Source organism: Empidonax traillii, unplaced genomic scaffold, assembly GCF_003031625.1.
Source record: "Empidonax traillii isolate 1590-97213 ecotype Southwest subspecies unplaced genomic scaffold, ASM303162v1 scaffold17:size2698205, whole genome shotgun sequence".
Classification (NCBI taxonomy): domain Eukaryota; kingdom Metazoa; phylum Chordata; class Aves; order Passeriformes; family Tyrannidae; genus Empidonax; species Empidonax traillii.
This window is the reverse complement of record NW_020955210.1, coordinates 2299984-2444162: the sequence shown is the minus strand read 5'-3', so window position 1 is coordinate 2444162 and position 144179 is coordinate 2299984. Positions and strand designations below refer to the sequence as shown.

The 144179-nt window shown below is 38.3% G+C and overlaps 2 protein-coding genes across 8 annotated transcripts in view; one reads left to right on the top strand and one right to left on the bottom strand.

The window, feature by feature from the left end:
• TAX1BP1 (Tax1 binding protein 1) overlaps positions 1-8824 on the bottom strand; it is a 54775-nt gene extending 45951 nt beyond the window's left edge. For 4 of the 6 annotated variants that reach the window (XM_027896541.1, XM_027896569.1, XM_027896559.1 and 1 more), the window contains exons 1-2: positions 8376-8505; positions 5420-5603 (exon numbers count right to left, since the gene is read on the bottom strand). In XM_027896541.1, the coding sequence (XP_027752342.1) occupies positions 5420-5596 (177 nt within the window). In that variant the 5' untranslated portion in view covers positions 5597-5603; positions 8376-8505. Of the gene's footprint in view, positions 1-5419; positions 5604-8375; positions 8506-8708 lie in introns of those variants that run through there. The other 2 variants (XM_027896551.1, XM_027896577.1) reach the window with 2 other exon arrangements.
• Positions 8825-23938: 15114 nt separating this feature from the next.
• HIBADH (3-hydroxyisobutyrate dehydrogenase) lies at positions 23939-106603 on the top strand. Of its 2 annotated transcripts, none has more exons than XM_027896516.1 (8): positions 23939-24035; positions 31990-32150; positions 37014-37123; positions 39616-39737; positions 91926-92059; positions 92493-92569; positions 99634-99790; positions 105609-106603. In XM_027896516.1, the coding sequence occupies exons 1-8, from the start codon at positions 23972-23974 to the stop codon at positions 105765-105767; spliced, it is 984 nt and encodes a 327-aa protein (XP_027752317.1). In that variant the 5' UTR covers positions 23939-23971; the 3' UTR covers positions 105768-106603. The 2 variants fall into 2 exon arrangements, with proteins under 2 accessions (XP_027752317.1, XP_027752328.1); XM_027896527.1 differs by lacking the exon at positions 23939-24035 and adding an exon at positions 30039-30406.
• The last annotated feature ends 37576 nt before the right edge of the window (positions 106604-144179 follow it).

Below are 144179 nucleotides of genomic sequence, written 5' to 3'. Positions count from 1 at the left end.
GTGCAGCGATGATTCTGTGCCAGAAAAATAGTATTTCTATATGCATATGGTCAATAACACATCCAGATGTTGTATTAGACTTCATAATGTGATCTGAATATATGGAAGTAATTGTTGTGGTTTTTTAGTTATCAATCTACAACAGGATCAGGATACGGAAATGACTCACACAAGCTGTACCATTATTTGCAGTCCAAAAGAGACTAAAGAACCCAGAGTACTATACAAAGACGTATCTATTAATTATTAATGGCCAGTCTCTTCGCGAACGAAGAACCGGGGAAGGTCTTTCCACCTTCCAGCCTGCGCATTGGATTTTTTAGGTGAGACACAGTGTGCGCGGAACTGAGCCCACCCTTTAATCCTGAGGTTCATCTGCCGGGGCCAAGCACGCTTGGACGGTGGCAGCGAGGTCCTCAGGACGCAGATGGATTGCCTTACAGGGCTAACGAGCTCCATCTGCCCAGGGAGTGTCCTAACCGGGAATCGAACCCAGATCTCAGCGTTGACAACGCTGTGGTTTAGCCACTGCACCACCAGGGACACTCATATTGCCTTTATGAAACACAAACACCAAGCTATTCCTTAAGTGTACATCAAATATAAAGTCAAACACTGTTACAAATGCTTTTGAACACAGATAATTTAATTCTGAGGTCTGCTATAGATCAGGACATTGAAAAGAGAGAAATCAAGTTGCAGGAACTGCACAGGAACTGCATTGATGCTTAGGTATGACGTCCTAAATACTGAGTGCTCTTTCAGAGCAAGCTGGCACTTGTGTTCAGATAAATTACTAAGATCTTCCCAATTCCCATTATTCAGTTTTTCCATATGTTAAGTTACCAGAACGTCAGATCAAATTTTTAAGGTGTGGATATTAAAAACATGGACAGTAAGAAATAAAATATTTCCCTTTCTTCTCTAGGGATACACTGAGACAGTCAACACCAAAGCATGTCAACTTGTCAACACCCTAGAGGAATGGTAATGCAGATTACTTAAAAAAATATATCAGCTAGAACTAAGGAATAGAAAAGTTTTGATGGAATAGTCTATTAATGACACAGCAAGGCCAAAGACCATTAGCTTAACATATGTAATGATTACCTGCTGATATCACAGGTCGTTTCAGCACACTGGCCTCAGCAAAATTACATCTTGAGAGACGCACAAAGTATTATGATATAACCCCACAAACACCTACACCTTTGACGCAATATCTTTATAGTGCCCATAGAATTCTTTCCTTGTGCCTTTGAGATGTACAGAAAACCTGTCTCTCTTGTATACTGAACATCAGACAGCCCTATTTGCAGACACATGCTCTAGACAGAGAGGTAAGCACTGCTTCCTAACAACCAAGCAGGTTTTCCAAACACTTCTGCAAATCTGGACATTATGCATTAATAATGCAAAAAATATCACTCAGCCATATGATTATTCACTTTATTGTGAAATATATCACAATATGTAGACTTCCCTAACCAGAAATTAGGACTACCTACAGACAGACCACTTTTGCAGCCAGATGTAGTGTACACATTAGTTATTTTTCCTCTTTTGAAAGGTTTAGATTTAGATTACTCCCAAGACCTCTCCAGATTTTAATTAATCAGATATGAGCAGAGACAAAGAGGGGACACTGGCCTTTTATCACTCTGGGATTACAAATCTCCTATGGAATCAATTGAGAATGGTAAGTCGTCTCAGCTTTGACTCCACACTAGGAACCATCAGATTCTTCTGCACAGAAGCCCTCAGTGGAAGGAACGCTGATCTCAAATTCTAGTTCTCCCTGCATGAACAGGGACTCAGGCTCAGGATGTGCATGCCAGGTATTAAATCTCTGAATCAGATCTCTGAAAAAAACGCCTGTTTTTTTCCCCTTGGTAACAAGCAAGGACATGACTGATCAAGAAGATCTTCTCTTAGGTGATTACAGATGACTCTCCAGAACATCATAAAAGCAAAAAAAACCACAGGTGCAATGAAAGACAACAGGTGCAATGAAAGACAACAGATTTGAAGACTGAGTCAAAACCTGGTTTTGACCCCCTCCTGTAGGGGACAAGTAAGAAAAAGAAGGATGAATATATACAAAAATAGTAAAAGCTGAATATTCAAAACTTCCCACATCTCCAAGTTTTTGCCAGATGTCCAATCCCAAAATTAGTGTATTCATTTAGATACATCTAGTTTGTAAGGAAATGGGTATATCTGAAATAATTCTCCTATATGCAACATTAGTCTTCCAGTTTATGAACACTTCCTTGGGAAAAGTTTTAAACCCATGACCACTACCACAAAATGCCTTATGCTCAGTATTACTGAAATTCAACATTTAGCAACTTAAGCCGGGAACAACAACAACAACAAAAAAATCACATTTTATCTACAGCATATACAGGAAAGTTGGTAGAATCTGATAAGTTTTGCAACTTAAAAGTAAGCTGCTCTTCAGAAGAGAATTCTAAAAAAGTTTGGAAAAGCAGCTTAAATTGTGATTCTACATAATGCAGCCATGCCAATAAAGTAGCTGTAGCCCATCTACCAATCACCTCCCCAGTCCCCTTGCTTCCATCAGAGTGATGCCAGCACAGTTGCCCATTGCGTCACACAGCAATCAAACTAAAGAACCAAACCAGTTTTGAAATAAGATGGTAAAAGCTGACGGAGGAGGGGCTGTATTTTCCTGGCAGATCACTCTGCTGATCCATTTCACTGTGCAGCTGCACTAACAGCTGGACTAGCAAAACAGGGACAATAATATAATGATATAAATAACCAATCAAGCTATCACTGCTAAAGCAATGTATTTGCACTTGCAAATGAAAAACATTCACTAAAAAAGTACCTATAGATTTTTTTCAGTTGAATAAAAAAAAATCTTATCTATCTAACAGGACAAAATACAGTTGAAGCTGTCCCCTTCAACAAAAATCAACATCAGAACCAAAAACAACATAAGGTTCACAAGGGGCAGGGAGAACCTCATTCCTTACTTGTTTTCTACACCAATCTGAAATCACCACTGTTTGTGGGGGGATTTTATAGTTTATTTTAAACTAGGTGCCTTTTCCCTCTATCCAGTATTCACTATTACAACACTAGTTATTTTCAGTGCAATTTCAGGCAAAGGTTAGATGACAACAGTTTAAACAGGTTTCTTTTCTAAGTAATTTATGCACTTCAAAAACACAAGGTGAACTTTATTCCCTCTACCTGAACAGCCTGTGAATCTACCTTTGAGCTCTCTCACAGAAGCCCCTCTTTCCTTGTATACTAGGTCAATACTGAAGGTCATTAATTTTTCTTCTCATAATTAGTCAAGATTTGCTTTTGCCTTCTTTTTTCAATCACAGAATCACTTTACTAAACATGATTCTCATCCTTCATGTGTTTTGGAGAGGTAAATTATAAAACCCCTGCCTGCTTTCATCAACTTTCAAGCCACCACCAAGTGGTTTGTTATCTGTCCACGAACAATCAGTTCTCTAGAAGTCACTCATTTTTACACTCAGATCACAGTCTAGTACAACTTCTGACTATTATCTGTACCAAGACAACTACACTTTCACAGTTTATTTTACTGTAAACATTACACATACATATTTGTAGAAACAGATAGTCAGACAGCTGGCTCCATTTAACTCCCTGTATTGTAACTATACTAAGTCAGTATATCCATAACACATTGTATAAGCTGACAGTCACAAAAAGAAAGCCATTTTTATTCTTCTCCCATGTCATCATGCTTCCTTCCCTTCTGCTGATGAGAATTAGGTGAACTGGAAATTCAGTTGGGGAATTCCTCTTAAAAAATCCAGTCACAAAACGTTGGTCTTTACCTCAATCAATTCCCTGATTTGATTCATTACAAAAGATCTTGTTTCACGTAAAGAAGAGGAAGCACAGGAAATAAGACACCCTGCCTAAAAGATGTTTCTGTCAGCAGTAGTAATACCTTATGCCAGTTCAAAATGTTCCTCAAATGACTGCCAAAGCTGTATTACCTGCCACTGTTAAAGCAGAAAAAAACCTCATACCTCAACAGTTTATGAAAGCTATCATCACAGTCAAGATGAAATCAGATAGCTGTACATTGTAAACAGCATTTAATGTAGTCACCAAAAAACTGTTTCATGCTTCTTTTTAATTTTTCCTACTTCATAATTTTAAGGTCCTGTCTGATTGCCTCCCTCACTTAGACCAAAAGACAAAAGTCACTATATTCACTTCTAAAGTTACATTTAAATAATTTCAAGATGCTTAAGTGTAATATGAACAGCACTCTCTAAAGTTTTGATACAGATAGTTTCTGAAGTTTCATTAGTGCCATTTACTAAATACTCAAGTGTGCTCAGTTACACTAACTGCAAAAATTTGCAAGTAATCAAGATATATATACACACATATTTTTAAGGTCTTCCCACTAGAGAAATGTGCCTGCTTGGAAGTTGATGCCTCCCTCGCACAACCTCGTGACTGTAGTCACTGCACAAAGCATTAAAAATGCTTCTGCTTTGTTATAGGGTGCAGCACTTTTATGTTGCAGAGGAGTAATTTATCTTGAATAAAGACTAACAATGCACTGATAATCTGTAGATTACAACAAAGTCAAGCATTTACATTCTTAAATAGCGGACACAGTGCTACAGGAAAGGTTCTCCAGTACCAAACTAGTCTGTCACCTTCACGCTCTCCCCACTGCCAAAGCATCACTTCTTTAAAGCATGAATCAAAACTTCTATTAACCATACAAATAAAGAATTTAAACATTATCTATTAGGAGCTATACTGACAAATAAACACAGATCAAGGTCTTAGACAGAAGTAGATACAAGAATTAATGAATTTTTAATCCCATTCTTCTAATGAAGCTTTACTAACCTTTAAAACTATCTCCAAATACCTTTGGAGGGGTGGCCTCAAAGCTCCTCCTTTTTTAAGAGTCTGTTTTGAACATTTCTAGTGATCTATAATGTTCAGCCTGTTCTAGCAACAACAATTAGTCAGGGATGTGTATCAGAACATCTCCAGCTTAGTTTTCTTTCTTTCCACAAACATGTCACACTAACTGTCTCATATTCTTCACCTAGTCCTGTTCACAGTGTCACTCAGCAAGCACACACTTCTTCTCAAATCATCTCCATTTAATTCTGCACACCACCACCACATCACACTTTCCCTTTACTCCAGTTGACCTTAAGCATACTCATTGTGAGTTCCAGCTTTGAGCTCCAGTTTGTTCTTTGTTACAAAACTTACATTCAAACAGCAGGAATCAACACACCACTTAAGCGATGTTCAACTTAGGAGTTTGTGAGAGAGCTTTTATGTTGTGAGGACTTTTTTTTTAACCAGTAAGAGAGTGAGCAAACATTTGAAAAATAGCAATAGAATAAGCTTCACTTACCTTGAAAATGCCAACCCAGTCTTTTTGATGAGGATGTATAAACTGGGTTAGAGTGTAGTGACATTCAAGATGTGTGTTTGGAAGGTAACTTTTCGCCACATTTTGAAAAATCACATGTGCAAAATTGGAAGTCTGCAAAGTGCTAGTTGAAGATGGAACTTCTTGAAAGGATGACATGATTGATCTGTAACAAAATTGTAGAAGTTGCTACGTCAACATAGTAGAAAAATAGTTAAGTTCCAAAACTTAATCTAGTTGAAATACACAAGACAGAAAAACCTAACAACTGGTTCCCCTGTTCCAAAAACAGATAGCTACAGACTAAATTCACCAAAGTGCACTGACTCAGCATCACTCCAAAACAACCACCTCTCAGAATAAAAGAGCAGTCATTTCAGCAATGACATCAAGATGGAGAGAAACCAGTGCTTAGCTGAATGCCCCCAGTATTCTATCTCAGATACAGTGGCAGAAAGTGGAAAATAAAAGCAGCGGTGGGAAAACAAAGCAGGGTTCTAACTCAATAAAAAATTCTTAATGGTTCTAGACATGGTAGAGAAGGAGAAACAAAACTTCTGTAGTTTTCTTGCTTTAAATTTTTCTCAGAATCTGTAGTGCTCAGTGCTTTTCACAATATTTTTATATACAAAGTTTTTTTCCCCCTCTCAGTAGAAGCATCAAGGTTCCATTTTAAGACCTTTTTTAAAGACAAGAAAGTTTATCTAAACAGGTCAGGTTTGTTTGGGTTGGCTTTTTTCCCTACTTCTTCCGAAGACTTCTCCTGCCACTATTCAGCAGCCTGTGAGCATCTTTTACTATTCTCACTGTAATACATACGCTCTCAGCTCCACAGGTTCGGATTCATTTCCATAAACAATGGACTGCATTGACAGCAGGAACATTGAGGTATGCGTGCAGTTTGACGGATTAACACTAATCAGTTGGGACTGCAAAAGCTTTTAATCATGCTTTCCATTCACCACCTCATTCACGATATATAGCGCTAGAAATTACAGCAACACAAGATGCTTCACAAGCAGAACAAGAACATCCTTTCCTCAGATATGGCAATATCTACCAAAAATAGAATACGGGCAACTGAGAAGCTTCAAGTATCTGATTTCCACGTACAATCACAATTCTGTCAAAACATTTCATATTAGGAGGATTTGGGCCTTATGTATCTAACATTTCTAGAAAGATCAGCCATCCTACTCTTGCAATTGCTGTTAAAAGTAATTTAATACTGACCAAGCAAATTCACATTTTGAAAGAAGTAACTGCCAAGTGTGTGCCATATTACTTTCACTGAAAATACATGTGGAAAACAAACCCAAAAATGGATAGGACACTGCAAGTCTCAAGTAGCTAAAAGATTAAAAGCTGTTTGTGTATTTCCTATAGCCTTTTAAAATTTCACTGGTTAAACAGAGGGGTTTTTCAGTTCTAAGCTCTCAATATTTAAGCTTATTACTGCCCAATTTAGTGTAACACATTAAGTACATATAGGTAGCCATGACATTATTTCAATGTATCAGATGTTAAATAAAAAGCAATTTTGTACACTGAACAAAGGTTATAAAATAAAACACCAAGTTTGTGAAGATTAACAGATACAAAGGAAAAACAAGAACTCACACAAGCAAGAAACTGAGTAGAGATCAAAAGAGAGTTTGCTAGAGAAAATAGGGTACACATAAATACACAAATCCTATCAGTTGGTAGCTTCAGAGTGTAGAAAAGAGTAGCAAATTTTACAGCATACAAAAACCCTGAAAACTCCCACACATCTCAAAACAGAGTATTATATTTAAGACAGCTCTCAAATCCACTCAACTATAAAGACTATGCAGCAGCAGTTTCTACAATTCTAAAAGAAGCAGAACAACCTTACTTATTTTCAAGTCTAACAAATTAATTCATTTTTAGTAATTCAGTAAATAAGCCAAATAACACTGACATGAAATAGTGCTTCAGTTTTCACTAGCCAGAATAAGTACAAAAACGGTTAGCAAAGCATTAATAACAACAACTATTTGGTTTTTTTAATAAGTCTATTTTTAAGACTGTATAGTTTAGCCCAAGCACACAATAACAAAAACAAAACAAAACAAATCAACTAATTTTGGAACACCAGTTGCCGCCTGCCACAGCTGAGCAGTACTGAAACCTGTGGAAGTTCCTTAGTGGAACCAGTAAAGGGAGGCTAGTTTCCAAGCCCAAAGCAGAACTGTTCACAAATCTGAACTTGTGCAGACCAGCACAGTCATCTGGGATTACTGTTGCCTAGCAGGAAAATCCCCGGAGCTTAGGTGATGCTGAGATCTACTTACAGTTCAAGGATAGTTTAGGGCGATGCTGCGTGCTTGCCTGCCTGCTTAACTCACTCCTACCGGTTAGGGAACAGGAGAGGAAGAGGAGGAGAAGGAGGGAGAGCTACGCACTGGCTTCATTACCCACATGACAAGCGCTTCCCACGGAGAGCCTGAGCGACGCGTTTGGTTTTACGTAGCGAAAAGGACGGCGAAAAAGAGGAAAAGCTCGTCGGGCAAGAAGAGCAAAAGCAGGACGAGCCGCACCGCCCCAGTCAGCCTCCCTGGGAGCCCTCCGGCCGCAGTCCCGGGCACATGACAGCCCCGGCCCCGACCTGCCCGGCCACCTCCCGCCCCTTCCCCGCCGCTGCTCCGTCAGCGGCCGAGGCGGCCTCACCTGCCCGCCTCGGTCACCTTTGTTTCGTGTCTTCGCCTTTCCCCCGGGAAGGAGAGCCCCGCCGCCTCCCGTAGCCCGGCCCTGCCGCTCCCCTCCCGACCGCGGCCAGCCCGCACAGCTGGCGGGGGCCGGTGGCGCAGAACTGCGGCCTCACGGCCCCGTCCGCTCCAGGGGCTGCTGAAGGCCGGGAAGAAAGAGCATGTCAGCCCTGCCCGTCCCCCCCAGCCCGGCCCCGGAGCACCCCTACCTAGACAGACGCGGAGGGCGCCGGGGACATCAACATGGGGCCTCCGCCATCAGTGCCGCGCAGCCCCGCCCGCCCGCGTCACTTCCAGCCCGGCCCTGCCCGCTCGGGGCGGGACTCGGCGGGGATCCGGCTGGAGGCGGGACTGTCCTCCTTCTGTCTACCCCTCTGGCGGTCCCCCCGTCTCTAAGGCCCACGCCCTCAGGGGGCGAGATGGCCTGAGCAAGGCGGCGTTCTCAGGGTGTGCGATGTCGTGCTGCTGTTCCCTCCGTACAGCGCTCCCACGGTCCCCTCCCGGTATGTCCACGATTACAACATCACCTCTGTCGCACTCACATGCCCCGATTAAGTCATCTCCTCCTCCGTCACACTTCCAAAACACGGGCGTGCTCAAACCTCGTGAGTGGCCGCCGTTAATCTCCCAGCCTTTGCGGGTCTTCCCAGGGCAACGGAGGGGTGAGATAAGAGCGACCGCAAATGCTTACGTGGGTTTCTACTTAGGTACGTTGGCAGACCTCCATGAAAGTGCATTACATCACACAGAACACCGACTCAGAGAACACACAACCACAGAACCGTTTAAGGTGGACAAGACCTCTTGAGAGCATTGAACCCAACCTTTGACCTTGCCAATTAGACCTTGGCACTAAGTGCCACGTTGAGTTTTTTCTTAAACGCCTCCAGGGGCAGTGACTCCACCACCTTAATCACTTCAGTTGCCACAAGTTTATACAGGATTAATTTTACCTTTTATTACATCTGATAGTTTTAAAACAGTCTAGATTTAAAAGGTTTAGGCAGTAAGGCTCCTCCAACTACAGTCACAACTATTACCCTGAGTCCACTTGGTTTTCATTCAAAAGCAGCTCATAGACCACTTACAAGAGTCAGGGTTCTGAATAAAAAACAGTGATGAGTACCCATCACTGGTATGTGGGTCTTGTCCCAGTGCACCTAGTGTTGGTTGCCATCACAAACTGTCTTCAAGATCATCTTTACATTTTTGTTGCTACCTTTTCTTACCTGTTTTCATGTGTATTTTCAACAAATGAGTTCTGTGGAGAGACACAGTGTTGTTATTATTAGAATTAATAGTCTATTATAGGATTAATTCTTAGAATTACTGAGTTAGGTTTTTGACAGGTTCACCAGCTTTTTCAGGGCCAATCCTAACAGAAATGAAAGCCAAAGCATAGAAACTGTTCTTTTAAGTAATTGAGGTTATTCATTGTACTTGTACAACAAACTTGTTCAAACTCATAACACCTGCATAGTATGAACTGACCACTTTAGAGGACACAAGAAGTGTATGTGTAGCAATCTCTCCTGTAAAACCAGAGGAATTTTTGTAGTGGAAAATGAAACCAGTATGTTGTTCAGAAAAGGAATAAATATTTCTAAGGAGGTAGGAAGAGCTATTTCTTCTTATCTCAGACCCCCATTTTTTCTCTTCACTGCTCTTTGCTCTGTATGACATATGATAAAGGGCTGTCTAAGAGTCACAAGACACTGTTCTCGTGTGGGCTGGGACTTTGGAAGAACTCAGGGTTTACAGTCATTAGCTGGAGAATATCAATGTTGGTAGCAGTTTTGCTTTCATTTAAAGCCATTATAATGCAGGTTTATGGGAATGTGATGGAAAATTTGAAATAAAGATTTTCTTTGGCAGCTAACAAAGTTTTTACAGTGAGCGCCTGGTAAAAAAAACCAAACTAACTAACTCTCTTTCCTGATTTTTAAAAAAAGACTTCTCCCCCATACTGAAGCTTGAGGTATTTCCATGTTCACTTTAAAAATGTTCATTCAGTCAAAAAAGGTAGTTATGAGTTACTCATAATTCAGTATTGAGTCATTATTTCTGTTGCTTATGGAAAAAACAAACTACATATGCTGGTTGTCACATTCAGTGTAAATATTAGAACAAATACATCAAGAATAATCTTACCTTTTCTAGTACTTATATCCACAGTTTTCAGGAAAATGTATTTTTAAACTCTGTATCTCAACCACATATATATATTAGTTATAATATATACATAATAGGAAAATATTTCTTCATTTACTCAATATTTTTTTACTAAAATAAATGGTTTAATAAGTGTTCTTATGTATGTATGTGTATGCTGTATCTAGATGCCAATCTTATCCCTCTACAGTTTATAGATATTTTACAGAAAGACAGTGCAGAGCCTTTTCTCATTTTGTTATCGCCTCTTCGAGAAGTGAAGGACTTGACCCAAATGGACAAGTCGTGCACTGTGATCCCAGGATCAACAATCAATACGCTTGTGCTTGTGCAAACAAAGATTTGAATGGGGAAAAATGTGACTGGAACTGGTGAAACTTGCACTTGCTCTGAGAATTAATGGCTGAGTGCCTTAATAAGTCTGTATTTTCTAGGCAGCTACTATCTCCTGAAATTCATCCATATGATATAGATCTTTTAGAAAACTTGTTCTTGAGCAGGAAAAAAACCCAAAACACTATTTTTCTATCTTTCCCTACATTCTTCTCAAAATATTTAAAACAAACAAAAAAAAGTTTGATATCAGCATTTCTAACAAATCTTTACTCTTGTGAGATTCTCTAATGCTAACACAAACTCAATTAGGAGAGCTTATTATGGATATGATGGCAATAATCCCGTCTCCTTCTGGCTTGATTTTCAGCTTTCCAACCCCACTGATTTCAGTAACAGAAAAATGGTTTTGTTCAAGCTGGTATTTTACCACAAACGGTAAATTGTACTCTAAGCATGTAGTATCAAAGTTTAGCAAATATTTGGGCATTTTTAAAAGAAGAAAAATGGTGAATGTCAAGTATCTTTTTAATGATACTTTATTTTTTCATGCAATCAAAACCATGTCAGTTGGAAGGGATGTCCAGAGCAGCTCAAAGGAGCACATTGCTCAGGGCCTTGCCCAGCCATATCCCATCTCGAAGGATGGAGACATTCCACTGTCACCTAAAGGACCTCTTTCAGTGGTTGAAAACTCTAATTGTAAAAAGTTTCTTTATATCAAATCAGAATTTCCCATGTTCCCGTTTTCTCTTGCCTCTTGTTCTTTTACTGTGCACCTCTGAAGAGAGTTTGCTTCTATCTTTTTTAGACCCTCTTAGCTGGTTGTAGATAGCAGTTGGGTCTTCCTGAGGCCTTCTTTTCTTTAGGATGAAAAATAAAATGCTTTTCTCTCTCTTTTTGTGTCTATATGTGCAATTCCCAAAGAATATGTGTCAAATACATTTCACCAGGGTATTTATTTTGAAATAAAAAGCTGGCAGAACCCTCTTCATAGGGTGTTAATTTCTGAAGTGCGTAAATATGAGGACCAAAATACAATGGCAAGTTATGATTGTGGTTTTGATAGAAATATTAAATAAAGTAAAATGCTGAGGATGCCGTAACTGCATTTGAACATTACTAGATTCCAAAGAAATTTCACATTTAGTCTGGAATATAAAAACTCCCCTGCTTTGTAATCATACTGAGACTTTATCAGGATGAGACTAGTCCCTCTTCAGGCGTGAGATGAATGAGGAACAAAAACTCGGGAATAAAAACTCTAAGCAGTTAGCTAGAATTGCCTAAGGAAGTGCCGGGCAGCTACAGACTCCCAGGGAACAGAGTCGTGGGTGTTTGGAAAACAGTAACTGTTTTCATAACTACACTATCTTTCTAAACCTGTGAGCTTCTTTAGCAATTTAGAGCCTTGAAATTATAAATTGGGTTCCTACCCTGTCTGTTTAACCTTGGGTGTATGCAAACTTTTACTCAGATCCAGAGCCTAACAATTTTTCTGTTTGTGTTCTGTGTTAGAGCCTGAACGAAACCCATGATGAGTTTTGGAACCAGCGCTGAATTCCCCTCCTGTGCTTTGTATGACTGACAGAAAAATTATATATTTCTAGAGTTTATTACCAGATAAAGGTACTTTATGTTGTGAATATTCAATCCATTGGCATGACATGATGATATTGATGAAGTGTAGTAAGGAAACACTTCAGTTCTAATGATTTGATTTCATTTTGGTTTGACTCCTATTTCAGCACTTCCAACTTTTAAAAGTATGGGCCACGTGAGATGTAAAATATACATATTGATGTCACTAATCGGAAGCTCTTTCTGGTCATGTTGTAAAGCACACTTAATCAACTTCTTTAAGATCAGGTTACAGAACGCTATTAACTATACTCTTAAAAGAGTTAAATAGTTATAAATAATGTTTTATGTTATGGCTGACAACACTGAATTGCCCAGCGTTTAAGGAAATCTAATCAGAGGGCATGCAGACTTGGCCTTCCAGTAAGGTGGCGTGGCAAAACTTTGGAACATATTAGAAATCCCATACTATTGCTAACATTTCCTATTAAGGAGAAAGTTTCTCTCTGTGTATTTTGGATTTCTTTTCCAACAGTTAATTGCAGCTGATGAAGAAAAGGTATTCAAAAGCTGCCAGGATTTTTAAATCTGTAGAGTGAGATTGATGAAATTTGTGGGTTTTCCCAAAAGAGTATAGGTGAGAGCAGACATGTAAATTTTGTATGTGTGTGCGTGCACGTGTGTGACAGAGGAGAGAGCAGCAGCTTACTCCTAAGGTGTGAGACTTGGCAGCACTGCGCTGCACAATGGGCACAAGAAACCGCATGTCTGTAAATGACCACATTTGAATTGCTGTTATTTCACTGTTGGGTTACTATATTGTTAAAGTGAAAAGGAATGTTTTTAATAAATGCAAATAATGAATTAAATGCTTGCACATACTGAGGCTTTACCCTCTGGTGTGTAATTAATATATGCGCGCTGGAGACCCAGGTCTGGGGGAGTGTTTCATTTCTTATTTATAGTGTTTGCAAGGAGGGTTTTTCCCCTCTAGCGTACCTCTTACTGGTATACACAGAACTGCATGTAAATGACCACTGAGTAGGTGTCACTTAAATCTTAGCAGATATAGAACAGGTAAATATCTTTGTTTGGTATGCTTCAGGAGATTTACTGTTTTTCCCAGCCTTTTATCTTTGCTATCTGAAAGCAATAGGAAGCTCCCAAATGACCAACATGTTGTTTTCAGAGCCAGGAAAGCTGCACGTGGCAGGAAACAAACAAGCAATGAGATTTAAAAATTCTTGTACCTCAGGGCACAGCGCTTAACCTTGAGGGACTGAAAGTAGAAAGGCACTTTCCACAGCAGCCTACAGCATGCTTCTTGTATCCCTTTCTGGGTCCCCCTCTAGCACTGGCTGCCACCGCTGACAGAGTACAGAAGTGTCTGTATACTGTATCTATAAGAAGCTTGGCAGCTTTCCTATTTTCTTATAATGGTATATATTTTTCTGAAAGAATCTAAAGACGTCTGAGTCCTCATACTAATGCTAAAGTTCTTGTGTTGTTTGTACAGGAAACTTCTTGGTCAACAGATCTTAAGTCTAGATTCTCACCTTCTCCTATTGCTTGAGTTCTGAAACTCCTACATCATGAGTTCTTAAATTCTGTGAAAAAAAATAATGACCATATTGTTTCATACATTACATACAAATCAATTACTAGGAAGCAGAGTGCAAAAATGAAAATTCATCTTTCATTCATCCCCCTGATGATTTGTTATTCTTTTGTGTTGAATATTTTTTGAATATATTTGAACAATATGTTGGATTTGTTATGCAAATTTACATACAGAAAATAATGTAGTCTTTCTGATTTTATTTGATCAGCACTATTTAGAAATGCAAATATATTTTTTATCACACAGCTTTCAAACCTTTTCTTATTTCCCAAATTAATTTCCTAGTATAGGTAGGGTTTTTTTAAGGCAGAATACTGCAGTGCTTACATTTCTACAACTTTCTACAAAAAGAAACATATTCAATAAGTGGCTCTCCCTTTTGCTAATAAATATTTTATATTATAATGTATCCAAGTTAGCAGTGTTGTCCAAAGTGTGGTTGCATGTTGTTGTGTTTTGGAACTGGAATCTTTCAATCAAAAGAAAATTTACATTATTAATATGGGTAACAACTCTAATTCTTTTGAAAACACAGTAATCTTACATCCACGACATATGGCTTTAGTTCACTACATGGCAAAGGATCTGTTAGGCCTGTAATAAGTGTTTGGTACACAAACACCATGGTTAAAATCTGTTTTTACAGTGTTTATTTCTGTTATCTTTGCTGGGATATGTCAGTAGGCAGCATTTGGTCTGCATATCTGCATATTTTGAATACGCTGTGTCTGTGCTGAAGACGACTTTTTAAGCTTATGAAATTATCTGCTTAGATGCTACCACTGAGGCCTGACTGAGCTTGTCAACAGTATCTGTTACTTACACAGCCTTTAAGTAGTGCAGCTTTTCCATAAAAGTGGTTGATAGATGTATGTCTGAAAAACACTAAGTTATCTTAATAGTTTTTGAGAACTTCACCCATCATAAACCACACATTGATATCTTTATTTTAGCATTCCCAGAATCCAGGCATTTTTCTGCCTGATAGGAGAAATGCCAAAAGCAAATTCAATCTGTAGTTCTCTCTCTCCTTCCCAGACCTTTGTTGACTTATGGTCCCCGTTCTGCTGCAATTACTCAACTGGCAAGGCAGAGTTCATTGACTGAATATTCTTCATAGTCATTTTCCAAATTCAAATACAGTTAGTCTTAATTTTTGTCACATTAATCACAAGGTTGTTGAGGCCAAATCAGCTCATTTGTCAATGGGAACAAGCTTTCAAGAGGGATGAGTTTTCTCCCACAAAAGAAAAAAAAATCTTATGAATTGCACTCATTGAATGTCTAACATCATCCTGATTTTCCATTTACATATTGGTTTTCCTGTTGGTTTTTGATCATTTTACACTCCATATTTCACTTAGAAATCATTTATATCACAACTGTACTCAGCCTTTGGTATTATTAGGTAGCATGGAACATATTCAGTGATGGTATGAAAGTTATTTCCAATAGGGCTTATGAAGAACAGCTGAGCAAGTATGACCTCCTGACCTCAAAGTGTTTGTTTACTGGGAACTATATTCCAGTTCTCTACATTTAATCTGTCTTGGACCAGGCTGACATTCCCCTACTAGATTTATTGTATCTCTAGAGGCTATTACAAACAAAACATTGTCACTGTTTATCTAATAAAATGATAATAGGATTATATTAGTCTAGTGATAATGATACATTTATGTTAATTTTTAATAGTAACAAACCAAAGTTTGATTTAATGTTTAGTGAAGATAATGTATTACTGGGGAAAAATCCCAAAACATTCAAAAAGTACTTTTCTTTCAAACAAATCAGTCATGGAAATTTTTTTTTATTCCATCTTATTTGTAAATAAAAGCATCAGTTGTGTAAATGAGCAGGCATGCTATGTCAGTTTTACAGAAATAATAACAATGAGGAAATCTGACTAAGAAAAATGAGTTTCCTAAATCAACTCTGGATTTTGAAAGCTTGTCGTGATGTTTTTTCTTGCGCATCTTTTCCTAGAATTTATCAGATATCAAAAGGCAGGCACAACAGACCAGATTTGCATTTCAGTTGTATTTTGTTATATTCAAGATATCCAGAGTAAAATAATTTCCTATTAGTGTTGGTATTGTTATTTTTATTATTACCAGTGGTACCAATGATTAATACTGGTAGCTCTTAATTTATCTCCCAGCTCAGACAACAAAAATCACATTACTTTTTAAATTCTGTAGGGAAATTCATTAACATACAACAGAGATTTAAAACAAAATTAATAATAAACAAGCTATTCCATAGGCATGCATTCTCTATGGTCAAATTATAGTGCTGGACTTAAATGTACAATTTGTATGGAGAACTTTTAAATGTTATATGAAGTGTATTTATTTGAAATTTTCAGTAGGACAGCAGTGTAGAAAATAAAAGCTGGTTCTTTTCTGTTGATTTATATTACTCTAATAACAGTGTCACTTTGTCAAAAGTAATTAATTGCCCTCTTGATCTGCAGTAGGTTCCTGGTACTAATTTTTCCAGCAAACCAGTGATGAGGAATGCACCTTGCTCCTCTGGGGACCTTATGTCGTTTCCTCTAAAATCAGGAACAAACTCTTAAGAATGCCAGTAGGAGTAGGATCACCTTCCATTTGGCAAAGTCAAGACTTTGCTCAGGAGCATGCCACACAAAGAAAATGTTTCTGAAACAATGTGGTTTATACTTTGGTGCAGGGAAAACTAAGGACTGAGTTAGTTCCAGGTTTCCTCTTTCTATATCATAAGGAGGTTAGTTTGGGATTTTATCAGAGTAATGTGAGGTTGCTGATTTTAGACTGATATACATATGTTGGTTGAAAAAAACCCAATTTTTTCTGCTTTAGATGCATGCATTTTTTTTCCTGGGAAACAATTACCTAATCTTTATTTGGACTTCTTAGTTTTGAGATCAACCTATCATGTAGCTTTTCTACATTGCTTTTCCCTGTTGCCCTACCATATTCACTTTGTTTTGCTATGTCAGTACCCCATAACTGGCAGAAGGGGCCTGAGTGACTGTTTTGTGCAATTACCACATAAACCAGTATGTTCTATATGTAGTTCATTGCAGGTAGAAGTAAAGATAAAATGACCATAACTAATACCAAATATGTATCATATGTAGCAATACTTCTTTTGGAATTTGTTTCCTTCTTTTGCTGCTTTTAAAGAAGCTGTTCATCTAAATTTGAACCAAAGTCATCCTCCTGATCACATTTCTATGTCATGTGAAACGAGCTTATAAAAATAAGCTATTTAATAAACATTGCCAAATTCTAAATCCATTAAAAGAATCTTAAACATATTTTTCCGCTAAAACACAAAAAGGAAACCAAGCCCAAATTGCTATGGGATGCTCTACAGGTAACTTACACATTTAATTTTTTTTGTCAGTTCTCCAAATGAAACAACTCTATATTGTTCATGGTACAACCTACATGCAGTCACCCACATAAAATATCCTACTAATTTGAAGTTGCTCATAAACAGAACTGCAACACATTCCATTTAGCAAAATGCTTGAAATTACAAGTTCTTTGGATTAAATCTCTTCAGGGGCTTTGGAAAAGCCATAGTATTTTCCAGAAGTTCAGCTAGATAACATATCTCAATTTCATTCTAATTGCATGGGATTTTTATGGGGACCGTTGAATTCTTTGAGGAGACAGGTACTTGAATCTTTTCAGCTCTTCTGAGAAACTCAGGCAGCACAGTCTAGCCTAAACGTCCTAATGGGATTTATCAGAGCTAAAAAGAGGGCAAAAACTCTAGTACTTAACTGAACTTGGTATCAATTAGTATGAATAAGTATGCAGTGATACCCTGCAGTAACCTGCCCATTCTAACATTCATCTGATTTCCCAGTGAGATGCAACTGCTTTGCAAACTATGGTATACAAATGATTCTGACAAAACAAACAGTAAGTCTTCATACCAAAACAAAGCTTCTATTTTCCCCCAGGGCACTGCATTCCCACAGAAGCCTGGAATTTGCTTCCCCTTAGTATATGCAATATTCCAAATATAGCACATATTTAGCTCAAGGTTGATTACCAAATTACATACTGCTGCAGAATATATAATATGATACAGCAAGAATAAAGCAGGTCCAGTTACACAAGGATTTTTTTTGTGTAGGCAAAAATAACCACTTGCATTGCTGCTTATGTGTTCCAGTTACTGCCCTGAGAATCCCGACTCCAATATTTACAAGCATGAAGAATGTACATTATGTTGGACTCAAAGTCCCTCTAGCCCAGCAGTCTGTCTCCAGACAATGACCAGTCAAAGAGGAAATATGTAGGGATATTTCTCTGGAATGCTTTCCCAGCTCCAACTATTTGCAGCTCAGGGATTCCTGAGGAGCTCCACTGTGCTTTTATTGCATTTTACAAACATTACGACAGCTCTCCAATGCAGAGAAGTAAACACAATGAATGCAAGATGAAAGGTTAGAAGGAGGAAAGGAACATGGTAGGTTTGGCTGTCAATGCATTTTGATTCAGGTCTCAAATGTGCTGTTGCATCCACTGTAGTTTCTTTTGGCTACATTAAGTAGTGTTAATGCTGAATTTAAATATCACTCTTCAATGAGGGTCCCATTTTACAGGCGTACTATGCCTGTAACACTTGCTAAATTCAGTGGAGATTGTGTTTAGTTATTAACCCAGACTAAAAAACTCCATGTCATGAAAAGGAAATCTCTTAAAAGTTAACAGAATTTTTTTTAAAAAGACAAAACCTCTTATCAAATATAATTATCTTATGTCAATGGAGTTAAAGTCAGAGGCAGGCCCTGAGGTGAATCTAGATACCTTTAGCATAATTTGCCCCAGTGCATATGTTTGCCTTACTTTCAGAGGTTCCTTATTAAGGGGGAAAATACCCTAAATGTCAGGAAATGCAAATTGGAAAAAAATACTATAAATGTTCTGTGTTTGTAGGGTTGTGAGGGTTTCTTTTAAATTACTTGTTTTGGATTTTTAGGTGAGACCTTTAAATAAAAATAAAATGGCCATATTTTCAACACTAAGAATGAAAAGTGTAGCCATTTTTACATTATTTTCTGTTTATTTACATGTTTGTTTATGTTTCTTTACATGTCCTGGAACTCAGAGGGCACAATGTACCAACAATTAGAAAACTACCTACCTATTGATGTGGTACATTAATAAGAACTTTTTTATGTATTACAAATGCTCTGACAAGCTCTTGCATTTTAGTATCCATGTTACATCACAAATGTGATGGAGTACACCTAAGGTTTACACATACTTCTCACAGGGTAAGAAAAGAAATCTCAGTCACTTAAACACAAAGGATTAGATTTATGACATCACTATGCATTAATTTGGCACAATAAAAGTAAATATGTACAAGTTTTTGAAGATCTGACAAGCTGGGATACACAGACACAGGACCATGCAGTGTAGAAGTACTGCCTTTTTCCCCACATTACTCAGAAACCGCAAAAATATGCCAGCAGCAGTCTACAAAGCAAGATGACATGGTAACAGTATGTTAATAATAATGGGGCAATGGCTTAATAAACATGGTAATAAAAGTAATCAGTATGACATAGTAATATGATAATGAGAGTCAAGAAAGTTGCATTTTCCTTTTCTGTCACTGGCAAGTTGTGTGACACTGGGAACCTCGTTAGTATTCCCAAGACCAAGCATGTGGTTTTAGATTACTAATACCCAGTGTTTTAGGAGCTGATTTAAGAACTTTCTGTCCCACTCATTCATTCCAGCTTGGCCCAGTCAGTCCCTCCTGCATGAAGATCAGTGTGCCAGTGCAAGCATTTGTTGGAGCACTAAAACAGATGAGCTAAAGCATGTGGGTTAACAACAGTCCTATCAGCATACCTGAGAGGGATGTAAATTGTAATGCAAGGATGGGGATGAACAGCTGGGACAAACGCAATGGGGTTTTTTTTAAATCCTGCTCATTTCACAGGTCCAGTATAGGAAGCTGTCAAAAGGCAACTGAGTGGACTAAGTGGGGGAATCTCCAGGTATAACTAGGTTTGGGTAGCAACAATGACTTAAGTGGGTTTGGCAGCTAAAATACTGGTTCTTACAATGATATCTATACTGGGGGTTTTTTCAAAGTACTATAAGATCCACCAATGAAAACAGACACGTACCAGTTATATGTTTACTACTTGTCATTATCATATACAATTTTTATACTTTTCTTTTTGGTGTATTGTACAAACCAAATTTTACCTACACTAAAACAACAAGTAGGCTAGCAAGTTTTTCTTCGGAAAATAGTTCCTTACTGCCATAATCAGTCCAATATTTTGAGATCTCATTTTATGCCTTAATCATAAGGTTGGCATTACTGGGTTTAAGATACAATACGCCATTGATAGAACAAAACTTTAAAGCCAATTAAATGTTGGCAATCTTCCTACCACTGGCAAAGGCATACTTGTTAACAGTTCTCCTTATAGCATGTTTGCAGTGTAATCACTAGTTTCTGGAAAGCTTTTTTGGCACATCAAGATAAAAATATCTAACAAATTTATGTTTATAGACAATTTTAGACTTTATTCACATTACCTGAAAGCATTTTAGTTTAAAAAGGACAGGTTGTATTCACTTAAATGAGGTATGTATCATTCTTAACACAAGGAAAAAAACAATGATTTGCAGAACTAAACTATACAAATAATAGTTTATTTGCATTTTAACTAGTTAACAATTTCAGAAGTCATCAAATACAAATCTTCATGAAACACACTACTAGGTGTGAGTTAGGAGATCATACTACTTTGTTGAAAAAATAACCAACATTTTCCCTGCGTTTTAATGTAAGTAAAAGCTTTTATGGCTATTTACTGAAAACAAATGTATTTTGAAGTGAACAAAGCCTTTTTTTCCTTCATTTTGTGTGGGAAGAATGTGATTAGGTTGGCAAAGAAATAAACATACAAGCCAAAATTGACTAGGAAGGCTTAATTTATAGTGAGATAAATTTCTATAAATGCAAAGTTATTTTCAACAAAAGGCGCTAAGTTTACGATAAGCCTACTAAGGCTTAGAAGGCATTTTGGAGAAATAAAAAACACAGAAACACTATTGATATAATTTTCTCCCTTCTGCAAATGCTCTGCAGCATGGTAGTCCTTCACCATCTAGTCCCACAAAAGCTTCCTTCTCATCCTCACTACCTTAGAGATACTAAACTACTAATGTCAGTTCTATCAATGTTAATGATGTGAGCAGAGATTCCTTATTATCCTCAGGAATTTTATTTGTCTGCAAAAGCATGTTCTGTACAAAAGCAATGTAAAAACTATGTCTGTAACAATAGAGTTTATTGAGAAGTGTGTTGACAAAGTAATATAAGGGTAAGTCTACTATTTTCTTATCAATAGGACTCTTCCCAGTTTCTCATAGTTTGTTTGGAAGTGATTATAGTATATTTTTATTATGCTGGTACAAAATGAAATTCTCCTCACATACCTTTTAAACAAAGAATGCTTTATTTATACTTACACAGATAAAACCCTTAGACATGAGAAAGGTCTAGATGCAGCTATAAGGTAATTCTGCATCTTATGAGAGTTAAAAATCTGAATCCAAGAACCACACTGAGTATAACATTAGACTCTTCACTTGATCCACTTAGCTACTCTTAGTGCCCGCCCCACCAAAAAATAAAATTAACCACTTTTCTAACTCAGTTCAGACTTGATAGGAATCTAGAACAAACTGCTAAAGGTTCAATGACTCTGAAAATGTAAGGCAGTGAAGAGTCAGGCTGGAAGAAAAAACGCCACGTGTTTTCAAAGTTCTGTGTGATTACATGTAAAATTCGGGTTTTAATGACTTCCAAAAACCTTATTTGGACTATACCTCAGTACAAATTTTTGCCAGCATAGCTGTCTCAATGAGGAGTCACACCTCTTTCCATCACAACAAATATTTGGGGTCAGGATGGTTGTCAATCTCATCACCACTGAGGAGAAAGGTAAACATAGCTCAGTAGCTTCATTCACTTGGCACTCTTCAATGGCACAGAGGAAGAGACGAGTGAGCTTACAAAAATATTGGTATATATGAGTCTTTGAGGCTTCAGATGTTTTGCAGAGCACTAGCACATAAAAGGGTTTCTGGGTTTGCGTGTCTCTTTCCATTTCTTTAACTGCAGGGACCTTGTTTTTTCTTCTCAAGTCATATTCTGTCTCAGTGATCATCTGAGAGGCGATGAGAGAAAGAAGCAACTGGGTGAAGGTATGAGCAGTAGCACACATATGACACAGTAAAGCTACTGTATCATCACAGCCATCTTCACTGCCCACAAAATCCCTTTATGTTGTGCTGAGTTAATTTAACTGTATAACCTATTACTTTATATGGGTAAATCTAAAAATATATATTGTGGTATTGATATGAAAGCCAAGAGATGAACATCGCTACTGCAGGACTGGAGGTGAAGCCTTGCTTTGAGAAGGCAGCATTCACCTGCCTCCAGCCTGGCCTCCCTCAGACCCAATCTGCTCCCTCACACCTCTGCAGCACCTGAAGCTCTCCCAGAACTGCCAGCAGGGTCTCCAAGCCCTGTCAGACACTAGGCTGTGGGTAAGCAGCACAACTCTAGCTACCTTGTTCAAATACAAATTGTATTGATGTTGATAACCCTGTGTTAGGCCTTTGGCAATTGCCCTCTGGGCATGATTGCATTGGGTTTGCATGGCAAAGTTTTCATAGTGGGAGTCTACAGGGGTGGCTTCTTTGAGTAGATTCCCATTGCAGCCCATGGGGAAGGCCCTGGTGAGACAGGCTGTCCCCCTGCAGCCCATGGAGGGCCACAGTGGAGCACAGATCCACCTGCAGGCCTGTGGAGGACCTCATGCTAGTTCAGGTGGATGTGCCCAAAGGAGTCTGATGCCGTGGGAAGCCTGTGCTGGAGCAGGTTTGCTGGCAGGACTTGTGATCCTGCGAGGGACCTGCACTGGAACAGTCTGTTCCTGAAGGATGGCATCCTGTGGATGGGACCCACATTGAAGCAGTTTGTGAAGATAATGCAACCCGTGGGAAGGACTCATACTGGAGAAGTTTATAGAGGATTGCCTCCAGTGGCAGGGACCCCACAGTGAAGCAGGGGAAGAGTGTGAGGAGTCCTCCACTGGGGGAGGAAGAAGCAACAGAGACAGTGCGTGATGAACTCACCACAGCCCCCATTTCCCAGACCCTTGTGCTGTTGCGGGAGGAGGAGGCAGAGAAATCGGGAGTGAAATTGAGCCCAGGAAGAAGGGAGCGGTGGGGAGGTTTTTAAAACTTTGTTTTTATTTCTCATTACCCTACTTTAACATGGTTGGTAATAAATAAAATTAATTTTCCTAAGTTGAGCCTCTTTTGCCCAAACCTGTGATTGCTGAGGGATCTCTCCCTGTCCTTATCTCGACCTTTCTTATTTTCTCCCCCTGTCCAGCTGAGGGGGGCAGTGACAGAGCATCTCTGGTGGTCGCCCAGCGCCCAGCCAGGTTAAACCCACCACAGCGACGAAGCCAGTCATAGACTCATAGAATGGTATGGAGTGGAAGAGGACCTTGAAGATCATCTAGTTCCAACCCCCAATAAGCGCCAACTCTTACATGCAACCTAACTCGGCAATACAGCGAAAGGCGGCTCTTTCCCTCGCCCCGAGGGCGCCGTTCTCGCACCAGGAGCCGCGTCCGCCAAAAACCCGGCACTCCGTTCCTCTCCCCGTTCAGCCAAACGTGCCTCCCGTGAAGCAGGACAAGGAAGGCGTAGCGGGCAGGCGCGGACAAGCACCAGAGCTGTAAGAGAACACCTTCCCGGAGGGAGCCGCCCGCAGCGGGATCCGCTGTCCCACCGCCCCAATGAGCTGGCCCCGCGCCGGCCCGGCCCCCGCCCCGCCCCGCGCTCCGGGCCCGGCAGTCACGGGCCGCTGGGCGGGGCCGGCCTCCCGCGGGGAGGACGCCTCGCGCTCCCATTGGCTGGGTCTCGGCGAGGGGCGGCTGTGATTGGCTGCGGTGGCTGCCGCTCGCGGCGCGCGGGCGGTGGCGGCGGCGGGGCAGGCGGCGGCGGCCGGAGGTCACTCGTGCGGGGGCGCAGCATGGCCGCGGCGGTGGTGCGCGGGCGACCTGCGGGCTGGTGGCGCTGGCACCGCCGGGTGATGGGTAAGGACCTGCCCCAACCCTCGGCTCCAGCGGCCCCGCTCTGCCGGCTTGGCGGGAAAAGGCCGGGCCTCTCCCGGTGCTCGGCCGGGGAGCGCAGCTGCTGCGCTGCCCTTGGCGGCCGCGGGCCCTCCGAGCGCGGCGGGCCCGGTGCAACTCCCCAGCAGCCTCGCCGTGCGGGGTCCCCGGTGAGGGACCCCCCGGGGGTCACGGCTGGCACGGCGCGCTCCCGCTGCCGCGTTACTTGGGCCCGCCCCGGAGCTACGGAGTGACTTGACTTAATAAATGTTTTCAGTCATTTGCTTAAAATAGCGTGCCTGGAAATCATCAGAGCCCACAAATGCTTCCTGTGGCACCAGTGACATGTTTGTTGTTACCTAGGTTTGGGCTGTTCAGCCCTCTCGGTCACTGCATCCGAGGCGTATTTTCCTTAAACTGAAGATAAATCCAGCGGCACTCCCTCCCGTGTCAGCTCCGCAGGCATTGATCCTCACCTGTGGTTGGTTCATGTGCAGTGGAAGGAGCAAACACTGTAGATGTCCTCTTGCTGCAAGTGAAGAAAGACTGTATTTGCAGAACTGAACATAGACCTTTTCCCGAGTTCTGAAAATCATACAGTTGTTTCCAAGCAATTTAATTGCTAAAGTAAATGATTAAAAATAAACCTTCAACAGTCTTTTCAGTGTCATTTTGATAGCTGTCTGTTGCTCGTGTATGTCAGTTTATAGTTAGGCTTACATAGATGAAGGTGTTTCAAGTAGCAAAGTGGAAGAAACAGATTCTTTTAAATCGTATGTGGTTGTGAAATCTTGACACTTAACAAAGTGTTTCAGGTATTACTCAATTCCTTTTAACTTTAAAAAATTTAAAGTGATGAATGGAAAGCATTTGATGCTTAATTTTGCCACTAGCTTTCAGTGCTGTTTTTGCTTCACTGTCTCTTTTACAGTAATGTGGTTTTTTTTTTATAGTTGCAGCTGTGGTGTAACAGCTCAGGTGCAGCAGGCATATTGGTCAAGGACAAGTAAATACAGGACACCTGTCAATGTATTTAGTACCTTTTGTGATACCACAATTGAAAGCAGTAGCTTTCAATGTATTTTGAACTTTCTGTGCATGGTAGCTGTAAGATATTTCTATAAGAGCTTTGAAATAGCCAAAAAAAGTCTTGAAAAAGTCTTGTCAATATTTCGATGGTTGCGTTTAATGTAGAGCAGATGGTGGGGATCTTGTTTCTTGAGGGTGAGCATAGGTGTGAAAAGCAACCCAAGACTGGCCCTTAAAGCTGAAAAATAGTTTGTCTTTGCTGTAAGGCCTGAGCAAGAAATTGTGATGAAGTCTAAGGAGAAATTGTGACTCTCCCAAGAAACTTCCATAGAATTTTACCCACAGAGTTTAAGGTATGACTTACTTAGTAGTGACCATGCTGAAAGTACTTTTGACTCTGAGAAGTGTTTATGGGATGAAGGTCTAAGCATTAAACCTTCTTTACTGCTAAGCTCTACTGCTTAGTTATGTGTCAAGGTTTTCCCATCTCTAATGCGTTTATTAGGTTTGCCATCCTTTTCTTTAGTTTTAATCTGAATGTTTTCTTTTGAGTAGTGATTTCATCAACTGTCCTTTGAGTGAAAATCCCATCCTAGTGAAGGAAGTCTGCCAGCTCAGAAAGCTGTCACACTACAGCTTGGTTATTGAGTGGGCTGTCTTCATTATCCTGTTGAGTGCTCTTTGGTTACCTTGTCAGTCGCTCTTTGCAGCTGGTGCAGACCATGACGGATTGCTTCCTTTGTATGTTTGTACCAGAGACTGCTAAATTATCTGGGAAGAAAATAGAAAGCTGAGGGAAGATTTTAGAGGGGCGTCTTGGTTTTGTATGCGTATTAGCAAGTTGGATAGAGACTATGTAGTCTTGTGAACTGCCCCTGGCAGTCACTGACAAAGGTGCTTCATGGAGGGGATTTCTGTGATCTTACTTAAAAATATGTTTTTGATGGATGTGGAATCCCCTTCCTGAGGACTGCTAGGGGGGATGAAGAGGGTGTTAATGAATTATGGAGGCTGAGAAAGGAAGATTTTTTGGTGAATGAAGATTCATCAGCTGAGGGAGCTGCTCGTCAAAGACAGTATCCTGCTAGAGAATAAAAACGTCCTTACAAGTAGTTTTGGATGAGTGGTAGAGACCCATTCAGTTAGTAGTTAAATAGTAGTTTTGCTGATGCAAGAGCTGTGTTTGAACTGTTGAATGACTCCATGCTCCGGTGCAAAGGAACGTTAATTACTAAGCAAGGATGATGACAGAAAGACCTGCTGCTCTCAAGTCCAGCACATTACTTAATTAAGGGAGCAAGTGTACACTTGATACTCTTTTTAGATGAAAAGTACTTACTATAATGTTTTCTGTTTAATGTATTAGCAAACATTTAGTGAAGTATAGCTACAGATAAGAAAAATGAAGTAAGAAGACTGACTGTTACAAGATATCATGTCTGGTTTTGATCAGTAGACCTTTCCAGAGAAAAGAAAAAGCAAGTGGGATGTTTCAATGTAAAGCTGTCCAAATTTAGAGTATTGTAATCTTCTTAAATTATTATTTTGGCAGAGTGCAGTTCTCAAAATCATTGCATAACCTTTAAAAGCCAGTGACCCTGAAGCAATTTAAATTCCATTGGCAAAGCTTCTAGGAGCAGAAAGATTCTACCTATGTGCAGCTGGCCTCTCTAACTTCTATATTTCTTTATCTAGTTTCCTGCAGGATTTGGTTCAGTAGAGGCTTTATAAGTTTCCATAGAGAAGTCTGCACAAGACACAGAAGCTTTCTCTGATCCTTTATTTCAAAGCAGGAAGCAGAAAATGAGTGATGTTTTCTGTTGTGCTTGTACCAGAACTTCAGATGCTAAATCAACGGGAAAATCTTTCATTTAGTGGCTCATATTGTCATCATGTTTCCTTCTCCTTGTCAAGTGAATTCAGATGTACTTTCTTATAAAGCCCTAAGCATAACCACCAACTTCATAGTTGAGCTTCCTCTGGGCATCTTCCCCTGATCCTGTTAAATCTTACCTACTAGGTTGGAAAAGAGGTCAAGTTTCACTATCCAGAGAGATCAAGAATATTAATATGAACTGCAACTGCTCTGATTAGGAAATTCTTATGGGACAGTACAGTGTGGGCTATTACCTCCTGTACCATTTGGTGAACATGATTCAAAGTAGATTTTATAAGGCCAAGAATTAAGTAATATAGTTGAAATTACATTTTGAAAGTTACTTGTTTCTCAGTCCTGTTCTTGGCCAGTTAGGCAGTTCTTTCCCTCAGAGTACAAGTATATTGGACCTTTTCCAGCTCTGCTGTTTGTGGTCCTACCCAGCTATTAGTTCCTTTTTGTTTGAATACAAAGAGATGTCCTCAGCACTGCATATTATAGTGTTTGTGCAGTCTAGTATTTGTAGTGAAATCAGGGCACCACTGGAGCTGGAATTCTTTCTTGAAACTGTAGAGTTGTTACTTTGGGAGACAGTGTAAAATTAAATGCAAACATTTCTGTTTTGTTCAAGAAAATTCATTTGTAGACTCATAAACTCTTGCTGATTTTTAAAAATAATTCTACAATAATTTAAAATAATTTTTAAATAAAAAATTCATGTAAAATTAAAATTCTGAAATTGCAGATTAGATCAGGTGTTTCTATTATAGTCTGACTTTTCAAAGCAAAACGTTTGTATCTGTATTGTCTGTAAGCCCCAGTTGTGGTGACAGGGTTGTAATTGGTCATCCTCATCAATGAAGTCTTCATAGGCATGAGGTTCGGCAGGCATATATTCCCTCAAGAGAATAATGAAGAATCTCCTGGGAAAAGCCCAAATTCTTTGGATTCAGTGTAGCTGTAGCTGGTTTTGCTCATAATTAATTTGATCTGTAGAGTAACCTATATTGCTAGTTCTCTTCCCAGTGAAGGAGAATTAGTTGCACATGGTATCAATGATTATTTTAAAAGTAGATTCTGTTGCTCCTACTTCTGATGTTCTGCCCTCTGTTAGAATTTAAATGTGGGCTGGGCGTTTTTCCAGTTGTGTGATTGCAGCAGGTTATTGTAGATTTTACGGTTGAAGTAAAATAGACTCAATACCACAGGGACAGTTTCTGCAAATGCTTATCCAATTGATGGGATTAGTTAAGCATACGTGTATGTGGGTTTGCAGAATATCAAGCCTTATGTGTTTGAATTATACAGTTATTTCAAAACTGGGCTTGTGCCATGTATCAAATGTTTAAAAGTGTCTAGATATTCAAGCTGGACCTCACTGTGTGAAAGCACCTGTGAAGGCTCATCTAATATGAAAATGTGAAAAATCTTGTCTTCTGAAACATCCTGTGTTTGGCAAAACCCCACTGTCTTAAGTAGTTATTAAAAAATATGCCACAATTCTAAAGGCAGTTGATTCAAATGTACTTGAAATCAGCTCTGTTAGGTCTGTGAGCTAATTTCATCAGTGCTTTAAAGCAGTTTTCTTGTGGTTGAGTGCCTGCGGATCTGGAGATTTTTCAAAGCTGTTAATCAAATTATATGATTTTAAAGTGGCTAATTTAACACTTGGCTGTGAAGAGTTAAACCAAACTAAGAAGTCAGAAACTGACTGGGAAATTGGACTACGAAAGAAAATCAACAGAGACAGACAAAAGGGGAAATAATAGAATACAGTGACAGAAAACTAATAGTACTGGTCAGGATATGTCACCTCCTATCCCAGCCTAACTGTTGCCATGCCTGGGGATATTGCAAAATGACTGTTTTAAAGGAGGCCTTATAGTAGAAAAATGCATTAGTTTTGTGGATATTTACCTTAGAGACATAATAGAAATGCATGTTGGCAATAAGCCTGTCACTACAGTCCAATTACCAGTTGATGGCTTAATATTTAGATGTGATGATAGCCATGAAAAGTCATCATAGCAAAGCAGTTATATGTGACGTGATAGAGAAAAGGCAGGCAAAGGATGCAAAGAAGGAGTGACAGAAAATGGCATGGGCAAAATGTCTTTCTCAATTCCCAGCATTTCTATTTCAAGGCAAGATTATGATTGTTGAGGCAGGTGATCAGGTCCTGAAGTAGCTGAGATCTCAGATATGATAAGGGATGAATCAGTGAGATTGAAGCAGATTGTGGATGGCTCTTCTAGGCTGCGAGTGCCAGACATAACTGCTGGTGTCAGCACAGATAGCAAAAAAAAAAAATTACCTGAAGATGTTTAGTTTGAAGTGGTGGTTAGATGTCCATGAGGTGGTGTGAGAAAAGAAGAGATCGGGATAAAAGTGAAGAGTCTACAACAATGAGCCTAGATATGGTAGCCAGATTTATTCCTCTGGTGAAGTCACTTCAGAAGCAGAAATGAAGAAAACTGAAGTTTGGGACCAAGGCTGTCTTTAAAGCTAAATCAGATTGCTCAGGGTGTTCTAAGGTTGCTCCAAGGATGGAAGTTCCACAGCTTCTCTGCACTGCCTGTTCCATAGCAGAACCTTTTTCCACATGAGGGATGCTTTTCTTATTTCTAACCAGAATTTCCTTTCTTGCAACTTTTGGCCATTGCCCCATGTCCTATTGTTGTGCATATCTGTGAAGAATCTGACTTCATTTGCTCTGTAACTCTTCTTCCCTCCCACCCCATGGTGATAGAAAAACTGCAGTTAGTCTTCATTTCTCCAAGCTCAGCCAAGACAGTTTCCTCAGCGTCTGCTCATAGACCATATTCTCCAGCTCATCAGTCATGTTACTTGATGTTTGCTGGATTGTCTGCAATTTGACCACATCTCTCATGTATTGTGCTGTTAGAGAGGAATCACTGGTTTCTTTGACTTCTTGGGTATGCTCTTGCTAATGTAGGGCAGAACATCATTAACCTTTTCCTGCGAGGATGCACTACTGACTCATGCCCGATTTCCACAGATTCTGCAGAGCTGCCAGCTGTCTAGCCCGTCCTCAGTCTGCAATGACATCTCCTGCCCCAAGTGCAGAACATGTATTTGTCTTTGTTGAACTGCTTGAGGCCCATTTCTCCAGTCTTTCTGAATAGTAGCCTTGCCCTGCAGTTTTTCAGCCATTCCCCCCAGTTTGGTGTCACACATGATGTTGCTGAGGGTGCTAACGTCCTATCATCAATCATTGATAACATTTTTAAACAGACCCAGTATTGACCCATGAGGTACATCATGTGTAACCGATTGTTGATAGTCTTGGACCCCTGATCACTATTGTTTAAGCCCAACGGTCTAGACAGTACTTCTTCCTTCAGGCAGTCTTGCAGTCAAGTCCATACTTTCCTCATTTGGCTACTGAGATACAAGAGGAGGCTGTTCTGAAAGCTTTGCTGAAGTCAAGGTAAATAAGATCCACTGGTATTAAGGGCTAGAGAAAGAAAGATGCTTAAAACCAGAGCTTGGACCTCTTTGGGAAGTGGGATGCTGTGGGCTAACAAAAGGTGCAGTTTTAGATTAGTGTGAGGGACTGGGGAAGACTGTCCCAGAAACAATGAGAAGATGACTCCAAAATGGTTACTATGGCTGATGATGCTGGTTTAGGCTCTTTGTTCCTTTGCTCCTTAGATTTGACAGGAGTATTTCTTCAGAAAGTGATATGCTCTTTTCCTGACTTATCGCAGTTTTCACTAAGCATTTTCCCAGTGCTTAGTGAATAGTGCTACTTCTCTAGCTATGTAATTGCTGCAGGCATCTGTGGAAACTGTCTCAGACCAAAATTCTCTCAACAAACCTGATTTATTAAATGTGGCACTTTCAAAATAGTGCTGCAGATGAAAGAGCGTGACCGTTGCTGGCTAAGAAGGAGCTTAAAGTCAGAAAGACTTTAAAATGATTAATCAAGTGTTATTGGCCTAGAGAGGATTCTTTGCTAAGCATTGAGATCTCTTAGAGTCTCAATCCAGCTTAGGCACATTTTCTGTACGTGCTTCTCAGAGTTACAGTAATTTTGTAGTTAGTTAGCCTTGTTTCTAGTTGCTTAGTTGCCACACTTTAGTGTTTATTCTGCATAACTTTTTCCTTTGTCGTAAAGGAGAAAGTATTTTATGTAATTGGCAAAGAAATCTAGTCACTGTCAAATGGTGCTGCCCTTGGATTTAGAGTAAGAGACAGTGATTGCAGTAGACAAATGCCTGCAGTGCTGCTACTGTCCATCATTTGATACTCACTAACTACTTGTAAAAGGTAGCTGATTGGAACTGTGGTATTTTCCACAGATTGGAGGTTATGCTTCATAGTTCTTAGTAGTATGGTAAATCGAATACAGAGGTTATTCCTGCAAAGACTTCATGATTTTGTTTTTATGCTATATTTTGTTCTAATTTTCAGTATTTAAACTGTGATTATGTGGCTCAAAAGATTTGCCATGATTTAGGATGGAGGTTTTCATCTTTAGGTTAGTGACTTGTATCTGATGGTAGGATCAGAAGATTCCAGTTATCTGTGTGGAACTGCATGAAATAAAGAGGCAGCCTCAGTCCATTTCTAGAGAACAGGTGCTATATCCCAAGGCTGCAAGCGAAGTTGTGAATACAGAGTCTGTAAAATAAATATAAAATTGGATTTTCCATATCCAATTTAGGATTTAGACACCTAATAAAATACAGAGAATCCTGCGTATTTTAAGTCTGTGAGCTCTTCTTAGAGCTCAACTTTATTACTATATCTTTTGAAACACCCACATTTTTGTAATTACAATAATTTTGTTTGATATGTAGAAAAATCATTCTGGGATGGTATTTGTGGGCCAATGTCAACTCTAATTTATTATTGAAACTGTGTAGAATACGATTCACATTTCCACCATTTTTAAGCATAAAGTTGTTGAAATAATTTAAAACAGATTACGTGGTAGCTTTTATTACATTATTGTTATGCATTACTCTAAAATACAAATATAATGATCTTTATTTTTTTTTAAATCAGTGTGTTCTAGGACTATGGCTTCCAAAACTCCAGTTGGATTCGTTGGGCTGGGTAACATGGGAAATCCAATGGCAAAAAACCTTATAAAACACGGATATCCAGTTATTGCATATGATGTGTTCCCAGAAGCTTGCAAAGAATTTCAAGACTTGGGTGCTCAGGTAAAGTAATAAACTTCCTTTATTCCAATAATAACTGTGTTGGATGGTTCTTGCATGGAACGCAATTAAATTATCTGCATTTGTTTTCTTGATTAAGATCACAGAACTAAAACAGCACAATGAATATAATCTGAGTCTGTAAAGTTTCAGTTGGAGCAAAGATATGATTCTGCCCTAAGTAATTTTCCTGCTGTTAGCCAGAATTGCTACTTTGTCAAACTTCGCTGGCTCTTTTTTCCCTCCCCTTTTTATGAGAGTAGGTTGATGGCCTCCTCCTTTCTCCTGCTTCCTTCTCCCCCAGGTCTAGATGGCCAGTGGGCTGCTTTTCATCTGGTTCCTACTTTGACCTTTTCAGGTTAAATGACCCTAGTTAAAAGTTCCTGCTGACATAGCTATAAGGGTTATAGGGACATACGAGCTTTCCTGCTGCTTCAAGGTGCAGTCCTCAGGGGCAGGGAAAAAATCTAATTATTTAAGTGCTTATTCTCTTGGAGGTGAGGAAGGATACGGTGAGAGAAGAGGAAGGAATGAAAAGGAAAAGGGAGGGAAGGAAATTGATTACATTAAGGAGGTTTACCTTCCTGCCATATACCCTGAAAAATCTTGGCCCTTTTCCAGCTAGTCCTATTCCTTTTGTTGATCTGTTAATACTCCTGGAACCCCATTCAGTCTCTCAGGTGGCTGGGTCATTTCTAAGTGTCTGAAACACATTTGAATTGTTTTGACATACTTCAAAGCTGTAACAGTTTAGACAGTTGTGGGCAGATGGGTAGGTGCATAAAACACTGGAAAAAAGGAACATAAGTAAGGAGTGCAATGCAAAAATAATACTCTGATGTAACACTCTAAAGGATAGGAGGGAATTTTTCAGCAGTGGTAAGGAAATTGTAGGTAGATCTAGATAGGGGAACTGTGTGTCTTGAAAGTCTAAACTGTTGGAGCTAATTGCAGCTGTTTTAAATAATGAGGGAACATCAAGATTCACGAAAGGTAAAATGATGAAGCACCCCCATTAGTAATTAATTTCAACTCCCCTTGAATAATTACAGAATTTTGACCTTAAGTGAGAAAGTAAGCTTTTCAACTTCTTTTCCTAGCTCCTGGTTTTTTTTTTTTTTTTTGTTAAAGCAGCCTCAGGCATGAAACAGACCTGTCTTTGAGTAAGAGACTGGGCAAATAGGAGTCTGTTTTGAACAATTGGTTATATTTTTAATTCATGTGTTCTGCAGTAGGATCTCTTTGCTGTGGCTGCCCATTTTGATAGCTTTTTGCACTTATAATGGAATCCTTGGCATTCACTGCAAGACTTAACATGTGATAATAAAGGTGAACTGTAATGCTTTTAAAAATAAAGTCAAAAGTATGTTTTAAGATTGTAAATCACTAAGAGAATACATGGGTAGGCTTAAATACAAGTAAAACACACTTCAGGAAAATATGTGAATGTAACTTTCTCTTCTTGATCTATAGGTGTAAATCCTACCCCAACACTTTTTTCAGGAGTTGAAAACTTGTGGGTCCATGGGGCCTTGTAGAAACTGCTATAGAAGGAACATTGGGCTCTAAGGGCTGCTTTCTCTTTGGTCTGGCTCGTAGGGTAAAATCATCAGGAGTGTTACAGAGGTGAAATGACCCCAAGAGACAGTAAATCTAGTCAAATGTCCGTTGTTTAAGGCCAGTGCTGCTACTAAGGTATATGGAGGATGAGGGATATTGGACCATAAATCTGCATAATCTGTGACTCACCTTTCTTTAGCCTCTGAATTGAAAGAACTGGGAGGTAGTATATATCAGGAAGCAGCCACTCTCCCAGTAGTGGTGAACAGTAAGAGCAAAACTGGCTGAGGAGGAGCATATGGAACCACTTGGGGTGAAACTTGGAGGAAGTTGAAAGGCTACAAACAAGGGAAAATACTGAACAGGACTGTGAGCAAGTAGGCTGCCTCTACACTCTTGTCTTTCCCCTTTGTCATAATTATCATATTTATCATACTTGTCAATTTTTTTCTCACACTGGAGTAAATGTCACACAGTTACTTCGCTACAGTTTACATGTCTTTGAATCTTATCTCAGATTTAGAAGATTGAGAGTGTTACTGAAGTCATCTGATGCATAAAGCGTCATAAAAATAGAGCTTTCTTTGGTAAGAATGGCATTTTAGGCAAACAGAATTATTAATTAACTTACTGCAAAAATAAATTAAAAATAGGGATGCAGTTTGGAACAAATATAAGCAGATGCACATATTGAAGGGCAAAACCGATGACCAGTATCAAGGAAAGTTTCCCCTATCCAGTTGCAAACTGCAAAAATTTGGTTGAACTAAGCACATAAGTATTGGAACATGTACGGAACTCGATGGGCTGCTACTCTGAGCCAGCATGGTCTGTGTTGGTAATGAACAGTTAGTATTTGGTATCTTTTTTAAAGTTGTGCACATTTTTAATGATTTTGAATGCTTAGTGCTTTGCGATACCTTTCAAATCATTCAGCTTTATTTCTGAGACAAGAAGTCCCAAATAAAATAAAAGTTTCGTATGCTGCTTATTGAACCAGGTAGGTAGATTTCCCAGAAAATATAATTCATATTTGTTAACAATATCAAAAAGCCAAGAATGGCAGTTCCAACTTTTAATTCACACTTTGTTTTCCTGTTTTCTTCAAGGTAGCAGAAAGGTTTTCCTTTGTAAAGTTATGGAAGTACTGTCCTAATCTGTGTGTGTTTTTAATCTCATTTTCTTCATGTTAAAGGCATGTTAGTATTTTGAAAGACCTGGATAGAACAAATTAATTTCTGTGTAGGAGACTAGTGACCATGTCTATGTATATGTGTTCCTTAAAAACTGTTAAAAACTGTAGTCAAAACCCAGCTATATTTTAACCCAGCTATATTTTATCTATGTAGCCAAGTAGAAATTTGAGGCTGGCATAGTTTTTCAGCTGTGTGCCCAGTATAGTATGTTTTTCAGTTTCTGGTTGAAAGATGCAAATGGGCCACCGACTCTTCAGCTGATAAATTGTGAACCCCTAAGAATATTGGAGATAATAGTTTCAAATAAGAAGACATATATATGAATTCAGGGTCCAATCACACACTGCCTCTCTCCGCCTCTAATAATAACACTTTGGGACTGAACTGAACCAGAAGTACTTGAAACTAAAGACATGGGTGTCATACTCCTATATAAAGAGATAGGCTCTCCGGTCTCCAGGGAGGAAGTAATAAAATTAACTAATCAAATAGAAAAGCTTTGCTTTTATAATTGCCTCATTTATTCCTCCTAACCTTTGTTCTTTAGAGCATGTTTCCTCTGTGGTATACCAGACATTTTATGCAGTATTAACTTAGTCTTTCAAAACAAAATCTGTGTGTTTCTGAGTCCCATCTATGCCAGTTTATGTACCTTTCTTTTTTTCCAAGAGCTTTGTTCAGTGACTATATACAATCTTCCCTTCTTTTACTTATAAATACAAATCCAAAAGTTTCTCATGCTGTATCCCAGAAGTCCTTATTCAACATTCCTTTCGAATGTGTATATAGCATGCTTTCTTTGATTCTGAGACCTCATAAATGCAGTGTATATAAAAAGAGAATATATTTACATTAGGGTCTTTACTGTCAAAACTTACAAAAATTATAACAAATACCTGTATTTGTAAATAGATAGGGAATGGTGAAATAGGCTCAATGATTTATTGATATGTCTGCACTGTGGAAAGTCTCCATAATTTCAGGTAGCTGTTCAGCTGCAATTTTTTATCCCTAGAGGCATGTGATATGGAAATTCTAATTTATTCACAGTAAGAAGTGCATGTAAAATTTTAAGACATTTCTTAAAGTTAAAAACTCAAGGCATATAACATATGTAGCAGAACAGATCATTGAGATACTAAGGTTGCTTCTCATCATTCAGCAACAATAGCTGGAAAATAAATACTACAACTCCTATTCACAAACAAAACCTACTTTCTGCTCATCTTGCTTACTGCTTAGAATTTAAGTCCTTTCTGTAAAACTAACTGAATGACTGAAATCAGACTTGATCCTTGTGGGCTAAAGATAAAAGAATTAACTCTACTTTTTGTTACTGTTTTCTCTAATCTATGACTGTGTTAAGAATGCATTTTTTTTAAAGAATTATTTCAAACCAGTACTGGCCAAAAGTCTTAGTGGTAAATGTTGTCTGAGTGCAACTCAGCTTTAGCTGTCAATATTTCTCTGAAAGTGATCTGGGAAAGGTAAAATACCTTTAAAGCTAAGTTTGTTTATTTAGCAACCAATACCTCATACTATATTTCAAAAATTGTTCAGATCTTTTTTTGTGAAGAATACTTGAGCTGATAATTTTCCTTTTTAAAAAATGCCAGCTGTAATACTGTGAGAAGGAACAGTTAATCTGATCTTTTTTTTAAGGTGAACCTCAGAGGCACATTAAGTAACTTTTTTCTTTTTTTCCTCAGTCTACCTCTCTTCCAATATCGTATATAAGATAAGGAAAAAAATGAGATTTCTGTGATCCTTCATGTTTTCCTCCTTAGAAACATCGTAGAGCAGTATTTCGTATAGATGCAACGTTTTTAGGTAATTGAAGATTCATGAGTAGGTTGACGGGATGCAAGCATCTCCCTTGGCAGATGTTGTGGAGGAGCTTCCATGACAGCAAATCTTTTTTATTTTTATTTTATTTTTCTATTACTGGATACAATTAACCAACATTTTCATTAGGATACCAATTTTTCTAGTGTTTTAATTTTTTACCTAGCTAAGTTGTGACCTGTGAATACTACAAACAAATTCAGCAAATGTCTGACATCTATTTTTGAGGAAGTGTAAGCTTACATATTTTTTTTCCCTTTAAAAGGTAACAGAATCACCAGCAGATGTAGCAGAACGAGCAGACAGAATTATTACCATGCTGCCTTCTAGTCCCCATGTGACAGAAGTTTACACAGGAGCAAATGGAATTCTAAAGTAAGACTTTTTTGTAGTTTGGAGAATTCCCACTCCTACTTAAGGCTGTATCATGTTTTTCAGATGATCACTGTTGCAGTAACTCTTGCTGTGCCTTCAGGGCACTTAATTCAATGTTCTCTGTTCTGTCACTATTGATATTTCTCTTATACAGTGCTTACTTTTGAATGGCTTTTGGCTGAAGTCCTAATTTTATTTTCAGTAGCATAATAATTTATGTGTGTTTGAGGCAATTTAACTGACTACTATCTGTCTACCTTTCCAGTTGCATGTGTCTTTTGCCCTTATGTAATGTACTATAGAAAAGTGTAATTAGAATATTTTCTGACAACAATTATTTACTCGTTTTTTCTTCTACTTGAAGTCCTATAAATTAAATGTTTTGAAGAGATGTCATTATGTCTTATGGTATTAAAGTATATTAACGTGGAAAGCTGACAAGGGTTTATATTGATTTTTACTCTTACTTCTCTATTTATTACACAAGAAAATAGCTAACGAGTTTGTTTAATGTGAAACAGTGGGTTTTAACTTTTGTGGAGGGATTTCCACTAAACCTTAAATGAATAGTTTGCAGAAATCTGTTGCTCAGAGTTTTTGTACTTGCCAAATCAAAAAATAAATAATATTTAAAAGTCTGTTCTGGCCACATGTGCATTACTGCTGGCAGGCTGACTGAGGCTACTGGATACCTCTGAGGATCATGTAGCATCTTACAGCTATCAAGGTTAATAAAGTAAAGGAAGAAACATACAGTAAATGAAAGTACAGTAGATTGCCAAAAACTGAAGTCTTTTTAGGTACTGATTGTACAATATTAAGAAGCATTGATAAGAAAATGAAGTGGAGGAGAGGGATTTCTGTTGTTGTTGCTATATAGGAATAATAGTTGATTCCTTCCCTTACTGGTCTGTAGTTTAATTCCTCTCAAAGCAGGACTGAGTGGATCTAAGTATCCATAGCTTAGACCCTTCAGGGAAGATGGGTAATTGGATCAGTCCTACAAAGCCAAGCAAACAACTGCGGGAGAACTATCCAGGATGACAGTGGTTTGAAGAACAATCGGCAGTACTTACTGACATGGTACAGCTGGTTAATCTTTTAAGTACGTGGATGAGGAAAATCCTGCAGGGAACAGAGGCTGTGGAAAGCAGTGCTATGCTGCTGCAGTTTCTCAGCCTCTGTATTAAGACAAGGAAGTGTAATTTGGCAGTAGTGGTTGTCCCTCCGAGTGACACTTAAGACCTGGTCCTTGCTGGCTGAATTGACTTTCTTAATTTTCTAAAGGTTTTTAAGCATTGCTGAAGAAAACATTGATACTGTGAGGTGTTTAAGGGTTAACTTAGTCATCCCACGGTGTTACCAAGGAGCCTTCACTGCTCCTCCTTCTGAGCACAATGGAGTACTTTATCTGCACAATGGTTTTCATTGCATGTGTTCAAACTGTCTGCAACAGGTCACACCTCCTGTGAAAAAGGACAAGTTTTATGTATGGAGCACGGTTTGAGTCTGGAGCTCCTGTGGGGTCCACAGCTGTATTTATATATTGAGAGACTACTTCCAGAATCTAGGTAGTTTAATTAAATGAAAATCGCTGTCCTGCCAACAGCACACAAGGTGCAGTGAAGCTCTTCATCCGTCATGGGTAGCTTTAAATGGGCCACCTTTTTATGACTGAAAAATTATGTTGTTTGATTTCATGGTGAATGCTGGTCAAGTGGACTTGAAATCATGGTGTAATTCAATGGAAAGAGGGATAAAACAGTTACTCTCAATTTTTTTATTGTGGAGAGCATTAAAAAAATTCTATTTTTTTTTAATTTAAAAATTTAATTGTATTTTTTAATCACATATGCAATTTCCTGTGTTCTACAGTTCTGCCTAAATTTACTAGCTATCGTAGGGAAAACAAGATTTTTCTCCATGCTTCACTTCAAATTTTCTGTGGGCTTTTGTGGACTTATTTATGATCTCTATATGGAATAAATAGTAGCAATGATTAAAAGAATGAAATCAGACTATTCTGCTAAGTACTTAAGATATTGTATATGTGAAAAGAACGTATTGTTATATATTAAATTTTAGGCTGAATCAACATTTAGTTAGTTGCTTAGAATGCATTTTAGATGGTTTGTATGTGGTATACTGTTCAAACTTGTATCATGGCAGGTTTTCCTTATGCACCCTTGTTGTGTAATTTTTTATAATAGTGTTTAGGAGGAATATCCTTTTTTTTGTTCAGATATTATTAGGCTTTGAGTGATCTAAAACACTCACTGTGCAGTCAGCAGTATAAATACTGTGCATAGTCAGCAGTATAAATAATGAGTAGATCTTGCTCAATAGGGTTTAAAACTTTGTGTTTCTCTGGGTACCACAAGGTGTCTATAAATTTATCATGCTGAGGAAAGCCAGTGCCATGGTAATAGTTACAGGTGTCCTGTGAAACAAATAATAATAACAGCAGCAACAACAAATCATCTTTATTTTAGGAAAGTGAAGAAAGGTTCATTGCTAATAGATTCCAGTACTATTGACCCAGCAGTTTCAAAAGAATTAGCCAAAGCTGTTGAAAAAATGGGAGCTGTTTTCATGGATGCCCCAGTTTCTGGAGGTAAGTCTTCGTTAACAGTTTACCTCATATTGGACATGTTGTCTCTTTGTTTGCAATCTCGGTCGCCAGTTTGTACCTTTGGTGCTACAAGTTACTTTTCTTTGCTATATATCCAGTGTTCTGGGCTTTTTCTGTTGTTGTTTGATTACATTACAGAAATGTATGTTATTTTATTAATATTTTTAGGGTTTAGGAGTATGCTTTTGTGTTTAGACCTGGAGAAAATGAGCTTTCTTAGGATATGGTACAGTGGTCATTTTAACTTCTTTCTTAAAGTTGCAGGTAGTCACATCTTTTCAACCTCCATTTGTTTCTGTTATGGAAAAACTGGTTGTCATTAAGCAGTTTTGCTGCTTTTTCATTAATTAAAAAGGAGGGTATGAAGGGGGGAATATAGGATTTCCTAATCAAGAGAAAACAGCTTTCATCTGGTTTTATAACAGCTGAAGAATGTGGATGATATTGGTCTATTCTTGGAAGTTGCTAGCTGTTAATTTCTTGAGTAATTAATTTTTCATAAGAAATAATAAAGAGCAGAGAAGTGGACTGAGGAGATCAAAAACATAAAATCATTGTTTTGAAAACAAAACCATAGCTGATAGTTACTATTGTTGAATGCTTCTCTAAAAGACCTAGAGTTAGAATGTGAGGGCATCCAATTTTATGTGGGAAAATCTTGGGGTTTTTACAATTCCCTCTAAAAATTATTCTAATTGGCATTGCGAGAATTATTTATTTTCTTGATGAGTGCTGGTGAGGAGCAATAACTAGCCATCTTTTTAATTTTCAACTGAAAACTAAGACAGGGTTTGACTACGTACTAGAAGCCAAAATTTTCATCCGAATTCTGTTGTGAACGGAAAGTGGGAAGATCCAGGTAGGCGATACTGAAGAATATAATGGAGAAAACAAGATTCTTGCTTCCCAGCCAAAATATTAGTCCTGTTTTATACAAGTTTTTAACTTGTCAGCCTGGGTATAAAAACAGCAGAAAAAGTGTACTGTGGGTGGATTATATATCTATCTGTTCCTTTTTTTAAACAACTGCATGCCCTTCTGCTTTTCAGTTGGGCAATTCTGACATTATCTGTATGGTTCTCTTCAATCCCTTTCTGCCGGATATGTTGTTTACCTGAGTGAATTATTTACCTTTTAGAAATGTCTATTATTTGTTGTTACTTATAAGTTTTTACTGTAAGGCTTGCTATGCTATAACTACAAAGAAAAAAGTTTGATTCCTAAACAACCCTAGCTGTTTGGGGGAGTTTGTTCCTTGAGAAAATGTTAAGGCCAAGACAGAGTTAATATGATAACATGTAGCTGACTAGTATGAATACAGATGGCTTTTTGGGTTATAGTTTATTTTAGTACAAATAACTTGGTGTTTAGTGTCGGTTACAGATTGTGATGTTCTGAAGGAGGGGGAAAGAATTGAAACTTAGCTTTCTAGTACTTAATATGTTTGTGAATGCCAAGGAGTACAAAAAAATGTGGAGAAGTTGAAGGTTGGAAAAAACCTTTCATGTTATGCTTTGTTATTTCCATCTTTCAAGACCTAACACATCAAGTCTTTGGGGTATTTTTGTATGTCCTGACTGCATTGTTGGACTTCAGACAAAACGCTAAATGGAGAAGTATACTCGGCTCTCTAGAAATTGGCAGGCGTTACTCTGTGGCAGTGAAGAGGAAGAGAAAGCAGCGTGCCTGAGCTGTCCCCGTCAGATCTGTCTGTTTACTAGCTGTTATTGGCACATATCTCCACTTGTGTTTTTAGGTATTTGGGTGTTGCCCGATGGATGTTAATGTACATCTGCACTGTGAACAAGTCATTTCACACACTGAGTAATTTTTTGGAAAATTCTTGAAGGTCTAGAAACCTTAGTGAGAAATAGCGGTGATTTTAATCCTGTCCTGTCATTGCAAATGAAGAATATTTGTGCATAGCATTAGGGCCAGATTTTAGTGGCCTGTTTGCAGCTTTACCCCAGAAGATTCTTTCCCTTGATCCTTTTGAGATGGGCCTGTGTGCCAACATAGTAGTGCTTTCTTCTTCAATGGCCTGCAGCGTTTACTTGCAGCTTACAGTCAGGACCCATTAAGTGGAAGCTGATGCACCGAGTTACTGTAGTATTATTTCGTATTAACTGACTTTAGAAAATACTTCTCATCCCCGTAGTTGCATGCAGATTATGCTGCTAATGCTGTGTAGAGATAGCAATCGCTTTACCCTGGGATTAGGATCTCTTGCAGGTCCACATGAGAAAGTTGTGTCTTGGTTCCCAGTGCTGCCCTGATTTGTGACTCTTAGTGAACATGTGACTAATGAGGAAACACCTTCAAAATCCACACTTGTTTATTTTTTTTTTTTTTTTTAATCTAGAGGACTAAATTTATCTCTTGGTGAAGATTGGATTCTGCATTTTTGTATGTATAAGAGACTTTTAAAGTATTCATTATCACAGAAATGTAATTAAAACTGACTTCTGTCGGCACAAGACACTACTGGCGAAGTACAGGACCTAAATTTAGCCTTCAAGAATTGTCAAGTTTGTTCTCCCACTGGTTTCAGTAAAAATATGATACAGATTCTCACCTTGCAATCCAGAGCAAACTTTACTAATGCCGCAATAGTTCTCTTTCTTTAACTCGGTATACAAAATATGCATTGTCTGAAACTTAGGGAGATCTTCCCCTTCACTGTGTATCTTAGCCAAGGTAGTCATCAGTAAAAAAAAAAAGAGTACTAATTGTTAATAACAACTGTCATGTAGGGAATTGTAGTCATGTTAATATGGTAACAAATAGAATAGGAGATTTTTTTTTTTAGAAACTGTGGATTGGAGGTGGCTAGAAAAGGTTGGAGTTTCTATTCCAGCTGTCATTTCAAGCTGTTTTGTCTTACAGTGCTACATCCATAAGATTCAGTTAGCGATTAAGTGATAGAAAAAAATATTAGTAGTGCCACTGACAAGTTGAGACTTCAGCTCACTGGTAATGTAAAGTATAATGTGAGTTCTTGAAGGGTGAAATGCAGACTTATTCCCTGTATCGGAAAAGAATTATTAGAAATACTATGGGATCTTTAATTTGATTTTCTCTCAGACAGTAGTATATTTCATTATTTTAATGGCAGGATCAGACCGACAGCAGAGAATAGACCAAACAGAATAATCGGTGAGTGTGTTTCTTTTACTCAAATGTTGGTGGCTTAGTATCTTTTCCCAGGGAAACAGAGGAGTTAAGACTCTGTGCACACTAATGCTTGCAAAGATGATTTGAAAGATGTTTTAAGACTAGATTAAATAATAAAAATTAGTAATGAATGGTTCAAATGTTGCATCTTTTAGCTTGTAAATTCTGTTGTAATAAAGATGCATAATCAATATATTTGCCAGAATAAAGCTGGTTTAATTAGACCTGTCTTAGTTGGAGAGCCTTTGCAGAGCTACTTTTTAACTGGCTTCACTAGGTTGTGTCTGCTTTGTTTCTTTAGCTTTGTGCGCTTTTAGAGAAATGATATCTTATGACTTCATGGGAACAGAAGAGTTGGTGGGTTGACTTAGTGTCTCTAATTTGAGATGTGTACTTTTTTAATAAACTGAAGGCACAAAATAAGGAATCTCCTGAATTCAGTGGTATAGAGGTTTTGTTTGGTTTTGGCTTCTTGACCTGCTAATGCAGTGATTGGATCTGTTAAAATATTTGAAGCACTATCAAGATGAAGCAGGTTCATGAATTTAGAACTAATAATTCTGACCTATCACTCTATCAATGGCAGGTGTTCTTGCTAGTGAGGAAAAGAACTAAATGCATAACAGTATTTCCTCCATTATTATTTCTAGTTTTATGCTTTTATGCTTTCTTTTTAAATCCTGAATGTGTGTACTCAGGATGGCCATAACATTCTCTGTGCTTCTGGTACTTTCACTGCACTTTCTCTGCCCTTCCTCAGTCACTACATGTCTTGAATAATCTTTTCTTTCCTGACATGTTTCTTAATTTTTCTGTTTAAATTTTTTGCTGAATGCGTCTGATCATATTAATTTTTTGCAAAGTCCGTGATCTAGACGTGATGGTAGAAATGACAATGTACCGCCTTAATATTAAAGGTAGGATGAAAAATGTTGCTGAGTTATTCTGAAATTGAAATTAGGGAAAAGTAATGCAAGAAGTAATGATGACAAAGAAGGGAAAAATCTGAGTGAATTGATTTAAGAAAGCTGAAATGAGGATGAAGAAATATTTGAAACCTGAGATACTTAAAAAGCTTCTGATTTCTAATGCTTTACGATTTAAATTATTTAACAATACTTAGGTTTGTCAAAATAAGGCTGGTTTAGTAGACCACTTCTGTTGGAGAGAAGATGGAATGAAAATCTTACAAATTGGCAAAATGAGTATTTTGACACTGGGGAAGGAAGAAGCATAAACCCTGTGCAGAAATCACGATGTTGGCAGCAGCTGCTGTTATGGAAGAGTTAGACAGTACATTTACTGATGTGCTGACTTTGCAAGACTATTTTTCTTCTGTAAGTTTATTACGCCTTTTATTTTATTTTATAGAGATGCAAAAGGTAGCAGAAGGTAAGGAAGAATAAACAGATTTGTTGAGAGTATCATCTAAAGACGTTCACTGGAGTGGAGACAATTATCCTACAATGACTAAAAGGGTGGAATAACTGATTTTATTAAAGTATATTGTATATTTTGGCAATAAAATTGTGTGTAGTCTGGCCAAATAATGACCGATGTGCAAGGAAACATATCTGTCTCCATTTATTCAAAGGTGTAAAGATGAGTTATTCAGGCTGGCCCAATGGGATATAACCAGGAATAATAGGCTGGAAATCATTAAGGAAAGAAAAATGTGTGTTGTGGCTACCAGGAAAAATGTCCTAACGACATTCTTCATACACTGTGGAATAATTTCCAAAGGAGATGGTTGAAGCCAAGTATCTTGACATGCTTTAAACTGTACTGGGCAAAGTGCTAGGAACTATTCTGTAGGGAAAAATCTACAACTGGCAGGAGGATGGCTACATGATCTAATCGGTCTTTTCCATTCCTAATGTCTGTAGTTCTGTTGTGTTCTCACACATGGTGTTCAAAAACAGTTAAAGGAAAACTGTCCAGATGGAAGTTAGAAATCCCTGTGGCACTCTTTGAAAAAGAGTAAGGAATAACTGCAGAATTAGAGCCAACATTCCTTCTCTCAGTAAAAATAGTTCTAATATCCACAGCTGTACGTGAGCTGTTACCACATTCCTAATAACTGCTCTGTTTGCTTGTGGTTACTTTAATGCTAGTATCTAGCTCATCCTGTCAAGTGTTCTGAGATATCCAGAGCAAGAAAGATCTTCAAATGTCAGCCTGTAATAAGTCCTAGAGAATAAAACTTAATTTAATTTTTTAATTTTGATTGCTTCTTCTAGAGGTTGTTTAAAGTTAAGGAGTTGCAGGTGGTGCTTTGGTATGTTTCTGGAATGAAGGGATGACTTCAAAGCTTTCTATTAGGTTCATTTTGGTTTTAAACATTCATAGGCTGCTTCTTCTCTCTTTTTTTTTTTGCTCTTTCAACAGAGTCTCTTGTTCAAAGTGTGTATTTTTCTTGTAGTCAAAAAAATCTAGCCTGACTCCTGTGCTTGAGACAGTGGGGATGATGAGCACCAGACTTTAATAATCCCTTGACTCTCTCTGAGTCCTAATTCCGTACATACATAAATGTGGATAGTGCACATCAGTACTGAGCCCAGCACCATGAGCACCAGAGCAGGAACTACAAACTGGAAAGCTCTGCACAGAGTAGGGCTGGGAGTACACTCTGCCTGCACAGCAGCCATCAGTGTGGGGACAGTCCCACCAGCACTGGAGATGCCACTGGAGAAAATGCAGCTTACTCTGAATCTTAATACAAAGCAGTTGTACTTGCAATTCAGTGTTGCCTCAAACAGATTTTCAGTCTGTGTGTGGAACTCCTGTTGTTGGAAAAAAACCAAAAATGCCATAGAAACCTCACTTACTGTCCTGGTTTCAGCTGAGATAGAGTTAATTTTGTTCCTAGTAGCTGGTACAGTGCTGGGTTTTTTTATTTAGAATGAGAATAATGTTGATGGCATACTGATGCTTATTTGTTCCTAACTCGTGCTTGCTCCAAGTCAAGGACTTTTGAGTTTCCCATGCTCTGCCAGCGAGGAGGTGCACAACAAGCCGGGAGGGAGCATAGCCAGGACAGCTGATCTGAACTGGCCAAAGGGATATTCCATTGCAGAGAATGTCATGCTCAGAATATAAACTGGGGGGAATTGCCTGGGAGGGGCTGATTGTTGCTCAGGAACGGGCTGGACATTGGTCAAGGGGTAGTGAGCAAGTGTATTGAGCATCACTTGTATTTCTTGGGTTTTATTTCTCTCTCTCTCTCTTTTCATTGTCTCCCTATTCATCACCATTTATTATTAGTGATATTATTGCATTCCTATTCTTACACCAATGTGTGGATTTTATCTTTTTTTGTGGTTCTCCTCTCCACCCCATTGGGAGCAGGTGAGGGGTGAGTGAGTGAGTGGCTGCATGGTACTTACCTGCTGGCTGGGGTTAAATCACAATGTGTATTTAAATGGACTGGGCCACTGAAGATGTGGCCCAACATAGAATTAGATGTTTTATTTTGTCTCTTACTCAACAAGGGAGATGTGCATGTCTTACACTTAGACCCTTGGGAAGAAACATTAATATCCAAAGTATCTGAACCTTAGGGCACATCTCAAGTGCACATTTGTGCAAACTGCTCTGTGTTGAAGAAGACTCCTTTGAAGGCCCTTTAAATGCTTAAACTAAAGGACTAAAAAGGAAAAGACCCAAACTCAGATGGGGTAAACTTTGCAGGCAGGGACAGCTAACCTTGTCTTGTAGTGCAGGCCTTTGAAAGTAAATTACTTGTTGATCTCTTAAATGGCTGAATCCAGGATCAGTAGGAATGAAAGCTGAACTTCTATTGACCCCCATCTGGATCATGCTAGTATTCTGGGTTCCTTGTGTTTCATTTTAAAGTCATGATGATGAGTTGGGCAAGGGTGGGATTTGTTCATGAAAATAGTAGCCTATGATCTGGAGCCATTCTAAGTCAGTGGATCATTGCAGAATGTCATCTTGTAGTGGAGGACATCCTTATGTTTTGGCAAGTGTCTCAAGTTGTGCTAATGAAAAAGGGGAGAATGTCCTAACAGAAGTGCTCCCTCTGCACTTTAAACAAATACCTGAAAATTACTCCATATTTTTAGTGCCCATGGTGAGACATTTCAGTAGCTTCAGCTTTTGTCCTTGCCAGAATGGCTCCTAGTTAATCCATGGGGAGCACATGGAAATACCAGGATTTCCTAATTCTTCCTCCTTCAACCACATTTTAAAAAAACATGGTTTGTAGGATTAAATAAAAGGGTAAGGGAAACAGTATTGCCTTTTGATAAGCAATTAGAATTCAGCTGTCAGCATACAAACTGTGTAAATGTTCATCTTCCAGTTTGTCCAATAGTATTTAATTCTGTTGGTTCACTGCTTCAATCTACTGAAATGCAGAGGACAGTCATGCAGTTCCAGAACTGAAGAAACACTTTTTAACTACATTTCTCTTCATGCCAAGCAAAACATAGGACCTGAAGTGGGAAAAAATTTACTTACTGCACTGTATTTGACCTACAGTTTTAACCCTTAAAACTTGGTTATCGTTTTTGTTCCTGTAGTTTTGCTGGGACACAGTGTGTGGAATTTCCTAGACCTTAGACAGCTTTAACTTGTATCTGTTCATAAGAAGAATTAAAGTGTGGCTTGACAGGAACAGAGTAATGCATGGAAATGTCACCCTAATGCCGTACCTTCAGTTTCTATTCCTGGTTCTGTAAGCAGCTGTGGTTTAATTAATCTGTGTAGTGGAAGAATGTTAAATTTGTTTGCAGTAAAATGAGGGCGTGGGGGGCAATGTGAAACACTGGGTAACACTTTATTAAAACCCTTACATATTTTAAGTAAATCCACATAATGATTTGATAGTAATCCTGTGTGTTGTTTGGGTGTCGATAAATTAACAGCATTTTTTAATGTGAAGTTTAGGCAAGTTGACAAGAATACTAATCTAACACATAATTGTTATCCATTTGCTTTATTTAATACAAGTTGCTGCAAACTGTGTAAGATCCCACTTACTCAGTAACTATATAGTTTAACCATACGCAATTAGAAATGACCCATTTTTGCTGTCATTTTGTTTTCAATCTGTGTTTCCATTGCTTTCTGAGAGTGTGTGGTGGGAATGTGTGGCTTGTGGCTCTTAGTATATTTGCCATGGGGAGTACAGAAAAAATCACATTAACTTTTAGCCTTGGCTGCGGATCATACTACTTGTGTTTCATTTGTGTCAGATTTCTTGAGTTTGCTTAATATCATGGATTTTCATTGTGGAACTAACAGAGATAATCTGTAGAGGTATATGACTATACATAGTTAGCTCTTCAAATTTGGTCAGTTTCTGATGTCCAACATTTTTCTGATTAAACTATTTCCCAGAATTGTTACAACTGTTAGTAGTCTGAAAGCAGTATTTGGTGGCAGCTAGATGCTTTTTGTCTTGAGTAAGATGTTTTATGTTGGCCATGCAGGGAGAATAGAGATTTCCTTTCTCTTTCAAAAGTTGAAGGACAGTTGGAGAAAGGAATTTTCAGTAGGTTATCAACATGTGAAACATCGTCATAATAGAGCTAAACTAGGCGTGTGTCTAGCTTTCCTGTTTCTGCAGATACTCATCTTAGGATTGACGTTAGTGGGGAGTTAGGGGTGATGCTGGGGCAGTGGTAAGGTTTTGTAGCAGAAGCACTAAATGAGAAGCTGATGTGAATTTGGCAAGCAGGAGAGTTTCCTGAGATGGAGCATCCTCTTAGCAGCCTCAGTCTGAATCTTGGCTGCCTCTGAGGGCTCCCACCCAGTCCAAGATGGAAGTTCCTGCAGAGAGCACTAATAGCATCCCTCACTGCCTCAACAAATCGTGTTAAGGCGTGGGGCCTAACTGCTGTTAAACAATGCAATAAATTCCACCCAAATTTTCCTCAGGGCCAAAATGGACATATTTGATCACCTAAATGCATCATTCCTGTTCTAGAATTAGTGGACTATAGGAAAGCATTTGCATTAGCAGTGCAACAACTGGCGCACCTATTAAAGAAGAAGATGGTTAATCTGTTACTGTTTGGTCAATAGCACTTTTTTCCCCACTGTATTAATATGCTTAGCAATTCTTAACGGTAACTGTGACTATGTGCACTTACTTAGTAATTTGTTTTCCTTAGTAGACAATTACACCAGTCTTGAAATTGAGCGTTTTTTGGGTAACTGGGGTAAAGGAATCTTAGAAAATTGAAACAGTAGGCAGCTAAGCTTGTTAAGGAGGTTTTTATTTTACAAGCCCTCAAGAATTCAGAATATGACTTGCTTACTACTTTAAAAAGTCCAAATGTCCCTTATAGACTCCGTTTCAGAGCCAGCATCAAATCTATGCTATACTTGTCTGAAAATCCAAACATGTACTCTTGGCTGTTGCTGTTTACGGAATCAGAACCCTACTGTTTCCACTTGCACTGTATCTAATTTATCGTAAGTGACCGCAAAAACTAGAATTATTTATATGTTGGCACCTAACAGCTCCACTATAGTTAAGGGTCTGTTGGCATTTCCATTATAAACCTTCCCTTTGAGAGGTTTATAACTTGGCGGTTTTACTTTTGCTTCAGGCTCAAATGTGCCATTTTCATCCAAGCACAAATTCTTCTACAGAATTTCATTTAAATCAGTTTGGCCATTATTTATTTTAGAGCATGTGTGTTGGGGAGTGGAAGGGAACACACTATTTAATTTTGGATTCAGGAGGTTTTTGGTCAGACTATATAATGCAAGAAAAATGGTGCTTTTTATTTTATTTTGAAGGGACTTAACCCTTCCTTAAATGTGTTGGGAGTTACTAAACCCACGCTTTTTCAGGTTGCTGTCATTACTCACATGCCACTCCCACTCCCACATCCACTCACCCATACCACCCATCTGGCCTGCCCTTGCCCAATGACATGCTTTGAGGAAGCTTCTGCCAGAGAAAGGGTTTTGGGGGAAGTGGATGAAGTAACATACAATGGATGTTCTGTTGAGAGGCCTCAAGCCAACCAATCCAACCAAAGAAGCAGATGGAGCTTAATTGGAAAAAGACAGGCCAAGTGCACTCGTCAGTCAAATGTAACCCTATTTGGTTAAAAGTGGCATTTCCTATGGCTCTGCCATTTCTTATGGGATGTGTGTAAATTACTACTTGGGTTCAGTAATTCTCCCAGTCTGAAAGTGATGTGAGTTACCATTTTCCCTTGCTCCTGACCCACAGAGGATTTTTAGTGCTTTTTTTAGTCATAAATTCTTGCCTTAGTACTCTATTATTATGGTAATTAAATTCTTGCCACATAAATAATAGAAATCTATAATGTTTCAGTACCAATCATAGTAACGCAGTACCAATGGTCTTTTACATCATGGCTTAAGAATACAAAGAAGGGAAATGGTGTACAGAGAGGTAGAAGCTTTTATTAGACCAAATAATACAGTTGAAAATAGAAAACAAGTTTCTGAGTCAATTCTTTCACCACATTACACAAGAAGCAGCGAAGGACAGTAGTTTTTGTTAGCTTTTTCCTCTGCTATTGAATTACCGAAAAAGCTACTCAATGGAAAATAAAGTGGGCAGAGAATATGTGCTCTGGCAGATCTTGTATACTCATCATTTTGGGATCTTCTTTTTTTCAGGTAGTTCATGCCTATTACTGTTTGGACAGACAAGTAATGAAAATGTTTTGTTCTATTTTGTCTTCTCCTTTATTAGTAAAACGGAGAAGGGAAGCATGAGTGTAATTAATTATGACAGCGTATACTAACAGCTTTTTCCACTATAGGACATTAGATCCCACTGAAGTATTTGAAAGTCTTCTCCATCTTGCTTTTTTCCCTCCTAATTCCAGATGTTAATGAATTCATAGGTCAGACATTCCAAATCCTGAATGTTTTAGGGACAACCCGTTTTAAATTTTATTAGTTTATTTTTAGTTTGTGGGCATTAACATTTAAAACCACTGAAGACTAGAAGTTTAGTATCTGTTAAAACCTGCTATATTCGGCTTTGGACCTTGGAAACGGAAGCTTACGGAGATAGACAATGTCACAAGAAGTGATTAGTTCATCACTATCAAAACATTTTAACAGCATTTTCACTGGTATCCCTTTATTGCTAAGGATGGAGAAATATCAGCTATATGCAAGTCATGGCAAAAAAATAATTAGAAGTGCTTTAATAGAGCACATCTATAAAGCTCCAATTTGGCATATAATACTTAGGCATCTTCTTAAGTCCGTCCAATACAATGGGAATTTAGTGCAAGTTGAAGAGGTTTGTCCTTGGTGTCCATTAAGTGACTTTAGGGTAATCACTCTGTCTTATGCTACTGAGTTACTGTCTTTCAAACTCCAAGGTTTCAAAGCATTGTGTAGAGCTGACATCCTGAGCATGATTTGGCTGGACCTTTCATGCAACTGTAAGCTAATTCTTTTATTTATTTGGCAATATCCTTCATCCCCAACTAAACATAGAGGATTTTTTAATTTGATATCACTTAAGTTCAAGGTCTTATTGTTTACTGTTTTCAGCAGCTCACTTTGTTGCTAAATTATTTAAACCCTGTTGAAATATAACTTAGTACAATGACTTATACTCCTTTCTGCCTTTCTTGGAAATGGGATCATATTGAGTTAAATTTTTTATGGTTATTTTCAAAGCACATCTGTGAACATGATCTTGAAGCACAACTGTTTAGGCTTAGCAAATTGTTATGTTTCATTATTGCTTTATTTCTGTATCTTCAGCATAACAATGCCTGACTCAATTTAAATTCTGCCCCTCACGTCCTAATCCTTCCAAAAGTAATGTCAATTTTTCTTCTCCCTTCATTCACTCTAGAAGGTATATTGCTGTTTTCATGAGGTCACAGCTGAGAGTAAGCATTCTTGAATCTCTATCACTTTATTTTCTGTCAACCTCAGTATCCTCTACACTGGCTGATAAAATAAGACACATGTTCTAAATTCAAGTTGTTGCTCTGGATTTCCAATCACGGAATATTCTGTGTTGGAAGGGACCCACAAGGATCATCGAGTCCAGCTCCTAAGTGAATGGCCCCATACAGGGGATTGAACCTGTGACCTTGGCGTTATTAGCACCAAGTTTTAACCACACTGACAAAATGTACATAATTTTGGAGGGAAAAGAGAATAGGAGAAAGTTTATTAGCTGGAAGGTACTTGTCTGTAAGTACCCAGCACAGGTTGCAGTTGCAAAGGAATGTTTCTTTTATTGGTGCATGGCTTTAGCACAGAGTTTTAACTGTTCCTAATGCTCACAAAGGTTACTGAAACCACTGAACTGTCTGCAACTTTGCCGAGTCTTATTAGAATATGCATCTGTAGTGACAACTCTTAATAGGAAGGTATCTACCTGAGCTTGGTCACCTCCATGTGTGGCTTCAGTTGCATCCGAACTTCCAAATCTGAGGATGTGTTTTCAGAGGGCAATGCCACTTGGATGCCTTAGAACTCTGGAGCTAATTTGTGCAGCCCATCATTACTTTGCCTCCCCAGTCAGGTAGTTCTTATGAAAACCAACAACTGTCATTGCCACTGTCAGGCATGAAGGCACCATTTTTAAGTATTGCACCTGGGCTTCCAACATTTTTCTTTTCCTTAAAAAGAAAACAAACTAAAAAAGGACCAGAAGATTGTAAACGTGCTCCCAAAAAAACAGTTCCTGCTTTTCTTTTTTACATGTTCATTTTCATATATTTGTGAAAACCTCTGAAATTATCCCAGTATTTAGAAATTGTGAATATTGGCTCACAACTGATCTGTGTTCTAGTGTACATGGTCACTATAGAAGGATTTTCAAAAGTACACAAAGTATAATAAAAGCAGGTGTTCCTGTTAACTCAAAAAGGAGATTATTTTAAAAAGGGCAACCTGTGGCTTGAATCTGAAGTTACAGGAAAGGCATACAATCAATCTGGTGTATTTAATTGATGATAATGAAAATGCTATCAACAAATATAAGTAACTGCTGCCCCTTCTAAAATATGAGATTAAAGAGACTAACTTATTTAATTTTCTCTATTGTAATAACATAATTTTGTATGAATTGGTGCTTTCGTTATTAACAGTTAATATTTAAATGTTTAATTTCTCCTTCCTCTTTAAATTGGCTCCATTGCTGCTCAGTCAGCAACAATTTCTTAGTGTGAGCTTCTTAATGAGCAGAAATGTTTTGAAATTAGTTTTGTGAACTATTTTCTTGCTTCCCCTAGTACTGTAGTATATTTTTGATCTCTTATTCATGTTGAAATGTAAATAAGGATTTAAACACCATTTTTTGCATGGTGCTAAGCCTGATATTTGATATATTAACTTTCATAAGGTTTTCTTTTCTCTGCTTTGCAATGACCTTAACTTGACCTAAAATGACTAGTTTCTGTAGGGATTGCAATGACTCTGGCTCAGAAAGGTTCTTGTCTGTCACTTGGTGGCTGCTTCCCGTGTGTGTGTTTTGTATGAGATCATAGTGTCTGTACAGTCAGTTCCTAACAAAGATAGAAAAACTAGTTCCACATATTTTAATACTATTTACATTAATCTGCTTCCATACACTCAGTGGAGCAGCAGAGACATCTAAGACACAAGTTTTTCCTTTTTGAATAATAAATGCTGGAAATGCAGTAGGTTTAGGGTATCTGTCTGTCTGTTTCATTACAAATCCATTTAAAATACTAATCATAATTAATGTTCCCTCATTCTTTCCACATTTAGGGGTGTTACCTGGGTTTGGAGTAGCCAGCTGTCTCAAACACTATCCGCATTTTTAAAGGAATAAGAAGTCTTGGCAGACACTGGAACAATTAATTGGCTTTTTCAGCCAAGTCAGGTTAGGAAAGTATTTTGCGGGGAGGGGGCTGGGTAAGAGGGGAATACAACGTCCTGGTTTCAAGTTTGAATTCTATTAACCCTTTAGTAGTCAGACTTCTTGCTAAGCACAGTTCTCCACCTCTGACAGTTGTGAAATTTATTTCTTAAGTGAGAAGTTTCTAAACTATTAATATACAGGACAAATATGCTTTTTGAGAAGGAGATGCCTGAGATGAGGTGACAAATGCTAAATCTAAATCATGATGGATTTAAAAATCTCTGAGGTGAAATGAGCATTAGAATATGTATAAAAGAACTCCAACCTCCTCCTACTATATACATTTAGAAAAGAAGAAGGAGAAAGGTGGCATCAGAGGCCACCTGATGATGATGTCTTCCCATTGAGTTAGGATGAAATATTTCAATACTGGACTTGCTCACCACATTCAACACCTTGACTTATCCACAGATTCTTAGTTAATACTTAATTTCCAGCTCCATAGCTTTGCCTGTTTTTATTCCAAAACCAGAACAAGTACTAAACGTCAAATTTTAATTGCATGTATGTCCTTGCATTCCTGAAATGTTTCATTTGAAGTGTTGGAATTGCCACACAGTCTGCTTTTTCACAATTCTGTGTACATTTTGGTGCCAATGGATCAATTTGTAGCAAAGAATTTTCAATGCAGTTGCTTTTAACAGTTGGCTGCCCTTGTTATGAAGATGGTTTGTTTGTTCATTTCAGTTGTCCTTTATGAAGTAAACTACTAGTAGTTTAGACTGGAAACTGTAAAGTTAAACTTTTTGGAATTGTTACTGCCCCAAGTGGGAATATAAACCATATTGAACAGAATTTATTTAGCCTATTAAAAAGTCAGCCTAAAACTACATTTAATTAGTTTACACTATTACATCACTTCTAGTGGGGAGTAGAACTTAGGCAGAGTAAAAGGAGCTCTATCAGGTGAGCTGACTGTGGCCCATATGGGGCTTTAAGATAATGATGAGTTTAAATTTCCTCTTAGAGCTAAGTGAGAATAAAACTGGAGGCAATAAATACTCTTGGCCAAAGCCATTAAATGAAAAAGCTGGGAATTCTCCAGCTCTTGACTTAAATTGTTTGTTTATCAGCTGGCGCCTAGTCTGGAGTCAAGAGCTGGAGATTTCTATCTGTGACAGAACTTTGAAACTCTTGCAGGACACTTTCATTTTAACTTAAGGTAACTTGAGTTTATAGCTTTGGCTTTAAAGATTACTAATGATTTACTCATTTCCTTACCATTTAACCAGAGAGGACTTTTTCCCAGGAAGGGATCTGTGTTTATTTAGGGCCTTTGTCTGCGGAGGGATTAAAAGGCAGCCCACCAGCATTGTGAACTTGATGGTAATAAAAGGTCACCAACACACACCATAAAAACGTTCTTACTATGGAATTAATTATACAGTGTAATTTTACAAAGCATTTCAGTAACCCTTCTTTTAGGCTTCTGCTGTATTTAATTTTTCCTCAAATGGGGAAGATTTCAACATTAGGTATTTATTGTGTAAATTAGAGCCTTTATGTATGTGTGTGACCCTTTACAGTATAATCTACTCATTGGCAAGTTCAACTTGCAGTTGAAAACAACTGTAAAACTCCAGTTGAAGTTAGATCTCGACATGTCAACTTTAAAACTTAAAATACCGTGCACTGGGAGCAATAGAATGAAAAATGACTTGTTAGCTAAGAAATGCAAACTATTAACTTAAACATTGTTGCCATATTTGGCATTTTAAAGAATATTGTGTATTTTCCAAGCCATTAAGCACTGTTCAAGTAGCATCCTGTTATTTTTTCTAAGCCACCAGGTGGCATTGCAGCCCAGCCTGCTCAAAACAGGCAATTTATAATTTAGAAAAACTTTTACAGAAAGCATTTCCTACCCTCATCCCATTAGTTTTCCCTATTAGAGCTTTATTTAGAATAACTTATAATGATGATTAATATTCCTAAAAACTAGAGTGATTTAATTCTGTAATTGTTTTACAAAGGTAAAAGTGTACAAGATGTGATATCAGGGTATTGGAAAAACAGATTTTGCTTTGGTAAGGTGATAACAACAGAATTATGTTCCTATTTAATGAAGGAGTGGAGATTCATCGACAGTTAAGGTCACAATAATTTCTTAAAAGCTGTGGAGTGGACAGGCATAGAAGAATATATATAGGAATCCATGTGGTTTTCTGTATCCAGTGCAAAGTTATCTTGCTATATTCTAAATAAAGATGAAAAAGTACAATTCTTAAGTTGTTTGGGTTTTTTTCTCTTTTGCCTTTAAAAGATACCTTTCCTCCATTTCCAATTACCAGTTTAATCTTACCCTCCATACTCTTTTATAAATGGGCAATAGAAAGCACATACCCATGAAAAATAACTAGAAAATCGTATCTCACCAATTAAATAAATTATTAAATAGCTATTAACATGTATCATGTAGCCTGTTTTACAAATACAATACAACATTGTCAAAAACATATGTAAGTATCTAGTTAAGTAAGGGGGGATTTTTTCCCTCCAGTTTTGTATTTTTGAAATGTGTACTTTTATGCTTTCTCCTGAAAGGCATGAATTTAAAGTGCTACTGCAGTAATTTATCCACAGTTTTACTAAGTACCACTCCTCCTGAGCTGGTGCCCTTTTTCTTAGGCCATTTAATGGGCATAACCCATTTTAAGAAATGTATATGTTTTCAAAGTAAGTGTCTCTGACCTCCCACCTCGTCAAAGTTCAAACATACGTGTTTTGCTGTAGTCTTGAGTATCTGAGATGCAACATTACTGAGATACCAAAAATTCGGGCACTAAGGGAATAAGAACCCCCATGTGATAATTTAGATAATGCTTTCAGTAAATCATACTTTAACACTGATTTCTTCACTAAGAAAAGTAGTGGTAGAATAGGTAATTGAGGCTTTTGACCCTGGATATTAAACTTTTAAACTTGATACAAGTCTGCCTCTAAGCTTTGTTGTATACTGATATTGCTACTTACTTAACATCAAAAAGCTGTGGTAGTTTGCCTTTATAGATTGTGCCTGTGTTCTGGAATTGCCTCCTGCTGTCCTTGAACTGTTTCTTAGTTTAACGTGTTAGATTTTCTCATCAAAGCTTTTATGCGTGATGTTTAGTTAACACTTGTTGTATCCAATCTGATACAGTAGACTGGTTTGGAATAAAACTGTTCTTTTCATTAACAAACATGATAGCTTGACAGGCCTCTTTCCCAGCACATCATGGGTTTTTTTGTGTAATGATATGCACGTGCAGATTTTACATCGCATGTAATCTTTATGTTTGCCCAGTTTGCGGTCATTGCTCTAGGACTAGAGTAAATGACTGGTTTTTGCCAAGATTCCTAAAGTGAATGGGCCTCATTAAAAATAATGGTTGCTGAGGAAGGAATCTCTCTAAGTTGAAGCAGTTTGCTTGTAGACCTGTTTCACCATAACACAGTTTTGATTTCTTGTCTACCCTTCAGTTCAGTGTGACACCACTGCTGCTGAGAGCTGCTGTGGGATTCACAGCACAGAAGTGAAAAATAAGGATGTCTGGATAAAGGGAAAAAAAGTAGAATAATTAGTATCCATTTAAGATCCAATGTATTGCTTGAGATAGCTAGATAAAAATTGGGGAGTGAGGGAAGAAAGGATAAGAAAAAAGTAATAAAATGTCTTTCAATGACTTCAGAAAACAGAATTCTCTTTGACTTTTCATTTGACCAGAGTAATGTGTGTGTGTGTGTATACGTACTGTGTCAAAACCATGGCAGTGTTGCATATTGCTTTACCCATTTTCAAAGTATTTTGAGAAACTTAGTTTTTTAAATAGAAAGTTCAATAGAAGTGTATAATGGGAGTGGTCAATTACTATAATCAGTTACAGCTACAGTCATTTTAGAGTGGCTGGATTTTATAGTATTTGTGTACTTACTGCTTTAAACTTTACAAGAGTTATTTCCTTCATAGTCACTTTTTCTTTTTTTTTTCATCTTCATCATTCTACTTTTGAGTGGTTTTAGCTTCAATCAGTAAAAATGGAAAAGCTTAATCGTGCATCAAGTGGTCTATAGAACATTTAAAAAATGTTTGGCTACTTTACTGTCAAAATTTGAGGCTTTTTAAGATACATCTACATGTGTAGAAAGGATGTGGCTATGTATATGATTTTTTGAAGTTGATGTTCCTAGTAATATTTTGTTTTAACCCTACATGAAGTTTCAAAAAGTACAGAAATACCTTTTCTTAAGGGGAAAAAAATGTCTGTGTATTCCCAAAAAGTCTCAAATTTGTAGTAGATGTATTGCTAAAATAACAAGGTTGGTTTGGTGTTTTTTTTGTTTTTTTTTTTTTTTAAACCACTAGTTAGTGGCAAAGTAAAGATACCACACTAATGATAACACTCTGGTTTATACTCCAGATCATACCTGCTTGGAAGTAAATGTAGAGGAAGAAATTTAGGCTGCTTCTGTAGAAAACACCCACAGGTTTTTAAAGTAGATGCCTTGGACCGTTGTTTCAGCATTTTCTGGGGTTAGAGAATTATAATTTTGTAAATTGAGTGTAAAATAGATAAGTAAAGAGATTATAAAGTATAAAGAAGCAGGACTGAGACCATTTAGGAACAGTGTCTTCCGGAAGTGTAGGAACTTTTCAAAGGTCATTCCTGTTACTCATTTTAAAACTCCTTCTCCTGTCATTATACTTGCACCTTTGCTCAGGGCTGTGCCTACTGGGTAAAATGTGACAAGGTTGCAGAACTTCTCGCTGCCAGGACACTGAGTAACTAATAAGAAAAGCTGTTCTGTGAGGAAGTGGAGTGTAGGCTAGAGCATCTGTGAAACGAGTGGTTGCAATGTTGAACAGTGAGGGAAATGTTGCTATTGGAGTGAAAACTATCCAAGAGCAATTGGAATATAAAATCCAAATTCTTTCATGGTCTTCTTGTGACCCACTTCATTGGAGGAGGAATGAAGGAAGAGACATCATCTTTGTGTGTGTGTGTTTGGGTGTCTGTTTCAGATTATTAGTGTGTTGAAAAAAACCTAAAAACCCTCCAAAAAACCCTAAAACAAACAAACAAAAAAACCCAACCAAACAAACAAAACAAACAAAACAAAAAACACACGCCAAAACTCCCAAACTTCCTAGAGCAATAGGTGAAGGATTTCCTCTAATGGAGAAATAGTATGCATCCTGGAAGAGCGTGCATTTTTGTCCTCTGCTGGTTTGTGGGCAATGTGGCTGATACAAACACTTCAGGATTTGTTGTTGTTGTTGTTTTCTTAAAAATAAAACACCTACTAAACAAGGTGGCCAAGTAGGCCAAAAACTTTCAGTCTTGAAATTTTAAGAACATCATTGCTTGTTCCTAATTTGACTTTTTTTTAAATGACTTTGGAAATAATGTTTAAAGTGAGGAATAGTGTACATAAACTATTTAAAGTTCTCACCTATGGACTATATACTTTCTAGGTGCTAGTCGATAGGACATGTTAAATAAATAGCATGTGTGTGCACATTTATATCCATGTTCTTTTCTTTTACCTTACAGTGCCCTACCTTACATATCAGAAATGGCCCAATAAAATGAACAACAAAAAGTGTGATATTTCCTTAGAACAACAAAAACCTGAAATAGCTATTTTATAATGCCAGTGAGGTAGCTAACTGTGTGCATTACTGGGTAATAAGATATTCTCTGATGTGTTTACTGCATTCAGTCTTCCACACAAATATGTATTGAAGCCATAAAATGACAGCAATCATACTAGCATACATCTTACCTTCTTGCTGAATTATTTCTATTGCTTTGGTAATTATGTAGTGAAATAACTTTTGTTGTTACTATAAAAAATTATAAGGAGAATTAATAGATTCTCAGTTTCTCAGTAAATTATTCTCAAATTTTGTATCTATGTAAAATCATTTAATGGTTAAAATGCAGCACTACAAGCCCTCAGAAGACTGTTATAGCTTTAAAATTATATATTAATAATGTGTTTATTATATTTATAATGTGTAGTACTGTAGGAAACTCAGATTCTTTTCGTATAAGACAGTGGGAAAAATATTAGCATTTTTTTGCAAAACTGACATTCTTTGTCAGTTCCACACAGTGTTTTGAATGAAGGTGTCTGTGTTTTAAATAGACTATCAACACTTTGCCGTCTTTAATAGTGTCAGGTTTTATAACATTTTAGATAAAAATCAGTTCTTTTAAAAAAAGATTTTCGTCTGTGTTGCTAGGCCGTATGAAACTTGTATTTTTGAAGGTTTCGAAGAAAAATTAACCAGCATTTGCATTTGTTACATTAGATGAAACCGTACTTCTTACAGTATTAAAAATTAAAATCTAGTTCTATGACAATCTTCCTTATGTTATTCAGGGCTGTCTCACCTCACTGTAGAATGTGTCTGTTTTCATCTGTTAAATTTATTTTTCTTTTGAGTGACACACATCTGTCCTGTATTATGAAAATAACCTGTATCTTTTGAAGATCAATAGAGTAAGAGTAATCTACAAGAGGAATACCAAAGAGTAGGAGTACTTTATCCAGGGTTATGCATGGGAAGCAAATAGAAGATAGCAAGTGGGAGAGAGCTGTAGATACTGAATGAAAATGAGATATTGAACATTGGGGTTTTCTTCTGACAGTCCAGTTTGAATGACTGGGGGCATGGATGTGCATGGTGAAAGAAATTGAGGATGGAAAGGTGTGTGCTTCCCAGTAAAAAAGGACAGGCAAGTAAGGTCTTGGAGATTGCTCTGGAGGAAGAACATTCTCTAAAGGCAGGAAGTCAAAAAGCAAGCAGAGGTAGGACTGTCCTAGAAGTCTTAGCTTAGCCTAAATTTTTTTCCTAAAATTCCTTGAGTAGCAGGGGCTACTCAACTTTTATGGAGGAAGCTTTTTCTAAAAATGAGAGCAGTATGCTGAAAATGCTGATTTGCTTCCTGTGGTTTTCTTCATGTAGCCTCTGAAGCATGCAGCTCTCCTATAGAGGTGTGCTCTGAACAAAAATGTCTAAGTAGAAAAATACTGTAATGAGTCCGGGGAGGGGGGAAGAGTGTGACACTGCTGGACTGTGGACTGCCCAAGAAAAAACTGAAGTGTCTTTATTGTAGATAATCTGGATCACTTACTAACTGGAACCAGAAGGGTGGTCACAGAGAAGAGAGGGGACTGTATGCATATGGACTCTGACTTGGAGAGTTGTGTACTGATGAAGTCAAATTGCTAAAGGTTTATGTCTCTCTCCAAATGAAGAAAGGGAAGCTTTAACATTTTGCTTTTGTGGGAGGAGTTATCATGAATGAATATATTATGCCATAAAGGAATAGGTTTGTTAATGTTAAACTTGCTTTGGCTAGTAGAAAAGCTGTAGACATACTGGGTGAAGAATATGGTCTCCTCAGGGCTTAACCATGGGCACAAACAACCTGAGAAAGCGTTGCCAGCAAAGAGGTTTTTCAGCCAGCGTGCAGAGGTCAGATACAGATGACAGAGTTATATCTCAAAATTCTAGGGAAAAGAAGCACATGGAAGAATGAAAACTCTTCGTAGATAAACTTTTAAAGCCAGTCCTAATATTTTTGAGGTGTGACAGATCTAAAAGTTCTGTGTCTTTTTTCATGAACTCTGTGATCTAGGCACATTGTTGGAATTTTAAATATAACAGTTCTGAGAGTCTCAAAATTGGTCTTAAAATATTAAACAGGTCCAGCGATCCAAAGATACATGTTGCTGGACCGAAGATTCTCATTTTCTAAGTAGTTTTGAAAATAGGCTTTCCATGTCAAGTTGTGTTTGGCATCCAGAATCTGGACAAATTGATACCTGATCCTCTAATTTCTTTGAGCATCTGGTTTTCACTGCATGGATTCAGTCACAAATTTGGTGGCTTGTCTATTTGGGTAAACCAAAGAAAAGTAAATGGACAATATAGTTCTTTTTCTAACTGCAGCCTTCAGTGAACTGTTGACATGTTTAGTCACATTCTTGGATACTTCTGTGAAAGGGAAAAATGATGATATGATTAGAACATCTGTAGCAAACCTATGACAAAGCATTTGTTAAATGGATCTTCGATTGCCTGACCATATGTAATCTTTTTCTTACAAGATGAGTTATTTTATCATAAGGCAAAAAGCTTCTATTCTTCTTTGATCAGAGATTTTTGTGTGCTAGCATTAATAAGTCCTGGAAATTCCTTAAGAGTGGAAGCCTCATAATTACCTCTTTGCTGTCAAAGAGCTAGTCTTTTTGATGCTTGGTTTTTGCAATGTCTAATGTCAAGGTTCTGTACCAGTAATTAGTACCAACACTTCCCACATAGTGAATTTGTGGCACTGTAACCACATTTTTACATATGTTGAGGGATACTTCAGTAACCCTCTTAACATGAAGATATTAAGAAATATGCTCTTTTATCTCTCCCTAGAAATTTAGTTTGCTGCATATTTTTTGCTCTCTGGCAGCAAGTGTAATTAGATCAAGTTGTGTTGTTCTGTAGTGCTTTTCACATAATTATATATGATCTTTAAAAGAATAATTCTTGCCATCCTGCCAATATCATGTAGAAATCAAAATAACTTGTGTTGAAGATGCTTTTAAGTATTGGAAGATATTAAGTGGCCAAATAAAATAAAACCAGTGGCCTGGAGATCTGCTGGAGTGCAAGTAGGCCATTGATATTGAATATTTGACTTTATGGTATTCTAGGAGTGGGTGAACAAAGGAATGACCTTTTTTTTTTTTTTTTCATGAACTGGCACATGAGTAATCAATGACAGTTTGACAAAAATAGTATTTTTTAAAAATGCTGTGTGGGACCACTCCTAATAGGGTCTCAGAATTAGTTTTTGGTAATTTTTGAGTGAACTAGAGATAAAAGATTTTAAGAATCTGTTTTGAAAAGTGCATGGCCAAAACTCTATCTGCCACACACAGAAATGTGTTACCATTCCAACCAGCAGTGCCGGTGTATTTTGCTACAGGTCAGGTAGTCAAGCCCTTTTCTGACTATGAACAATATATGAGGTGTAAGAGCTGTAAATTCTTAGGCCTAACTTTTAGTGTTACAAAATTCCTCTGTCCATCTGTAATTGAGCTGCTTCTGCAGTCTTCTGGCTAGCAACACACTGTGTGTATATGTTCTGTTTCCAGAGATTTGGCAGGATATGGTGGCTCTGATGCTGTCCTCCACTTGTCTTCTCTATTGCACTCATGCTATGGAGTGCAGGTTCTTAGATACATGTTGCTAGTGCATTTATTTGCAGTCAGCTGTATTTAATTTGAGCACTGATTCTGTTTACCTCCTTTTGACTTTGAGAAAGGTGGGTGATTGTCAAGAATAAATATAAAGAAAATGTGGTTCTGTGATTCCCTTCACGTATTCCTGATGCTTCAGCATATGCTGTTTCAATGGCTTTCCTACAGGTCATAAACACTGTTTAAGTGAGAGTTTTAAGGAATGATATTTAACATTTTAATAGCTTGTGCTGCCTTATTCAACAAAAGGCTGAAGGGTAGCAGGACATAAAGATTAAATTCATGGGCCCTCTCCAAATCCAGAGCTTGAAGTACAGAACATAGAGATAGTTTTTCATACGTTCTGATGTAAAGAGTACGTCTGTCTGGTTTGGTGACATCACTACAACTTTTTCTCATGGGAAATAATCTCTCCAGCAGATCTGTAGGAAGGAGCCTGTATGCCTCTTCATCTTAATATAGTCAGTGCTATGCATAGATACGGAGCTTATTGAAGGAGTTGCCAGTAGAGGAAACTTTTGCTTTAGAGGTTTTGAAGTATTGCTGGAAAATACTGCTTGGGTTAATGTTGTGACTTAAGGGTTCTTTTTTTGGCATTGTCTCTGCCTTATCACCAAGACCAGCACTATCAACTTCCAGACAGTAAACATGAAAGAAATTAATTCAATATGAGGGCAGATTTGGAGTGTTGCTTTCAAGAATGAAGGGAAATAAGTAATTAATAAAACATTCATTTCCAGTTCCACCTCTGTCCTTGCTAGGAGTGCTGGAGTGTGTTTATTCTAATGATTATTGTCCTCTTGCACTTGCTGCAATTGTTGGAGTATCTGGTGTGGCTTTGGGGGGCTGGCCAGAGCAGCTGTTCCTCTGAACAGATCCCTCAGCTAATACAGCTGGGGCAGGGGGTTGATCAAGGCAAACAAGTGACAGAATGACAGGACAAAAGGGGGGATATGGCTGCTCTAGTGACAGGGGCTTCATCAGACCACCGTTATGATAGGCCTGTTGCAGTAGAGGTTTGGGGAGAATTGAAGGAGTGGCATATGATTTGTTGTGTGGTACTGCTGTCCCAAACCTGTGACGCACACATAGTCTGTGTGACCAGCAGAACTGTAAAAGAGAGTGTATTAGGCAGCAAGAAATTTAATACAGTGCTTCCTGTTTAAAGCTGAGCCTGCTGTAGGATTTCATTTTGCTTGGAAACTGATGCAGTAGTCTGTACCCCACTAGCAGAGTGGAAGCAGCCAGGGATGCAAAACTGCTTGAAACATGTGACAAAGCAAATTGCAAAGAAGCCATGCAAGGGGCCAGAAGGAAGCTTTCTTTATCCAGAATGACTGAAAATTATGACTAGAAGGTTCCTCCTGTCTGTCATTCCACAAGATTAAGTTCTGTGATCCACCATCCTTCTCCCCCCATGTTATCTTATCTGTGATATAGCTGTCACTTTGATGGTTTAATTGTACATGTCTCTTGACCTCTTTAATGATAGCCCTCTGTTACCCCACTCTTCCTTGCCTTGGCCAGGTGGCCAAATGGCATCATCTTACCTTTCTCCAGTGAAGTGTTTCAAGGGAAAGGGGTTTCACATGCAAGAAGCACTTCCTATTGTATAAATCCCTCTCCTTGGTCTCCTTGCATCTCCTGTTTGTAACTTGGATCTCTTGGGTCTCATTGTAACTCTGTATTTTTCCTACTTCCAATCTCCTATTTGCAAATCTGCTTCAAACCATCTCTCTAGTTTACCAAGATCTTTCATTCCTCATATTGCAGGTTTTTTTCCAAGCTTGTCTCTTACCTCATAGGTTTTGTGGCTTATAGCATCTTTTCTGCAGTTCATCAAAAATGTATTTGTAATTGGCATCAGCCTCACAACTGGGTGATTTATCATTTGTAATTTTTCCTCAAGGTAATAATCATACTTGTTGCTCCCAATAATGCTCCCATGTGCCTGTCTGTCTGTTTTTCTGTGTTTTCTATCTTGATCAGAATTACAATTTTCATAAGAAAACTAAATGCATTTTGGGTCAATTGCATTATTGGTGTGTCTGAATTTGTACTTACATGTCAGACTGTGTTTACTACATAAATATGTGAGGTAGCTGTAAAAAGGAACGGGAACTTTATGTTACCCTGGCTGTACAATTATAATGAGTTTGTGAGTTAAATTCTTTTGTAGTTGGCTTCTTTCTCTGATGTGAAGTGCAGCTTGTGCTATAGACGTACTCAAAGCAGAAATCACAGATATGTTACACTGGCATAAGGTTAAAAACTGGAAAATAATTCAGTATGATAATAAAGTTTTTATTACCAAGTCTTGATAATATATAAATGTAAAATCAAGGGCAAAGCTGAAATAAAGGAAAAATCTGTGTGCAGTGTACTTTTGTGTTTCTTGCACAGACTTTTCTTTACAAGGTAATAAAGTGGCACTAGTGGTGCGTTATTGTGTCAAAATTATACAAATAAAAATCTGGGACTAAAATGAAGTTCAGAATTTCATCAGGCAGATCTGCATCAGTAGAGTGCATTTTTATTAAATATTTATTATTATAAAAAAGTCTGTATCCCTAGAACAGTTTGTTCAAATACACCCATAGTAAATGTTCTCATACATTTTAGTCTTTTGTAATGTTCTTTTTATGCAGGTGGAATGGAAGGTAAATATAAATATCAAATTTTATGGAGAAAAATGTGAAAAAAAATCTTTCTGTGCATGTTCATCTAATGATAAACTTCTGATTTTTTGCATGTTAGAGATTTGTCTGTCTTTTGGAGAGAGCCTTTGCAAAATTTGTTTCTGTTTTCTTAGTTGCACTGTCCAAGTAATTTTTGTCCATTGCCACCACTTTATAGGTACCTCTGTTAGGGCATGTCCTTGCTATGTCTACAGTTGTTTTTTTTTTCTTCCAACATCTCAAGACTACAGTTCATCTTTTGGCAAATTCTGTGAAAGATTGAGAAGTGTTTATTATTTATTCTTTTGCTTGGATCATATGTGATAAAATCTTGCAGATTAACAATATTTGTGGGGTTTAGTGCAAGTTGGATGGAAGCTTGCTATATGGAAATAACAGCTCCCATCTGTTTTGGAATAAATTACTTGTCATAGTGTCTTTACAAGGTGAACACTTGTCATAGACATCCTTCTGTTTCTGCCTTGATTATATTTCTGACTTGACCACTTCAGTTTTTAGAGAACTTGAAAGTTGCTCTAGAATGACCTTACAGGCTCCATTATTAATCTCACATACATAAAGGAATGGTTATCACATAAAACATTCAGCACTCTGTTCATAATGAGCTGAGGCAAGGAATATACATGTTATTTCTTTCTTATCTTCTTCCTTTGTATTTTGGCAGAAATGGATAAAATTTTGTAAAAGCAGATAAGCTAGGTTTTTGCATCACATTAAATACTGAAAGAATTGCTTTCAGGTTCACACATATACTCATTTCTTCTGTGTCTACTTGATATATACAAAATTCCTTTATGAGAGCAGTCTCTGAGAAGAGAGTAGTTGCTGGGAATGTGAGAGGGGTACAACAGATACCAAACACTTGATGTTAAAAGGATCCCAACACCACACAGAAGCCACCTTCAGTGCAAAGGATCTCTCCTCTCGAGTATTCCAGTGAGCCCATGAAAAACCGTGGCTGCCATCAGTAAGTGACCTGGTGCAACAGGCTAGGTAGCCAAAGTGAATTACTACAAAAAGAGAGGACCAAATGTTTTCTGGCAGCTCTTGCTAGACACAAAGGTTGCTCTTTTTAACCCTTTAAAATGCCTTTCAATCAGTGGCAGTGGCCCTAAGTGAACCAAGTCTGATCTCATGAGTGATTTACTTCTCTTAATCTCTCTGAGGTCTGTCTCTGCTTTCAGAACAGGAAAACTAGAGGTGTCTTACTCTGCCTTTCTGTTCTGCACCTTTCACTACCTCTTGCCACTCTATAAATCTAGAAATATTATGAGTGGTAAGAGTTCCTTTCCACCCAGACAGTTTCATCTCTACATTGAGAACTTATTATCTAGAAAAAAAGAACAAAAAAGTTGTATCTTTTACTGGTTCTTAATAATTATTTTGGTCACTTGACATTAGAAAATAGCACAATACATTGGCTTTTTTTGGGATATGATGACAAAAATGCATTCAATTTAATTGTAAGGCAACATTAAGATACATAATCTGGCAGCATGGAGTCAAATACAGTTCAGTGTTGAAAATATAAAGTGGTACTCACTAAGGAAAAAACACTTGATTAATTCCTCATTGCTGCCTGATTTTGAATTAGGTGAATGCACTTAAGACATTTTGTTTTTTTCAAGCCACTCACTGTATATCCTTGTATGCTAATTAGTGGGAGCTTCTGTTTAATATATATCAGCATGCAAAACAAATATATGTTAGAGTTTATGAGAAGCAGGTCTGAAAAAATAATACTAAAATGTAAATCCAGTATAGAAATAAGTGATTTGCCACACAGCTTTATAGCTAATGTATTCTGGTTGTACTGCTTTCACAAGGATGCAGCTATAATGAGGAGACTTTCAGACTCTTGAAATGGAATTTGAAACATAGCATATGGATTAAAATAACAGTTTCTTTTTTAAAATTGATCTCTGAAAGTGGGTTGTAGTGGAGTTTACACATTGGCACTCTGGTTTCTCTCAAGATATGATGGTAAAGGGACATTGAACCAAATTCTAAGGTAGCAAGCTAAAAACTAGCACTGAATTTTTTTCTGATGCATTGTAGTATTGGTCTTCTAAATGAATGCACTGATTTAAGTTATCATTTAGCGCAGAAGCATTAAAGAATTAAGTCAGAATATACATCCAGCAGGAATGCCCACTTCATTAGACACAATTAAACAAAAATCTAGGAGGCATGTACATTTTCATACATCACTGCATCAGGCACCTAAGATATGACAGAGGTTAAGAATAAATAATTTTCATATTATTCTTGTGTAGGGTTTCAGCATTTCAGATTGAAAAGAAGAATTCTCAATTCTGGAACTTTTGAGCATATGCATGGGGGAGACTAAGTTGTTCAATCAGTTTTAATGACAACCATGTCAACTTTAAAGTTGATGTTTCATACAAAACATCAGTGCATAATCCTGAATAACACAGGCATAAAATTTGCTGTGAGAATTGCATGAACAGACTTTCTGATTTCTTCAGCATTTTTGAAGGAAAACTGCAGTGCTTTTACAGCTTGGTCTAGAAGTACCTATGCAGTGCACTTCTTACTTCTGAAGAGGATCAAGAGATTGTGATAATAGAAACAACAAAAGGAACTATTTCTGCAATGTCTACTTTTATTAATTTTCTTGGTGGGAAGTAGTTATATCCTTTTTCTTTTCAAGAAACACAACTACTAGGAGCTTTGCTGTCAATTCTGCAGCTAAGGAATATAGAAAGTGGAATTAATAGTTGATATAGTTAGGGCGACTCTGTACTGGATAATACCAAGTGGTCGAATCCTGTCATCTTTAAAGTACATCTCAAGTCACCGAGTTAGCTGACATTAGACTTACTTCATTTTATTGAAATACTTGGTTTTGGCTTTATCTGTTCATGTCTTTTTTGCCAGTGGAACATGGGACAGTATTTCTTCTTTAACTTCCATTTCTATAGTTGTATCTTGATTTGTAATAAAAAATGCTAATGTCACATAAATAGGAATAGTCTGACTCTGACAGTAATATTTACATTATTTTTTGAGAAATATTGTAGCAAATTTGTCTTGAGTTTGTCAGATACTAATAGCTTAAGCGTGGTGTCATCAGAACTGCCCATATTATTTTGTCTGGAAGGTGTAATTCAGGACTGCTTCAAGGAAACAGAACTTTCCCAGAGTATCTTTGGCTTCATTAGGAATGAGGCTCTTAAAGCTCCTTCAAAAGCCTGCTCCTAAATCAAAACCAGATGTGCCAATAGGGTGCACTTTCATTATACTTTTTTTTTGCTCTTTTTCCCATCTACCCCTGCCTGATACAACAAAAATTATTTTATTTGGGAGTGATTATCTTTCTGACTTCTGTGAGGTGTTTACACCGTTTGTTAAGATTCTTCAGTAGGGCTGTTAAGTTTTTCCTTAACTTACCCTGCTTAATTGGATTTGTGTACCTTTATAAAAATTTAAAAATAAACTTGAGGCTCTTTCAGATTTACTTTTTCTCTTTGTAAAATTTTTGTTATGAATTCCAGCATCCATTTTGTGGTATACTTGCATATATATATTACTTGCTTTATGCTATGCTCTGTTTTACATAAACATCTTTCCGTCTCCCTCCCACCATTTTACAATATTGTAGTGGTTTTGCTGTTGCACAGTTTTAGTACACCACGTTCTTCCCCATCAGTAATACTTTTCTCTTTCACACTCTGGTCCTACTGTCATATTTGACTTTTGTTCCTCCTTTTTCCTAGAAATTGAGTCTATTCTAAATATTGCAGATGTTTCACTTAGATTTGTTTGAGAACCTTCCCATACTATCGGCACGATCACAGGCCATGACCCAGTTATCTCAGGCCTTGGCAAATTGTGTATTTTAATTTCTCCTTGGCATCTCAGGTTCCTTTGTCTCCCTCCTATTATCTTTCACCTAAGTCTTCATTTCTTACAGTCTGCTGTAAATTTGTTCCTGGAATCGTTTTGCTGGTTTCTGATCTCAGTCTGCATCACATATCTTCCCCTTTCAAAACTTAACACAACAATGCCTCTCTTTTAAATATCTCTTCCCCATCTCCCTTGCTTATGCCAAGTGTTCTGCCAGCACAGTGTGCTGTGCCATTTTCCAGTTTCTCCCAAAGTTTGACTCACATTTTCCTTCACAAAAGCTTAGATTCCTAGGCATTAATCAACTCACAGTCTTATGATTGCATCTTAGTATTTTTCCTCACGGCCTTCCAACACTGCTTTTTTTGTAAATTTGTTTAGCAGTTACTTTGGAAGAGAAAAGCTTTTGTGGGTAAAAGATAAGTTTTTGAAGTAAATCTCCTCCCAGTCCTATCTTTGCCGAAACTCGCCATAAAAGAGGTTGAAAAGATGAATCAATGCTTAGAAAGGCAACTTCATTCCTATGAGGTTTGGAAAGAGAACTAGGTTAGAGAAACTTGGCTTGATTTGTTATCATCTGTCCTGAGAGCTGAATTGTGTGTAAAACACACTAAATTTTGATCTAACTAAGGGACCATGCGGTAGCCTTGTAGTCTCTATAGTTGCATTCTTTGTTTTAGAAAACTTCTCTGGTATTCTTGTTCACTAACAATATATCAGTTTGAAAAACACAAATATTTTGTCTTAAGTGCTAGATACAGATACTTACACTAGCTAACAGTGTTTTATCTGCTAATGTTTCTTATGGGAGCTTTTGAATAACTTTTCAGAATGAAGGCATGCAGTTTCACAATGATATTTTGAGCAGAAAGTTTTATTTATATACTGAGCAAATCAACAATATGATACTTAACTTTTCCTTTCTAAATCTTCATCAAACTTTTCTGTTACATTTTTGTGCTTACAGGATGAGCTAAGTAAAAGCTTTCATATCTCTGCATCAGGGGAAACTCCTAATAGCTCAGACTATATCTAAATTAAATTCAATAAATAAATATGAGAGAAGTGAGTGGTTATTGCTGCAGCAGGCCTGCTAGTTGAAGAAATTGAAATACCAGTGTGCTAGTTAAAATAAGAAATCTTGCTTTTCATTTCGTGTACCCTTGTGTTAAAGCAAATACCTCAAATGCAATTCGTTGCTTTCTAGAATATTGAGTTTCATGTTTATTTGTTTGCCTTTTAAAATACTAGTCAGATGAACTAGCATTCTATCAGAGTTTTATAATTCCCATTCCTAGTGGTAAATTATGTAGATAGCGTGGCTTTAACTCATGTTTGATTAGATACTGTATGTTTTTAAATTAATTTCTCTCTAAGCTCTTTGCAAGGAATAGTAACCCACTGCAGAGAGGTTACAGTACTATGGACTCTGTCTGTTCTGCCTTAATGATACAAGGGAATAGTTGAGCAAGAATAAATGAGGTACTTTTGGTGGGTAAAAATGTGAGCTGACTGTCAGTGTGAGATTGGTTCTAGGAGCAGTTAGCCAGCAGTAATAGGGCACACTTGAGTAATTGAATTTGCATAACAAGGCTTGCTGAAGAGATCTGACAGGCCCAGAGATTTGTCTGGCTGGAGATCTCCAGATGGACGTGACCACACAGCAGCTGGGTGGCACGTTTCTCAGCATGGTCAGCAACACCCAGACTGTCAGCTGGCCTCTGCGATTGCAAAGCCCTGGCAGGCCAGCTGGTGGCTTCTGACAGCCAGTGGCCCCGTTAGAGAATCTTTTCATTCTGCCTGTCAGGGTACAGGACCTGCAGGGACCAGTGGTAAGATGTAACAAGTCACCAGTGAGAGTTGTTAAGATGCTGCAGAAACCTGCTTCTGTTAAATAGCTGCTGCTTTACTGCTGAGAGTGAACCCTCTGAAAGCTTTTGCCATCCTCTAACAAGGACAGGACTAACCTGTTCTCCAGCATTTTGTTTGGAAATCTATTACTTGATGTTTGTACAAGTTTAGTTTCAATACCAATATTGTTGCATCTAACCAACATGCCCCGTCAATGACAGAAATACATTTTTATGCGCTTATTACTTTCACGAGACAAAAGAGCTTTTTTCCCAGTGTCCCTTCCAAGGGTACTAATCTTACTGTATTCTAGATTTAGCAGGTTCAGTTACATGGAGCAGTTTATGGAAATATACTGTAAAGGAAAGCATTAGTAACAATGGAGGCAACAACTATTTTACTTGATTAGTGTGCATAGATGATCTGTGTGAGAAGGAAAAGAATACACATAATGCTAGAAATCTTATCCTTTGTTATCCTCTGAGAAGTGATGTGAAAAATTAGATCTGTTGCCTTCTTGTTCTAAGTTGCTCGGTCCTAACATCTCTGAGCCCCAGCCACTTAAGCATTAAGCTGTTGAATTTAAACTCTGTATGCCCTTCCAAACTTGGGAAAAGTTCCTGTTCACCAGAAGTTGAAAATCCAGGTTGTTCCACTCCCAAGACAGTAATAAAATCACTAACAGGAGCTACATACTCTCATCCACTTACTGTTTCTGTCCTCATCAATGTTACTTTGCCCTGTTTACAAGGTGACATAGTCAAAACAAGTAGGTGCCTGCTGTCTAACATACAGGCTACTGATTTGGATATTCCTTTTTTTTTATATATATATGCAAACCCCGTCCCCCAAACTGAAGGAACTAAAAGTAGATTTTTATTGGATATGGTGTCCTAGCCATCCTAATTTCTTAAGGATCTTATTGCTTCACCAAGTGTATTAAGTTTGGGAAGGCTGGAGGGGAGACCTCTTTTCTGCTGTTCTTCAAGTCTCAGTTTCTGGGTTGTTCCTGCTGTTAGTCATCCATAGACTTCTGTCAGATCATAGAATTGTTTGGATTGGGAGCAACTTTAAAGTTGTTAGTTCCAGCTAGTCTGGTTCCAAATCAGTAGCCCTAACTTTTACTTTTTTTTTTTTTCTGAAAAATTTTATGTCACAGCTGAACATTAGACCCATCCTTCTTACTGTGTTCCCTTTCTTTTTGGCAAATAGCATTCCACCTTTGTAAACCCAGTCAGTCAATTATAGGACTACGGAATGGCGTGAGTTGGAAAGGACATTAAAAATCATCTAGTTCCAAGCCATCTGCCATGGGCAGGGACATATTCCATTGGATCAGGTTGCTCAAAGCCCCATCCAACCCGCCCTTGAACATTTCCAGGGATAGGAAGTCCACAACTTCTCTGGGCAACCTGTTCCAGTGCGTCACCACCCTCATAATAAAGAATTTCTTCTTACTATCCAATATAAACCTACTCTCTTTCATTTTAAATTCTACTATCGGATTTCTGCCTTCCTCACTGGATTAGTTCTGTCACTTATCACCCTTATCACAACCTTTATTTACTTCCTACCTTTGATTTCTGAAAGCTTGGGTACCTTTAACAGTCCTGCCTAATTCTGCAGTAGTCATGCTCTGTTACCATTCTCAAGTCAGGAGAATGTGGCTGCAGACTCTTCGCTACCCACTTCATAATTTGAAGGTTCTCTTACCCCTGTCAGACTCCTCTAATTTAATGGTACATATCTCTGCGGGGGAGCTGGGATTTCTTGCCTGGACTTTTGCACCCAGGCTTCAGTCAGGCTGAAGTCTTTTTTTTTGTTGAAGGGGGATGTCGTTCCCAGCTGAGTTCAGGATACTTGGTAGCCAGAAGGGCTTTCTTGTGCACAGAGTGTATTGGTGAGAGCAGTGCAAAACAGCCTCATGAAGCATCCGATTCATCCAGTCTTTGAGTCTGCTCTAGCATACTAAACTTAATGCTGGATCCCTATTCCATTTCTCTGTAAGCAGACCATATTTGCACCTTAACTACTGCACCATTGACTTATCAGGCTGGTGCCCCTACAGCACTGTCTGGAATCAGCTGTATAGTGTCCTTTTGTAATATATCTGTTTAATATATCTTGTTCTGTGGCAGGATGCATCAGTTCCCTTTTGTCTCAAGGAGAGATAGACTGTTAAAATAAGAACAAAAACTTCATTATTTGGAGATATGGGTACGTTTAGGTTTTTTAACCAAGAGCATTTTGATACCACCTCAGGCACTGTCCAGAAAAGGTTCTTTCTTTGAAAAGTACTCTGTATGAATGTAAAATGAGTAAGAGAAATTGTCAAAATAAAGACCACTTTGATTGTTTTATAAGTCTTTAGACATTTTTACTTGTATTTTTTCTTATTGACTGTAATAAATGCTTAGCATGTAAGAACTAATGTACAGAAAGTTCCACTTTGAAAGAAGTAGAATAATGCCATTAAACCTTTTAATTAATTTTTATATCTATTCATCAAAGAAGGCTGAAATAACAAGTTTTTGTTCAGTCCTGTGATGCTGCAACGTAAAACTCACAAGATTTGGCTGGTAGAATGGGAACCTCAAAGCATTTCTGTCCAAACAGCAGTGATGAATGAGAGAATCACTGGTTTGTGTCCATCAGATTAAAAAAATAGGCCTGTAGAGAACAAACGCAACAAAACTGTCTTCCCTTGCCACCTTGATTTTTTGTATTGTTTTGGAGTGGGAAAATACTTGAAGTCTGATGTGTAAATAATCCCTTTAAAGTGCATAAGCTAAATAAGCAGAAACCTTTAGAGTGCACTTTTATCTCATTCGAGAAGTGTCCCTTTTAGGACATCAAATTGTCATTGAACATTCTTTTTAATTAATTTAAATATAGTATTATTGACCATTGATAGACCAGTCTCTTCTGACATAATAGTGCAAATCTCTATTCAAAACACTGAACAACTACCTCAGGAAGAGAAATTTGGCAACATTTTGAGATGCTTACATAATCATTTTACTGTTTTCTATGTTAAATTCTAGCTAACCCCTGACACAGGATGGAAAACAACCTTTTTAAAAGTAAATTATGTATCTTTGCCTCCTGTAGGTGATTCTGATCCCCTTCCTTTCCTTTGTGTGCGTCTGTGTGTATTTTGCACAAAGAGAGTGAGGAGATGTACTTGATATACATATGTAGAGGCTGTTCAGAGGCAAGGGAAAACTGTACTCTACACACAGCAAAATGAATTGTTGTAAAGCCAAAGTGCACCTTATATGTTTAGCCAAAAGCGATTAAGGAGCTGGTATATCAAATGTTGTAGCAAGTATGATTACCTTCCCTGATAAGAGTGCAACGTTAGGCTGTGTTTAGCAGATCTGATTACTGTCTTTGTACAGTCTGCCAGTTTTAGTAATTTCTGGTGTGGAGGCTTTACTTTTATGCCAGTTGTTCAGTAGCTGGTTCAGGCATTTAATTACTTAGGTAATTTTTAATATTAAATTCAAATTTGGAGCAGTTACTTATTTAAAATTACATAGAATTAAATAGCTGTCTTCTCTCTTCCTTCTTTCACCTGCTTTCCAGGAAAAGGTAGATGCAGGTGTCATTAAAGCTGCTTTTTTGAGGTTTCTCAGTACAGAGAGCACAGATTGACTTCCTGCTGAGAGTCTGGATATGTAGCCAAAAAAGTTTATATTGAGTACTGAGCTGACTGCTTTTCTCTATTTTTCTTACTAAAGTCCCCACTGAACTGTAGTATGTTGATGAATAACAAATACAGCAAGAGCCAGAGACATACTTCAGGTACATGATCCCCCCCCTTTAATCTAAGAGAAGAGGCACAACACAAAAATTAGGAAACCTTCAATGTTAAGAGTGTTTATTAGAATTAAGTCTGTCTTCTGAAATAAACTGCTGTAGTTCACTTATTCTTCCCCTTTTTCCTATCATTCTTTATGAACAAAAGCCCAAATCTCTGATTGGGTTATATTTGGAGGCAAAAAGAAAGGATGCTTCCTAATTTCATACTGTAAGACTAGAGTAAGCACAGAAAGATTGCAGAATAACCTCTTAAAAACCTTATTTTCTATGTTTATATCAAGCAGGTGCTGTTCTTTCTTCATCTACATTCCTGGGTAATTGAAAAATTAATTTGAAACTGTAATGTTATCTCCCTATGAAGGCAAATATATTTTTTTCTTTCTACTTAAGAGCTTTTAAAAAGCATACTTTAAAAAATTATTCTAGCCACTGTTTTATCTTTTGCTAACATTTCAGAATGATCCTGAGCATTTTATAGATAGCTATAAACCCAGTAGAAAGCCGAATTACTTTGTTTATTCCAGGTCCTTGCTTTCTCATTATTTTTTGTGAATGAGGAGGAAAAAACAGTCTGAATCTATTGAACCAGTTATATGCCTGCCAAAATATTCTAGAGCATACTTGAAAATGGCAGGATTTGGACTATTCTCTGTCTTCTTTCTTCTATATTAACCATAGTTACATCTCTTCGGTGCATATGACCCAGTGTATTTCTAATGCAGTCTGATTTTTCTAAATTAGAAATTTTGAAAATATATAATAAATGTGATTCAAGGTGAGAAAATTATTTGCTCTCGATGACTGCATCTTTCCTCCCAGTGTATGAATCATGTAGCTTCTGCTTAATTTTTAGTCCTTCCTTTCAATGATATTCCTAGACAGGATGCAGTTCTGCCCTCTATCCTTGCCTCTCCACCTTGTAAACCATAGTTACGTCTTTGCTTGATTACTACATGCACGTCCACTCTAGAGTTAATATCTGCAATTTTACTGAGTTTATTTACAGCACCTGAGTTGCAAGGAAAAACTTACTGTATTTTGGTTGTGTTGTTCTCTTGCATGCTCCTTATAAAGAGGAAGCATGAAAGCCAAACAAAATAACATAGCAGGTAAATAGAATAGACTGAACTACACAGGGTTTGGAAAATTTTATTTGTTTGGTTGTCATTTGCCTGCCTTTAGGCAAGAGTGGCAGGTCCCTTTGTTCTCTTAAGTTCATCAGTGCTGTCTTCCATGTTGCCACTCTTGTGATAAGCCACCACCACCTTCAAAAGATGGTTTGGGAATCTGTCCAACATGGGAATTCTGGTAAAACTATTATTTAATACATGTTGTATCTTTGACACCCTGTTTTATGCAGAAGCTGCCACTAAATGTGACTTGTAGCATCTACTCAGCACAGTCACACCTTAGTGTGAGTGGACTGCTCTACTGGTGGACTTTGGTTGTGTTAAGGAGCTGTTTGGAAAGGAGAAGAATAAGTCCCCACTCCCTTATTGCTCTTCATTTCCAGGAGACAAAAGTGGTGAGTTGGGGTTTACTTCAACAGAACAAGAATGTGTATGGCAAACATAGTCTCTGAAAGGGCTCATAGAATGAGTGTACAGTGAGGAGAGGGGGCTGCATAGCTTTTTCAGAGCAGAAGATGCAATCTAACTGCAAGACTCTTAATGAGCTTGTCTGCAATGGAGGAGGAGAGCACCAGGATTCTGAAGATGGTCATTAGTTGCAGATAACAGAAAACTTTGGGGCATCCTAGCAGACAGTTGTACAGTTTGTTCTGTTCTGTATGGCAAACCCCTCTTTCCTTCTGAGTTCAGAGGAAGGATGCAGAAGAGATTTTAAATAAATGGCTGTCAGATACCATTACCCATTCAGGCACACTGCAGCCAGCAGTATTTGCAGCTACGTAGCACAACCTTTGCAAAACAAGCCAGTGTTTATTAGTCAATTGACATACAAAAACTGTTTGGTTTCTGAATGGAAAAGCAAAGCTTAAACTTACGTCTGTGCTGGCAGCATGAATTACTTTCCTGCCTAAGTGTCCAGAATTCCTTTTTTCCTTCTTTGTATTTCCAGCAGAGCTCAGAACTGGGAATTCAGACATCAGGGTTCATGTTTTGTCCAAGTTTTAGTCAAGCCACTTTGACATGTTCCTCTTTCCTTGGCTGCTAGTGGTTATAAGTCAATACTTGGAGTGTTCATTCTTGTCCCACCCATGGTCATTCCATTCACATGTGGGCAGTTTTGGGGATTTCACTCAGTTCTTTTCCAGTCCTTTGTCCTGAAAATCCCTTAGCCCTTTCAGTACTAGGTGATAACAATAAAAAGTGAGGGGTGAAATCACTGTGGTTTTCATTTTAAAGGTAGCTGTACTGTGTTTTAACAATAAGCCATAGTAGTTACTATGCTTGTGTCAGTTAATAGAAGGTGACAGATAAATGCCGTGTAGTCCTACCAACTTCAGTCTGGGTTATTTATATACTGTGATGTAGAGAATCCTGAAAGCTGGCTGAAAAGCTTTGCATTTTTTAATATAATTCCTAGCCAGTTTAAATGAAACAAAGATATGGAGATGATACAGCAAGATTGTACTAACCTCAGTGTGACTGATAAAGGGTGTCTTTTTTCATGTTTTCATGGTTTATTCTCCATGGAGAATAGAAAAAATTTATTAAAATTTTGTTGATTAGGGATCTATAATGATACAGAATTGCAAAAGAAAAAAATCTTCATTATAAATGTAATAAAATGTGAGGAGTTTACCATTATATTCATGAATGTAACTGGCACAAGTTTCTAATCTTCTTGAAGTGTATTCATCTCACAAAGCTAAAGTAGCTTTCTTCTATGACTTATGCAGCATCATTCATATGAGCTGTTTCCTATTTACAGCTTGGTATTTTTATTGCCTCATTGACCTTAGAAAAGCAAGAAAAATTTCTGATCATTTCCTGATATGAATTGACAGTAGCAAGTCCTATATTAGCATATGCTAATTTTTTTTCTTATTTGTATCAACCTGGGGTTTGTATTTGGACAGCCATTTTGAAATGTTTCACTGTACATCAAAATAATAGGTCCTAATGGATTGCTTCCTGCTTGACTAGACAAAAAGTGGTTTTTTTTTTTTCTTTTTAATTTGTGCCCGAGCAAATTTAAAAGAAACAGTAGAGCAAAATAAAGTAGATTTGCTGTTAATGGCTTTGCTTGATCGGGTATTTATATTCTGTGTATGGTTTTATTCTATATTAAATTCTGACAATAAGGTAGCTTTTCCTCTTTGAGGTCAGTAGTGTTCAGATTAATCAGGTTGACATTTCATGCCGGTGGGTCATGAACTGTTGATAATAGCATTAAATGGTGATTCACTTGCTGCAGGGAGCACAGCTCATTATCCAGTCACTATATTAAATCATCGCCACAAACAGATAGAATCCTGTGTGTGCATGCACACATCTGCACACACACATGAAAATCAAGGTGAAGATCTCTATCCCGTAGCTATCCAGTTCTCTGTTTCTAGCAATTGTTAAAGCTGTTTCCAGTATACAAGGATGATGGACGTCTCCCCATTTGGGAAACTGGAATAGTTCATTCTGAAAAATCTGTTTATGTATGAAACAAGACTAGACTATGTGGTTTATTTTCCCGCTTCTGTCCTAAAAAAGGGAGGTAATTTTTGTAGCCAGTTTCACGTTAAACAAAAGTGAAGAAAAATATATGTGCATCATTTCTACAGTGTTAGTGTTGGAAAAAGAGCAAGATGTAAAATGAAAACAACTGAAATCTGAATTGCTTGTATTCATTGAGTATGGATTTTTATTTAATGCTGTGTTTCAGAGGCTTCTATATTAGTTTCAGATGTGCTACTTCCTGTTAGAAACATTCATACTTAAAAAAAAAAAAATTAAACACTGTCCTAGTGCAAGAAAAAGTATATCATAATGGAAAGTTTTAAAATAGAACACTGTCTAAATAGTCTAACAGTGGATTAACTAAGTTGAATGACAGGAAATTCCACTCTCTAATGCTTAAAAGATTTTGCAGTTAAATGCAATTCTCACTTAATTTTAAGTTGCTTTCTTTTAAATTAAAAAGTATTGCAAGGCATGTGTCCAGCAAGTAATAAGAAATGTTGGGGTTTTTCCTTCTACCTGGAACAGAGAATCTGGGAGTTTTCTCCCTCCCTGTCCTCTGCCTCCTCCATTTGAGCCAGTGTAATTTGTTTTAGTGCAAAAGTGACGGTTGTTCAAAGGCAACGCTTAGAGGCACTTCACCTTAAGGTACGAAGGGTGACCTGAAGCATGAGCTTCTCAAGGTCTTCATAGTTGACAGTGGAAAAGTTATTTATTTTAATATATGTTTTTTCTACAAGACATTATGTATAATTAGTATATAAATATTAATTAGCATGAGAACCCTGTTAACCTCAGTATTAACTTTGAAACTGAGAAGTTGGGGGGGATTCATACAGATGTACGTTTTTATACATTTATACAAATGGTCACAGAAAGGGAAACCATTCTCTGAAGCAATTAGCATGCTATATATTTTAAGAGAAGTTTAAAAAAGGGAATTATGAAGGGAAACATTTTAGATTCTTCAAACTGTTGTGTTTTGTTTGTTGTTTTGTTTTTTTTTTTTTTTAAGGCTAAATTGCTGGTAAAACTGTCAAGAGAACCAGGATAATATGAAAAAGCTGTAGGCCGCTAGAGGTCACTGTTTGGTAATCAACTTCTAATGAACCAGAACTGTCGAGAAGGCCAATAAATTACACTGTGGATTTTTCTAATTATGAATTCCTATTTAATCATTCAATGACAAGTTAACTGTGGCAGCGGTTCTATGTACTTTGCATACACAGTTATGTTAATGTACTATTATATTTCTTAGGATGGAGGTCCTCCATCATTAGAGCAGTTCATTACCAAAGACTCTCTTATCTAATCATAATTACTGATTATGAGAAATAATTAACTTTGTTACCCTCTTGATTCTGTTCATAGGCAAAATGCAGTCTTTCTCTTTTCTTGTTTTTTAAATGGAAAGCCAGGGCAAGTACTGACTTTTGATACCTTTACATTAAAGAAAAACATTTAAACTGTTTTTGTGGAAAATTGCCTAAGTTGCAGTTTTGGAATAGTTACAGGTCACAGGGAAAAAAGAGGTGCATGAATTTTATAGTGGTTCTCCTTAAGTTGTCATTCAGTACAGTTAAATATGAAAATGTGTTTTGTTTCATGAAATGCGATTTGGAACATGTAAAGATTTGTAAATTCAAACCATATGATTGCATATTGGCTCATCCTGAAACAATAAAAGTAATAATAAAAATAGTATCTCTTTTAAAAAATGTTTCCATATTAAACTTAGAATTAGTTCATACATAAAGAAATATGACTTTTAATTAAATTACAAGAGTTTGCATGCATTGTATAAGTGGCATCAAGTACATTTGAGAACACTGAAAAGTACATTGCATTTTAGGCTGGAGGGCAATGCTAAATCTAGTTCTGTGAAAGAGATGTATTATCTGTTTCACAGAGAAGTAATAATAGAATTATGTGTGGAGGATTCCTAAACAGGAAATAAAATTGGGAAAGGCCTTATTACAAAGCGATTCCTCAAATGGGAACTCTATATCTTCCCAGTTTAGACTGTTTTTCTAGCAGTTGTTGTCATCTTGCATTATTATACTGCTTTGCCTTTCAATGCCTGAAAGCTTTGAGAATTAACTGTGAATATGCTAAAATTAGGCAGCAGAAAGTGATTTATTACTTTGTAGATACAGAGTTAGGCATGTTTTAAAATAAGCATATATTTTAAAGGAGAAGCTGAAAAATAAGACTGTGTGGGCTGTTCACTGTATCCAGAGGCAACATTCAATGCCAAAGTGCCTGCAGAAAGGACAGACATATCTGAAGGAATGCACTCTGATGATGGTTCAGAATGTCAAGAAAATTCTTGGTCTCACAAGCACCTTGAGGAGACAAGGTTCAAAAGTTCATTCAGAAATGTTCAGTGCCGTCTGCAGTCCTATTATTTATGCATTTCTTCCAAATTTCAGTTGGTAAGGCTCTGTCAGTTGTCCTTTTATAGACTGTACCCAAATCAGGTAAAATTAAAACTTGCAGCTAAGCAGCTCTCCAGGAGAAATAACTGAAGACTGATTTTTTTTAAAATTACCTGCCTGACATTTTTTTCTGGCTATAGATTTCTATTTTGTTTGAAAATTTTGTTAGATTCGTGCTATTAGATACTAGATATTTTTTAAATGTTGTCATCATAAATATGCTACTACTAATTGGATTGGTGTGTGTCATTGCTACGTGTTCAGCTCTTAGATAAACCAGAAAAGCTTAGGAGTAGGTATGCTATGTTGAACAGCCATTTAAATGCTTTTTCTTTTATTTTTCTGTGTTTACTCACCTTTTAATTTCTTATATGACATGAAATGACTAATAAATGCATCAATAGGAATTTACCTGCTTCTGCAGCTGACTTTTTAAGAAGCGAACCTTTTATTAAGAGGAACCCTTACCTCTTGAGTAATGCAGTTTAAGTGCATATCACATATAATTGAGATAAATTTTCTTTTTTAGTAATGTGCTTAGTGCCTGCATTATTGAGAAAGAAAGCATGCTGGCATGTGTTGTTGCTTTTGGGGGCCTATAGGAGCGTAACATGGTAAAGAAAACTGTAAAACACTAAATTATTTAAAGTATTTTGTTTTTGTAAAAGGGGATTGATATCTTGTTACGATTGTACTAATACTGGGGAAATATGTAAACAATAATGTTAAATATCCCTGATTTGTTTTTTCTTCAAAGGTTCTTGTTTTTCTGTTATAATTAAAGGGTTTCAGCTTTGACATATCTATTCCACAACACTGTGTGAAGATAATTGCATTTTGCTGTGGAGTCAAGGTAGAATGTGCGAGTATTTCATTCTCTCCGAATGGACACATTCAAGTCCAACTAGCAAAACCTGCAAACGTGGTGGCTTATGGCTGACTGCTTTTTGTAATTTGAAGAGTTCACCAAGTCTGGCCATATGTCAGGTTTTGTTGGTCATGCATTTGTAGGTATGCTGGTCAGTCAAAACTGATGAGGTGAAAAGCTGTGATGGCAAGGTGGACTTTTGGATCTGTTTGTGGCTTTTGGTATTCCACACAAACATTAAGCTTCTGCAGGCTTGATGTAGTTGATTTTGGTATTGTTTGTGAATCTGAGTGAGAACAGCTAACTATAAGACTATAACTGTAAGAATAGCTCTTATAGGATTTTACCTTCTCTTTTTCTAAGGCAACATTATAAATGTTCATCCCTTTGAGCTTTTTCATCTATAGTCCTGTACTAGTCTTATTTTCTGGTTGCTAATCTTCTGCATAGAGTGGAAGCTTTTGAAGAAAGTGAGTTTGCGATTATGTTAGATTTTCAGCTCTCTCACCTTTCCAATACCAGCCAAAAATTATTCTTGCATCTACACTATGTGATTGGGATGAAGTTTTATTTCTAGAACTTGAAGTCTCATTGATCAAGATGAGAATTGTTTCTGCTGAATTCTAGTTGTGTGGAGAGTTAACTCTGGCCCACATAGAGGTGCAAGTGTGTGCATGGCCGTGTTTCATTTTTGGACTTCCCCTAAAAGACAAGAGTTCAAACAGTATTGCTGGGCAGAAGATGATGGGTCATTTTCTTTTTTTCTCTTGTATTTGATGCTGTGCTTGCCCAGAGCCTCTTTAACCTTACAGCTCAGAGGCACGTGCTTTACATTTGGGCTGTCTGAAGTCTGCTCTGAAATTTTGGTATCATGGAAATATGGAATGTATTGCTCCTTTTTTTCACTGGCTGTCCAGCCTTCTTGCTATTGTTCATATAAAAAATGAAATACTTGTTTTGAACAGAGCTAAGCTCCGTGCAGGTAGTTTTGCTGTCCACAACTGTAGATACTTGCAATTGTTAAGTTTCAATATTTCAGTGTAGGTCTGCAGCCCCAAAAGATATTTAGACCATATATCTTAAGAGTGTGTGTGTGTATATACATACGCTAAATCGGGTACTCCAGACTTTTACTGTTATCTAGGGATTTTATGGTGGAATGTGGATTAAAGGTAGAGAAGGGGAAAGATGACTGTCATGAGCTATGGTTTTTAAATGTTTTGATACAATATTTTGGGTCATAAAAATAAGCAAATAATCAGTCATACTTACTTTCTTATTGCAGTGCTATTAACCTTTTTACTTCCTAAGTTTTCAGGTGCTTTGATATTTCTCTTTGTTGTTACAGTGACTAGAATTAAATGTAATGCTTTTAAAAAACTGCTGCAGACAGGACAGTTTCATCAGGCCTTTCAGCTTGTACTTCTGTTGAAAAACTTAAACTATCTTATGTGTGTATTTGCCTTTTGCAACTTATTTTCTTTGGCTGATCCTGTGGAGGCATCAATTGCTACTTAATACCATCTCGTAAAATTTTCCTCATGCATTCCCCTCATATTAAACTGCCTCAACAACAGCTTCTACTCAGTTTTTGCATGATTTATTAAGAGGGCATATTCTTTTCTGTGTTTTGGCATCCTTATATAATACATCTAAATCAAATTAAAGATTTTTTTTTCCCTACCATCCATGGCCAAGTTCAAGTACTAATCCGTATACAATTCCACTCGGGGCTCCTTTACAAACATAAAGCTTCTCATGACCATTTTACCTATTTTGTTTAATCAGTTGTTTATCCTTCCCCCTACACTACCTTCTACCTTCAGTTCCTGAGGATGTTTACATAATTTTTTCTGTTCCCAAAAGGGATATCCTCTGCTACTATAACACGTGTATGTAACTTACTGTTTATATGCATATATCCTTATGATTCATGTAAATCCCTGCGTATGTTCTCTTTGAGGCCCCAGAGGATCCTTGCATGTACAGCAGCACTTCTCAGATTGGCTGGAGACTGGAGAGTTTGATATTGGCTTTTGTCTTCGGACAGCACCTAGCAAAATAGGGACCCAACTGTGACAGCAAGTGAAGTGCTAAAGGAAGGCTCTTAAAGCAGTCTCTGGCTGCATCTTCTGCCTTCATATTATTCTAGGAGACAAAATCTGTTTAATTACTCCCTCTCATGCTGGGCTGCCCAGAACAGGTAGCATATTGCGCACCTCACTTGCATCTTTCTTACAGTCTCTGCTACTGATAGGAAAATAGCTGCATGGAGCATTAATGCTGATGCAAACAGTCTGATCCACTCGTCTTCATTCTTGCCAGTGCTTGTGGGAGAGGGGGTGGAGGAGGAGGAGGAGGGAATTATTATTCTGCTGCTGACACAAGGAGAATTGAGAGTGGCTTGATGCAACAGAAGATTATGTTCCCTGAGGATAAACAAACAGAAGGAGATAAATTAGGAGAGAGGATAATCCTGATAATATGTGCATTCCTTAATTTTGATTCAGTTTTTCAAAACGTAAGATTTCACAGAGGTTAGAGGTTTAATTAATACCTGTAAACCATCTCTTAAAGTTTACCTTTTAGATTGTGGAGTAATGCCTTGAGTTGGCATTTGAGATGCACAAATTTGGCCATAAATCGGAATTGAATAGGAATATCATGTGAGGGAAAATGTATACATAACCGTCCCTTCCTCAATTAAAAAATAAAAAAACCTCAGTTCTCCAGACTTTTTCACAAAACTGTTTGTTAGGAAGTCAGAGCAGCTTATTCCTTGCAATCGTCTGTTGCTTTTTCAGCAGAAGCTGGGCCATTGTGATATTTATCTGAATTCAAACAAGGCTAATTAAAAGAGCTGCTGACAGTTGTTGTGATCTGACTTTGACTGGAGCTTGATGGTCATTATGGGTAAATAATGAACTAGGTCTGCAAATGTAGCAGCTGCCAACTTGGGATAGAACAGCTATTGCGTCCAATTTAAGGATCTATCGACCGCTTCCCTTCTCCCTGCAGATCTTCTTCCTAGCAGAAAACTAATGTTTTCTACTGCTTTGTTTTGTGGTTTCAGCTATTTCTGATATAGTCTGTAATTTCCTCTTAAATATTTAACCTAGTCCATTATTAGCTTTCAGAGTTAACAACTTTTCCATTGAGCTTTCTTTGCATTTTTATTTTGTTTTGTTTCGTCGGTGGGTTTTTCGCAGTTTGTTTTTATGTGCAGTGTAATTGCTTAAATAATGATGATCATGTGTATTTAATTTGCCTGTTGCTGCAGAATAGAAGTCCACTAGACTTTTTTCTAAGCATAATCTCACAAATGGTGTCATTTGATTATACTTCCTTAAATGGTCTTTTGTCTGGATTAATAATGAGTGGTTGTTGTATAAATCTTCAAATCACTGACCTGAACCTCCATTTCCATTTTTGCTCAAACATCACTAGTTTATGAGCTACGGTGATGCAAAACTCTATTTATCAGAAGAGAGAAACAGCAATGACTTCCATTAAGGGGCTCTTCCAAGTACATTGCTGCTTCATCATGAGCTTTGGCTTGTCCCATTAGCAAATAGGAATGGTACGTTAAAGAGAAAATGGCAAATTTTAATGATAGATTAATTCAACTTTCTTCTAGAATCCCTGGCATTATAAATGCAGTACAAACCACAGAATCTGATATACAGAAGAACTTTGTGCATCTACCCAGAGCTTGCTTAGCTGCCATTAGAAAAGGCAGCGTGCGTTATGTAAAATGTACGGAGGCGCTTGTGCATTAGTGCATAATGCAGCAGAACTAGGGATCTTGCTGGGAAGAAATGATCCCAAGCGTGCCCCTAAAAGACAAGTCTTGCTTTGAGATATAATGATGAAAAATTGCCCATTTATTTGTGTCTTTGCGTTTCAGCAAAAACAAAACTTTGACTCGTTGACTGTCGAGCTGCTGCAGGGGTTTTGTGCATGTATGTGTGCGTCCGCGGGTGCGGGCGTTTCTGTTCTTGCTTTGGAAAGGCCAGCGATACGTTAACAAGGGGTTATGTTCTGCTGGTTTATGTTAAACCAGATCACCCCCTAACATGTGCGGAGCCATTCATCTGTGTCACCAAAACCCAAGAGAACATCTGACATGGACTTTGAAACAGAAACAGTGATCACTTACAAATCAAACATGGCACGCTCTAAACCGATTGTGCACGGCAATCTTTTCGAGAAAGGACAACTAATTGAACATGATAAAGTGTAAAGTTAATTAACACCCTTAAATTTGTTGATTACTTTCACGGGATTATATTGTTCGTTGAGGAGCAGCTTTCTGTCCCAGCTGTCGCCTTTTTAGCGAATGTCCCCGGTAAACAATAGAGACACCATAACAAGTCGTAAATGGTCCCTGTGACAGCAGCCCCTTGTGAGGCTGCATCTGTAGAAAATGATTAGAACAATTGCATTTTAAAGACGGCTCACATTGCAGCCAGGTCCCATCGGCCCTCTTCTTTATCTCCACTGATGGCAGGCTGGTTAAAACATTTAAGTTCTTTTGAGCAAATTAAGTGATTTACTGTGTTTTAGTTATATGGCAGCAGAATAGCTTCATAGGTCTAGCTTTGATGCTGATTTTTATAATAGGGAGAAACACAAACCCTTGGAGTGGTGTTGTGCTGTGGGGGTTTTTTTCTGAGTCTTTTCTGTTTACTTGTTTCCTGGAAATAGATTGATGATGGCAGACATTGTCTATGAAGCAAGTACAGAAAATTGATACCCGATTTGAGGTTTATAAAATAACTAGTTTCTTTATGGTTATTTTAAATTTATAGTATGGTTTTAAATATTTTGCTTTTATTTCTGGTAGGGATTTATAGCTGATTTTGCCTATACATGCCTGTTAATTGGTTTTAGATTTATATATGTAGGAAAAAAATAGTAACCTTTTCAGTTAATCTTTCCTTGTGTATCTTTGTTTAACTTTTTTAGAGTTGCAAAAGACAAGGTATTTGGTGTGAGCTGGCAGGTACTTAAATAAATCTGCTTAGTCCTTAAAAATACACAGGCACACAAGGTACACAGATGCAGCCTCTCAAGCTCAACCTATCTGAGAGCAAACATGACAAGAACCTGCTTGTTTGAAGCAGCTGCAGTCGCTTAAACTGCATTTTTGCACAAATAGATCAGAATAAAAGACCAGTGTTCCCTTGCACTTCCCAAAGCGTTAACAGGCAAAACCTCAATTCTTATGCTTGCGGGTGCAAAAACAGGAGAGAGAATTAAAACTCTAGCAATGCTTTTCTCAGTAGACTAAACGTTGAATAGAAAGATAACAAAATAGATGGTTTTTTGCCCAGGCTTCTTGCTCTTACAGCCCTCATCTCCTGCTTGTCCTTTGGAGTCTCTGAAACAGCAATATTCACAACGTTTCAGTGTCAAAACCTTGTCAGCAACAAATTTTTTTATCTGCAGGTGCAACGCAACAGTGGTTTAAATATTTTGGCACAGGGATGTGCTTGGGTGCGTTGTGTTTTCAGCAGCGTAACTGTTTTCGGCATCACCACTGTGGTGGTGCTGTAATGCATAGACTGACAATATCACTTCCTTTTAACTCATCCGCCCTCTGCTCTTCTTACAGAAATGTAATAAAACTGAAAGCAAAAGCAGATACCTTCATGTAACACTTTTATACTAACATCTTTTTTCTAGTAAATTGTACTCCTAATAATAAGCAAACTGATTGAAACTAAGCAGTTTTCATGATATGGCTATAGAGCTAAGACCTTTTGGGGCTTCTTTTTGGAACTGGAAACGTCAGTGGCAAATTGCAAGACCTTTTTCCAACAGTGTTAAATACTGTTGCATTAAGCATGGAGAAGTGAATATGGAAGGGCAGAGTGTTACCAAAGTAGGCTGCTTGGTCTGGATGCTAAAACTAGATGTCATCTTCAAACTGTCCCTGGATAGTTGTGACCAGTTGCTGTTGTCATATGATGGCTCCCAAGTCTCCATTCCTTTTTTTGTCAAAAATTGTGAACTTAGGAACTGGTGTGCGTCAGATTCACTGAGCAATCCATTAGCAATCAAAGTGAGAAGCACCTGGATTGAACTTGCCTTACAGGTAATGCAGACAGATATGTGAGGAGACTTTGAAAAGCATTTCTTTATGTACCCCTTCTGATAAAAGAAATTAATTTTTCAGATCTTCATCCAAAACCTTCTAGTACCAAAGTGGAAAACCAGTCTCCTAGCGGGTATGCCACACTGCAGTGCTACTCTATAACTTATCGCTATATTTTTTTCCCAAAGTAATTTTTTGCATACCCCCTCACTAGCTAGATCTGTTATCATATTTATCTGCAAACCTGTTCCTGTTATTTTATATCTCTGATGCTGTTATGACCAACTGATTTAAGAGTTGATCTGCTCTGTGAGAGAGTGGGATCTGCTGCTGTGACCTCCTTAAAGGATTCTGCACGTAGGTGTGGAATACCATCCTAGAGAAGCCAAGTATAAGACGGCAGCCATGGGCTCCATCAGCCTTGCTTTGCAGAGGAGGAAGAAATCTTAACACATCTTAATGACAGGTACAGTTTCTCTGAAAATTATTCCCTGAGGATCTGAAGAGGATTTTTGTATTTTAGAAAGAAGAGATAGATTCTGAAGGACTTTTGGCCCTGACAGCATAAAGCATTATGTTAGGTGGTAAGAAATCTTCAAAAACTCAAAATATGAAAAATAATCATTAGCTTTTTTTAATTGCATTAGCTGCTCTTCGTATTCATTGCTCTCTTTAGTGTTAGAAGCTGATAATACTTTACTGGCTTCTGTGGTTGGTATGGAGTCTGTGCTTGTGAAATAAAGCTGTGCATTCTTGTATAATGATTTTTTTAATTTCTATTTTTAGATGAAGTTACAGTTCTCATACTCCTAGACAGCATTCCAATTTTTTTTAATTGCCAGTGCTATAAATTTGCTGCATTGTTCCTTTAATTCTGATAAAATAGTTGATAGTTGGCAAGAAAAGTAGATGATAAAATTTACCATGAAGTAAACAGGGTTTTGTTTTTAAAACAAGAATTTTCCAAGCCTTCTCCATTATACAACAAATTGCTCTTTTTTTTCTACTTAACTAATTTATTTTTTCTTCTTGAAATGTATTTGTACAAGTGAGAGAGTGCAGCTGTCAGAAGATTAACCAGCTGAAAACTATTGTCAGCATTAATTTTGCTCTAATAAATGAATCTCTGAAGCTATTTAGCAGTCTGTAATCTAGATACAAGGCTATTGACCTATGATGGATAGTACTGGATTTTGTTTGTAAGCTTTGACTTAAATTGTCTACTTAATTTGCTGCAGGTCAGATCACAGGATTAGTGGTAAAGGCCATTATGTGGTTTGAATAAAAATAGCAAGAGGAATGGAATGAAAATCATTGTGTTTATTAATGTAGCAATCTTTGCGGTCATGTACATACCAGTGAACTGGTAGCCAAGAAGACAACAATGACCTGTTTGTGCCAGCTCTAAATCTGCTCTTTGCTCTTGGCCCAGTTCCTGTGAGTTGCCTGGAAAGGAGTTGTTCATGTGAAATTAAGGATGGACTGCAAATAGGGTGTCTCTCAACCTGGGCAGGAAGATCTTCACCACTGTAAATATTTCAGTACCTCAGCAGTGTTCTGCATATAGACTGATTGTTTTTTTAAAGCCATGGGTCTGCCTGAGTTCTTCCGAATGGTCCAGTTCTGAACTTAAAACAGAAAGGCACAGATTTACTGGAGTGAGTCCAGCTATGGCCCATGAAGATGACAAGGAGTCTGGAATATCTTTCATATGAGGAGAAACTGAGAGAGCTGAGACTGTTCAACATGAAGGGAAGGCGGGGGCAGGAGAGGGGATCTTATCAATGTGTACAAAAAGCTGATGTGAGAGACTGCAGAAGAGGGTCAGCTACACTCTTCTCAGTAGTGCCCACTGATAGGACAGGAGGCAATGGGCATTAATTAAAACACAGAAATTCTATCTGAAACACACAAAAACACCTTTTTGCTGAGAGGGTAGTCAGGAAGAGGTTACCTAGAGAAACTGTGTAGTGTCCATTGTTGGAGACACTCAAAAGCAGACTGGACACAGTCCTGGGCAGCGCGCTTCAGCTGGCTCTCCTTGAGCAGCAGGGTTGAGCTATGTGATCTTGAGAGGTCCCTTCCAACGCCAAAAGTCCTGTGATTCTAGCTTCTGATATAGGTTAAGCAAATACTTCATAAGCAGAAGCATCTTTACTATTGCCTATTTTTGCGTAACTGGTAGGTATTTACTCTTTTTGAGACCTTGGTCTGTCATACTTGTCTGAAATTCCTCAGTGATTTCAAAAGATGATGCGTGCTGAAAGGCGGGATAGGGAAAATAAACAGTTGGCAGATAATGAAAGGGGCACTTTTAGACATAGTCACAGAGAACAGTTGTACAGAGACAGTGCATCAATTGAAATTTTTATTGAAAAGCAAATAAAAATGTATCAGATTATTCAGTGTGAGGAGCTGCAGTGTAACTGTCCTTGATGTTGTAACGAAGTCCAAAACTGACCACTTCTTTAGCTGTGTTACAGCACTTTATAGCACTGTACCTAATTGAGCATGTTTAATTCGAAAGTTGGTTGCTATCTGCAGCATATCCTAACAGGTTCACGTTTGATGCATAGCGCAGAGAATTTATAGTGGGTATGCTTCTTGCCAAAGTGAAAATTAGGAAGCTGATTTGTTCATCAGTTTAGGCCAAATTTTTCTAGCTGTTATACTCATTAAATACTGGGGATGAGGAGGTTAAGGGTGTATGAGTAATTCATATTAGAATTAGACTTCTTTTAAGGAACAGAATATTTCATGGAGGTTTCCTTTTCACATGAAAAATTTGCTAGTGTGCTTATTGGAACTGTATAATCAAAGAACTGTGGTATGTGCTTACTGAACTGTGGTAAAGACAGGACAGACTACAGGAATAAAACTGGGAATAGTGTGTTTGTGTGCATATCTGTATGTGTATGAATAATTTTTACATTGTCTTTGAATAGTTCTTTACGTCATTGTATGTGCATTAGGTTTATAGGAAACTAACTTAAAGTTTCTCAAGAAGAATTTTGCTTCAGACTAGAAACATAATAAACTGCAAAGATTCAGAATACTTGGGTTTATATGTCTGTGTCTTTTATCTGTTCAGTTATGTGAAAATCGGGAATCATTGATAAAAAATAGCATAGGCTTAGAAAGGGTGATAAAAGCAGAGTTAACTTTGAGCAGTAGTTTGTCAATGGACGTATGTGAAGAATAGTTTGACAAAAAATAAATTTTATTTAGTAATTCAGATACAGTTAATTTTGTGGAGTGCAAAGTTGCAGAAAGAGTTGATTGTTTCTTCATATAAACTATAAAAAGTGACATTGCCAGTTGTGTGTAAGTCTTGTGACTTTTATCCACTAGTGAGCATGGCAGATAATATGGCTTTATCTCCATCAGATGTTTGAAAATTAAGATCACTGATCCTCTGAGTACTGAGAGTATAGGCTTACTTTTAAATAGAATTTGAGATGTTCATCATAAGTGTAGTATTAGTTTTGCATCACCAGACATTTACTGGTAAGATAAACTACTTAAGTTTTTGGGTTTTGTAATAATGGTATTAAATCCAGTGTTGTCTTGATTCAGGTGTTGGAGCTGCTCGAGCTGGAAACCTTACTTTCATGGTTGGTGGAGTGGAACAAGAATTTAATGCTGCCAAAGAGTTGTTGACATGCATGGGTTCTAATGTTGTTTACTGTGGAGAGGTTGGAACCGGACAGGTAATGCTTTCTGAAGGGTTAATTGTTATCTCAGTCTTACCTTTTTCTGGCTTTTTCTCTATTGATGCCCACTTTTTTATTTCAGAACTAAAGTCTGACTGGTGTTTATCCACATTGACTTGTTGAGATTATACTACTTAGAGGATGGATATTTTAATTTTGTTTATTCTAAATTTAGATTTACTGGATGTTCTGAAGGACAAAGAGCCCCTACATTCTATGTATACTAACTGAGCTGCTCTGTGGCTCTGAAGGAGCCACAGAGCAGCTTTCATTAATGTACTATCATAGATCTGTGCTTACTGGTGCTACCTCTAGAAGAGAGCTGCCAAAATATGTTTGATCATACTGTCCTGGTCCTAGTTAAAGATGATTCCTCCGTGTTAGGTCTGTAAAAACACATAAACTAATTGATAATTTCACATATTTTCAGGCTGCAAAGATCTGCAACAATATGCTCTTGGCCATCAGTATGATTGGAACTGCTGAGGCTATGAATCTTGGAATCAGGTTTGTTTGATTTTTGTACTGGATTAAAGCATTTTTTCTGTGTTTACAGTTTTTGTGGATTATGGTTGATTTTGCTGAGACAATGATGATTAAATGGCACAGATAACCTTTTACCAGAAGCTGTCTTATAAAGTTAATAACAGGCTAAAGGGGTTATTTAATAAAATAGAGGTTTTCAGAATGGGAATATTTTCTTGTATTCTGTTACATTTCTGCATCTGAAGTTGAGAATGTATTTGTTCTGCTGCAGTGCGATGTACAGTAATGTTTGTCTTGCATTATAAACATGCAGAGATAATGCAGAGGTAAGTTTTTGTTTGTGTTCTAAGCGAATGTACAGTTTATTCAGAGTATTACACTCCCATATGGCTCTCGCTGGCTTTGTTTACTTTGTTAAATTGTTCCAAAATATATTTTAAAACAAAACTTGTACTACAATGTGTATATCAAATTAAGATCAAGGCATAAAACAGAACATCTACCTTTCTTCGATTTTTTGAGTGCAGTTTGTCCTAATTGCCAAAACTCCTAGCTTGTCAAAGAGCTGCAGTCTTCTCCTCTCCATTCTTGTCAATGCTAAGATTACCATTTCTTTTCTAGCATGTGATACATCTAACTTGTAAGTGACAGCGTATTCAAGCAAAGATATTTTTACTTTCGAATTGTGACCTGTTTTATTTTGCTGTTGTCTTTTTGATTTTTTTTTTATTTTCCAATAGAGTCGATGCAAGTACCAGTTCAGTATCAAAGTATTTGAAGCTTTCGTAAATTCTTTTAGCCTGATCTGAATCATTTGCAAATTTATAGACAAAGAAGTCCTGTGTTTGAAAATATTATCTTGCAATTGTGTATCTTTTAAGGGTTTTCTCTGAATTATTTTTCTGCGCAGTTACATCCTTAAAATTTGCCTTTTAAAACTGCAGATATTGTAGATACCTATCAACTGGGCTAAACTGACTTCGTGTGGATTTGATACACTGTAAAAACAGTAACAGGGTATCAAATGCTTAAAGAAATAAAAAAGAACACCTACATATGCACACATACACGAGACAATGTAATGGATTCACATTTCCTCTTAATTACCATATCAAGATGCAGTTGTTTTATTGAATTGCCCTTGTCTCAGATGTTAGACTATCTTGACCTATTAAGTTGTCATGTTGTAATTGAGATAAAAGAGGAATTTGCTTTGCATCAGTGCTAATTGGTTTATCAATATCCAGTACCATTTACATTTTAAAATTGAGAGTCTGTAAAATACTGAAGCATGTCTGCATCAAGCTGTAATAAAACCAGTAGCATTGTTTACAACTATTGTAATCCAGTGTAATCCAGAAAGCTTTCATCAAGTTCTGCTTTAGGTCATGATTCACTTAATAAAGCATATGCAACTGATTTTTTGTTATAGTTTTATCTACATTTGTAGCAATGATTAGAGTTAAAATTGGAGGTAAAATAAAATCAAAAGGTTTGGAAGACAGATATTCAGGGCATGTAAGCCCTGTGCAGAGCAAGTTGATATCTGCAGTCACTGTAGCTTGAAGGTGGTTAAAATTTTCTTTTTTCATTTTTTCCTTTTCCAGTTCAAATTTTGGCTACATTCATATTCAGCATTTGTAAGGGAAAGTCCAGTGTGAAGGTGACAATATGTAAACCTTCGTAGCCTACAATCAAGGTTATCAAGAAGGAACTGTATTTATTGTAGCAGAAACCTGCAGATTGTAATCAAAATATTACAAAGAACAGAATCTCATTTAGTCCAAAACTGCATGAGGCTTAAGACAGAGGCAGTAATTTAAAGCCTTATGAAGTAATTTAGAACCCTTGCATTGATTTTTAATTTGCTGCGATTTAAATCCTGGAGAAAGAAGATGACTTCTGCTTATATCTGGAATAAGAGCTTTCCACTTTGGATGTGTAAAACTTTCTAATGTAAGAGTTAACACTTGTCATTCTAATTATTAGAAGTTTTGCTATAGTAGTAAATTTGTGGGTTTTTTTCCAAGTCTGAAGTTCAAAGGATAGTGTGGCTGCCTAGTCTGAAGAGAGTGGGAAGCTGAGCTTGATTTATTGGATTGATGCATATCTAGTGAAGAAAGTCTGACTCTGACATAATAATGATAAAGGGTACTGAATATCTAAAAATTCAGAGTAGGAATTGTGGAACTTAGACGTGTTTTTAACTTTTAGATAGAATAGAAAATGTCTTTATATCATGCATTGTTTATATCTGCTACAACAATTAAGTTGAGTTTTAGGGACTTTGCATAATTACTCAAAATATTGTTCTCTGAAGTAGATGTAACTACAAAGTCATATTACAACACGTTCATCAACCAATATATACTCTGAGCTTAAATCTTCAAAACAATGTGAAGTTAATTCTATTAATAAACCACTTCTTCTGTAATGTTTTCATAAACCATGCAGTCTAAATTTTCATTTTCTGAAGCAGTGACTGGTTTATTAATTTCAGATTTTTAAATTACATCTGCTATTGGATTATTTATTTTATATTTGGAATTACAGAATTTTTCCAAACTTCAACATAAGTAACAAATAGAATGTAGTGAGGAGGAAAAAGCCCTGACATTAAAAAGTCCCACAATAAACTCCCACAAATAGGCAATATTGCTGTGTAAATTTTGTGTTTATATTCCACTTGCTTTTTTACTTTAACATCATCTTTATTTACTCATCATCTTCATTTACTAATGAAGATGTCCATTTTCACTGGAAGCTATGTAGATTAGATTGCATAAATTTTTTAAAAATTCTCATCCTTAGTTCTGACCAATAAAATGCTTGTTTTGTTATGTTTAGTTTTTTCCATTACTTTCCTAATGCTTTGTAAATGTTGCTAGTAAAAGTTGAAAAGTGTGGCAGACATTCTGGAAATGAATTTGCATTGTCATTTGTATTTTCTTTTCTAGCATGTTAGTGCAACTTTTCAGTGGAAAAATCTTGAGTAGATTTTGCTATACAGTTTTATGGATAATGTGCATATTGCAAAATGCTCACTGACTTACTGCGTCAAACCAACACACAAAGTACATGTAAGCTTCACACGTGAGAAATAAAACATTAAGTGCTACCATCCACAGTTAGAAAGTATTTTTCTTTTTCATTTTACTGATCATCTCAGTGTCAGTAGCTTTATTTTGCTGAGCCCTGGGTTTCACTGAAACAATTTTTCATACCAGCAAAATAAAACTCAGAAATTATATAATACTGATACCTGGTTTGTGTTTAGGTTAGTTGGAAGTTGCTGCCTGACAGGCAGTTTGTGGTTCCTTCAGCAACTGGCTGCAAAGACTCAAAAAAAGGGCTTATGTAGTGATTCAAGACAGGACAAAATTGCTTAATATAGTTGGGATATAAGGGACCAGGAGAGCAATAATGGCTCTATGGCAATAACCTCACTGCAAAATCACTTTTGTACTTCCAGCAGAAGAGAAAATCATCTCTCGGAGGAGGGACTGCAGTGACACCCAGATTTATGCAAAAAGCTGCAAATACAGCTCCTTCCTACACAATTTTTACTATATATGGATTTGTGCCCACTTGCTTTTTTAGATACATAAAGTGAAAAGATGATAAAAGAACTTTTTCTTCTCATGCTGAGTTTAAACGTAGTCTGTCTCTAAGTCTGGTTTCTGTGAGTACCCCTGAGCTGTGGATGCAAGACAGGAGCAGAAACAAGAGCTGACACTGCAGAGAAGAGCATGTGCTACAGGCTGAGAAATGATTAGCCCTGGACACACCCCCACTGCAAATTTTAGAAAGAGTACCTTGAAAAATAATTCCTCCAAGGAACTGTGGCTCTGCTGTCTTTGGCATGCAGCTACAGCAAAGTCCTGTGAGGGTGTAGTAATGACAGTGGAAAGCACTTACCTTCTTACAAAAGCCAGTGACAAAGTAATTTTTAACTGTGGCAGAAGGGTCCTAAGGTTCTGCTTGATTATTTACACCTTTATATAATATTTATTGAAAGCACTCTGAAGTGGGAAACTCTCAACAGCTTGACTTCTTCGGTTGCTACACCTTAAAATGAGACCAGGATGTGTCTTTCTTGTGAGACACGCTTTCAGTTTTTCTATCTGTTCCAGACTGAACTTTTTGAGGAGCGTATTCAGTATCTGGTTTTGTCAAAGCTCAGCAAAACTTGAGTTTTGAGCAGTGGCCTGAGGGGATTCTATTTTAACCTTTTTTTTTTGTTTTTGATATGTGTGCCCATACAGTTTCTACTGTTCACTTCATTAGGAATGTTATTGAAGAAGCATTGATTTGAGGGAAGCAATTGTTTTTGCTTTATTATAAGTACAGTTAATACATGGGCTTCTTTTCTGCTTATAAGGGAGAAGAACATTTTGGTAATTGTAAATTCACACACACATGCACAAGCTCTTCCCATGTCCAATGGCAAGTTGTTATGGGGACTGGCAGACTGTCATCATTTTGATAGCTTGAGCAGTATATCTCTTGAACAGCAATGGAGCTCTTATGCAGAGAGTATCGTATGTTCCCAGCCAATTTACAGGGAAACAGCAATAACATTTTATCATGGTTGAGAGCCCAGTAGCTGCTTCCTATTAAACTTGCCCTTTCAGATACCTGTCTTGGATTAATTTGTTGATTTCAAATGGAAACTCAGTCTTCTCCACTGAAGCATGACTTTCTAGGATAGACTCTCGCTGAATGACAATTACTGTATATTCTAGCTGGTTTCAGACCATTACAGGCTCTGGGCACAGTGGAAGACAGAGGACTTCTTCAGTAACTGATTTTAATATATGTCTAATTTTAACTGTCAGTTATATATGCACCAGTGGATGAATCTTCAGAAAGATGAAATGCAAAGCACTTCTAACTTGCTCTTATTAATAGTACACTTGCTGAAAAGGAGAAAAAAAAAATAGGTTCAGGTCTCCTGAAGAGAAGCTGCGTGGTGTTTAAGAGCAATGAATTTTGAAGAAGCAGGGATACAAACTATCTTCCTTTTTCTTTTCAGAGAGCAAAAACATGCCAGATCTAGTCCAAGACAGTATTTTACATATCTGTATAATACACGCATGTTTTTTAAAGTATACTTTCACAGAGAGGTAGTTGGAACACTGTAAGAAGAGCATTGTTTGGGAGGGTTATATGTGTTTTGAAATAATAAGCTCTCTGTCTTGCAGTATACTCACAGCTGTAATTATAGGCCTCTGCATGGAGGTAGATATGGCACAAACAGGCACTATATTGTTAAAAATACTGATCTGGATGTAACTATGATAAGGAAACAAACAAGCCAAGAGATTTGTTTTGGAAAAAAAAAACCCAGCCTTTGTGTATTTGAAAGCTTAGGCTCTGAATGCTCCCAATGCAGGTTTTTTTTTTTATTACAACAATTTAATCTCTTATTCAGAGTGGCTTTTGATTAAGATTTTGATGAGGAAGACTTGGATGCATTATGCAAGATAAAAGTACAGTTTAAATACTGGAAAAACATATTGGTACTGAAAAATACTTTTTTCTTTTTTCTTTTTTTTTTTTTTTTCATAAATGGCCACTGAAAACATTCAGTTGAGTCTGAGGGTTGAAAAAACAATGGAGGAAAATAAAGCTTGATCCCATTCAGGCCAGCAGGAGACTTTCCATTGAATTCCAAGGGTTGCTGCAGCACATCATAAATAAGAGTGCACAGCAGTAATGCTAAAAAGCTATCTGAGGTACAGAAAATGATCTTGCTTTGCATTAGGATGGCAGAATTGCAGGAGGCACATGCCATTATAGGAATAGTAGCCATCCTGTATAGCCTACTGTCTTAAACATAGTTTTTAAAATCCAAAATGCCTACTGAAATAAATAGACATGCTGAAATAAATAGACATGCATTTTAGCAACTGTTCCATTGGTAATGAGCTTTTTTCATCTATAAATTAGAATCTAGAGTGATACAGTGCCTGGGAGAAGTGTTAGGCTATGGAGATCTGCAAAAGTCTGTAGTGTAAGAGCTAATGTAAAGAGCATTGAATTCCGTAAAAAACCCTTTGTAGAAGGTTGTGATATATACCTTTTAAAATGTCCTTTTCTCATCTGGGATTGTTACTGGAGATAATGCCCTTGCTCCTTTTTTTGTCCTGAGCATAGCTGAACATTTGTACAAGGCCAGATAAACTGCTGCTGCTCGTCCTTGGTATAAATGCAATTGATGTAAAATTACACTTGCTATTTATTGTCAGCATAAATGTGAATTCGTAAGAGAATTAATTTCCTATAATATTGAAGAATTTTCCGAGTCTACACTGAGCAGCAGTTTATGCCATCATCTCTGTGGTAGAACAAATGACGTTTCTACTTGGACAAGCTTTGTTTTATCGGGATCAGTAACCTTATCAGCAGTTGACCCAGAACTATAATATATGTTTGCAAATAGATAACATATGTCACAGTGAGATGCAGACTTGGCCTCATAAGCAAGAGTATATAATGCAGATTTAATAATAGCAAAGCCACAAATGTGCAGATGTATACAATAGTAATATTTTTTGCAATATGTATCATTTTTGTTCACATTATTAGAGTAGAATCATATGCGTTACCTTGTTTACCTCAGAAATGCACTAGCGTTCACGTATAAATGTATCACACAAGTACTTTCACATTCCCACACTGCCTTGTAAATTTTATTTTTATTTAGAGAGTAAAATTTTGATATGAAGAACAAATGTATTACCTAGTAGGTAGCAGAATGGAGAATGACTTTTAGTAATTGAAATACTAGGGAACTACTGTTCTCAGTGGACCTTTATTTTGCCTGCACTTTCCTAATTGCTAGGTGAAGAGGATTTGCTTAGTGCAAAAGGAAAAAAGCTCTGAAAACCTACTGCTTAAATGGTGGAGTGATGCTCTTTAATTTAAGATACAACATCCCTGCCCCCAATATCAATACTCTGTCATTTTTCATGACTTATAATAAAGGGAGAGGAATGACGGTAAGGTTCTAAGATATAAAACAAGTCACCCATGTCTTGTGCGTTTTGACATTAACACTTCTCTTCCTTGACCTTTGACAGATTAGGCCTTGACCCAAAGCTGCTGGCCAAAATCCTAAATATGAGCTCAGGTCGCTGTTGGTCAAGCGATACGTACAACCCTGTTCCTGGAGTGATGGAAGGAGTACCGTCTGCTAATAATTACCAAGGTGGCTTTGGAACAACACTCATGGCTAAGGTACATAACACTTGCATTTAAAGTATGTGCAGTTGCTTCTCTCTGGGCTTCTTGCAAACATTCTTCTCAGCGAAAATTTACAATTGCAGGATAATATGTAGGGGAACCCAGCCTCTTCCTGTAGCTCTGAATAATGAGTTGTTTAGAGAGCTTTTCCTTAGCCTATAGCTTCTTTCAAGCCACTATTACTGCTGAGCAGTTCATTGAGATTATATGCACTGTCTTTTTGAGTTCTGACTTAATAAAGGAGTCCCAATGGACTTGTGTGTTAGGTGAGCATTCAGCAAGCCATTTAGGTACCTCTTGCATGACTGCTCTAGAATTCAGGAGCCTAAGTTCAAGAAAGAATTTGGGGAATCCAGGTGATTTAATTAGGTGCTAATAATGGCATAGCATCTCAGATTTTGGACCCACTTTCTTCTAGATATCTAAACTGTGCTATTGGGCAAGCTCTCTAGCATCTCTGTCCTTGCTAAGCCAATTGTTTATGTGCTTGTCCTTCTGCCTAAGGCCATTTTGAATGCAAAAAGCAAACAGATTTCAACCCACATCCCCACAGGCTGATCTTCTGCAGAGACCTACATCATGAGCCCTCCTGAATTGTCTTGGTGGCAGAAGTAGTACTTCTCATGAATAATAACCTAGTAATCTAAATTACTAAAAGTAATTCTTCTCCATGAAGTGGGAGTTCTGGGAGTTAGGTTCTTCTCAGCATGAACAAGTTGAAAACCTGCTGTTGCCCATCCCACTTACTGCCATGCTCTTGGCTGTTCCGGGAAAAGCACTGTCCTGAGTCACTCTGTGGTAGAGGAAAGTAGGCAAGGAAGTCAGGGCTCTGCACCCCACTGATGAGGACACACAGTTGGAGGAAGGAGCTGTAGAACTGACTCTTGAACTACTTCTGCACTGAGCACAATGTTTGCCTGAGGTAAATTATAAAACCAGCCCTGCAAGAGATCTCTCATCAGCTTTTGGTTGTAAAGTGTCTGTGATAACCAAGAGGGGAGTTCCTTAGAGAGGTCTGTAATTGCTGTTCACCTCTTCTGACTGCCTGTCCTGACAGTCCTGAAGAGTTGAGTGCCTTTTTTAGGCTAGAATCCTCGGTAAGAAGGAAGGACATTAAATTCCTCTCATGCCTCTTGAACAGTGCTATGTTATTCTATATAGATGGAAGATTTCTTGAATGAGTAAGGAGCTAAGACAGCTGATCATGTTCAGGATATTATTTGGTGCAGTCATAACCTCTTTTAAGATACTGCTCCTTAGTTTGTGGAAAGACTTCTGCCACGATTCATTTCATCCTGGTATGTGACATACCATGTAGTTTATGAATTGTTTGAGATGGGGATTTTTTTTATGGGAAATTCAGAACATATTCAAAGGAGAAAGAGGTAGGTAAAACCCTGAAAATGTCTCAGAGTGCCTCAGTAACAGTCACTAAACACAATTACTAAACCTCAAACCTTACTGCTCACATATCAGATATGGTAGAACTCAAAGGCTTTCTTAAAATATTTTGCCAGCAATGGATCTCTCAAACAAAGCTAGAGGATCCTTTTTTTAAGTATTTGGGTCAGAAAAGTTTTCCAGACACCTCTGAAAAGCTGTTTGGTCTTAAAATTTGATATTGAAACATAGCATTTAGTCAACTTGATGTGAAACATGATCTAAAGATTTTGCATTTAAAAGGCCTAGTTTATTTCCCCACACCACCTTTGTGTCCAAGGCATTGCAGGCCAGAAGTTCCATCTTTCATTGACAGTACAGTTGCTAATTAAATGTCAACTTTGAAGAGCTAAATATGTATCATATTCTTCTTGAGTCATGTCAAGACAGCCTTTGAGCTTTATTCCAAATGGCAGTTTCATTTACATCAGCTGCAAAATAAATGTAAGGAACCAGGTAATTCCAAAGCGAGCATTGGAAGCAGATTGTGAAAGGGAATCTGTTTCCCTATTCCAAGCTGAGAAAAAGTGGTTAGAATATTCAGTGCATCTGGAAGATGTTGTCAGTTCCAAAGAGTATGAGAGGGGCCATAAACTGTGCTCTCATTTTTACTTTTCCAAATAGGGAATGGAGTTTAAAAAAGCAAAACAACTTTCCAGCACTTTAGAGTTAGGAGTCCTTGTCCATTTAACTGTTGAAATGTTGTTAAATTTTTCAGCCATTTTGGAACCAGAGTTTAATTTTAAAGTGAACAGACCTACTTTATTGGTTTAGGAATGGTATTCCCCAATTTAGTACTCACTCTGAAAAGAAAATCACGAGCCACTGCCCTTCTCCTCTGGCGAGAGACACAAAAGGCAGAGATCACAAGTTAAGAACAATTTGCTAGAAACAGCAATGAGATAAGAACATGTACACAGAGAGGATGATTTACATGCAAAACGCTCACCAAGTCTGGGAATGTGAAAAGCAATGGTGAACAGACCCTCCATCCACCAGTTTTCCTTGTCCAGAAAGAAACATCCTTTCTTCCTGGAAATAAGAGAGAGTGCCTTTCCCCTGTCCCTGGCAATGATGTAAGATGGTATTGAATAACATTAGGGTCTTGACCCTGGCCACGGGACTTCAGGCTCTGCCCCCTCCCGGCTTCTGTGAAAAATTAACCCTGTCCTTGGCCAAAACCAAGACATTTATGAAACTATTTATACTAGCAGTCTATTCACAATTTTCAGGGATTGTTTCTGTGAATGTCCCTTCACTAGTTTGGAGTTAGATGATTATTGCCATTCTAATATTCCATTATGTGATTTAAGCTTTCTTGAATAAAAGGAATAATATGGGACAGGTTTCACAAAGAGCATTTATAAGAAGCTAGGAATATGTCATGGAATATCTTATTTTAACTGAGGTTAAAGTAACTGTTCCTAGATTTGTCAGGTCATCAATCTTTCAACAGAGTTGCTAGACAAGAAGAAGTGATCTGCCGTGACGCAGATGAAAACTGTTTTGGATCTTGTGTCATCTGATATATATGTTTTTCCATTTTCCTAGATCTTGAAGTCATTCAAGGGTAATAGGAAAAGTAACTATAATTCTGATTTGTATCAGAATGACCTTTATAGAGCCGATTTACAGATCAAAGTGACATTTAGAGAGTAGAGTAAGATCTTGAATTTCCTTGTGCTAATTCAAATCCAGACACACAGAAAGTAAAGACCTGTCTTGTAAGTCATCCCTGAGAAGTCAAAGGTGCTCTCGGCAGTATTGCAGTCTCTCAGTTCTTTTGTATCAAAGATGGGGTCCATCTGTCAGAGAAGGGGAGGAGCATCTTCAGTTGCAGACTCGTGCAGCTGGTGAAGAGGGCTTTGAACTAAACTTGCTGGAGGAGGGGAACCTCCAGCCATCCCACTCCTACCAGTTTGATGCCAGTGACAGCAACAGCTGCCCAGAGCCTGGAGATGGATTGCAGATCAGCAGGAGAGCACCTGAAGAGCTACACAGAGGAATTGCAGCGGCTCCACTCAGTAAGGTGGTTTCATCAAGGCCCAACTTAATTGACTTTGTGCCCATGCTGTTTGCATGCCTGCAGGGCTGTGATCTTGTTAGCATTGCGGAGACATGGTGAGATGGCTGGGGTGCCGGAGTGGAAGGATATGGGCTCTTTAGGAAGGGCAAGCAGGTAGATGAGGAGGGGATGTTGCCCTCTATGTCAATGACCAGCAACAAGAAAAGCTTCTGTGGTTACATCGATGATAAAAAGAAGACCAGGGAAAATGGAGGTGCTCTCCAGAAAGAAATAGGAGACCTGGTTTCCCAGGATTTGGAGAAGGCTGAGGTACTCAAAGACATAGGCAAGTGTTAGAGGTGGGCCCATGCAAACCTTGTGAAATTCATCAAGGCCAAGTGCAAGGTGCTACACGCAGGTCAGGGAAATCCCAAAGCCACAAATACAGGCTGGGCAGAGAATGGATTGAGAGCAGCCCTGGGGAGAAGGACTTGGACATGTTGGTTGATGAGAAGCTCAGTGTGACCTGGAAATGCACACTTGCAGCCCAGAAATCCATCTGCATCCTGAGATACATCAAAGGCAGCATGGCCAGCAGGGCAAGGAAGGTGATTCTCCTTCTCTGTCTGCTCTTGTGATACCCCACGTGGAGTGCTGCATCCAGCTCTGGGGCCCCCAACATAAAAGGAAAAGGGACCTGCTGGAGTGAGCGCAGAGGAAGGCGATGAGTATCATCAGAGGGCTGGATCATCTCTCTATGAAGACAGGCTGAGAGAGTTGGGGTTGTTCAACCTAAAGAAGAGAAGGCTCCAGCGAGACCTTCCAAGACCTATAGGAGGCCTACAAGAGACATGGAGAGACACTTGATAAGGGTGTGTAGTGACAGGACAAGGGGTAATGGCTTCAAACTGAAAAAGGGTAGTTTTAGGTTAGATATTAGGAAGATATTAGGAAGAAATTCTTTGCTATGAGGGTGGTGAGGCACTGGAACAAGTTGCCCATAGAAATTGTGGATGCCCTTTCCTGGAAGTGTTCAAGATCAGGTTGAATGGGGCAGCCTGGTCTAGTGGAAGGTGTCCCTTCCCATGACTGGGGGGTTGAAACTAAGTGATTTTTAAGGTCCCTTCCAACCCAAACCACTTAAGAACAAGGAAAAAAAAATCAATCACACAACAGATGCTATAAACCACCATAGTTCTGTATGGACACGAAATGTAGACATTTCCTAGTATCACTTGAGGGGTTCTTTTGCAACTTTCTTGGAATATGGAAGACAAAATTGATTTCATTAACAAGACCTTATAAAGACAACCTTGAGTGCAGGCATTACTTTTCTACTTAGACAAGAGATCTGTTTATATATACAGACCCTTTGTAGCAGTTCCTGCTTTACTTGGTTTCATGTGTTACTCAGCCTAGAGTTCAAGGCATCCTCCAGCCTAGCTTGTCATTTCTGTCCAGGATGCATGCAGCTGACTATTTCTGGCTAACCATGGTTAGTCATAGTGCTTGGTACTTTGGCTTCTCTCCTATTTATTTCAGATTATGACTGTAGTTGACCAAGGGCTCTTGGAGGACAGGTTTCGAATTCATCCTCTTTGAACCTTCCCTCCCTTTTTTGCCCCAAATTTAGGGTTTAAAAATGTTGTGGCATTATTCTCTGTATCCCTTTATTAAAGATAGTCACTAAGGAAAACTTTGAATTGCAGCAGACCCAGGACAGTCCCCTGAGGAACTCTCTAATACACCCTTCCAGTTAGGCTCCAAACCATTTATATTCACAAAGTGGCCTATGCCTCTCATTTTGCCATTAACTGGTTACATTACAATAAATGCATGTATGCTAAGTGGCTTCAATTTTCTTGTTTTTTAAATTCCTTCTGCTTGATTCATAACCAGTTTCTAGAAATAAAGAGGTCCTCTTGCCCAGACAAGAAAAAGATGCTATTAGAACCTACGTTCTGAAAGTTTCAGTGAATAGCCAGGGAGATTTTCTTTTTGAAGATGACATAACACAGTGGGGAAGAGTCTGAGTCTTGCTACCATGTTAGATAGTGATCTAGAATCTTAAAATTCCTCCTCTTCTTAAGGTGGTTGTCTACCTGGCAAAGTTTGAGGTTTTTCTGTTGAATACCACTGAATTACTGTTTTAAAGAATAAAAACTAAACAAAACTCACTTCTTCCAGGACTGAAATTTTAAGGCTGTAGTATTGTATTTGTTGGCAGTAGAGTTCTTGTCACACTGAAAGCCAAATAACCTATAATACGTACACGGCTCCTGGTTGTTCCTCCTGTGACTTTTTCTCTTCTTCTTTCCTTCCGTTCTTCCTCTCTGCCCTCTTCCTCCCTTTTCTTGCTCCCCACAGGATCTTGGCTTGGCCCAGATTTCTGCCACTAACACGAAGACACCAGTTCCTTTGGGATCCCAGGCACATCAGATCTACAGGATGATGTGTGCCAAAGGCTATGCCCTGAAAGACTTCTCAGCTGTGTTCCAGTTTTTACGTGAGGAGGAAGCCTTGTGATCTGTTCTTTGGAAATGGACACAATAACAAAACACATTCTTTTATCCTTATAGATTGTTTGAGAAGTTTGTGGGTTTAATCAAGTACTGTGCATCCTGCTCCCATACAGACTAATCATCTTTAGTTGTCTAGATCGCAACAAACTCCAGAGTTTCTTCATAATTCTTGAAAAAGCAAGTCACAGGAAGGAATTGTTTGGTAATAGCCAACAGCAAGTCCTTTTTTTTTTTTTTTAAGAACCGTCAATGTTTTTTTTTCACTAGACACAGTAAATAAATATTTTTTTTATTAAACACTTAACGGTTTGCATATAAAATAACTTACATTATGGCTACAAAGGTAGTTGAATCATGAATAATAAGAGAATGTTTTATTGTGATTTTATCATATATAGTGATCTATTAAAATTTTAAATTAATACTTTATGGAAAAAGGGAATATTTGTTCAATGAAGAAACACAGCTTGATATGGATTTTTTTTTTCCTTGGACCTTCTAGTCTTGGGTTGGTCAGAAATGAATTTGTCCTGGGATTCAGGTTGCAGATTAAGTTTATAGGGCACTTGTTCTAAGTGGAAAGCTGTTACAGCATGTTTACCTGATAGACTTAGTTAAAATAATATAGAATGTGTGTCCCTCATGTAAAGCTCCGTTATTGTATTTTGCTAACCCAATTTTATATTTTCTTGTATTCTGTCACACATTTTCAGAACTCAAGATGGGCACTTAACAGAAGTTCTAACAAAGTGTACATTTGTTTTAGTTAATTACTGAAATATTTTAAATCTAAACAAACCTCATTATTTTGAAAAGAAATAAAATCTATGCTGGTAAATACTTGCTGTATGATTATTTGCATTTTGTTTTGATGCTGTCTTATACACACAGTATTAACCAAAACTTGTACTAAGTGGTCTTAGTTTTTAATTTGATTGGTTTTCTACAGATTACCATCTTATCTTGCATAACCAAGCTTTTCAAAAGCTCTTGCTGAGAAACGCAGATGGTAATATATTTGCGTATCATTTACCATCTCCTTGGTCTTGCAAGAGTACAAGTACACATTTGGCTTTATAAGTACTCGTTTTGATTTTGCTAGAACTATGCACATTTAGGCTCTAACCTGAACAATCAATTATGCATTTACAGTCCTGTTTTGATTTTATGATGGATCCTTTTATATGTGCACATTAGATTATCAAAAGTGGGGACATGAATTAGCTCAATTCTATGAATGGTCAGAGAACTGGGATACTGTATTTTAACAAATTGGTAACATCATAACCACTCTAATCCTGGAAAGCACAAAAACATGGAACCACAGTTGCAGATGTGTGGTTTTACTTTTGGTAACAAGATCACGTTACAACATTTTTTTTTCCTATGGAACTCCTTCCTCATATAATACAAAGGATGGATCTGGTCTTGTTACGAATTTGGGGTCAGCTAGAGAAGGATGTTTTTGCCAGTGGGATCCTTGTTCGTTTGGAAGTTTTATAATGAATGGATGAGGTAAGGAATTGTAGGAGTGTCCTGGTTAAGTTTGTAGCTTCGCTATATAACTTGGATATCTGGTTGGCATCAACCGGACTGCTGAGAGACACTTCCTTCTACTCTCTGCCCCAGCCTCGGGGCATTTGCAGTGAAAGTGTTTGCTGGTAACTCTGGGTGTACCTGTAATCCTGGGCTTAAAGGAAGCATAGTCATTTGTTTTCTGGAGACATTACATGCACGTACAATTGTTGAGAGTCATGACGGAAGAGAATATGCTCAGTGAGACCCAGTCTTCGAAGCTTTTGGCCTCTGAAATCATAAGGTCTCTGTTAAGTATGTGGAAACCTCGTTGTTATTTTTATGGTTCTCTCAGAGGCTTGTATCTTAGGCTTCATGGGGTTCATTTCTCCTTCCTCAAAACCTCTCATCAAATTTTAAATTCCTACTCCAAAGCACAGGGTGCTCAAGTTGGAGGAGAGGCTGCCAGACTGCCATTTTGGCAAACCAAGAAAGTGTTCTGTGGTCTCCTTCTTGGAGGAGAATTTTGGCTGAAATTAAACAAACAAACAAGCAAAAAACCAAAACCCCAGCGTCAGGGCAGACAGCCAGCACATAAAGTTTTAGAACAGGCAGTTAGTTTGGCAAAGTCAGAAACAACTTTTTAACTAAATCTTATTATAGAAAGTGCCTTGAAAACTTCAATGATGTCCAATAACTGCAACCAATAATATGATTTATATTAGAATACGTATTTTTTTTACTAATTCTGCAGGGAAATATTGTGTGACTGTAAACATATAGTTGTGATGGTATTCATACAATCTATGGCTATTCTGCATGTGCATATATTTATAATGTATCTTGTGCTTGGGGTATATTCCTGGTCTGTGGAAATTAGGCAAATACTAAAACTGTTGTTACTGCCAGAAACAGGTGTTGAAAACTGTAATTTGTTGAGCTGAACAGAAAGATGGTAAAATTGATTGAATTTCCACACTAATTACCTCTCAGTGCATACACACAAATTAGGTGCAACATATTAACAACATATATTGTAAATGTCCCAAAGGGAAACTTGAGGTGACTTCTTTTTAAATTAGTTTGGATGTTAAACCAGCCCTTCCATCATGCTTACTTTGGAAGCTCACCTATATCAAATGCATTTATTGACTAACAGGAAAACATTGACAACCAATAAAAGTAGTGATGTGTTTTTAAAAAAACTCTCAGCAGCCTTCTGTCATTTATGATTCAGTATAACCAGTCTTAAGCAACTGTTTTTGGTGGTCGTTTAACAGAGGAGGCCTTCTATTAAAACCACTGAGTACTGTATTGCTTTAACTTTATTTATGGCTCTTACAAGCCTCAGGAGGAAGAGAAGGTATTCTGACCAAGTAAAAGTATTATACGTGGTAGTCTGACTCTGCTTTGATCAGTGGGGATTTGGCCATTCAGTACAATGCTGCCAAGATCTCACAGTGTGTGTTGAATGCCCATGTGATTACAGTGCTGATGTGGCCAAGTTGCAGCTGTGGAGAAGCTCAAGCACAGTGCTCTGGCAGGGGTTGTGCCACATTACTGGCATTAGGATTATGAGAAGTTGTGGTGGCTGTGAGAGGAAGGAGGCAGCACAAGCTGCTGAAGTTCATATTGCTGATCTCCATCCCAGCTGTGTCCCACACTGGATGAGGGAGATGCTGAGGGGTAAAAAATAACCACTGTCTCTGCTTGCCTGAGAACAGAGCTACCTGTCTTTTCAGCTGTTTAAATCTTAACAACTCTTTGCCACAAGGAGATTTTATCAAATGGTTTATGGAACTGAAAGACTGGGGCCACCCCTGAAGCAAGCAGAGAAGGGCTGCCATTTTACAAGGGTTACTGTATTTATGCACTACATATCTGTCTATGCTTCTAGTCTACCTGCTTGATTTATAAGACAAAATCTATCCAAGCACAAGTTTGGACCAGTAGTGATACCTGTTGCTTTTGACTGGTCATAGTCTTCTCCTCCCTCATATAAAAATAGATGTAATCCAGCTTTTCTCAGGAAAAGTTGAGAATATTGTCCTTACAAGATTGGCTAGTAAGTTGTGGAAACTTTGAAGCAGTTTGGAAACCTCTGTTTTGTTTCCTTGATACACTGACACATGTGGAGCTAGATTTCTCTGCAGTATTTTAGACTTAAGGTTTACTGAGACCTTCTTGAAGTTTGGGGGACTTGTAGACTTCATGGACTTCAGTCTGAAGTTCTTAGAACTCTTAGCGCAACTCTGGCAAAACTGAGAAATTATATTTCAGGAGTGGGAGAAGTTTACTTCAACATCTACAAATTAGAATAAATGGTCCTTCTGAAAAGCTCAAGCTTTCAATAGCAAAAATGTCTTTACTGTTCTGTGCAACACTGCAATGGATGTGTGGTCTTTAAAGGCTGCTGGCAGTTTTGAGATTTGCTGCTTCCTATTTGTGATTTGTCACAACTTCTCCAGCCTTCTAGCACAATTACACATTAAATTTTTTCAATAATAGCAGCCATTACAAAGTTTTCTTAAGGGGACAGAAAATGAGTATTTTTGTATGGTTGGTGTGTTCAATAGATGTATGAACTAGGCATCCATATGGCGGTGATTTTTTGGGTTTTGGCATTCATCATGGATTGTAAGCACTTGGGGTAAATTGGAACAGGTGGATGAACCTTTCTAAAGTAGTAAATGTCTCATAACAACTACTGTATAATTAAAAGCCGTCTGGCTCTTTATGCATTTACACCCAACTCTTCCTTTTGACCTTGACCCTGAGATGAGGTCTGGATTTTCATTTGAAGTAAGGAATACCTCAGTCTGTTTCTTCATTTAGTTTTACTGAGCCTCCATTAGTGATGACAGACTTTGGTTTGTTAGAGGAAATGGTGTAAATGGAGATAATAAATGTGCTAACATATGTTTTATGAAGTTCACTGATTTCAAAAAGACTTGGAGGACTGACCAAAACCAACTGAAATCCAACTGATAAAAAGATGTTTGCCTGTACCTAAAATGCTGCTACTCTGTGAAGAAATGCAAATATTGTTACACTACATTTCAGTCTTTATAGTATTTTTAGAAAATAAATTAATTGTATTTTTGTCTTGTTGAAATTCAAAAGAAAAAGCAGACAAGTAGAACAAAAGTAGTAGCCTTCTAATGTGGTCATGCATAAGCTTTATCTGCCCAGAATCAAGTGTTGCTGCTATCTCCCAGTTTGAGATGCATGACAAAATGAGCTTGTATTTGTGCAGGCAGCTTAAGGCACCAGCAGCTGTAGGGAAGAAAGTGATGTGGGAAGTAACTTAAAGAATACTCCTTAAATAGAGTCTCTGAGCTGCCTGCTTTGTTCTGAGTCCCTTTTTCCAACTGGTTTAACGGCATTAACTGAGCTGTAGCCACTGGTTGCAGGCATACCTGAGCCAGCTGTAAGCTAGTGCGTTTCTGTATCTGCAGCTACCGAGTCCCAGAGGCTTTCCTGGGTAAATACTGGGACAGCAGTGCTGTGTAGACAGGCAGTGTGCAGTACCTAAACTGTCTGGTTTGTGGCTAGAATAGCGGGTCATTTTTGCTTTCCTGTCATGTTATTCTGTGACTTAAGAGCCTGGAAGGTTTCAGTGACCAATATTTATAGTAGGCTAATGCATTTGATGTTGCAGCTGTTATCTGTTCTACAGCATCCTCTGGCAGTCTGTGCCCTGTTGCTTTTTCCTCTGTTTGTACAATTCCTAGGAGAAGTCCCCGTGGTGTTGTGTAATTGTGTCAGGCAGCAGTCGGGCTGCAGTCCACAAAAAAGACTGAGTTCAATCACTCTCTGCTGATTGAAGCCGAAGCTTCAGACTCAGGGAGTTTAAGATATGCTTAGATTCCTCTCCATTTCTGCTTAAAAGGTTTTCATACAAGCTCCACATTGTTTGAACCTATATATTGCAAGGCACCAGGAATCTGCAGTGTGTCAGTTGTTTGGGGTTTTTTTCCTGTATTTGACTGTGTTAGAGCTACATTTGTTTTTTGTGATCAAAAATAGCCAATTTCTGGTCCTTGTCAGGAGATGGAGAGAAAAACACTGCTAAACAGATGGAGATTGGCAGGTCAGAGGACCTGATGCCAACATGTTAGTCTCACTAAAAAAGCCATTGGATCCTGTCCCCACCTCCTACTGTTGTGACTTTTTTTCCTCTGCTTGTCCTTGGGTAGATAACTGTTAGCTTGTGTGGATGCAAACGGGGTCTCTGTTTAATAAAATAGAAGTAAGCAGCATCTTGTGCTGTGTGACCTAGTGGGTCTATCAGGGAAAGGTGGTTCCTTGTAAAACAGATAAGGGAACCGCAATCTGCTCCCTCCGGCACCATGATAAAGACGGAGACACTGAGTCTGCAGACATCTTTAGATACTACCACTAAAGTCACAGCTGGCAGAATGCAGTTCCTGTCCCACATCGCACCACCCAGCTCTGCTGCCTGAGCAATAAACCTCACACCAGTCTCTCCAAACTCTCCCTGGGGCCGCTTGTGGCTCTAGTTTTGGCAGCTTTGTCTGCCTTGGCCCTGTCTGCTTGGAATTCACTTCTGCACTTCCTTCCAGAAATTCCTTTTCCAGTGCTGTGCCCTAGCTGACTGTAGACCTTCAGTGCGCCTGCAAATAAGATGTTAGGTCTTACTTGCTCTCCATGTGCTCCCAGTAGTGCCAGAAAGCACATAATGAATGTGTCTCCCTTGTTTCTTCCAGACTTAATAAGTAAACGGAGCTATAAACAGTAAGCCAAAAGGATGGGGATGGCAGGCATTTATGGGGTAATAGGAATTTGTTCATTGAACTGATCGTTGTGCTACTTCGTGACTGTGGTATCTCAGCTTTTTTTCTGAGAGCAGGAGCAATGTGAGTTTCTTTTCGTATGAAGAGGAGCCAAAAACTGGGGCTGTCCACTGACCTGTGTCTGTCATTTTAAGACAATCATTGTTTAAATTTACAGTAAAAATTAAAAATAGCCGGTTTTTGTATTACAATATAGCTGGTTTGCTTTGTTGCCTTTTTTTTTTTTTTTAAATTCAGTTTTCTACAAATGGATGCTCTAATCTGTTTGCTAGTATTTTACTTCCTTCTCCATCAGTGTGACAGCCTGCATGCTATAAGCTACATATAACATCTAAAATCACATTCAGAAATCTATGAGAAACCTGAGTCTTAAGGTAACTCTGCCATGGCGCTGTTAATAACACATTGCAAACAATAAAGTAGTAAGTGGAAATAATGCACTCATTTAGAAGTAATAAATCCTTTGATCTTTCTTTGAAGCACGGGTATATGCTTAAACTACCAATTCAGGGACAACCAGATGCCCATAAAGAATGGTTCTTCGCTTTGATAGAAAATCGCTGAGGCCTGCCCAGCAGCTCTGGTCTGTAAACAGATTAGTTAAGTGCTCATCAGCTCCGATTTGCATAGGACAGTCTTGCCACACAAACCCTACTTCCAGCCTTAACGAGCTATTTACTTGCAGGAAAGCTACTGGGTTCCTTTTAGTTAGAAATCTCAGTAGAAAATTGCTTTGTGAGAAGGGGCAGGATCCCGACTTGGAAATAGCACTGTTCCTCTGCAGAGATGTTAATAGGCTGGTGACTGGCAGTTTGGTGTGTTTGCTGAGCCTCTTTAGTGCACGACTGTGGGAATTAGCAAAATAGCTCATACTTGGAAATCTGGAGAACAGCTACTTCGCTCATTGGTGGCTTTCAGCATTGGCTGGATAAAGAGGGAGAGGGTTGGGAAGCAGACGCTTGAGTCTGTGGGAGAAGGACCTCAGAACCGAAGTGTTCACTGAAGAGGATTTTGCTAGACTGTAAAATGCTCCTCACCTTTGAAAAAAATTAATGCCTTGTAGATGCTTGCTGGGTTTTGTGCAGAGGTTGTGTTCCGACTGCAGATTGGTCACATGAAGATTTTTCCCTGTGTAAACTACTTTTGATGCCCACAATTACTTTTGTCCAATACAAAGTGAGGTCAGTCTCAACCACAAACACCGCAGATGGTGATATTCACCCTAGAGTACAGAAAAGCTACAGTACCTTCAGTGCCTTTTGCATTTTAAAGTGCATTACTTCTCAACTGATTTCAGCCTGGCCAGCAGTTTGCTTTAGTTTGAATCCAGAAAGCAGCAAAACTGTTTTTTTTTGATGGGGAGACAAATATGTCAAAAGGGGGAGAAAAACACAAAGTCTTCCTGAAACCAACCATGAGCAGTTTCAGTGCAAACCTGCTGCAGCTGGAAATGTCTTTAAAATTATAGACTACATTCTTTCTGTATTAATGACCTCACAAACTTTGGGGTGACATGTCTACAAATAAAAATATAATGTAGGTATGTGTGTTTTGAGACAGAATACTGGTGTTAGATACAGGAAAGTAAATAGTGCAGTTCTGCCTTGCCCTAGTAACAGTGAAAAGTGTTACAAATCTGTGTTTTCAGTGCTTACACTATTTCCACTTTGTGTTCCCTTTTACTTGGAAAGTAAACTTAGGTTAGTGCCTTTGTGCCTGAAAACACAGGGTGAAAGGCTAGACTGAGGAAAATGTACACTGTTTTCACAGACAAGCTAAATATAGTTATAAATTCATCCCTATAGTTTGGTTTTCATCATTTATTTCATCAGCCAGATGCTAGTTGTTCACATAGGCTATGATAAGAACATTACTCAAAGACTTCCTCAAAAACTAAAATCTGAATTATTACAGGGCACTCTGCATTAGCCCATCAACCATCTGCCTTTGAAGGCTTGTGTTCAGCCCCTCAGTTTTATAGTGCCAAGATTCAAATATGGGATTGCTAAAGGAAATTAATTACTAGTAAATTTAGAACAAAGGAAAGAACCTGCAATTTCACAGCATGTAAAACACCTTTCGGAATTCTTTGCTCTCTTCTTGGAAACCAGTGTGTCAAATTCTTGGAACTATTTTAAAGGTCTTGGTAAAATACATAGCTATCCAAAAAGCCATAATAAAATGTTAAGCTAGCAGAAAATTATTTTGTCTCTAGCCACTTTAGACCATATCTATTTGACATTCATTGCAAAGCACTGTAGGGCTTGCTTTTTTGATGCCCTGAGTGGTGAGGATGGCTGCAGGCAAAGAGTGGAAGCGGAAGGGACAAAGTTGTGATCCAAGGGGAGACACTGTTTGTTGCTGTGCTTGACCCCTTAGATCTACAGCTGCTGCCTCCTTCCCTTCAACTCCTGTCAACCACCTGTGTCCAAACAGGGCAGCAGCAGGCTCAGGGACCCACATGGCTTCACACATCAGCTGTCCCACAAATCCAGCAGTACCTGCATCTTTCTGAATTTCCTGGAACCATCTTCTGTCTTCAGCCACTTCTTGGGTGCCTACATCTGCTCATGGTGCTTCATGTCGCCTCAAAGGTGGACAAAGAAGCACCTTCAGTTTATTCTGTATAAACCTGACCTTTCTACTGATGCTCTTGCTGCTGCTTCTCAGTTCTCCCTGACACTTGTCTTTTATTGCCTCCAGATCACTGTCTGTAAAATGTGTCTCTGACCTACCTACTCCCATAGCCACTCTGTCGAGTGGTCTTCTCCTCATTTATGCCATCACATGTGAATGTGCATGTCTTTCTCTGTCCCAAAACACCATCCACTGAGGTACTTCACTGTCATCCCAGCAGGCAGCATACAAAGCTACATCAGCCATTGCTCCAGTTTCCCAGTCTTTTTTCTTATTAACTAGGGGAGTTTATCTCCCATGACTCTCATGCTCTATTTGAAGTGCACTTTTTTTTCTTACAGCTTTGCAACCCCTGATGCCCACAGAGGTGGTGTTATACAGGCTGTACAGTCAGTCTGAAGAGTGATTCCCAAATCACTCTTCAAGCCTTTAAGGAAGTTGGATTTTATGTCGCCACATTCACTCTCGTTTTCACATCTTAGATCTTACTCCTGCTCCCTGAATTGGCTTTTTGAGAAAATTAACATCAAGTGTTCTCTCGCCTCTCCTTCAAAAACAGCTGCATCAATACCAGTCTCTAAGGCTGTGCCTAAACCGGTGATGTAGTCCAGAGTGGGAACCTGCTTTACAGCATGTTTTCTGACCATACCCATTTGCCATACTTGTGTGCACATTGCAGAGACATCCCAGAGTATGAGGGTGGGCTTTCCTTAAAATGAGGCAAAAGAACGGGATGGCGGTTGAGGTCTGTCTCAGGCACTCTGACTTGCTCATGGGCCTTCTGTGCACCAGAACAGACTGCAGCCAGTCAGGGGAAAGCTCCAGATATAGAACAGGTACAAAGTGGGCACTGGCTCCTCAAAACCAACCGTGAATTTTTCCAGACTTGCTCCTACTGTGCTGCTGGTGTAGGCAGATCCTGTACATCCTTTCAGCAGATCTGATTTTTCACTGATGCTGTAAACCTAAGTTTGTTATTTGAACGTTTGGAGACTATCTGTGCACACCAGATCAATGTGAGGTTGCAACCCTTAGCCTTCCACGATCCTCTTCTTACTGACTTTGATTTTGTACCCAAGCACATTCATGGACTTCTACGGGAATTCTCCTTATGTCATCCAAAGTGAGATCCACATAAAAATATATCTTCTGTTTGGTGAAGTGTCATGTCTGTGACCATATTCTGCATTTTGTAAATGCTCACTCTGTGAAGCATCCTGATACTGGCCTAGACCTGTTTTTCTAATATAGGAGTGGCAATACTCAGTAGGCTTTGTATTCTTATGGGGCTAACCAGGTAATTATTGTGAAAGAAAGATGTATTAACTTGATTTTAAAACTTTTCTCTGTGGGGCATTGTTTTTATGACCCTGGATTTTAAAAGATTTTTAAATACATTTGCATTCGTGAAAAATGTATTTTAGCAACATAGTGGCTGACAATCCTGCTCATTGTAAGGAATTCCTTTGATGGTGAGCTACAAAGTCCTTGGTAGCCCTGGTAGAAAGAGAGGGTTTCTAACACATTATTCTCCCCTTCATTTTATTTATTTAATTTATTTGAAAGCTTTCCTTCCCAAAAGCCACAAAGGAAGAATAGGAACCTGTCATCAATGTGGAGGTGACTTTTCCACTTCCTTCTCTCTCATCTAGTTGTTAACAGTATTTTACAGTTGCTCAGTTACATTGAGAGAGCTGTGATCTTTCTACCTAAAGTAATAAAAATCAGTGTGTAGGTCTTATTAATTTACTGCTTGCCATAAAGCCTAACAAATTGTACTGTACTAAAAAAATATTACCAAAGTATTTACTAAAAAAAGCGTATGATATTGAAAGTAATTCTGCTTCTCGTGGACTTCCCTACCTCTGTGGGGAAAATGTTCATCAGCTGTGGTGTATGGCAGACCTTAGAAGTATTGTGCTTTTCTGAAAAACTGCAGCAGGTGTTTTTGATGGATGCAGACATCTTTATTTCCATCTTGACTTGAGTTATGCCACTTGGATGTAATTCTACCTTAAGCAAGTAAAAAAATCTGAGTGCTTCTGAAATCAATGGAAATTTTACCAGTTGTTTCAGCACGACAAGACTTTTTCTCCCATGTTAATTTTTTTTTTTTTTTTGGCACAATTCGAATTGAAATGTGTCTCTTCAAGTTCAAAAAAGAGACATGTCATTTTTAAAGATCAGATTGTATCATTAAACCAAATAATTTTGCAAGAAATAGTGAATACAAAGAGTGAAGCTGACTTCTGATTTATATTACATTTATTGCATTATATTACTATTATTACTATATATATGACAGGATCTCTCAAAAATTATCAGCAGGGAACATTGTCTGGACTTGAAAGTTAATATCAACACATTTGTTGATGAAAGGTAGCCAAATATTAAATAGCTAGTAGTCAGGAATTAGGGTGTCACAATTAGGAGCATGGACTATTTAACATTTTCATAAATGAAGTGGAAAACAAGGACAACCCATTGTTGAAAGTTGCAGCCAGTACTAGGCTGAGTAGCCATCTGTTATCCCTGCAGCTCCAGGTATGTGAAGCATCACAGAACTGCAGGATGGTTGAGGTAGGAAGGGACCTCTGCAGGTTGTCTGGTCCAACTCCTTGCTCAGTCAGAGCCATCTACAGCCAATTGCGCAGGAGCATGTCCAGATGGCTTTTGGATATCTCCAAGGATAGAGACTCCACTTCCTGGGAAACTGCCAGTTCTCAGTAAAAACAAGTTTTCCTGGTGTTCAAACAGAGCGTTCTGTGTTTTAGTTTGTGCCTCTGGTCCTGTCACTGGGCACCAGCAAAAAGAGCCAAGAAGCTTATCATCTTTGCACCCTCCCTTCAGATACATATATATGTTCAATCCCCACTCCAGGCTGAACACTAGCAGCTTGCTCAGCCTTTCCTCAGAGAAGAGATGCTCCAGTCCCTTCATCATCTCCGTGACCCTTTGTTGGATTCTTTTCAGTATGTTTTTTGTCATGTACAGAAGTACACATTAGCATAATTCCCAAGGGCAGAGCTTCTCTGGGGAGGGACAGGGACCCTGTTCCAGAAGCTCTAGTTCTCTGTGCATGCTCTACCAAGGTGTTCTACGGACATCCAAGCACACTGGTCTACAGTGAGACGGCTTCACGCTCCTCTATGCCGTGGTGACATTAGAAACCTGTGGCTTCACTGTAGCGTTCTGCCTGCAAAAGGACTACTTTGCAACTCTAAATCTCCAGGCCTTTATGAAAGAGTAAACTATCTTTTCTATATTGTTTTTCTTTTTCTTGTGCTACTCATGGTATAATAGCCAGAACCAGAAAAAAAACAGGTTCTAGGTGAAAGATCTGTGCAAGGGCCTAAACTAGCTGTTGAAAGAGGAACCAGGAAATAGAGGTCTAAGTCAGAATTTTTTTCCTAGCATGCAGTACCTGTAACTGTGAAGTTAATGCTTATTATTCTGGGAGAGACTTTAGAAAGACTTTATGGCTGAAACTCTACTGCGTGCTGCAGTTTCATCTGTTTCGCTTTGCAGGATGACCATGTGAGTTGTGAAAGTCTTAATCAAGGTGAAAGGAAAACTTTGCCAGGCCACCCTGAATGTAGTGCCAATGACCTGTTTGAAAGCTTTGCTGCTAATGGGCAGAAGAATATACTTAGCATTCAACTGCCAGTAATTTCATTTGCTGTTAATTTGATGAAGTATGATGACTTGCCATGTGACAGCCTAAATCTTCCATTGGTCTAGGCTGAACTACTGTCCCTAATTTGAGATAACAAATAGCAAACTGATCATAAACAAATAATGAACAGAAGGGAAATCTGAATTGACTGGATAGGCTATTTGCTGCAAAATATTCACTCAACTCTATAAATAACATTTGGTTTCTCTCCAGAGGAGGAATGACTTGCTTCACCGAAATAGGTGAAATAGAAAAAGTAACAAGACCCTAATACACTGAATCAAATGAGAAAATAAAACCTGTGATAGGTGTGACCTTTGGAGAAATGTTCAGTTTTGTTTGTCATTGCTTGGAAATAATGCAATGTACCTAACAGGAGGTAAGAGCCAGGCAGCAGCAATGTCACTGTTTTCTTTTATTACCTTAATGTGAAATGCAAGTTTTTTAATAGATCCAATATAATTTAATAGATTGCTTATTTTCCTTCACTCGTAGAGTTTTTGTATGTGCGATCATAGATGGGTGTATTTCTTCACCCCCTGCTTTATAGCTCATCACTGAGACACATGACATCAGTATTGCTGTAGTGTTCCAATATGTCTACAGGTTTTTTCCATAGGATTCCTGATCCTTTAGTGTGCTGATGAGCTGCTTTTATAATTTGTTTCTTCTGATTTAGATGAAAAGGATGATTTGCACTTGGGAAAGCCCTTTGCAATAGACTTGATCCTCTTCCAAAGCAGTGCCAGGTGACAAATCTCATTTCTATTCCATTGTTAATCTGCATGTTCAATATGTAGGCATTTTCCAGACCCCACCAAAATTGTCTCAATTCTCACAAAGTCCTTCTCCAAAGAGCCCCAGGCTACCTTAAATTCCCCCTTCAGTGACCATCTACCTTTAAGGAGGGAGAATGTTGTGTATTGACATGCAAATCCAAGCTCCAAAGAAGTGACCTGCTGTGTCTGACAATTTCTCTACCAAGTAGCTCTTAAATTAGAGCTAACCTGAGATTTTGGCCTGTTTCCTCATTTGCACATCAATACACTAGTAGTCTTCCTTAGCACTGGTGATGTCCCCGTGTTACTTTTAGGATAAAATGGCTAGCTTTGATATTTAGAGATATGCGCATATTAGGAAGTTGGATGTGATCCTAGATAAAGTTCCAGGAGAGTTTTTTGCCAAATGTACTAGGGCATATGTTAGTGATGCTGGTAAGTACTACAACCTGGAAGACACTCATCACATGCATGCGCTACCACGGGCAAAGATGTGCTTTGAGCAGCTGCAGACAGATTACACCACATGTGTAATTTTACTGCTGGAACATCACCTATTCTGGAGCTTCTACCAGTACTGCTACAATGGCCAAAGGCACCTCTCTCCCTGACCTCGCCTGGTGAAACCATGCCAGTGGCATCCTTCTGCACAAACATGGTCTTGTTGTGTGGACAACGTACCTGAAGAGCAATGCTGAGGAAGTTGAGTCTGCTCGCTTTCCAAAGATGAGGTGAAGAGCAGACCTGGTTATGATTTAAGGTTAAGGGTTGGACTTGATGATCTTGGAGGTCTTTTCCAACCCAGCTGATTCTGTGATGGGCGAACATGTTCAAGACTGGCCAGCCCTTTAGTGCTGCAGAGATGAAAGCTCTACTTCCTTTCAAGCATTTGACACTGAAAAATTCAAGTGAGGGAAAGGAAAGTACTGTTGGCTGACAGTGACAGTGGTTTATATCAAACAGTTCACAAAGAAAAGTGACAAATTCTTCCTTGGGAATGCTTTTAACATTCTAGCTCAGTCACCTAGCTACTGGGTTTCACAGTCAGGATTACTGCAGGCTGAGCCTTTGGATCTTTGTCTTCTGCTTTGCACTCAGTATTAAACAGAGGCTCTGGCTCTGCTAAGATGCAGTAATTGCTGTTCAATACATTTGTCCTTTAGGATTTGGGGTGGCTTTTTTAGCTTTTGTACTAATAATTTGTGGTACTAATGCCCAGTGATAGCTAAATGTGGGATACAGGTGCACTCCTGATGGATTTTGGCACTTACCACTATGTCATAGCAATAGAAGTTATTTCTGAGTCTATCTTCTCAATGATATCAAGAACTGAAATTCTTAGTGACATTTATAATGTTCTCTGCTGTGTCTCCAGTTCTTCCTTTCTCCCTGTTCAGACTCAAAACTGCTTGTATAATTGCTTGGAGAAAAAATATTTTAAAGTTTGAAGTTCAGACCTCATAGAAATAAATGCCATGATTTATTTCCTGTGTTAATGTCTGCTCATATAATTGAAGTGAAACAATTCCTATGAAATAGTCCTTTTTGAACTGTAGTCTTGTGTAAGACTAGAAAAGCACTAGATGAGATTTGACCATATAGCTCTGCCTTCTGTCATACACAGGAATAAGTGATGGATGTGGACAGAAGAGTATGACAATAAGAAAAGCATGCCATGAAATTTCTCCAGTCTGCTCTCATGCTCTCTCACTGTTTTGTACAATTTTTCCAGTTTTCTTCTGGCCTGATCCAATGAGTGGAGAGCACACAGCACCTCTCGCAATGTACTTTGCATGACTTCTTAGTAGATGTATTAATCTTGTCGGGTCTATTGGCACTTAAACTGAAAGCTGCAGAGAAAGATGACCCTCCCAGGCAACCACTGGGTTAAGATTGGCTTCCCTTGGGGTCAAAAGCCACAAAAGAAGTAGCCATGTAAGTTGTGGAGGAGGGTAACATGAGTGTGACTATTTCAGTGTTTGCTATCAGAGAAACTGCTTGTTCTTAATCCCGCTTGTGTTACATGTACAGCAATAAACTCTTCAGACTCTGGAAGTGTTACATTTCCTTTTAAAAGCCCAGGAGTGTACCTCAGGCACACAATCAATGCTTGTACTCTACTGGTCTCAGTTTCCAGACGGGGTTTCCAACAATTAAAAAGCTGCTTCTTCCATTTTTCTCCTATAGCTGCTAAACAAGGAGTGACCAACATCTAGGTGGAGAAAATGTTAACAAATTCTAGTGGTGACTCTCTTTTGTCAAGTCTAGAATTGTGGTTGTTGGATAATTCAAGTAAATTAACCCTTTAAAAAACAAGCAAACCAAAAATCCCAAGAAAAAAAGCAAAGGTTCAGAAATTCAAATAATATATTAATATTGCCAAAGCATTGTGGAGTTGCACCTACTTTAATTATACCTGATTTTGCCAGTAAAAGGCCTTGCCCTCAGTCAGGAACCATTCCTAACAACCCTTTGACAGACACCCTTTGAGCGTGGAAATGCATGTTACTGTGTTTTCCTATTTAATTGCTCCGTTTTTATTTAGGGTGGAGGTATTAGGGAACGCCTTCAAAGCAAGTAGAAAAGATTAGTTGTGGGATAGGTAGAAGGCTGTTTTCTCACTGGGATCTTCAAAAAGCAGAGATTTGTAAAGCTTTCAAGATGACTGGGGACAGGATTGACTTCTTGTTAAATCAGATAGGGACCTAATTAGAGATTTATGAAAGCAACAAAGCACCCTGCAGCAGGCAGTTTCCCTGCTGGGAGAAATTTCACTGAAACGCGAGCGTAAGGCTAATAGCAGCTACTAAGAAGAAGGAGAAAAAAAGAAAAAAAAAAAAAACGCAACAAAAAACCTGGAGTAAAAACCCCACATCCCTTTTAACTGTTTTAAACCCTCAAGCAATTGGGCATGCTTGTCAGGGTTGAGAGGAGATAGCCTAACTTGCCTGATAGGAAAACAAGAGGCTCAAATCTGCTGCCGAGGGCCACAGGGAAGAGTTGAAAAAAAGACTAAAGTGGTCAGCAGATAAGCAGATATCTCCCCTCCAAGTAGAGGGGTGAGTTAGGCTTACAGTTCCTAAACTCAGGATAACAAGTCTAAAAGCCTAAAGAAAAAGGCTAAACCTTTGCTTCCTCATTGGGAAAGTACCTTTTGAATGGATCTCTGGAGCAAGAGAAAGAGATCAAGGAAAATGTGTCAATTTGGGATAATAAAGGAAACAGAAGGGCCATAAATAGAGCAGATATGCATCCCTAGGCAGCATCCACCTTTTTTTCTTGTAGCAATTGACAGTGGCCCGCAAGGTGTTGTTACACATGATGGGTTCTCAGACTTGATACTGCATTTCTTCTTATTGCCATTTGCATAATATATGACCCTTCACTTTTGTGTATATGAAACAATCTTGTGATAAAAATGTGAACACATGGGAGAAAATTATCCACACTCCATCTGTTTTTGGTGGATTTGGGTTCGAAATGGATATTTTTCTGAATGCTTTTTTTGCAAATGAAACACAAAGACTAACCTGAAATGTTGATTTTTGCATTTCTTTTTTCTATTGCAAAAAATAGAGGCTGAAGTCTGGAAACAGAAAGCTTCAGGGCAGCAACCTGAATAGCTTCACTTATAGAAACATTCTGTTAGAGAAACAGGCTTTCATAGCTCAGAAACAACATTTCTGTGTTCAGCACGAATTAGGCAGTCTGGCAGGGTGGGCCTTCTTTTGCACTTTCTGAGTGAGCAAAAAAAAGCTGGTCATTGTTTGCATGCTTAAAATTATGATTATTTTAATATGTTGCAGTGCCAAGAATAATGTCCTGAAAGTTTGGGGTTTTTTTAATGGAAAATATAAACAATGAAAATTAATGGAAAGTCATTTGCCACTAAGCATGATAAGCTCACTTATTTAGCACTAAAGAGGTGACAGAGGTCATGCCTATGTGTGATACCATTCTAGATGAAAGCAAAACTTCCACTATTTTCCCTATAAATGTTGAATGCTTTAGTAACGCTTGCATGCTTAAGTAATATATGCAGGCTCTGCTGGTTTAATTTTCATAAACTTGATTCATTCAAATGTTGATTTTACTACAACAGCTTTTATATCCTCATCTAATCAAACTGCATGTTTATTATTTTGATTTTACATATTTTAGTAATTGGATTGTGTACCTTAATAGTACAGTAAGGTTTTGCATATTTTACTAAGCAAAAGGCTGACTTGATACTGTTTTTCCTATTTTAGTGCTGTATTCTTAATTTTTCTGGACCAACCTAAACTCTTAAGAAATTGCTTTACAGGAAAAGTTGAAGGGAATTAAGTGAGACTGAGTTCATTAGCTCTTGCATTCCGGCTTTACTGCTGCTTATCACTTGGGGATCCTGCTCTGTATCTGCCTTAGCCTGATATTGTGCTCATAGCTTTCCAGATTCATACAAGTGGACCCAAATCCTGTATTATTCTTGGAAATATCTACTTGGAAAATGAAAATGGATCAGTTTCAAGCTTGCAACAAATACTCAGTTTTGTCTCCTGCTTTCTTATCATAGATACAATCCACAAAAATAATTAATTCTTTCTTTCTTTCTTTCCTTGAATTTCACTTTCCAGACAAAATATTCAAATAATATTTGCCATTTAAAGTGCCAAATTCAAGACTTCTTGTGAAAACTGGAGGTGTGTCTAGTTGGACATATAAAAAATGAGACTTCCCAACTTGCTAGTTAGCCTCCAGCTTTAGCACTTGCAAGCCTTGTCCTTTGAAATATATTTTGGTTTAGTTTGCTGGTCTCCTCATCTACCTTTATAACAAATTTTTTTTCCACATTTTGCTCTTACATTATTGGACTTGCATACATATAAACCAAACAAATATTTGAATGAATGCTTTTCATTTCTGCATAATTTTAAAAGGTCGGTAACTTAAAAAGTTAGGGACTTAAGTCTGAGTTTTAGAACAATGCAAAAATGTTTTTTAGATAATTTGTCATCAAAATATTCTGGTCACTTCAGAAATTTATTTTTGCTGATGCATTCCATTAAAAATAAACAGCCTTTGTGAATTGTCAATGTTACTGGATGAGTCTGTGATTTCTGGGGAGAGAGATAATTCAGGCATCATTTGAAATTTATATTTGCTCATGTTTTATATTACCAGAGGGGCTGTTATGCTTATTTTTAAAATAATGTGATCAATACATGAATTAATATAATTTATTGATTGAGCTTTATGTGTTAATAGCTTGACTTCTATGCCTCAGTGGTATTATGTTTAAAGCAAGGCCCTGTATGTGGTTCTTATAAACAAGAGGATAACTAAAAGTAGACATGAGAGGTGGATTGTATTTTGGCAAGAAGAAGGTGTAGATTAGTGGCAAGTATCTTTTCTCTGATATTTTTTCCCCTTTACCACCCCTTCTTACACTTTCCAGCATAGGCATATTGCATCCCAAGGGTTGAAGTGGATTTGTGGCCGACAATGGCTCGAGTAGAAGGGCACTGAGGAGTGTGTTGGTGCTGCTGTGAGTGGCATCTGTGATTTAGGAGATGACAGTCTCTCTTTGGAGTTGGAATTGAAATGACAACTCAGTCTGGAGTTCAGGAGACTGCTGATGGAGCTGCTGTGTTTTAGGTGAAATGTAAAACCAAGGTCCTGTTCGTTTGTGATCACCAAAGACTTCTGGTCTACATTCTCTACTAGGCTGCTATAGTAGTGCATTAAGAATTGTATTTTGGAAGTGAATTAAGAGATCCTTCTGTATGGTTTCAAAAGCACTTAAGAATTTTGGGGATAAAAAAATACCATATAAATGTAAGGTACTATAATAATAAAATGAAAACACTCTTCTTCACTTTACAAACAGGAGCACATCAGCTTTAAAAAGGAATAAACAGCTCAAGGCTTCTTTAATATGTAAACTCACGAGTTGTTGACTAGATATGGGTCAAGATCAGCTTTAAATCAAAGTTTGGGTTTCAAGTTAAAAGCTGAATCTTGTCTAACGTGCAGATTCTGGCTTAGTGGCAGTGAAATTCCATAAGGACCTCCAGCAAGATTTCATCTCAACATTGTGAGAATTTCATGAAATCACCTGTTTTCCTGAGATTATCATATTTTCCCTTGTTTTGAAATAGTATCCTTCTCCCCAACTTGTGAAAGAAAAGGTAGCAGGGGGATTGGATGTAAGTTGTTGAATATGACTTAGCGCTAAGACAGGAACAGCCTGGTATTCTCTCTGGGGCTTGTTTCTAACGCCAGACACAGAAACAGTTTTGGAAGGAGAGAGAGAGGAAGATTATATACAATGTCCTGTAGGTTTACTGCTCCATGTTTAGCATAACTCTGCAAGTCTTTGCTGGTCATTTTTAAGACCCACTTAGTAAGCAAAACGTGTAGGTACTTGGGCAGCTCTTAAACTTAAACCTAAACTATCCACACATCACTTACAAATACTCACAGTTAGCACTTTGAGAACCCAGGGAAACACATGCCTTCAACCCATCACTTTCTAGCTCTTTAATAATCCATTTTGCTGAGTACTTAACTTATCTTTGCACAGGTCAGCACATTTCTGTCACACAGGCTGGCGTTGCTTGTCTGGGCAATATAGTAGCAGATCAGCATTATCTGCAATCATGGCATGAACCAGTCTGCATGCCCCAAGTCTCTCTGTGCCTCATGTCTTCCATGTACTGTAGGATCTGTCTCAGGACAGAATGGAAATACTTCCTAACTGGCAGTTGTAAAAGGGGCTCTGTCCAGGTGTGCATGTCAAAAGAAATTTCCCTCCATAGGTTAAAGTGGTGGAAAAAGTTAACTTGGGGGTAACTCAGACAACTGTATCACAGTCTACATTTGTGATAAGCAAATGTTGGCAGCAATATTTATCTGTTTGAAAACACAGCTGACTGATAAGCATAAGCTGTGGGGATCAGCTCAGAGTGATTTCATGTTGCATGAAATCAGAAAGCTTGTGCAAATAAAAGGTGGTGGGGCCATCAGTTTCAGTCACTTATGTAGGAGTGGCTGGAAAATGAGTTCTGTTCTGGAAAAAAAGTCCCAATGTTTGACGTTTGCTTTTGCCTTGTGATGCAATGAGGCCTCAAACTCAAGCAGTTTTAAAGTGTCTTGAATGGGTGAAGAGGTGTAAAGGAATGTTGCTTTTTGAACAGTAGGACAATATTCTGTAGGAAAAGCTGCCAGCAATAGACCCAAAATCATATAACTCATTAAATATGCAACCTAATCTGTGTCTGCCTGCTGCTAAAATCATGAACCTACTGAAGACAGTAAAAAACTTTCTGAAAGATGCATTCAAGCTCTTGGCAGAGTGTTAAATAACTTCAATTTCTGTTAAAGCTATAACTTTCAACATTGTGTCCTGTGTGTAATGGGCATAACCTTGGAATATTTGCATGACTTTGTCTCTGGAGACAAGGAGAGTATTTGGGCTGAGAACATCACAAGACTGCAGTCAGGAACATCAAAATATATGCATGTACTTTAAGTTGTTCCAGCAAAGGAAACTCGCTTTCATTGAAGTACTGTAAGTTGATCTGAGTGAGTTTTCTGATGTAATGAACTTTATCACTTTGATCCCCATGAAGAATCCATCTGAGTAAGAGCCAGAAAAACATGTAAATCTTACACTACAATAGGAACATTTGTTTAAAATGAGTAACACATCTTGAGAGGTTTTTTTTTTTGATAGCTAAAATATGCAATACAGTTTTGAAAGCTTGTCGAAAAATGAATGGCTAAAACATGTTTCAGCTCAAGAGTCAGCTATTCATTGAGATTGCTTCTTTCATTTTGATTCAATGTAATAAAAAGCTAAATCCTCTGAAGAGTGACTAGACCAAACCAACCAGGTCTGTTATGGTGGAGCACATATTACTGTAATGAACCAGTTTCATACAGATAATTATCATGGCAATGGAAACCAAAGCAGAAACACAGATGCTTGTTTTGTTCTGCTAGTCCTACCAATTGTTATTTATTTGAAAGTTTGCAATCAAACAGAAAGATGGAAGTGTGTGTTAGGTTGCCGCACAGGACTTTCTAGTTTCCTAGCAGAGTTAATGCAGACAATTAAGAATATATATTATCAAATAAAGCTTGTGCTGGTTCTTTCCATCTTATACCTTCTATGAATATATCAAAAACAAATTCCTGGCAACTGCAGATTTTAATAATAAAATCTGATAGTCAGGAATATGTTTAGCATACTTATTTCAGAATATTTAAATGTCCATCAGCTGATCAGAGTTCTTTACAAAAATACAAAATTCAAAGCTTAATGCACTCATAATGGTCATCACAAGTCTCAGCAAGAGACATCTGCAGCCAGTGCCCCTGCAGGCTGTCAGCTGATATATTATCAATTAGCCAGCAGACTGGCTAAACACATCTGTTCTATGTTTTTCCCAAAGATTGCTGAATCACATTGCCTGGTACTCTAAAAGAGTGATGACTAAGTGTATTAGAAAGGGCAAGATGGTGATCAAACAAATGTAGAGAAAAATCTGCTCCCTATTGTGGAAAAGACCTGTTTTCAAACCGTTCTGTACACAGCTATGTTTATGATCTTTTCTGTATGGCTCACATTGAATTTCCCACGCAGCGAATACAAGTAGTCCTTGAGCAACACCACCTGCAGATCACTTCAACCTCAATTCTTACATGAGGGCAATTTAGAGAAACCCAATATGTAAATACATTTTGGAAGAAAGAATTAAGAGATTATGGTTTCTGGGTTAATAATTTGTGAAATAACTCAGTGGACTGAGTTAGCTCCATGGCTCACATTTAATAAAAATATGAGCCTTGAATGAAAATTGGTGGAAAGAAAATGTAAAAACTTAAATTAGAAACACCCACTTGTGCAAGACGCTGTGAGGGAAATGTCAGCAACAAAATTCTGAGTGATTATTTTGGCTCAATGGTATATGAATCTCGCTACATGCCATAATTTATGATTTCTTATAGGGAGTGTGATGTTGGCATAGCAAGAAACATCAACGGAGGTGAGTGGCTGGCTGACAAACCAATTTAAGATGATGATAAGCACAGCAATGATGAGAGGATGTGCAGGGGTGAGACTTCCCCACATCTTAGCTTCAGAAACACTGATTAATGAATTCAGTGTAAGTCCCTTGCTTTTGCAAAAGCTTTGGATGAGATGAAGTATGAGCAGATGAGTAACAGAAGAGGGCAGTGAAAGAAGACAGTAGAGACTAATCTTTCCCAGATGAGATAGGGAGGCTTTGTGGAAGGACTAATTTCACGCCAAAAATATTATGAATAATAGAGATTATTTCTGTAAAGAGAACATTAGTTTTAAGTCTACAGGGACAATTTCTAATAATAACACAGGAAGAAAACTAACAGAAAGCATCTTAAATTTTTTTTTTCATCCATAGAGTCAAAATCATCAATGTGGATTGGCAAGAAGGTAATGAAATGTTGTCTTCCATAATTTAAATTTACTTCTTGACGGAAGTGAAAATAGAAAAATATGGTTTACCCTTTTCTCTATCTCTTATGTACGGGACATAATTTAACTGTTGTCCTGTCCTTTTGGTTTTTGAGGAATTCAGATTTCTCCAGTCCTTGGTCAACACCATAAACACAGTGCCTTCTACAGATAGGAGCAGGGTCAGACATGGGAAGACCTCCACAGTGTGACTTATGGGGATGTCACTTGGCATTGGTTTTTGCAGAACCTGTTTGCTGCATATATGTTAGATGGTTCTGAAAGGTTTTACTGGGCCCTGTCTGTTGGACACAGCTCGTGCCTGTGTATGTGTATGTGTGTACACTTGGAGATCTCACTTGGGGATCTCATTTGCAAATCTAATCTAGCTGATCGTGGATCCTACCTTCTCCTTAGATTATTTTCCTGACTTGAGTGACAGTAGTGCCCTTCCTGATCTGGTTGAAGTCTTTCAGAGCAGAAAGGCAAATATCTTGGGTCATTACAGTTGTCGCAGTTGGGAACATAAGCAGAATGCAGAATGTTACCCACCTGGTTCAGCTTACTGTTAAAAACTAAAATGCCAATAGGTTTAGAAGAGAGTTTCAGGGATCGTATTTACGGACTTGAATGCTGGTCTTCTGCCAAGTCCTTTAAGGGTCCATAAAAAGACACACAGCTCCTTTTGCTGTGCCTACCCTGGCAGGCAGAGCAGGGCAGCAGCAGAGGTTGCAGTTGCCCATGCCCTGTAATTGCCAGCACGCTCCTGAGCACAGGCTGCAGTGCTGATTGCCCTTCTTCCAAACAACACATAGACTCACTTCAGGGGAGAGCATGTGCCAGGATCCATTCCCATCAGGCAATTTCGACTCAAATACCCTGGGTCTGAGGGGGTAGGGAAGGGAAAGAAGAGACTGTGGTATGTAGAGCTGAGCCATGCTGTGCTGCCGGGCCTCAGGGCCAGATCATGGTCTCTGGTTATTTTACTCACTAGACATTTCCTGTGTGTCTCAGTTCTCCGTCTGTTCAAGAGCAAGAGCAGAACTTCCCCACTCTGCAAAAAATAAGTGCCTTTTTAATGTGCTACAGGAATAGGTACTATTTTAAGTATTCACCAGAGATGAAGCCAATATTTTTGCAGTCTGCTGGGAGAGTGGACCCATAGAAAGAAATCTTTATCCTGCAATACAGATTTTGTCTGAGTTTCAATCTGCAATGATCTCCAAACACACAGTTTTTTGAGTTTGCTGTTTAAGTTTGGCCCACTTGTGGTGATAGCATTTGTTCAAAGTTGAAGCTTGAAATTGAACTGGACTGGAAGGTGAGAAGGGTTCGACTTCATTGCTCTGCCTGTTGGGTTGCTTCCTCTGTGGGCAATGTAAAAAAAGTCAACTCTATTATTTTTGGCCAGGGCCAAAGAATTCAGGAAAATTAGCCAAGAATAAAAAAAAAAAAAAAATAGAGTTCTGCTATAGCTTCAGGGGTCCAGGATACTTGCCTTTCTCATCGGAGAGAGAGCAACCAGACTGATATACTATTTTCCATCAATCAAGTCAGCAAAGCCAGGCAGAGCACTTCCTTTGACATCAATGCAGTGGTGACAGTTGTAGAGTTAATGCATTCCTTCTTAATGGAATCCCATAAATCTAGGTTCAATGCTGCCAAAATAATAGCTGCAGTTCTCATTGGTGAAGTCAGCTCTCTCTCTTTGCATTCCCGTGAGCCTAAAAGAGTTTGGATATAGAACTAAAAGTAATTATTTGCTGTTATTAATAAGGATCTCTGAGACAGTTTACGTGGATGGTGTACCTGTTCAAAGGATGCTATTGCATCTTGGTTGAGCACACCACTAACTTTTAACAATTGCACCACATTTAACAGCTTCAGCAGAATAATATTTTCTGTTTGAAACCACAGACAAATTTAGAAAGGAACAATTTTTTTTTTCCAGGAAGATGTTTGGATTGTATCAGAGACTCTATAAAGCAAACACAGGTTACTCAAGTTTAGTGTCTTATTTCTAAGTAAATATGTACAGCAGAATGCAAATGCAACAGTAGGGTACAGTACTGATATGGGAGGCAAAAGTTCATTGATTAATTCACTGGCTGTATTATATTTGAGTACCAAGGCAGTACTCTTCCTCCTCTCCCACAAGAATTCATGCAGCCCCCAAGGGGATAGTATTTAGGACTGTATAACTTGCTGGATTTAAACAGCTTTATAGCACTATTCAGATGCAAGGCTTTACCTCTCACTTACAAATTTATTTCACTCTGCAGGGATCATAAAGCACCTTTCAAATTACCAGCCAGTACTGCTGGGGCACAGAAGAAACCATTGTGGTACAAAGTCCACTGAGCATAGGGTATAAACGTAGCAATGCTTTTAACCCCTCTCTGCATGGGAATCTGGAGACAGATGGTAAATGCCCAAAGGATAGCTGGTGTTTAGGGGAAGGAAGGAGGTGGACCGTGAGCATTTTGGTTCAGGTAACCTGTATTTTGGTTCAGTGCGCTTCCAAAGTGCAAGCATGGGACCAGGGCTTCCTCAGAGAGACCCCTTGCAGTGAGAGCAACAGCATCCTTGCCTTCCTACCCACTTGAGGGGACCTCACCGATGCACAGGTGGTGACAAGAGCGATGCCCTAATGTTGCCCACCCTCTAAAGGAAATGAAAATTATTGCCCATATTTACCTGCAGCCTATTAAATTTGATGTTTGACTTAAACACCCATAACTAATCATACAAAATCTCAGCTTTGTTTTTTCCTGCAGACCTAGACACTCACTTACAAAGAAAATGCGCAGGATGCAAATGAAACATTAAGGAGAAAGTAGCCTAGGGGGTCCAAGCCCTGAAGGCATATAAGGCGTTGTTTCATTTTTTGGAAAGGATTTCTTGTTTATTAAACCAACCACTTGAATTTAATTGGGAAGTAAAGTCTTGATCTTGGCACATCTAAATCATAAATATTCGACTTTCATTTAGTTCTTAAATAAAGCCAACAGTGAAGGTCAGACTTGGAGAGGGATAACAGGACTTACATGCTGTCAGTTGGGTGAAAACTGTTCATGCTAGCTCAGATCACAGGGCGCAAGTGCAGGAAGAGAACACCGGCTCTAATCGCAAACACTTTGGTTATGGGGTTGGCCTTTGGTCCAGACCTATGAAGACATACTAGCAAGGAAGCAATGCACATGAGGGTGCTCATGGCACTGTGCTGATGTGAATGTTTGACTTCTGGGCCAGACAGGCTTGCATCTGTCCAACTGAGTGCATGGACTCATCCAGACAGGCATGTACTAAATCTGATCCCAGGGCCATTCCCCAACAGAGCCACAAAATAAACACATGCGCATTCACTGCTTTCTAAAGCATACAGGATGTTAATAAGCAGAATCATTTGCAGTGGCTTGACTACTGCTTTCTCCTTTTTTAGCTTGTAAGTAATGCATGAAGTCATTTCTGATCATAATTATGCTGATAACCTATTGTCACATCAGCCATTGCTAACTGCATTTACTCAAAAAAATATTGATGGTGTTCCTTTTTATTGCACTAAAAAAACAGAAGTGGGCATGCTTTCAAGAATCACAGTCAGAGTACAGTATGTCTGCATTTAATTATGGGGTTGGAGCAATTAACACTTGGGCTCTGCTTTGTTCTGTATTCCATGGCTGGTTGTTGAGAGAATACAATTCTCAAAAGCTTGCCATTTAAAATGTATTTATCCTATTTTTAGTTAGCGTGAAGGGGTTTACCTACAATTGCTTAGGGCTATGAAAGTTGGGCTAAGACTCAGGAGACCCTGGTTCAATCCAAAGTGTTCTTTGTGACAGTGGAAAAGCATTAATTTGTACTAATATCTCACTGGCCTGCTGGAAAGTAATTCCTTGCTGTAAGGCAGGGATTCCATTAGCTGTAAGGTGTTTGCAATGTGAGCTACTTAAAAAACATCCAGGTTTTCTCAGGTTTTATTCTTAACGTATGTCACTAGCAACAATTTGCATGAAACATTCTTTGATAACCAGAGACTCTTAAAGCAAAACATTACACAATGTGCGACATATATAGCTTTGCCCTCATTCATAAATTCTCTTAAACATCTAAGTCTGACCTAATTCAAAACTATGTTTCTCAAGTGTGTACCATAGATTAAAACATATGTTTCAGACCCATTGAAGTAAAAAAAAAAGTTATGATACCAAAGACCTCCTTTTTTATTATTTCCCCTCACAACTTCACCTTGCAACACTTTCTTAATTGCAAAACAATTTTGGCTTGAAATTCCGTGTCTCAGTCTGCTGTACTGTGACCTAAAGAACAGTACATACACATGCAGGAATTAACTGGTCCCTTAGGAGTACTCTTGTGCTGGAGAGTGAAGGAGGAGAAGGCATATTTGCAAATAGCTATATTTTCTTTCACCAACTTAATTGCTTCTGTTTGGAACTTTTAAAATCTCACCTTACCATGCAGTCATTTTCAAAGTGAGCACAGCATGACTGACCCAAAAAAAAAATCTGTTTGCTTTTTTATTATAATTTTGGTTGTGATATTTTATTAGTGGGGACTGCAACACCTCAGAGGAGTAACAGTTGGCTGGTTGTGGCACTTCTGGTATTTCCTAGATTATACTCTGATTAACTCTGCTATATTAATAAAGTCCTTTTAATATGCTTTTGTGAGAGTAATTTCCTAGGGCCTTCAGGAAAGCATATGGAAAAACAAACTGCGTCACATGGCATCACACTGACACTTCTATGAGTCATCAGTAGAGTTGGAACTTTGGACCTCTATTAGGTGACGGACTAACCAACAGTACTATTAAGCTGTTGTCATTCTGGAAGATTAGTATTAGAAATATTTACCAGTTTTCATAGTTATTTGTTGATAGAGGAACAGTGAAACTAAGGACTTCAGCTATCATTTGTGGCTCTAAAAATATCTTCCCATTCTCAAGTGCAAGCCTTTGCTAGGCCACTGGAATGGATGCCTCTTACAAAAAATTGTCCATTTTAACAGCCCTCCAGTATTGTATTTCTATCTATAATCCTTGATATTTCAGTTCAAAACAAAGGTAAACTGATGATGATGGTGGTACAATCCAGGTTAACACAATAAAAAGGGACTCTAATTTTTTTCACAGCCATGCTCACAGCATTTGTTATCCAGCAGAGTGTATAAACTACACACAGATTTCCACATACACACAGCTCTTTGCACAATCCTTTGATCTTTGACAGGAATCTTCAGACACCCTTTGGAATGGGAGACACTCTTGAAGTCTTTTACAGTTGTGGGTACATTTTTGGTCTGGAGTAAACACTTGATTTGATTAGAGGACATTTTCTTATTCTTAAAATGATATGAAGTCCTCAGAAGGAGATGAAAGTTCATCATTATAGCTTTGTACTTGTGGGAATATTAGCCATTTATAATTATCTGGAATAAAATGGAAATAGAAATGGAAATAAATACTGATAACTTGATGCATAGTAAACAGTCATAGATCTGTAAGAAATTTATTACTCATGAATACAGGATCAAACAGCTGCTTTTCCTGCCTTTTACAAAGAGTTCCTGATGTACAATTAACTGTATTTACTTCACTAGTATCTCACTTGATGTCAATTCCCCATCTCTTTCCATAATTTCTTCTATTAAAATTGAAGATTGATCAGGGCATTTTGTCTCATAACATCTTAATATGCTTTTATAATCTCTAGGAGTCTAAATCTACAGAAATTCCTACTCTTGTCCATGCCTACCTTCCAGTTAATAATTGGGTTTTGTCTAGCTCTCTAAAACAGGCTTTTCCTCCCAGCACAAGAGGCAGGAGATCCTGCTCTAGTTAGGAGTGCAGCACCAGGAGCCATGGTTTGCAAACTGTTGCCTGAATCCTTTCATCAGATCCAGAGCTTCCACGTACCAGAGCACAGCCACAGCTGCCTCCTCTTGGACCCCAAAGGACAGAGCTACAAGGCACCAGAGAAACAAGCCTGTGTTGCCTTCTCTGGTTACAGCTGCAGAATGATTTTGAGCAACTGCTACTGAGAAATAAATCAACATATTTTCGATGCCTCTGGCTTAGTGAGTGATGATATAATTTCTGTTCAATTGACCAGCAGCCAATTTACATCTGGATCAAAGTTTGAATGTAGCTTGTTTCTTATTAGAGTTGTTATAAATGTGAATCAGAACAACCCTTAGTAAGGTATTAATTCTGCAAGATGCTGAACATTCTGTGTGGGAGGGCAGGTTCTCACTATACCCCCTTACCTTATTCTTCACACCCTTTCTCTGAATCCGATCTGGCAAATCAGTCATGAAACCCTATCCTGTAAATACAGACATTCATACAGGCAAATATGTTGTATTGTTCACTGGGGAAGCAAAAATTAATTATACTCGATCCTCATTTACACCTGCATTATTGCAGACTTAGGTCAATCTAAAGCCAACAGTCAACAGAGAGGCATAGGTGGTGAACCTTCAAGAGGGTCAGTCAGATTTCTTGTGCACTAAGAGTAGTTTGATTTTTTTAGGCCATAACCAGTCCAAGGTCGTTTGGCTTGCCTCAAAGCACAGTAAAAGAGCTTTAGGAGACCTCAAATGACCTCTCACTTACGGCCAGGCCAAAAAGAAGAAAGTAAACTCTTCTGTCTTCTCCCTAGTTTAACTTCTGCCTTAGATGTTGTCTGGGGCTTGAAATCTCTGAATTCAAAAATGAAAAACGGAGCACGTTAAAAAGATGAGTTCCTTCTCTTCTTTCTCTGTGAGGCCTCTTCAACTTTCTTTCACTAAGTAAAGTAGAGCAATCCAGCTACCCTTTTTGCATGACAAACTTTGCTAATAAACAGCAAAATCAGACACCAAAAGCGCACACTATCTCCTGATGCTTTGTTTTCTCTTCCTTTCCCTCTCTTTGACCCCCCCTGTATTAACACAGTCACACTTTCAGTAGCCCTTACTGGAAGCAATGCCAGCTTTCAGTTTTTATTAAGAAGGCTAAATCAGGAGTTTATAATAGTCCTTTTATACTTTTAATGTTGCCCCTTTTACTTCTGCTTTAACATTCACTGCCCAGACCTGGCTTGTATTCCTTGTTCCCAGATTTGAACAACAGAACACCCCTATGAATTTAACCATGTCCTTTCTATTCCCACATTTCTTAAGTAGTACAGCTGCGATTTTGTCTTAATTTCCCTGTGGCCCTTAAACATCTTTAGAATCCATACATGCAATCACTGCCAAGGGAGAAAGTCAAAGGGGAGTTTGCAGTTCCATGTGCCTTGAAGAAATCTGCAGTTGTACATTGACTTTGCATTGTCAGTTAGGAAAACGTGCCCTGCAGCAAAAGGGAATAGCTGTGGGTTGCACTTGATGCTTTGACATGCCAAAGACAAGGCTCACTCGGTTATACTAGTGCTTGAAGGAGAGTCATGTAAAAAACTCAACTCTCACCCTCACAGGGTCTAACTCTTTTCCTTCCTGATTTGGGATCTGCTTTCACACTACAGCCCATGCAAGGACCAGTCTTCTTTCATGCACCCATCTCTCAGGTTTGGATACCATTCATCTGCTCACTGTGTTTCCTTCAGCCTGGTGAAGATGTCAGAGACAAGGAGATGGGGAGGAAGAACAATACAAAATCTTGTTCATTCGGCTGCCTGTGCATTGGTGATGTGCTCAAAGATGCTTCTCCGTACAGTTGATTATGGAGCCAAATTTCCAAAAATATTTCAGGCCTCTAAAACCAGAACTGGCTGGGGTTTTACTGCTAAACTCTTAATTGGTAGGACAGCTTGTGGATGTATGTACATTCATACTTCAACTCAAACAGGAATTCAAGCCAAAAGTAAGATTCAGAAAGATGTTGTTCAGATGCTGTTCCTGAGGTGGAAAAACTTCCACTGGGGCTGCAATTTGCTGCCACTGCCCTTTCCTGAATTTAACTCTACCCATCTACCTACTTGCCTGTCTGGACTAAAATGCCTGAAGCAAATATTGATTGAGTTTGGGATGCACACCACTCCTTAGGCACACTGTTGCTTAAGGCAGGTCAAAGATTCATAGTGCCCTTTGTAAGGTTAGAAATATCAGAGAGAAAAACATTTGCACAGCACTGCTCCTGAGTGGAGATTGCTCCGGCTCTGGGGTTATGCAGCGATGTACCTCTTCACCCTCAACACACTAATGAAAACAAATAGTGTGGTACAGTGTGACCTCCCTGGAAGCAAAAAACAAGCACTATCGTGTACCTAAATACAATAAATATTGTGTTTAATATGGTCAAACCTATCATTAATGAGTAAAATCAGCAGCAGCATCATGTTCTTTCTTAAGTGACAGATTTGTCAATAGAATAAGAAAGCCTTTCTGTTGATACATGGTGACATAAATACAGGCATCTTAATGGAATATCAAAAATAAAAACAGGCAGAAAGGAGATCTCTTTTACCAATAAAAAGAAAAAATCTCAGTTATTGACTAATTTGCTGCAAATCTGTCTTTTGCTTTCCAATCAATTGTTAACAATCAAAGGCCACCTGGCTTAATTGAGGCTAATTTTCAGGAAGCCTGATCTGGCACTCCTCATGCACTGCTTGGTTGAAGTGAATGAGGGAGTAGGAATACAACAGCACTAGTAAAGGAATGAAGAAAACCTGTCATTAAAATGTCTTTTTAAACATTCATAAAAACTTTTTTTTCCAGTGACAAATGCAAAATATGACAATTGTTGATCATTCAATAGACTAGCAAGAAAATAATGTTTTTCTTATCCTAAGACTTTTAAAGAGTGCACACACACATACAAAATCACAGCTCTATTTCTTTTTTAAAGCTGAATAGCAACAGGCTATTGACCCTTTAGCTACTGAAATGAATGGTTTTGTACAACCAACATCATAAAGACGTCCTCTGGCATGTGGGTTATAGAAAGATTTTAAAAGATTTCCTCCTAACAGGGTAAATGCATATCCTAGACAAACACACTTTCTCTTTGGCATTGGGAAATATTTTAGTGGAAGGCTAATTAGAGCCCTAGCAGCTCTCTCCCTTCTCTGCAGGAAGATCTCTTCCTGCTTGAACTCTTTACCTGGTTCCATCTTCCTTGCAGAAGCAGAAGAGCAACTCCAACCCTTGCTTCTGACAGGACATGACACCATTTAAAGGGGGTGAAGGCTTTGTGGGCTTGGTCCTGGGGTCACGGCAATGGTCTGACTTCTTTTTGCTGATGGATGAAGCCTGTGTTTTACATTCTGCCCAAGTAATTGTAATAAATATTGATAGGTGTGCTCTGTTATTAATTTATTTCAGTCAGAGCATGTCTCTGAAGCTGTGGAACGACCTTGACAAAGCAAGCAGTGCTTACCAGGCATAAGTATCTCTGCTGAGGGCATGGCAAAGGCCAGGGGATCCTGTCAACACAGCTGAAAGATACTGCTACTCAACAGCCTCCTTGGTGCTACAGAAATGTAGGATATTGCTTAAAGGCAGAAATTTGAAGTATTGCTTTAGTATTTTTTCAGGATTTATCCCAAATAAGGTAATTGAACGATGCAATAGCACTGGGACATTGGAAATGTGAAATGAGGTGTTTTGTTCCCTTACAGGGAGAGGAGGTGTTGTTCCTGGCCTGGTCTTCTAGTCAGGGGTTGAGCCTCAGGTCTGGGTTTACCTCCAGCCGTGGCATGGATCACCAAACCATTTGTGGCCTTGTTGTCCGTGCCAGCACAGCGCTGTGTTTATGTGGGGGTCTGCAGACAGACCCTGTCTCTGTAGACACTGTACTGCTTGGTCTAGTCTTTTTATAAGATCAAGGCTTTAATCTCAATTTCAATTTCCTCCATAAAATGCATATGCAAATATTATCCTAGCTCATAGACCTGTTGTGAAGGTGACTGGCCTCTGGGTGGTTGCCATTCAGCTTGGCTGCCTTTACTATAGACTTTACTGGTTGGCATCGGAGTTGCTTCACATGTACAGACCAATCTGCCACTGTAGCAGCAATTTTTTTCCCTGGCTTCACCAGGTATTTTTGCATTTCAAAGGTAGCAACCTATTTATAGTGCTTCATTCATTAGGGTTTTTAGAATACCTACATAGCTCATTTACTTGTAGCATCACTGAGACTGAGCTGAAACTCAGAAACCCATTTTCTCCTCCTGTGCACCAAAGAGGAAACACTTTTAGAAAAGTCTTTTCAGCCCCTAGTTGTTTTTCTGCTAATTAGTATATAGTGGGGGGGTGTTGATTTTTCTGTTCAAGCTGACAAGATCAACCCCTCTGTCCCGAAATAAGTTACTCTTAACTCACACACCGTCTCCCCAAACTGACTGTTAATTTAAAGAGCCAAAATGATCATGCTTTGCATTACAGTTATATTATGAGTGACTAATACAGGACTAATAAATGGTTAATAGATCTTGTAATAATTTGCCAATTGAATATTATAAAGTACAACAGGTAAACTGGTTTCAAATAACCATAGCATAAAACTGTTGTTATTCCTTCTTCTAATGTCCTTAGCAGGCATGTTTAATTTATTTAAGGTACTTCTCTTAGTGCCTCAAATATGGAACTTTGCAACCCCAAATGTCTTAAAGCAATAACACACACACAAAAATCAAACACAAAAAAATTAAATTCAAATATTGTAGTTTTGCGGAAGCCTTCCCCCATATCTTTTAGGTCAGATTCTTGATGGTAGTGAGACATTTTTGAGAATGGATGACTTGTGGCTTCTCACACCAAATATAACAAGTACGTTTTCTGTGTGTACTAGAGACTTTGCAACTCCTAAGTGTTTCTCTGAGGTCTGTGTCACTCTTCTAATGACAAACTTCTGAATGCTGCAGAGAATCATGCCAGTTGCACCCTCTTTATCTGCTAGATATCTAATTGTACTTTTGGCTGATAAATATAAACTATAAAAAAGTAACGTTAACAAATATCCCACCCCTCTCCAACTTTTTTCCCCCATATCAGCTTTTTTATAAGAAAGAAGCTCTGAAACTTCTTGCATGACTGTCAAGGGAGATCGTGTTGGTGACACATCAGAACAATATATGTCCTGAACAGAACCTCTACCAGTGGATATCTGATCACACAAAAGTCTTATATGTTCCAGCTCCAAAGCACCACGATCCCACTCTACCAGAGGCACTTCTGTTGCTCTGCATTGCCTATATCTGGGTTTTTGTCATCCTGCCCCGTTTTACCCAAACAGTGCAAATGAGCCATACATACTGAAGAATCTTTTCAGCACTTTTTCACCTTTAAGAAAGAGCTGGGAATAAATTCTGATCCTCACTGTGAGTAGCAAGTATGTCCACTTAAGCGAGCATGTTGCCAGTATGGTCATGGAAATGAGACTGTGAAGTGATTTTGGCAGATACAGAGCAGGAGAGATGCAAAGTTATGCAGTAAAGGTGTCACATCTCTGCTCTGAGAAATTATCCACTGTTGATAAATGATAACCAACTAGCCTTCACTCATCATTGCAGATTTCCAATAACTGAATGCTAACATTTATTCTGATCCTGCTACTGAAGTGGTCATTAAAAGTGACTCTGGGGCACTGTTTATTATTCTGCAATAACACCTCACAGAGCACCTCAGCATGCGCACACCAGCGTAACCAATGGAAGGTTTTTTCTATGATGAAAAAAGACAACTGCTCTACTTTCAGTCCGTTCCCATAATTTGCTTCATTCTAATCACAAGGAGAGAAGTTTATACTAAACAAATGTTCACTTTCTTCACTTCCCTTTTCACATCAGTCACTGTCAGCTTGATATAGAAAATATGGCTGTTAATAGCTTGCAGTGGAGCAAACATTTGCATAACTGTTACCTCAGAGCCCATAACTCCGAGCTAATTGGCTGATGGTGATTAAAATGATTAAGTGACTGTAATTTATATGATTAACCAATTAAGCCATTCTCTTGTGATTGGCCCAGGGTAGGCTCTGGGATGCAAGCTTGTTTCCCAGCATGCATGCCGGCAGTGCATGGTATTAAATATTCTTTTAAATACTTGCTGTTGTTCCTGCCAACAGCACTCAAGGTGCTTCAAAGGTAGTTTAATTACTCCATATCATTTGTGTAGCACAGAGAGTCATAAGTTGAAGGCAACCCATGAATTATTAACAAAATAAATCTAGCACCGGCTAGGATAACACAGAATACCGAAGGCGGTAAATAGGACAGTGAATTCGATCATCCAGAACTGATGGATGACTGACTGGTGTGAATGCAGACAATATCACTGCCTTGAACAGAAGTTACCCTGATTTATCCCAGCGTGACATCGAGATTTTGATCCTTGGAAACTGAAAGTTCACCAGCAGATCTGAAAAAAAAGGTAGAGGAAATTAATTGCAATCCTTCTAGGCAAAAGAAGCAACTGACTTAGTTAATTTGTAACCAATTCCATTAGGAGTGCATTTGCCAAGGGAGTGAATGTTGTTTGAATGAGCTCTGGTTCTTGAAGGAACGAGGCAGGTGGGCAGGAAGCAATAATTAAGCATATTCTTTGTTAATCTCCTGTTAGATACACTGAAGTGAAAATTTGCTGTGGTTTCGTCCCCCTCTTTCTTTCCCCCTCCCACCTTCCTATGGGTTGCTGTTATGAAACAAGGGACTACTCCATTTCCACTTTTTTCCTCTCTCACCTCCTACCAGCAGACAGTTTAATTCCACGCTTCCTGAAGCTAAACACATCACCTTCATACACATTACTTTCAATTTCAGCTGCTGTGTGTCCTGAAAGTTTAAATCACTTGCCAGTTAGCCTGAACTATCAGTTGCGATGCTACAGCATAGTAGTCTTTTAAGAGAAGAGAGCAATATGCTTTTCTTTTCAACATATCTGTGATTTCCTTTGTATTTTCTCATCTTGACTGATTATTAAATGTCAACATAACAGAGATTGCTAGCATATTACTATCACGTGGGTTAACTATTTCCATGTGCAGTTTTGTCCCAAACAGTCGTCTTGGCAAACAGGCAAATATTACACTTAACTGTATTAAGCATCTTTCTGATGCTGACTGGGTATTTCCAGTGCTTCAGAGGGTGGTTTCTTAGGGCATGGTGTTGAATTCTTATGGTAACAAGTTTGAAAAGTCAATTATTATACGGAGGATATCAAAATCTAAACGTCATCGTTTGATCTGAGTGTATTGTTCAAAAAGGCTTTGTCAGGATGTCTTTAGCACCAGAATCTCTGTTTTACAGTATCCTGCAAAAAAATTAAATACATTGCCAATACTTCCATGCTGAGCCTATGGTGGAGCCAGAAATTCATCCTCTGACTTTGTATCTCTTGGATGACGTTGTCTCCATATTGCTCACACAAAGTGGCCTTTGGTGCTCTAGGGATGTCTGTGAAACCGCTCATGAAGCTTCAGTCCTGAAGTTTGGGGATATGTATATCTCTCTATCTCTCTATTGCATTACTGATATACCACAAAAATTTTAGACTATAGGAAGAGCTGTGAAAGCTTCAGCTCCCCCTGAAGTAAACATCTATAATGTAGCCAAAAAGGAGAGCAATGGTTAAGGCTGAGGGTGGGGCACAGGAGACACTGTGTGTGACCTTGGCCTGTCACCTCACCCCTCTTTGCCTCCCTGTTCCCTGTTGTCAGAGCGAGGAATCAAACTTTCATCACTCCTAGCATAGCTTGAGGACAAGGCCATTAATATACAAAATACGCTCACACAGTACCAAGATGATGTCCATGGAAAAGCTTATAAATAAACATAAATAAGGACCTGATGAGTAAAAGGCTGGGTCCTGCCCAGGCTTCAGCGAGACTTAAAAAGGCCACACAGAAAATGCATCTTAAAATAGACTATTTGAAGGTCATAGCCTCCTGCCCTTACCTGTCAAGACCTGAGCGGAGGCTGTGAAGTGATGGCACTGCTGATGACATCAGCACTCTCCATGCAGATTTTGGCAGGTGTTAGCCATTCGTTTCACCTTTGCTACTGTTCACCCAGGAATTTCTTCAGAGTCATGACTCACCATGCGCTTTCGTGGCAACTACCATTTAGTTGTATGAAAAAAAACAACATTTCTGCTGAAGATCTGCTGCCATGATATCAGAACTTGAGAAAAGGCAGAGCCTCTAACTGATTTTTTGAGAGGTTATAAAATATTAAACAATGGTAAAGTTTTAAAACTCATTTTTAGGTCTCTCTCTACAGACACGTGCTGTTGGCCTAAGGGATCAATCAATGAAACATTACATAGAAATGGTGAATTCAAGGTATCCTGGATAATCTATATTTCAGAAATGAGAGTGAGCTCTTAAATGACCCGCACATGGATTTGATCTGCTCCTCCCTTTTAACTTGCACTTCAGTAGCCTGGCTTTAAAAAAATTAACTGTTTCAGTAATGTGGGAGTCCTTTCATTCCTACAGTCTTCTGATTAGTTCCAATAAAACTGGGTAGTAATAAAGTTAGAATCCATTAGTGGGTACAAGACACACAACAGAACTCATTCTGGTATTTTAAAAAAATCTAAAGACATTCTATTCTCCTGTGCAAGTTTGAATGTAACACAATCATGTTTTATTTTTTGCCCTTTTTCTTTTTCTTTATTTCAAACCGCAGCAATGCAAGTTTCATTTCCTCATGTGATATTATAAAAACTATTTAGACAGAGTACTGCTCAACATGACTGAAGAAAACCATAAAAAAAGACTGAGCTACCTTAATAAGAATGAGACTGATTTCAAACATTTTAGACTTCATCTGCATGTGAAGAGGTGCAACAGGAGTGGATCTGTAGAGGGAAATTTTTGGTACTGAAGACCCAGTGTCCATATTGTCTGTGTTAGCTCTGGGGCAAATTCAAAAGCTTTCAGATCAGCACAAGTAGATTTCTGTGAGTGGCTGGAGCACTCTGCGCTTTCCCAAAGATCCTGCAGTTTGATTTCACCCAAGATGGTTCAGATTTTGCTATGAGGCTGCTCCCCAAAGCAGCTCCAGCAGCCTGTGCAGGAGCTCAACCTTACACCTAATGCTGCTGTACAAAATGGTGCAAAACATCCCCCTTCAGTCCTGACTCCTCGTGGTGATTCCTAATCATCAAATTACAAATCTCCTCAGAAATGCAGTACATCTCTGAGGTGAGCTCTGGCCTAATGTGATGTTTGCACCCAGTCCACTCCCTAAGACAACTGGGCAATTCCAGACCCCCCAGTACTCAGCAGCAGGGTCGAGTCCCTCCCAAAATGTTTTTTTTTAAAAGGAGCTGTGTGGAGGAATCTCTCCTTCTCTGGACTAGTCCCCGGGAAGGATGTCCAGCCCAACCCAAGATGCTCACAATCCCTGTCTCCCTCACTGCTGGACAACCAGCAGGGCTGCAGGGGACATTTCCCTTGGGTTTTAGCACCCTTGACTGAGAAGGAAACTAGCCTCAGATTTCTCTTTGCCTGGTTAAATACCTTAATCACTATACAAAAGGACAGGCACTGCCAAAGCCTCCA

Excerpts from the sequence above, each read along its gene's own strand:
- HIBADH (XM_027896516.1), top strand. The coding sequence starts at position 23,972 with ATGGCCGCGGCGGTGGTGCGCGGGCGACCTGCGGGCTGGTGGCGCTGG. Across the intron at positions 24,036-31,989 it reads CTGGCACCGCCGGGTGATGG|TGTGTTCTAGGACTATGGCT; the intron begins GTAAGGACCTGC and ends TTTTTAAATCAG. Across the intron at positions 92,060-92,492 it reads GAGAGGTTGGAACCGGACAG|GCTGCAAAGATCTGCAACAA; the intron begins GTAATGCTTTCT and ends ACATATTTTCAG.